We start from the raw sequence: 104,277 nt of genomic DNA on the forward strand, positions 1-104,277 counted from the left end.
CTCCCTTCCATTCTATCTGAAAAATCAATGGGAAACTATCCTCAGGTGAGGATTAGCAAAACGAAAAATAGGAAAAATAGACAAGGATGAAAGGACATTCGAGGCAGCAACACATATATATGAATGGAGTGGTGAGTAGCATAAAATTTCCTGATACCTACAAGGAGTTCAGCATGGGCTGTACAGAGCACACATACAGAAGACATGGGAGATGAGGTAGTAAAGGGCCTGACTATAAAGGATCTTTGGGCCACACTTATCCTGTAGGCAACCAGAGTGTGCTATTAGAAGGTATTAAATTGAAGAGTAAGATTGACAGATTTAGCTTTGAAAGATCTGACTCACAGTGGGAATGGAGGATAGATTAAACAAGGGGGTGATAAAGGCAGAGATCAGTTAAGAGAACCAGCAGTTTGGGGAGCATTTGAGATCTTGTTCCTGGCAAATGCCGTCAATTTTGCTCAAATAAACTTTTATAAAATTTTTTTAAAAAGAGAGAGACCTCCCCTGGCCAGTTTGGCTCAGCGGTTGAGAGTCGGCCTGCGGACCAGAGAGTCCCGGGTTCAGTTCCTGCTAGGGGCACGTACCACAAAATAAATAAATAAACAAACAAATAAATAAATAGAGAGACCTTTGCTGGACCGGTGTGGCTCAGTGGTTGGGCATTGACCCATGCACCAAGACGCTGCCAGTTTGATTCCGGGTCAGGGCACAGGCCCAGGTTGTGGGCCTGATCCCTAGTGGAAGGCATTCAGGAGTCAGCCAATCGATGTTCTCTCTCATCGATGTATCTATCTCTCTCTCCCTCTCCCTTCCTCTCTTCTAAAAATCAATAAAGAAAAAAAATTTTTTTAAAGAGACCCCACATTTTGCATGAGAAAGTGTAGTCAAAACAATTTGTAAATAACACTCATCTGGCCCTAGCCAGTTTGACTCAGCGGTTAGAGGGGTCAGCCTGCGGTCCAGAGAGACCTGGGTTCGTTTCCCGCTAAGGGCACATACCTTGGTTACGGTTTGTCCCCAGCCTTGGTTGGGTCGTGTGGGTGGCAACCACTCGATGTGTCCCTTTTGCATCAATGTTTCTCTCTCTCTCTCTCTCCCCATCCCACTCTATCTGAACAAAAAAATGGAAAAATGTCCTCAGGTGAGGAAAAAATAAAAATAATACTTATCTGTTAAGACTCCACTTAATTATCATTTTCATTCAACAAACATCAATTTATCTCTTATGAGTCAGACATATGTTAGGTATTGACACACAACAGTGAACAAAACAAGATTCCATTATTCATTGAATTCACAATCTAAGTGTGAAGAAAGACAAGAGAACAATGTATATAACATAAGTAAGAGAGGATGTGTTGGAGTACTAGAAGAGGCTTCTAAGGCAGTCTAGGGAGATATGAGAAGTTTGCTAGAGAAAGTAAAATATAAGTTGAGATCTAAAGGATGATAAAATAATAATAATAGCAGCTAACACTTGCACAGCACTTGCTGTCTAAGCATTTCACACATATTAACGTACTGGATTCTCACAAGAGCCCTGTAAGGCAGGTCCTGTCAATACCCCTGTGTATCAGTTCAGATGCCAAGACCGACTTACACATGCAAAAGACTCACTGGGGAAAACACCTATAGAGAATAAAGGGGAGAGTGCAGGAATTGGTGGTAATGTAGGTGTGACATCTCTGAAAGAAGAGAGAAAGTAGAAGGATTTGAGAAAAAGATCCTTAAACTGCAGTTCAGCCCTGGGAAATTCTCAACCTGGCTGATGTATGGAGTCCTGGAGCAAAGACTGCCCAGTACAGTCCCAATTGGCAGAGCTGGTTGTGACTTTCAGTTCACCCCCAGAACTTTCAGGGAGGGGAGAGGAGTTGGAGGTCGAGTTCAATCGCCAATAATTTAAATCAATCATGCCTATATAATGAAGCCTCAATAAAACCCCAGAAGGTCAGGGTTCAGAGAGTTTCCAAGTTGGAGAACACTTGAAGATTCTGAGAGAGTGGCATGCACCTGAAGAAGGCATGGGAGCTCCATGCCCCTTCTCCATATCTTGCCCTATGCATCTCTTCCTTCTGGCTGTTCCTAAATTATATTATTTTATAATAAACTAGTAATCTAGTAAGTAAAATGTTTCTGTGAGCTCTGTAAGTTGCTCTAACAAATTAATTGAACCCAAGGAGGGAGTGGTTGGCACCTCTGATCTATAGCCAGTCGGTCAGAAGTATAGCTGTCATGTGAAGTGGGGGGAGGGTTGTCTCATAGGAGTGAACGCTTAGCCTGTGGAATTTGTTGCTATCTCCTAGTAGTGTCAGAATTTAGTTGAATTGTAGCACACCCAGCTGGTGTCATGGAGAACTGCTTGTTAGTGGGGAAGAAGTCCACTCCCCCTAATATTGTAATTGGGTCCAGAACCATTGAGAGTGTAAGGGAATAAAATTGGAGGAACCAGTGAAGGGGAAAAACATAATGGATAGAGACATTTATTGCTCCCTCTCTACCCCTCCCTTCTGTCTCTCCTTTTTCCCTCTCCCTACATCTCCCCATTCTCCCCTGTAACCACAGCCCTCTCTGAAGCATTCTGCCTCTGTCCAATCTGAGGGCACTGAGTTCTTTGCTCTATCCAAAAGGCAATATCTGGTGCACTGGAGTGACAGAAATGGCTTCAGCCTGCCTATTTATTAACTAAAAGGGTAATTTCCTGATGCCAGCCAAAGATGCAAATCCATTTCCCCCCCACCCCCTTCACTCAGTCTCCCTGGGAATTACTATTAAACTATTACACCTAGCAGCAAAAAGACTACACTTGCAGAAGAAATATGCCAGGCCAAAGCCCCAAACAGGTCACACCTGAACATGGATTAAATAACTGAAGATGTCTCAACTATTTCAAATATCAAGCCCAAAGTGGCCTGCTTGGTTGTGTGTGTGTGTGTGTGTGTGTGTGTTTAATTCTTTTTTTCTTTATTGATTTTTAGAGAGAAAGGAAGGGAGAGGGAGAGAGATAGAAACATCGATGAAAGAGAACATCGATTGGCCACCTCCTGCATGCTCCCCAACTGGGTATCAGGCCCACAACTTGGGCAAGTGCCCTGACCAGGAATCAAACCAGCAACCTCTTGATGCATGGGTCGAGAGTCAACCATTGAGCAACACTGGCTGGTCGACCTGCTTGTTTTTACAACCTTTCATCTGCAAAAGCTGTACAATCATGTGTGTTTCTTTCTTTGACCCAGGAGATTGATAAACTATTATTTCTTAATTTATCAATCCTAGACATTCTCAATTAACTTTCTGTTTGGGTAAATAAGAAGTTAGCTTTCTTACACTATGTTGTCAATCTCTTCCCTTCTCATCCACATAGTGCTCCCGGTTAAATTATTTTAATCAGTTTTGAAACAACCTAGAAAAAACCTCCATAATCACAATACATAAGTCACAATCTTCTGTTATTTACTTCAGGCCTGACCCCCACTGTGGTCTTCATCATTGCTTGAAGCTGCCCTCCCACAAAGATCTTGAAAACTGAAACTGCCCTCTCTGACCACAGCCTCCTCATATCTTTAGACACCTTTCCCTCCTTTCCACATATCTCCCAGTATACATTTTTTTTTTTAGAGAGAGAGGAAGGGAGAGAGAAACATCGACTGGTTGCCTCCCACATGTGCCCTGACCTGGAGTCGAACCTACCACCTTTTGGTGTTCGGGACTGATTCATGGGACTGATTCATCGTTGTAACTGACACACCCACTCCAGGGTTTTGGCCCAGCATATAATTGGATTAAATAAACGATTGTCGAACTTCCGGTCAAGATGGCGGCATAGGTAAACGAAGTATCGCATCCTCCCACAAGTACATCAAAGTTATAACTAAACTATAGAACAACCATCATTCAAAACCACCAGAAATCAGGCTGAATGGAAGTCCTACAACTACAAATTTAAAGAAGCAGCCACACCACCCTGGCCGGTTTGGCTCAGAGGTTAGAGCATGGCCCGCGCTGTCCAGAGATCAGTTCCCGCTAAATCGGCTGAAGTTTGTCCTCACCCTGGATGGGGTTGTGCAAGAGGTGGCCACTCGATGTGTCCGATATGTCCCTTTCACGTCGATGTTTCTCTCTCTCTCTCTCTCTCTCTCTCTCTCTCTCTCTCTCTCTCCCCCCCCTCCCACTCTATCCAAACAAAAATGGGAAAATGTCCTTGGATGAGGATTAAAAAAAAGCAAAAAAAAAAGCAGCAACACCGAGACTGGTAGGAGGGGCGGAGGCAGATAGGCTGGTCCCACACCCAAGTGTGGCAGATATAAATCAGAAGGACACCATGGCTGGGAAAGTCCTCCCTGGAGACTGAGGGGTCCCCGCTCCACACCAGTCACCACTCTCAGGGATCCAGTGCCAGGAAGAGAAGTCCCCATCACTTCTGGCTGGAAAAACAAGTGGGAACTGAGACTTGGGGAGGCTGAGGGGCTGGAGCCCCAGGCAGCTCCTCTTAAAGGGCCCGCACATGGACTTATCGGATTCACTCTCTCTAAACTTGGAGGGGAGGCAGCTCAAGGGGCGCCAGAGACATACAGGGAAGAACTGAGCTGTTTGGCATTGGAGCCAGGGCTGGAGAGGGGGCTTTCTCTGGGACAAACATGCTGTCAAAGGCCTTTGTTCCTTTGGTGAGCCCTTCCCTGGGGCAGCAGACAGTTGCCATATCTGGGACTCCAGCAACCTGGCTCACGCTGGTAGTCCCGCCCTGGTGATTCCCTGAGGCCCCGCCCCACCCAACTTTCAGGCCCACCCAAGCTGTTGCCAGTTGCTTAACCATAGGATTGTCCTGTCTTGGATCTTGCTTCAGGTTTTCCTAAATTCTTTCAAACAAGCAGCATCTGGTCTCAGCTAGTTCCATACCTCTTGTCAAGTAATACACAGACAAACACAGGGAGGCAGACAAAATGAGGAGACAAAGAAACAGGTCCCAAATGAAAGAACAGAACAAACCCCAAAGAAATGAACTAATCGAAATGGAGATAAGCAACCTAACAGATGCTGAGTTCAAAATACTGCTTATAAGGATGCTCAGTGAACGTAGTGAGGGCCTCAAGAGCATAAAAAAGGACCAGTCAGAAATGATGGATGCACAGTCAGAAATGAAGGAGGCATTAACTGAAATAAAGAATAATTTACACAGATTTAATAGTAGAGTACGTAAATCCAAGAAGCAAACCATTGATTTGGAATATAAGGAAGCAAAAAACGCCCAATCAGAACAGCAAAAAGAAAAAAGAATCCAAAAAATGAAGATAGTGTAAAGAGCCTCTGGGACAACTTCAAGCGTGCCAACATTCGCATCTTGGGGGTGCCAGAAGGAGAAGAGAGAGAACAAGAAATTGAAAACCTGTTTGAAACAATAATGGCAGAAAACTTTCCTAACTTGGTGAAGGAAACAGACATACAAGTCCAGGAAGCACAGAGAGTCCCAAATAAGATGAACCTCAAGAGGCCCACACCAAGACACATCATCATCAAAATGCAAAAGGTTCAAGACAAAGAGAGAATCTTAAAAGCAGCAAGAGAAAAGCAGTTAGTTACCTACAAGGGCGTTCCCATAAGGCTGTCAGCTGATTTCTCAAAAGAAACTTGGCTAGCCAGAAGGGAGTGGCAAGAAATATTCAGAGTGATGAAAAGCAAGAACCTACAACCAAGATTACTCTATCCTGCAAAGCTGTCATTTAGAATCAATGGCCATATAAAGAGTTTCCCAGGCCCTGGCCAGTTTGGCTCAGCGGTGAGAGCATCGGCCTGCAGTCCCGAGAGACCCGGGTTCGGTGCCCACTAGGGGCATGTACCTCGGTTGCAGTTTGTCCCCGGCCCTGGTTGGTCGTGTGGGTGGCAGCCACTCGATATGTCCCTTTCACATTGATGTTTCTCTCTCTCTCTCTCTCTTTCTCTCTCTTCCTCTCTCTCCCTCCCACTCTACCTGAACTAAAAAATGGAAAAAATGTCCTTGGGTAAGGATAAAAACAATTTTTAAAAAGAGTTTTCCAGACAAGAAAAATTTAAAGAAGATCATCACCACCAAATCATTATTATATGAAATGTTGAAGGGTCTTTGTGAAGAAAAAGATAAAATATATGAACAAACAAAATGGCCAATGAATACATATCTATCAACAATTGAATCTACAAACAAAATGAACAGACAGAATAGAAACATTCTCATAGATACAGAGAACATTTTGTTGGTTGCCAGATGAGAGGGGGGTTGAAGGAATAGGTGAAAAATGTGAAGAGATTAAGAAGTACAAATTGGCCCTGGCCGGTTTGGCTCGGCGGTTAGAGCGTCGGCCTGCGGTCCGGAGAGACACGGGTTCGGTTCCCGCTAAGGGCATGTACCTCGGTTGCAGTTTGTCCCCGGCTCTGGTCAGTCATGCGGGTGGCAGCCACTCGATGTGTCCCTTCACGTCGATGTTTCTCTCTCTCTCTGTTCCTCTCTCCCCCTCCTACTCTACCTGAACAAAAAATGGAAAAATGTCCTCGGGTGAGGATAAAAAAAAAAAAGAAGTACAAATTGGATGCTACACTGAAAACTTCAAAGGGAAGGGGGTTGGGGGTGGAAAGAAATAAACCAAAGAGCTTACATGCATAACCAATGGACACAGACAACAGTGTGGGAAAAGGCAGGAGTGGGGCGGGAATGGGGAGGAAGGGGTCAATGGGGGAAAAATGAGGAACATCTGTAATACATTCAACAATAAAGATAAGAATTAAGCCCTGGCCGGTTTGGCTCAGCGGTTAGAGCATCGGCCTGCAGTCCGGAGAGACCCGGGTTCGGTTCCCGCTAAGGGCATGTACCTCGGTTGCAGTTTGTCCCCGGCCCTGGTTGGTTGTGCGGGTGGCGACCACTCGATGTGTCCCTTTCACATCGATGTTTCTCTCTCTCTCTGTTCCTCTCTCTCCCTCCCACTCTATCTGAACAAAGAATGGAAAAATGTCCTCGGGTGAGGATGATAAAAAAAATTAATAAAATAAAAAATAAAAAAATAAAAAAGATAAGAATTAAAAAACACAACAATTACCACTCCTGGAAGAACCTGTTCGTTTTTAACAAATACTCAGCAAATGATGTCACTGCAAAAGAGCAGAGTAAGATCAAGAGTGCTAGAAAGGGAACAGATTGCAGATAGAGTGGTCAGAGTAAGTTTCATTGAGAAAACACTATCCAAGCAAAGATATGAGGGGGTGAAAGAGTTGGTCATGCAGTGTGTATAAGGAGGAAGGGAAGAATTTGAAATATATATATAAGAGGCAGATGTTCTAGAACCTAGTTATTGGATGGGAGTGTCCCAGGATGATGTCCATTTTCAAATCCCTGAGATGCAAGGATGGTTCAACATACACAAATCAGTAAATGTGAAATAAGCACATTAATAGAATGAAAGATAAAAATCATGTCAATAGACGCAGAAAATAAGCATTTGACAAAATTCAACATCTTTTCATGATGAAAACTCTCAAAAATTGTGCATAAATATACTTCAACATATTAAAGGTCATGTGGACAAACCTGCAGCTAACATCATACTCAGTGGTGAAAGACTAAAAACTTTTCCTCTAACATCAAGAACAAGACAAGGGTGTCCACTCTTACCATTCCTATTCTGGAAGTCCTAGCCAAAGCAATCAGGCAAGAAAAAGAAGTAAAAGGCATCCAAACCAGAAGGGTAGAAGTAAAATTGTCTGTTTGCAGATGATATGATCATTTTTATTTTTATTTTTATTTTTATTTTTTTTTCTTTATTGATCTTAGAGAGAGGAAGGGAGAGAGATATAGAAACATCAATGAGAGAGAACATCAATTGGTTGCCTCCTACATGCCCCACCACTGGGGATTGGGTCCACAACCTGGGCATGTGCCCTGACCAGGAATCAAACCGGCGATCCCTTGGTGCATCGGTCAATGCTCAACCAGTGAGCCACACTGGCTGGCCAATGATATGATCTCTTTAAAAAAATATTTTTATTGATTTTTAGAGAGAGGAAAAGAGAGGGAAGAGAGAGTAAGAAACAACGATGTGAGAGTGGAGCACTGATTGTCTGCCTCCTGCACACCCCCTACTAGGGGCCAAACCCACAACCCAGGCATGTGCCCTGACCAAGAATCTAACCAGGAACATTTTGTTGCACGGGACAATGCCCAACCAATTGAACCACATCAGCCAGGACAATGTGATATGATCTCATACATAAAAAACCCTAAAGACTCCATCAAAAATCCATTTAGAAATAATAAATGAATTCAGAAAAGTTGCAGGATACAAAATCAACATACAAAAATCAGTTGCATTTCTATACACTAAAAACAAACTAACCTAAAAAATAAAGAAAGAAAGCAATCTCATTTACAATAGCATTAAAAACAATACAAATGCTTAGGAATAAATTTAACCAAGGAGGTAAAATATCTGTACACTGAAAACTATAAGATTTTGACTAAAGAAATTGTAGAAGACAAATGGTAAGTTATCCCATGTTCACAAATCAGAAGAATTAATATTGTTAAAAAGTCCATACTACCAAAGCTTATCTATCTATCTATCTATCTATCTATCTATCTATCTATCTATCTTCAATAAAATGGCATTTTTCACAGAAATAGGGGGGAAAAAAAACACTAAAGTTCTAAAGGAACCACAAAAGACCCTGAATAGTCAGTGCAATTCTGAGAAAGAAAAGTATGATGCTGGAAGCATCACACTTCCTGATTTGAAACTATATTACAAAGCCATAGTAATCAAAGTGGTATGGTACTGGCATAAAAACACACAGAGACCCTGACCAGATATAAATCCACAAATACATGGTCAATTAATATTTAATAAAGAATACAAGAATACTCAATGGAGAAAGGATAGTCTCTTCAATAAATGGGGTTGAGATATTCACATGCAAAAGAAGAAAATTGAACTCTATTTTCATCACTCACAAAAATGAACTCAAGGGGAAGGAAAAATGGCGGCGGAGTGAAGGGAAGCTACACAGACCGTCTCCCAGAACCAAACTGGAATTACAACTATAACACAGACAAAATGATGAGAAAAGGCAACAGAAAAGCAGCTTGCGAGGACAAATAACGAGGGACACTGACTCCATCCTGGTAGGCTTGCAAAGGCGCGAGATGGGAGCTGGGAGCCCACGGTGGGCAGCTCGGCAGCGGCCTCAGCTGTGAGCGATGCCCTCGGGTTACACTCCCAAGCAGCTCCACAGCGCAGAGCCGGGACAGAGGCTAAAACAGCCACAGCCACTCACCTTGGGCTCCAGCAGAGGGAGGGCAGACTGGACTGGAGCTATGTCGGGACACTTGGGATTTGGAGGGCGCTCAGAGCTTTTGCTGAGTGCAGCCACGCAGGACAGTAGCCATATTGCTCCTTCCCAGGGTTCTAAGGAGAGGCAGCAGCCCCTGCCTCTGAGATCCAACCCCACCCTGTGGGCCATTGAAGTGCTAATTGAACCTCATTAACAACCAGCATCTGCCCCACCCTCATGAAATCCCCTAGTGCTGAGCACCTGAGGGAGTTTTTCAATCAACTGACAACCCAAAACTCATCAAGTAACCTCGACTGCTAGCCTCCAGGCAAAAAGCTAGAGGATAACAGTACCTTTCCTGGGCTGGCAACTTTAACCAGGAAAGTAAGACTTGACAGTGGTGTTTAACGTGGGCCTCCCTCACTCATCTAAACCCAGGAGAGGGAGCCACAAACAGCAGAATACCAACACCCACAGGGAAAACTTGACAGGCTCCAAAGCCTACAGTGATAGCCAAAATGGTGAAACACAGAAACAGAAGCCAAATGAAAGAGCAAGAGACCTCCACTGAAGATGAGATCAATGTGGAGCAATTAGGCATGTTAATAGAGCTAGAATTCAGAGCCATGATCTTGAGGGAAGCTGAACAGCATGAGTAAGGACATAGAGACACTGAAAATAAGCCAACTGGAAATTAAAGACCATCAAGAAGAGATAAAAAATGACATATCAGAAATGAAAAACACATTGGAAGGTTTAAAAAGCAGAGTAGAGGAAGCTGAGGACCGGATCAGTGAATTAGAAGACAGGGTAGAAAAAAATCAACCAATCAGAAAAACAAAAGGAAAAAATCTATTAAAAAACAGGAAGACAGCTTAAGAGAACTGTGGGACAACTGGAAACGTAATAATATTCACATCATAGGAGTCCCCGAAGAAGAAGAAAATGAGCAAGGGATAGAGAATATATTAAAAAAAAATAGTGACAGAAAACTTCCCTAATTTGGTGAAGGAAGAAGGCATTCAAGTTCAAGAAGCACAGAGATTCCCAAGTAAGAAGAACCCAAACAGGCCCACAACAAGACACATAGTAATTAAAATGCCACAAATTAAAGACAAAGAGAGAATCCTAAAAGCAGCAAGAGATAAGCAACAGCTTACCTACAAAGGAAACCCCATAAGGCTCTCAGCTGACTTCTCACAAGAAACACTACAGGCCAGAAGGGAATGCCATGAAGTAATCAAAGTCATGAAAAACGAGAATCTGAATCCAAGACTACTCTATCCAGCAAGGCTATCATTCAAAATAGAAGGTCAAATAAAGAGGTTCCCAGACAAAAAAAAAGGCTAAGGGAATACATTAGCACCAAACCAGCACTGCAAGAAATGTTAAAAGGACTGCTGTAATTAGCAGTAGAAAGGGAAGAAAAATAGAACCACACTACACAAAAATGGCAATAAATAAGTACATATCAATAATCACCTTAAATGTAAATGGATTGAATGCTCCCATAAAAAGACACAGAGTAGCTGATTGGATAAGAAAGCATGACTCATCTATATGTTGTTTACAAGAGACCCACCTCACAACAAAAGACTCACGTAGGTTAAAAGTGAAGGGATGGAAAAAAAATTTCCAAGCAAATGGAAAGCAAAAAAAAGCTGGGGTAGCAATTGTCATATCTGATAAAATAGATTTCAAAATGAAGACCATAACTAGAGACAAAGACGGCCACTACATAATATTGAAAGGATCTATCCAACAGGAAGATATAACCTTGCTAAACATATATGCACCCAATATAGGAGCACCAAAATATATTTAAAATCTTCTGGAGGACTTCCAAGGAGAAATCGACAACAATACAAGCATAGCAGGGGACTTCAACACCCCGTTGACAGCACTGGATAGATCCTCTAGGCAAAAAATTAGCAAGGAAACAGAGACTCTAAATGAAGCACTAGACCAAATGGATTTAACAGAATACACATTCTTCTCAAGTGCACATGGGACATTCTCAAAGATAGACCACATGATAGGACACAAACTAAATCTCTACAAGTTCAAGAAGATTGAAATCATATCAAGCATCTTCCCAGATCACAATGGCATGAAACTAGAAATCAATTGCAACAAGAACATGCAAAGACATTTCAACACATGGAGGCTAAATAGCATGTTATTAAACAATGAATGGGTCACCAAGGAGATCAAGGAAGAAATTAAAAACTTCCTGAAAACCAATGAAAATGAACACACAACAACACAAAATCTATGGGATGCAGCAAAAGCAGTTCTGAGAGGGAAGTTCATAGCACTACAGGCCTACCTCAAAAAAACAAGAAAAATTTCTAATTGACTGTCTAACCTCACAACATAAAGAATTAGAAAGCAAACAAAAGGAAAACCCCAGAGCAAGTAGAAGTAAGGAAATAGTAAAGATCAGAGCAGAAATAAATGACATAGAGACCAAAAAAACAATTCAAAGGACCAATGAAACAAAGAGCTGGTTTTTCGAAAAGATAAACAAGATTGATGGACCCTTAGCTAGACTCACCAAGAAACAAAGAGAGAGAACCCAAATACACAAAATCAGAAATGAAAGAGGAGAAGTAACAACCAACACCACGGAAATACAAAAGATCGTTAACAACTACTATGAACAACTATATGGAAACAAATTCGACAATCTAAGCGAAATGGACAAATTTCTAGAAACACACAGTCTCCCAAAACTGGACCCAGAAGAGATAGAAAACTTGAACAGACCAATAACAACTAAGGAAATTGAAGAGGTAATCAAGACTCTCCCAGCAAACAAAAGCCCAGGCCCAGATGGCTTCATGGGGGAGTTTTACCGAACATTCAAAAAAGAACTAACACGCATTCTCCTCGAACTATTTCAAAAAATTCAAGAAAAAGGAAGACTTCCAAACACGTTCTATGAGGCCAGCATAATTCTAAATCCAAAACCAGAAAAAGACACTATGAAGAAAGAAAACTACAGGCCTATATCCCTGATGAACATAGATGCCAAAATCCTGAACAAAATATTAGCAAATCAGATGCAGAAATACATCAAAAAAATTATTCACCACGACCAAGTGGGATTCATTCCAGGGATGCAAGGCTGGTACAATATTCGCAAATCAATAAATGTGATACACCACATAAACAAAATGAAGAATAAAAACCACATGATCATATCAATAGATGCTGAAAAAGCATTCGACAAAATGCAGCATCCATTTCTGATAAAAACGCTCAGCAATGTGGGAATAGAGGGATCATATCTCGACATAATAAAGGCCATATATGAAAGACCTACAGCCAACATCCTACTCAATGGAAAGAAACTAAAAACATTTCCATTAAGAACAGGAACAAGACAGGGATGCCCACTTTCGCCACTCTTATTTAACATAGTACTGGAAGTCTTAGCCACAGCAATCAGACAGGAAGAAAAAATAAAAGGGATCCAAATTGGAAAGGAGGAAGTGAAACTGTCATTATTTGCAGATGACATGATATTATACATAGAAAACCCTAAAGACTCCATCAAAAATCTACTAGACTTAAATGAATTTGGCAAAGTAGCAGGATACAAAATTAACGTCAAGAAATTGACAGCATTCTTGTACACCAATGATGAACTCACAGAAAGAGAAATTGAAAAAACAATCCCATTTACCGTCACAGCAAAAAAATTAAGATATGTGGGAATAAACTTAACCAAAGAAGTAAAGGACCTATTTGCAGAAAACTACAGGTCATTGAAAAAAGAAATAGAGGAAGATATAAAAAAGTGGAAGCACATACCCTGTTCATGGATTGGAAGAATTAACATCATTAAAATGTCCATACTACCCAAAGCAATCTATAGATTCTATGCAATCCCCATCAAAATACCAACGACATATTTCATAAAACTAGAACAAATACTTCAAAAGTTCATATGGAACCAAAAAAGACCCCGAATAGACACAGCAATCTTGAAAAAGAAGGACAAAGTAGGTGGGATCACAATACCAGATATCAGGTTATACTACAAAGCAACTGTAACCAAAACAGCCTGGTACTGGCACAAGAACGGGCATATAGACCAGTGGAACAGAACTGAAAACCCAGAAATGGACCCAAGGCAATACGCCCAATTAATATTTGACAAAGGTGGCAAGAGCATACAGTGGAGTAAAGACAGCCTCTTTAATAAATGGTGTTGGGAAAATTGGACAGCTACATGCAAAAAAATGAAACTAGACCATCAACTTACACCATACACAAAAATAAACTCAAAATGGATAAAAGACTTAAATGTGACCTGTGAATCCATAAAAATCCTAGAAGAAAATGTACGCAACAAAATTTCAGACATCATACGCAGCAGAATTTTCACTGATACATCACCTAAGGCAACAGAAACAAAGGAGAAAATGAACACATGGGACTACATCAAACTAAAAAGCTTCTGCACAGCAAAAGAAACAATCATCAAAATGGAAAGGCAACCCACTGTATGGGAGAACATCATTGCCAATGATGTATCAGATAAGGGGTTAATTTCCAATATATAGAGAGTGCTCATACAACTTAACAAAAGGAAGACAAAGAACCCAATTAAAAAATGGGCAGAGGAGCCCTGGCCAGTTTGGCTCAGCGGTTAGAGCGTCGGCCTGCGGTCTGGAGAGACCCGGGTTCGGTTCCCGCTAAGGGCACGTACTTCGGTTGCAGTTTGTCCCCAGCCCTGGTTGGTCGTGCGGGTGGCAGCCGCTCGATGTGTCCCTTCACGTCGATGTTTCTCTCTCTCTCTCCTTCCTCTCTCTCCCTCCCACTCTATCTGTACAAAAAATGGAAAAATATCCTCGGGTGAGGATTAAAAAAAAAAAAAAATGGGCAGAGGAGCTAAATAGACACCTCTCCAAACAGGACATACAAATGGCCAAGAGACATATGAAGAAATGCTCAACATCACTAATCATCAGAGAGATGCAAATTAAAACAACAATGAGGTATCATCTCACACCTGTCAGAATGGCCGCCATCAACAAATCATCAAACAACAAGTGTTGGCGAGGGTGTGGAGAAAAGGGGACTCTAATACACTGCTGGTGGGAATGCAGACTGGTGCAGCCGCTGTGGTAAACAATATGGTGTTACCTCAAAAAATTAAAAATTGAACTTCCATTTGACCCAGTGATCCCACTTCTAGGAATATACCCTAAGAAGCCTGAAACACCAATCAGGAAGAATATATGTACCCCCATGTTCATAGCAGCACTATTTACAATAGCTAAGATCTGGAAACAGCCCAAGTGTCCATCAGTAGACGAATGGATAAAAAAGCTGTGGTACATATACACAATGGAGTACTATGCAGCGGTAAGAAAGAAAGATCTCTTATCCTTTGAGACGACATGGAGGGACCTGGAAAGTATTATCCTAAGTGAAATAAGCCAAGCAGAAAAAGACAAATACCACATGATCTCACTTATATACGGAATATAATGAACATAACAGTCTGAGGAATACAGTGGACCCAGAAACATGGAAGTAGGGCACAGACTGACATCCCTCAGAAGAGGGGGTGAGGGGGGTGGGAATAGATAAACCACAGAACTTATATGCATGTATGCATGACCAATGGACATGAACAACTAAGCTGGGGACGGGGCGTGGGTGGGGTGGGGAGGGGGGTGCCAATGGGGTAAAAAAGGTAAAATGTCTGTAACAAAAAAATAAATAAAAAAGTTTTAAAAAATAAAAAAATAAAGGGAGGAAAGAGTTTCACAGGAAAAAAAAAAAAAAAAAGAACTCAAAATAAATTAAAGGTTTAAATGTAAGACTGAAACTAAAACTCCTGGAAGAAAAGATGGAAAAATTCCTTGACATTGGTCTTGGCAACAATGTTTTGGATATAACACCAAAAACACAAGCAATAAAAGCAAACATCAGTGGTACTACATCAAACTAAAAGGCTTCTTCTGCATGGCAAAATGAATAGGCAACCTATAGATTTGATAAGGAGTTAATATCCAAAATACATAAGGAACTCATACAACCCAATTGAAATCATTTGATTAAAAAATAAGCAGAGGACCTGAATAGACATTTTTCCAAAGAAAACATATAAATGGCCAATGGGTATATAAAGAGATGCACAACACTACTAATCATCAGGGAAATGCATATCAAAACCATAATGAAATATCACCTCACACCTGTTAGAATGGCTATTATCAAAAAGATAATAGCCCTGGCTGGTTTGGCTCAGCAGTTGGAGGGTGGGCCTGCAGACCAGAGAGTCCCAGATTCTATTCCCGCTAGGGGCATGTACCAAAAAAAAAAAAAAAGATAATAGTGTTGGCCAGGATGGGGGGCAAGGGACGGAATATGCATCCATATCATCAGTTCCCAGGCAGAACAACTAGAACAATCTGAATGATGTTGTGAGAAGGAAAGGGAAAGCCAGAAGAACCCTCCAGGAAGATGGGCAAAACTAAGGGCTGGTCTCTGCTTAGCAGGTATCTTCACTCAGCCATGTCCTTGCGCTGGAGATGGTCAAGTCCAAACATGACTCTGTAAGTGCTTCCCTTGGGTCCTTTTCTTTACCAACAGTATAGTCATTGGCACATCTGACTTGGAGCCTTGATCCTACGAATATCCACATGAACTATGGATGTCACCTGGCCATCCCTTCTCTCCCCACTTAGTAGAGTGAGCTATTCTCTAAGGGAAGGTTATTTATTTTTGTGAATAGGGAAATGTAAGTATGGGGTGAGGGGAGGGAGGCTAGGGAAAAGGAAACAAAATTATAAAAATAATTCTATTAGCCCTTGTAGACAGCATTTTTTCTTCTCTCTTCTCTTTCATCATTTTAATTTTCTATTTCTTTTTGTACTTCTATCTGCATTTTTTAAAATATGTTTTTATTGATTTTTTTTTTAGAGGAAGAGGAAGGGAGAGAGAGAGAGAAACATCCATCGGCTGCCGATTGAGCCCACAACCTGGGCATGTGCCCTGACCAGGGACCAAACTGGTGACCTCTTGGTAGATGGAACAATAGTCCACTGAGCCACACTCCTGGGATCTATCTGCATTTTAATAACCTTACCATATAGGTGTCTTTTACTTTAAGTTACCTCAAACTCTTTTTGAAGATGCTATATATGTCCAAGAATAAAATTTAACATTATCCAATCTCAGCCTCACTCACTCAATCAATCCCTCTGCCAATTAGCAAATACTCTAGCAACTGATGCCTTGTCCTGGCATTGTTTTTAATATCACACTTCATTTCATATCAGTACATAAGATTCCACAAAGAGAAAGGAAAATTGTTACCCTAGAAATTCTTGTTTTGAAATATATGTCAGATTTCAAACACTTCCTGTTTAACTGCCTTTGGATTTTACTTCCTCTCTGTTCTCTACAGGATTCGAAATGTAACAAGTAGGAAGAAATAAAGGGACTATTAAACCATTGTGTATTAAAAAAAAGAAAAGAAAAAATGTCACCACTCTCATTGCAAAATCCTTATTCACAGTGGGTAATGGGGAGAGGTTGGGGCAGGACCCAAACTAAACTACAGAGCTTCAGCAACACAACTGTCATGACTTAATTAAATAAGGCCACTTTTGCTAACCCAAAGTTTAACACATTTACCCCACAGCTACCAGTGATTCAGGCATTCTGGGGGTCTGGGGACCTGAAGATCCGTGACCCACTGTGAGTTCTTGCCTTCTTGAAGAAAAGAATTCAAAAGCAAGCCAGCATAGAGTTTAAAGTGAAAGAGAGTTTATTAGTGAAGGAATGAGACAGAGAGTGGACTACTCCACAGATGGAGCAGCCCCTCCCTAGGATTTTCTTCTTATTCTTATCCTTCTTTTTCTTTTTTCTTTTTTTTTTTTTTTTTTTGGTTAATCGTCACCCAAGAATATTTTTTTCATTGATTTTTAGACAGAATGGAAGGGAAGGAGGTAGAGAGAGAGAGAAACATGGATGTGAAAGAAACACATCAATTGGTTGCCTCCCACACATGCCCAGACCGGGGCCAGGGATCAAACCTGCAACCCAGGTACATGCCCTTGACCAGGAATCAAACTTCAACCCTTTGGTGCACAGGCTGACACTCTAACCACTGAGGAACACTGGCCTCGGTGGGATTTACTTCTTTTATTGAGGCTCATTTCATCAAGGATAGGGCATTTAATAATGGGGAAGGAATATTTAGGATTTTTTCAGGAATAGAGTGGAGACTTCTCAGAAGAATCCCATCAGCCACTTTGTGTCCTTATACGTGGTTTCCATTTCTGATCTTGATGGCAGGGATACATCATTTAGAATGCTAATATATTAAAATAAGCAATATAATACGGCTAGTGGTCACCATAGGGTGAAATTAGTCCCCTGTGGATTCAGTTGGTTTCTGCCAGTCCTAAGCCATAAATCTGTTGGTCTTACTGTCTCCTTGACAGTCCCTGTAGCCCTTATGGATAACTGCCATTTCACTACATTCCCTGTCTCACCAGCATTAACCAAGAAAACTAATTTTCCCCACTGTCAAGAATCCCAATTTACAAAGCATACCCAGGAGTCCTATTTGTAAGTATAAAATGCTCCCGCCCTGGCCAGTTTTGCTCAGCCGTTAGGGCGTTGGCCTGCAGTTCGGAGAGACCCAGGTTCAGTTTCCGCTAAGGGCGCGTACCTCAGTTGCAGTTTGTCCCCGGCCCTGGCTGGGTTGTACGGGTGGCAGCCACTCGATGAACATTTCACGTCAATGTTTCTCTCTCTCTTTCTCTTCCTCTCTCTCCCTCCCACTCTGTCTGAACAAAAAAAATGGAAAAATGTCCTCAGGTGAGGATTTAAGAAAAAAAAAAAAAAAATCACTCCCAACTTTTAAACAATACTTTCCCAAATTTCAAAGGAATGAATGTCAAAAAAGCAGAGAAAACAATGGTGATGAAATTCCTTTCAGGAATCAAAGTTAAGGGATCTTTTAAGAAAATAAAAAACCATAAATCACAACATCTTTCCAAAAAGACTTTATCTTCTACCTGACCCAACATGCAACACACACACACACACACACACACACCATTTGCTCAGAAAGAATCCAGTCTAGAGACTTAAGAAAACTTCGTTAATCACCCTGGCCGATTTGGCTCATCGGTTAGAGCATCGGTCCGTGGACCAAAGAGTCCCGGGTTCGATTTCAGCCAAGGGCACGTACTTTGGTTGCTGTTCGTCCCTGGCCCCAGTTGGGGTCGTGCGGGTAGCAACCAGTCAATATGTCTCTCTCACATCGATGTTTCTGTTTCTCTCTCTCTCCCCCCACTCTGTCTGAGAATAAATGTAAAAATATCCTCAGGTGAGGATTAAAATAAATAAATAAATGTTTTTTTAAAAAAAGGACTTCATTAATCAATCCCTATTAGTCAGCATCTCTTTTCTTTCCCCATGCTGCCCACCCCCATTCCACCACAACCGCCCCACAGCCCTCCCACTCCACCACCTTCTGCACTGCTTTCAAAACCCCTCCCTCTTTTAGTAACAGTTGGGCTGCTCCCTCTCTTGTGCCAAGCTGGCAGGTCTCACCAGCATCATCCTTGCTCAGCTGGAGAATCAGATATCATAGCCAAAATGAAAAAAGCAGAAATAAAGAAAAGAACTGCTCTAGCCAGCCAGAGTATTCCCTGGGCCCTTCAGCCCCCATCCTCTGATTTAAGTTGCAATACTAGTATACAAAGCCCCTGCTGGCTGGGGAAGGGGGGAAGGGAAGGCAGGCTAATTTTAGCAGAGCCTACTCAAACTGCCAACCTGAGATCAGCTGCTGCAATCTGGGGTTCTCAGCCTTAATGCTGGCACACCTTTCCAAAAGAGCTACAGCTGTTTTGTGCCTTGAATCCTGCAGCCCGGCTCTCAGGCTCACTAACCAGCTTTATTGAGATATAATTTACATGCCATACCATACAATTGTTGACCTTTACAAACAGACAGCCAGGTATTTCTCCAGCAAAATGGGTTTATTCGAGAACAACAAAGAATTGCTATTTGGGACATGCAGGCTAATGGTGAAACACGTGCAAGTCCAGAAAAACAAAGGAAAGGAATGCTCTTTTGTGGGCTTCAGAGGCACTGTTGTAAACAAAGAGTCCATTAGCAGAAACTGAACGTTCAAAATATAGCGACTTTTCATTGACTGAATTATGACAATCTCCCATTGGCAGAGCTTTTACTGGGCAAGGAGCAATCTTCCTTCTGCTGAAGTAGCAATGCAATATAACTTCCTGTGGAACAGGCAAGGTAAGTTTCTTCCTGTTGGGGTCAGTAGTGTGTGTGGGTAACAGGTGTGTAAGAGTTCTCTCTTCTAGCCTCCTAACTCCACTTTATAAAAAAAAAAAAATTTATTTTTTGCTTTTTAGAGAGAGGAAGGGAGAGAGAGAGAAACGGCAATCAGTTGCCTTCTGCACACCTAGATGGGGGACCGAACCTGAAACCTGAGTATGTGCCCTGACCAGGAACTAAACCTGCAACCTTTTGATGTATGGGATGATGCTTCAACCAAATAAGCCACACCGGCCAGGCCTGACTCTATTTTAAATAAAATTTCTGATCATTAATTTTCACACAATTCACCCTTTCAAAGTGTACAATTCAGTGGCTTTTAGTATATTCACAGAGTATTTAGTTTCAGAACACTTTTGATACCATTGTAATTAGCTAGTTATTAATAATAGGAAAGGAGCAAAGGAAAGACCAGACATTATATGCATGTCATTTGGGCAGCTTTACCAGGAAGCTGCGACTCTGCACACTCCAGGGAACCATCAGCCTACTCCCTGCAAAACACTGGGGGAAAGAATCCAACAAAGGAAAGATAGATGCATGCCCAGTAAAGTTGGGATGACACAGGGAAGATATTGGCCTGTCAGTCAAACCTGGGGACAGACAGCATTGGTCAGAATGGGTGGCCAGCGCAAGCACAAGAAAATTTGGAAAAACATAATCTCCTAAACAAAGGAGCAATCTCTCTTGTTGCTCCTGGCATGCTTGGCTCATGACTGTGATTCTTGGCTCTCTTGCATTCACCCCTATGGCTACGGCTATGCATACCCCACACACAATGGACTAATGGACTGCAGCGGAAAAACAAGCTAAGCTAGCCTGACGCTGGACTGGACCTGGCTCCTACCTGGAAAGGAAATTTTAGACATTAGCTCTGATTTCAGCTCTACTAAAGTCCTACCTATATTTCTATTACTGAACTAAGGGAAATTGGAAACCCAGGGGTGTAATTCCACAGAAATAAAGCTTACTACACTATCTCATCCTCCTGTGCGAGTCTCAGAAAATTCTTTTTCTCGGGATATCACAAAAATTCCACCCCCAGCAGCAACTGGGGAAGATGAGGCTTTCTCCTCTCCAATAACACTTTCATCACCCCAAAAAGAAACCCCATATTCCTTTGCAATCACTTACCATTATTCCCTCCCCCCTTGCTTCTGGCAACCAATAATCTATTTTCCATGTCTATGGATTTGCCTATTCTAGACATTTCACATAAATGGAATCACACAATATGTAGCCTTTTGTGACTGGTTTCTTTCATTTAACATAATGTTTTCAAGGTTCATCCACATTGCAGCATATATTAGTATGAAATATTATGATTTATAGGAAATTGCCTAGCTGGTGTGGCTCAGTGGTTGAGCGTTGACCCATGCACCAAGAGGTCGCCAGTTCTATTCCTGGTCAGGACACATGCCCAGGTTGTGGGCTCGATCCCCAGTGGGGGGCATGCCGGTGGTGGCCAATTGATGTTCTCTCTCTTTCTCTCTGTTTCTTTCTCTCCCTCTTCCTTCCTCACTCTGTAAATCCAATAAAGAAAAAATGTTGTTGTTTTTTTTAAAAAAAAAGAAATATATAGTCATTCAGATGACCAACATATATTTTTCATATTTTTTTGGTCTTTGTCCACATTCCTGGCTCATGGCTCCTGAACCTTTGGGATTTCCTGAGGGATAAGAGCAACGGGAGCATCTTTTGTATAATAGTTTTCCTGTTGTCCTCAGTTTCTGAAATCATTTCAGAGCCATAAAGGTGAAATAAGTGTCTGGTTATTGATAACAAGCCCCTTTCACCACAACTGGGTTTATGTTAATAAGGTGACTTTTGGAAAGCACTTAAGGATGAGGGCTGGCTGCCAGAGGAGCCAATCATTAATAGAGGATTCGAATTTTCAGTCCCTCCCCCAGACCTCCACAGAGGAGAGACTGAGTTCAATCACCAATGGTCAATCAAGCATGCATATGTAATGAAGCCTCCATAAAATCCCAAAAGGAGGAAATTCAGAGAGATTCCAGGTCGGTAACACATGGAGATTCAAGAATAATCTGAAGAGGGCATGGAAGCTCCCTTCCTACATACCTTGCCCTGTATATCTTTCATCTGGCTGTTGATTCATATCCTTTAATATCCTTTGTAATAATTGGTAATCTAGTGAGTAAATGGGTTTCCTGAGTTCTGTGAGCTGCTCTAGCAGTGAATTAATCAAACCCAAGGGGTTGAGGAATATTCTTATGGCACTGAACCTTTTTTTTCTTTAATCCTCACCTGAGGATTTTTTTTTTTTTTCCTATTTATCTTTAGACTGAGTAGGAGGGAGGGAGAGAGCAAGAAGGAGAGGGAGAGAGAGAGACATCGACTGGTTGCGTTTCGCATAACCCAGACCAGGGCCAGGGACTAACCGTGACTGAGATATGTGCCCCTGACTGGAATCAAACCCACAACTCTTTGGTCTGTGGGGCCGATGCTCTAACCGCTGAGCCAAACCAGCCAGGGTGGCACTGAACCTTTAACCTGTGGAATCTGATACTATCTGTAAGTAAACAGTGTCAGAATTAAGTTGAATTGTAGGATACCCAGCTGTTATCTAAAGAATTGGTCAGAATGTGTAGGGAAACAACACACACACACACACACACACACACACACACACGTTGGAATTAGTATTAGAATCCTTCAGCACCCATTCACAACTCTCTCCCCTCTTAGCTCCTATGAAATCATTGTCTCCTACCTCTCCCTCTGCTTCTATTCTTATCCATTCTCATTGTCCTTTGCTGCCTTCTGTTCTACCCAATTTTTAAAGTCAATATCTTTAAGAGTTCTAGCCTAGCCCTTCTCTTCTCACTGTACACCCCTCCATATTTGCAACTTCAGTCACCATCAGCTTCAACCCTGATCTTAGTGCTAACGACTTGCAAATCTATGTATGCCTTGGGTCCAGAGCTCTCTTGAATCTAGATCCTCGTATCCAGCTGCCTGCTGCCTATCTTCTACCTGGGTTCATCCATTCATTCCATAAACATAGGGTCAGTCCCTACTGTCAGGGAGAAAGAAATTTTCCTCTACCTTCCTAGGTTCTTCTGGCTGGTCTAATAATTGAATTAACATGTCACAGGTTCAATTGAATTTCATACACATGGGAGTTCCACAAGAATGTGAAGGAGGGGAAAGGAGAAATTGGGCAGTTGAAGCTTACATGCCATCTTGAGCTAAGGAAAAGAAGGTACGTAGTGGTTTGTGACTTCAAAGGGGGAAAAGGCAATTCACATGGAGATGAAAAAGCAAATGTTTGGTAAACAAATGTTTGCAGTGTCCTGCAGAGACAATTAGAGCAGATTCTAATCTCTAGGCCCTTTAGTCTCCTCTATCACACCTAGCCCATAGTCTTTGTAGACATCTCTGGTGGTAGCTCTATTCCAGTAATAGGCCCTTTATCTAAATTCTTTAGGTCGGTTAAGGGGAAGATTTTTTTTAAAAATTACCGAGTCTTCTGTTTCTTAAAAAGAATCAGCCTAGCCCTGGCCGGTTTGGCTCAGCGATTAGAGCATCAGCCTGCAGGCCAGAGAGACCGGGGTTCGGTTCCCACTAAGGATGCGTACCTTGATTGCAGTTTGTCCCCGGCCCTGGCTGGTCGTGCCGGTGGCAGCCACTTGATATGTCCCTTTCATGTTAATGTTTCTCTCTCTCTCTCTGTTCCTCTCTCTCCCTCCCACTCTACCTGAACAAAAAAATAAAAAAATGTCCTCGGGTGAGGATAAAATAATAATCTGCCTAAATTGATCTTCATACCAAATAGACTTATACGGGGTTGCCGATTTTTGCTCCCCTACACTACTATGTGCTAGGTCCTATACTAGTTACTACAGATAATGGAGGTGAGTAAAGTAGACACAATATGTGAAATCTTAGAACTTATAGTCTTAGTAGGGAAAATATACATTAAATACATATGCTCACAAATAAATATGTAATTACACACTGTGATGAGGGCTATGGAAGAAAAGCTAAGGGTAGTTAGGGAGTATTATTGCAGTAACTCAAATTCAGCTCTTCAAAACTGAAATGATGATTCACTGCAATTTGATCATCCTCCTTATTTTCTATCCCTACATGTATTCAATAAATACTCAACAAATTTAATAAGTATTCACCAGGTGCCAGACAAACCATCTTCCATCCAGTTACTCAAGCCTAAAACCTGGGAAATCATCCTAGACCACTTCCTCATTCCCTAACATCCAACTGATATTAATTCTACCTCAAGTCAGTTACATCTACCCAATCTACCCAATCCGCTCCATCTCCACTTTACTGCCTTTAGTTCAGGCCATAAGTATTTGTCACCTAAATTCTAGCAACAATTTTCTGCGATTACTCTACCTCTGATTGCCCTCTCTCCTATTTGCCCTCCACAGGGCTCCAGAGTTTATTTCTAAACATAACTTTAATTATGTTTCTCCCCTGCTTAAAAGCCTTCCAAGTCTCCCCATTGTCTTCAGACAAATCTAAACTCCTGTGGAGGAACAAGGTTTGATGTTCTGTTCTGATATGAATCTGCCATCCTTTTTTTTTAATCCTCACCCGAGGACATTTTTGCATCTATCTTCAGATAGAGTAGAAGGGAGAGAGGGAGGAAGAGAGAGAGAAACATGGACGTGAGAGAGACACACCGGAGTGGCTGCCACCCACGCAACCCCAATGGGGGCCAGGGACAAACCGCAACCAAGGTACATGCCCTTAGCGGGAACTAAACCTGGGACTCTCTGATCTGCGGGCCAGTGCTCTAACTACTGAGCCAAACCGGCCAGGGCTTTTTAAGATTTATCTATCTATCTATCTATCTATCTATCTATTTTATTTTTTTATTTCTCACCCGAGAATACTTTTTCCATTTATTATCAGATAGAGTGGGAGGGAGGAAGAGAGAGAGAAAGACAGAAAGAAACATCAATGTAATAGAGCCACATCAACTGGCTGCCTCCCAAGTGACCCAACCAGGGCTGGGGATGAACTGCAAATGAAGTATGTGCCCTTGAGCAGAATCAAACCTGAGACTAATTGGTCTACAGGCCAACGCCCTAACCACTGAGCAAAACCGGCTAGGGCTCTATTTATTTATTTTAGAGAGAAAAGAAGGGAGAGGCAGAGAGAGAAAGAAACATCAAAGTGAGAGTATGTCTATCAGCTGCCTCCTGAACTCCCCCTACCGAAAATCAAGCCCACAACCCAGGCATGTGCCCTGAACGAGATTCCAAGTGGCAATCTTTCAGTGCATGAGATAACACCTGACGACGGAGCCACACTGGCCAGGGTGAATCTGCCATCTTTTATTTTAAGCAGTCTGCAAGGAGAAAGCTAGATCCAAAGAGTATGTCACTTTATGACTAACAAGTATATTGGCAAGTTACTAAGCAAAAAGCTGGTGGGCTGCCCCGCTGATGTCGCTCAGTGTTTGAGCGTCAGCCCATGCACCAGGAGGTGGTTGGTTCCCAGTCAGGCACATGCCCAGGTTGTGGGCCGAATCCCCAGTGGGGGGCAGGCAGGAGGCAGCCAGTCGATATTCTTTCTCATCAATGTCTCATCTCTCTCCCTCTCCTCTGTCTCTCTCCCTTTCCTCTGTCTCTAAAATCAATAAAGAAAAATTATTTTTTTTAAAATCCAGTGGGAGCCCTGGCCGGTTTGGCTCAGAGGTTAGAGCGTCAGCCTGCGGTCCAGAGAGACCCGGGTTCGGTTCCCGCTAAGGGCATGTACCTTGGTTGCAGTTTGTCCCCGGCCCTGGTCGGTCATGCGGGTGTCAGCCACTCGATATGTTCCTTTCACATCGATGTTTCTCTCTCTTTCTCTGTTCCTCTCTCTCCCTCCCACTCTACCTGAACAAAAAAATGGGAAAATGTCCTCCGGTGAGGATTAAAAAAAAAAAAATCCGGTGGGCCCTGGCTGGTTTGGCTCAGCGGTTAGAGCGTCGGCCTGCGGTCCGGAGAGACCCGGGTTCAGTTCCCGCTAAGGGCACATACTTCGGTTGCAGTTTGTCCCCGGCCCTGGTTGGTCGTGCGGTGGCAGCCACTCGATGTGACCCTTTCACATCGATGTTTCTCTCTCTCTATCTCTTCCTCTCTCTCTCTCCCACTCTATCTGTACAAAAAATGGAAAAATGTCCTCGGGTGAGGATAAAAAAATAAAAAATAAAAATAAAAAATCCGGTGGGCTAATTGATAGGTTAGGTAAAAAAATTTAGTTTCCTATATCAAATTCATTACATAGATAGAAGAACAATTGCTATATACTATAATACATATTTTATTATCTTTGTGATCATTTGCTTTGTAGTTAAAAGAAATATTCCTATGAGATCAAACTAAAACTCTGACATTAAACAAATATGATGGTGCTCTTTATTACTTTTCAGTAGTTTATGATAACAAAAGACAGAACCTAACATAATTAAACATAAATAAGTTATGAGCCCCTCCTGGATAGTCTTCCTGTTTATTATGCCCTTGTGTCAACAGAACTTATTTTCTAATCTTCTCTTATCTTATTGAGGAGGATAATAACTAGCACAGGAGTACTGCAAATTTTCAATTTACTTGTTTCAACAAGATTATTTACTCCTTGCCCTGGCTGGGTTAGCTCAGCAGTTAGAGCATCAGCTTGAAGACTGAAGGGTTCCAGTCAAGGGCAAGTATCAGGGTTGCAGGTTCAATTTCTGGCCCCAGTCGGGGTCGTTTAGGAGGCAACCAGTCGATGTGTCTCTTTCATATCGATGTTTCTGTCTCTCTCCCTCCCATCCTTCCACTCTATCTAAAAAAAAATCAATGGAAAATATCCTTGGGTGAAGATTAACAAAAATAATAATAAAATAAAAGTATTTACTCCCATGATTTCATCAAATATTAATATGACCAATATTTTATTTTAACTTTAACCAAAGCTGAATAAAAATGAAAGATGATTAACTTTTATTATTTTTATTTGTATTTCTTGGAAATAAAATGCTTGACATGAAATGCTCTGGCCATGGCTTGCCTCTTAGCCCCATCTCTCTCACTATGCCTTCCCTCGGAGTCGGAACTCTGTCCATATGAAACTATTGGCAGCCTCCTGAAAGTGCCATGCCATTTACACTTTTGGGACTGTGTTCCCTGTACCAATTTTACCCAAATCTTGAGGAAAATGCCAATGCTGATAGACAGTTGGGTTATAAATGAATCTATCACACTTCATTATACCTTTTTGTGCCTATTGCCCTCACTAGACTATGACTTCCTTGAAAGCAGAAATCATGCCGTTAATTTTTTTCTTCCTAGAGCCTAGCTAAGTGCCTAACACGAATATTTACTAACTGTGGAATAAATGTTTGAGTTAAAGAATGACTGGGCCCTGGCAGTGTAGCTCAGTTGGTTAGAGTGTTGTCCAATACTCCAAGGTTTCAGGTCAGGGCACATACAAGAAGCAACCAATGAATGCATAAGTAAGTGGAATAACAAATCAATATTTCTCTCTTTCTCTCTCTCTCTCCCCCCTCCTCTCTCTCTAAAAAAATCAATAATAAAAATTAAAAATAAAGAATGACTGAATGAACCATATATTTAGAGAAGAAACAATCCTTTTGAATGCTAAAAACAAGAGGAAGTTTAACTGAAAGGGAAATCCATAAGGTGGGTGTCCATGTCTGCAAAGAACTTGGGGAGACAGACCAGGGCTGATAGAGTACCCAGAGAAGATAATAGTAGACATAAGTAGTAAATGTAAAGGGGATGGTAGAAAGTGTAAGTCTTGAAGGACAAAGGGGTTTTGCAACTACATGGAAGAAGCACAAAGGGAAACTAACTGAATGGCAACAGTGCCTCTCAGTGGCACTTGGGATAAAAGCCTCCATACCAGAGCACTTTTACAGAATAGTAGCTTTCTCACATTGCGTGGTTCTGGACTGTGAACTGTGCCAGGCACCTTTATCCCATTTAACCCTCACAACAACACCTTGTACAGGAGACACAGCATGTAGCTTAAGGTTAAACACACAGACTCTGGAGCCAAGCTGTCTGACTCCCACTTACTAGCTGTGTGACCTTGGACAAATTACTTAAGTTCTCTGTATATTTTCCCATCTGTAAAATAGGGATATTTATCCACACCACATAGGGTTCTTATGAGAAATAAATTCTCAAAATGGTACTTGACAGCATAACAAATGCTCTATAAATGATAGCCTCCATTTTTTCTTTTCCTAATGAGAACTAATTTTGAATAAAGCGACCATACAGTAGGAACTCAATAAATATAACTTCCTTTGTTTTCTCCCCTTATATCTTAGCTCCTTAAGGCAGTGGTTCTCAACCTTCCTAATGCTGCAACCCTTTAATACAGTTCCTCATGTTGTATGTGGGCATATCTGCATGTGGGCAGACCCGTCTGGAGATGATAGAGGAGTGGTGTCTCAATTCCTAAGACCATTGGAAATGTGTTTTCGGAAGGTCTTAGGCGACCCCTGTGAAAGGGTTGTTAGACCCCCAAAGGGGTCGTGACCCACAGGTTGAGAACCACTACCTTAAGGTGTTACACTCCTTAGTGTTCCTGATATGTAAATAGGGAACTCCCAAATAGCCCAAAGAAGTCAGTTCCAAAAGGCAGCAATGAGGAAGCTGAAAAACCTCTATTAAAAAGTCCAGGGGAGCCCTGGCCGGTTTGGTTCAGTGGTTAGAGCGTCGGCCTGCGGTCCTGAGAGACCCAGGTTCGGTTCCCACTAAGGGTGTGTACCTCGGTTGCAGTTTGTCCCCGGCCCTGGTCGGTTGTGCGGGTGGCAGCCACTCGATGTGTTCCTTTCACGTCGATGTTTCTCTCTCTCTCTGTTCCTCTCTCTCCCTCCCACTCTACCTGAACAAAAAATAGAAAAATGTCCTCGGGTGAGGGGGAAAAAAAAAGTCCAGGGGAGCCCAGACATTCTGGCTCAGTGGTCGAGCATCGACCCATGCACCAAGAAGTTGCCAGTTCAATTCCTGGTCAGGGCACATGCCCAGGTTGTGGGCCAAATCCCCAGTAGGGGGCATGCAGGAGACAGCCAATCCATATTTTCTCTCATCGATGTTTCTCTCTCTCCTTCCCTCCCTCCCTCCTATCCTCTCTAAAAATGGGTGGAAAAAATATCTTTTTTTTTTAAATCCTTGCCCCAGGATATTTTTCCATTTATTTTCAGACAGAGTAGGAGGGAGAGAGAGAGACAGAGAGAGAGAAACATCAATGTGAGAGAGACACATCGATTGGTTGTCTTCCACATGACCTCGACCAGGGCGGGGGACCGAACTGCAAACAAGGTACATGCCCTTGACCAGAACTGAACCTGCGACTCTGGTCCACGGGCTGATACTAACTGTTAAGCCAAACCCACCAGGTCATGCAAAAAGTATCCTTGAGTCAGGATGAACAACAACAATAAAAAAGATATAAGTAGGAAGGTGGAATACAATCAGATAAGGTTATTAAGAAGGATCTGGGCCCTGGCCGGTTGCTCAGTGGTTAGAGCATCAGCCCATGAACTGAGGGGTCTTGGGTTAGATTTCCAGTAAAGGGCATGTAGCTGGGTTGCAGGTTTGATCCTGGCCCTGGTCAGGGCGCTTTCAGGAAGCAACCAATTGATACTGCAGGAGGCAACCAGTTGATGTATCCCTCTCACATTGATGTTTCTCTCTCTCTCCCTCCCTCCCTCCTACTCTGTCTAGAAAATTGATGGAAAAATAGCCTTAGGGGTGCCTGGCCAATATGGCTCAGTGATTGAGCGTTGATCCATGCATCAAGAGGTCACCCTGGCCGGGTTGGCTCAGCAGTTAGAACATCAGCCTGCGGTCCAGAGAGACCCGGGTTCAGTTCCCGCTAAGGGCACATACCTTGGTTGCAGTTTGTCCCCGGCCCTGGTTGGGTCACGCGGGACACAGTCCCTTTCACGTTGATGTTTCTCTTTCTCTCTCTTCCTCTCTTTCCCTCCTACTCTGTCTGAACAAAAAATGGAAAAATGTCCTCGGGTGAGGATTTAAAAAAAATAATAAAATCAATAAAGAAGAAAAAAAAAAGTCCAGGGGAACATAGTTCTGGAAAAGAAGACTCTACAGGGAGAGCACGCTTGTTACTTTTATGATAGTGAAAACCTTCCCAGCAATGAAATTCACCCTACCCAAAAGAGAATGCATAGGGATTGTGAAAATCAACTAAGATTTGTGCAGGAAGCCAGATTTCTAGGAATATTAAAATAAGTGTATCTTCCCCAAACCCATTTTTTACCATACTGCCCACAGAGCTGAGTGACTATAATCATTTTCAAGATTAGGCTAGCCCTGGTCAGTGTGGCTCAGCGGTTTGAGCATCAGCCCACAGACCAATGAGCTGTGGGTTCAATTCCAGTCAAGGGCACATACCTCGGTTGCAGTTTGTCCCTGACCTTGGTCAGGTCGTGCGGGAGGCAACCAGTTGATGTGGCTCTATCACATCAATGTTTCTCTCTGTCTCTCTCTGTCTCTCTCCCAGTCTCCCTCCCTCCCACTGTATCTAATGATAAATAGAAAAATATTTTTGGGTGAGGAACAAAAAAAAAAAGATTAGGCTAATAATAACTTACTACATACAATTCCCTCCTTGCTCTCCTACTATTATTGTAAATATAAAATTCATGAACATTATGGTTTTAAAGTAATACGATACTAATTACTATCAGACTGCCCATCCACAGTCCACATTTGCAACAAAGTGGATCTACCTGGTAAGACTAACTGACAGATTTGCATATCAATAGTACACAGGATCCTTTCATCTTGTAAAGCTGCCCATGATTCTGCAAGATTCCTCTAATTGAGGTTTTAGTATTGCTGGATGTTCTATCTGAGAGACTGAATATACAAACAAACAATAGCCAGACCATATATAAAATAAGAACTCTGACCCACAACCTGCAGAAGTCTACCCAGGAAACCAACCCCCTTATCTATAATAAATAGCCCAGGAAGCCAGCCTGCTATAAATCTAGTGATAGCATAGGAAGCCAAACAATAACTCCTGTAACAATTGACCCAAATTGGCCAGAAGCAGATTAATAACTTGCAGCTTCTCGAATTTTTGTCCCCACTTCTAATTTAGGACCAACCAGAAAAAGCCAATAGGCATCCCTAACCAAAGCATATAGTATGCCCTACTCCTGGTTAACCGACCTACAGCTTCCCCAAGCAAACGCCCTTGAATAAGGGCACAACTGAAACCTTTTTCCGCCAAAAAGCTCTCCTACTTCTCTGCCTGCCTTTGAGTCTCTGCCAAGATGCAATTAAGGGTGGCTGACTCCCTAGCTATATAGCAAGCTCTGAATAAATAGCCTTTGCTTTTCGCATTTGGTTGAAAAATATTTCCACATATTGGACCTAGAAATTCTAAGAACTAATTTCCAAAACCTCTTAAAAAGATATTGGTTTACATTGTTTAAATGTGTTATGTCCATAATAGAGCTTAGCAAACATCTTTTTTTACTTCCCCATTATAACCTAAGTCAATATGCTCAAGGGCTCACCTTTCCGCAATCTTCCTGGAATGGGCGCGGCCTTCTTCTGCCCACCTGAGTAGAGGACACTTTGTCAAAGCGGTTAGGCGGGGACATCGGGAGCTCCTCCCACGCTCAAGCCAACCCTCCAAGTAGCAACTACAATTCCCAGTGACCCCTGCAGGAAACAGGCCGCGGCCACGTTGCGCCTGCGCATTGGCCGAGGCTCCTGTGCGGTTCCCGCCAATTCTTGCGGTAATCCTGCCGGAGCTGAGTACCGCGCTCCATGGAGGCGTTTGACCCGGCCGAGCTGCCCGAACTGCTTAAGATCTATTACCGGAGGCTCTTTCCCTACTCCCACTACTATCGCTGGCTCAACTATGGCGGAGGTGACGGCGGCGGGGAGCAGGGTGGACATTAAGTCCGGAAGGGAATATGAAGGGGTTCTGGGAGGGTACTTTAGCATGACAACTGGAAGTGCCTTCTGCGCGCCAGCGTTGGCCCAGAGCCTTCTCGCATTGTTTCTAACCGTCCCCATCACCGCCTCTGAAATGTAAGTGGGCCGAGAGAGGATATAGTGACCAGCCTGCGGCCACACAGTGAAAGGCAGAGCCGCTGCTCCTGCCACTACGTGGCCGGACTCACATTCGGTGCCGGGTGTACCGGCCACGGTGCCAGAGCCAAGGGGGTAATTGGGTCCTAGTATGGAGCTGCAGAGGCATGATCTGCCATCAGGGACAGGGGGGCATTCCCGGAAGAGGAGAGGTACTTAACTTGTCACAGCTGAATTTATTAGTGCCCACCGAGGAGATAGAGGTGGCGTTTTATATTTAAAATATTTCTTCATCTTTTTTCTCATTTTTCCTTATCCCTATGAGATGCCCAATGGTAAGCCCCTTCAAATTAAGGACTAGGTCATATATAGATATAGATTTTTTTTTTTACATGTAGCACAGTGTTGGACACAAAGGACTTATTAAAAATTTCTTCCCTGGCTGGTTTGGCTCAGCCATTAGTGCAGTCAGCCTGCAGACCGAAGGGTGATGGGTTCGATTCCCGGAAAGGGCACTACCTGGGTTGCAGGTTCCATCCCCGGCGCTGGTCTCGGGCGCTGGTCGGGTCTTGCGGAAGTCATCCAATTGATGTTTCTCTCTCACATGGATGTGTGTGTGTGTCTCCCTGTCCCCAATTCCCTTTCATGCTATCTAAAAATCAATAGAAAAATATCCACTGGTGAGGATTAACACAAAATATATATCTTCTCATTGGTTAATGTTATAAGGCCCTGAGCTGAAGAAAGTATCAAATTAACTTTAAAATGTACATTTATTTGCAGTGATAAAGAATTACTTTCAACACCGTGAATTTTCATTCACATTGAAAGATGATATTTACATTCGTTACCAGTCCTTCAACAACCAGAGTGATCTGGAAAAGGAGATGCAGAAAATGAATCCATACAAGATTGATATAGGCGCGGTATATTCCCACAGAGTAAGGAATTCATTTTTTTATGTATTTTGCTGGTTGGTTTTTTGCACCAAGAACCCCTAGCATTTTGAGATAATACTTTTAGAGTTTTTCTCTAGTTAAAGAGCCACACTTTATTTAACTGTTTTTGCAAGGTGATTATAATATTCTTTTTGTTCTTTGGTACTCTACATTACTGACTGGAAATCATTTGTGCATAAATTGGTTGTATTCTCACTAGGACAAAAAAATTGAGTACCTTGCTGAAAGACTAAATGAGGAAGTCAGCATGGTTTAAGGAAGGGAATTAAAAGAGAATTATATTCTCTCCCAGCATTGTAGTTTTCTTCATTCCTCCCACACTCCTACATCTGTTCTATTAGGAAATCTCTACCATGATAATATCTGAAATCCAACTAGTGCTACCAGTGTTGCTATCATCATCATCAACTCTTATCTGAATGACTGTTAAAACCATCTAACAATTTGCTCCTGTAGACTCTAGAGTCTAGTCTCAATACAGCAGTCAGAGTGATCCTTTCAAAACAAGTCATGCCCTGGCCGGTTTTGCTCAGCGGTTAGAGCATCGGCCTGCGGTCCAGAGAGACCCAGGTTCGGTTGCTGCTACAGGCACGTACCTTGGTTGCAGTTTGTCCCCGGCCCTGGTTGGGTTATGCAGGTGGCAGCCACTCAATGTGTCCCTTTCACATCAATGTTTCTCTCTCTCTCTTCCTCTCTCTCCCTCCCACTCTATCTGAACAAAAAAATGGAAAAATGTCCTTGAGTGAGGATAAAAATAAATAAAATAAAATAAAACAAGTCAGATCCTTGTGAATCCTCTGCTCAAAACCATTCTCAGTGGCTATTTCACTCAGAGTGAAAGCCCCTCTCCCCTCATCACTCACCCCATACCTGCCACACTGCCCTTACTCAAGTAGTTTCACTGCCTAGAACCCATTTCCCCAGATATCTTGGTTCATTCCCTCACTTCCTTCATGTCCTTACTCAGTAAGGCCTACTGCAACCTGCCATGTCTCTATTCACCTGCCACTTTATATTCTAAGTACCTGATGGAGAGAGTGCACTGTACATATCTGTTCAATGAATGAACATACCAAAATTGCCCTTCTTCCTCTTCTTAAAAATGCACACATGGAGGGAAAAAATACATGGGATAACAGGTTTTGTATGGAGCTTTTTCATAGGCTTTGTAACTTGTTTTTCATATCAATTCTCACTGTTCTTTTTACAAAGGAGGAAACGGGCCTGGAGAACTTAAATCATTTTTCCCTAGGTTACACAACTGCTAAATGATAGAGCTGGGAATCTGAAACCAGATTTTCTGACTCTAAATCCCAGGGGAAGAAAAGAAGTCAGGGGAAGAAAAAGCAGGCAGGCAGGCAGGCCTAGCAGGTGTGGTTCAGTGGCTGAGTTCCAAGAAGTTCTGTTTGATTCCCTGTCAGGGCACATGCTGGGGATGTGGTTTTAATCCCCAGCAGGGGGCCTGCAGGAGGCAGCCAATCAATGTTGATTTCTCCAAAATCAATAAAAAACATGTTTTGAAATGAAAGAAAAGGCTAGCAGGAAAAATGCTTTGGAACAGTTTGCTCCTCTTTAGAGGTGGAGAGAGATTAATGTCTTTTTAGAAGGGCCTGAGTATCACTACTCCTGCCTAACACAGAAGGAGGGAAATACCTCATGTTGTTATTGGGCCAAGAGGGAGTCACCTATATATTTTAACATTTTGTTTGTGGGTTTTGTCAGTTATATATGCACATAGTTTACAAAATCAAGTAAACTATGGGCCTTTTACTTTAAAAAACAATAATAAAAGTTATCTTACTCCTTCGTCTATTTTATGCTTCCCAAATGCAACCACTCTCTTTTAGCTGATTCTTAAGATATTGCCTCCGTGTCTCTAAATAACGTTTATATTTATTTATTTATTTATTTATTTATTTATTTATTTTCATTTTAAGCATTATCTACTGACTTTCCACCCTGGCAGGTGAGGATTTAGCTTTTTTTACTTTACCTGTACCCTCACATATAACCCTCCCATTCCTACATGCTCCTAATATATTTGTTAGATTAAAAATTAGGGTTAGGGTCCTGGCCAGTTCAGCTCAGCAGTTTGAGCATCAGCCCACAGACCAAAGAGTCTCGGGTTTGATTCCTGATCAAGAGCATGTACCTCTGGTGGGTTCCATCCCCAGCCCTGGTCAGGGTCGTATGGGAGGCAACCAATCAATGTGCCTCTCTCACATCAATGTCCCTTTCTCTCTCTCTCTCTCTCTCTGCCCCCCACCCCCACCCCCCGGTCTGAAGATAAATGGAAAAATATCCTCAGGTGAGGATTAAAAAAAAAATTAGAGTTAGGCCCTGGCCAGGTGGCTCGGTTGGTTAGAGCACCGTCCTGTATACCAAAAAGGTTTCAGGTTTGATTCCTGGTGAAGGCACATACCTAGGCTGTGGGTTTGATCCCTGATCAGGGGGTGTACAGCAGACAACCTATTTATGTTTCTCTCTCCCTTCCTCACTCTCTAAAATCAATAAAAACATAATCCTCAGGTGAGGATTAAAAAAGAAATTAGGGTTAGACACACATTCAACCTGAAACTCTTTGCCAGTTGTCTAAATCTCATAATGGATTCAGACCCATCAGGTAGTTTGTCTATCTCAGTTCTGAAGAAATTTCTCCTACAGCCTTCTGACCTCCAAACTGTATTGATTGCCCTCTAAGCCTGATGGATAAATATGATCCTATAATCAGCTTTGTTTCTTTTTTTTTTTTGGTACGTGCCCCTAGCGGGAACTGAACCCAGGACTCTCCAGTTGACAGGCCGATGCTCCAACCACTGAGCCAAACCAGCCAGGGCTCACCTTTGTTTCTTTTCACCTCTCATATGCTGGATCCCCTGTTGCTCAGATCCCGTGATCTCTTTTTTGGTTTATTCTCTTGTTTTGATGGACCACATCTTCTAGGAGCTTCCTGAGAAAAAGCAAATGGAAAACAAAATAACTCATACTTTATCCTCACCCGAGGACATTTTTCCATTTTTTTGTACAGATAGAGTGGGAGGGAGAGAGAGGAAGAGAGAGAGAGGGAAACATCGATGTGGAAGGGACACATCGAGTGGCTGCCACCCGCACGACCAACCAGGGCCGGGGACAAACTGCAACCGAGGTACATGCCCTTAGAGGGAACCGAACCCGGGTCTCTCCGGACCGCAGGCGGATGCTCTAACCGCTGAGCCAAACCGGCCAGGGCCAAAATAACTCATACTTTATATCTGGAAAATGTCTTCATGCTATCTTTATGTTTAATGATTGAGTATCTGAATCATTTTACCTCAGAAATTTGAAGACATTGCTACTTTATCTTCTAATTTCCAGTGTTGTTGAGTTTTGCTCCATTGTGTTAAACCTGGAAGCTCTTAGGATTTTCTATCAATCCCTTCTGCCCCTATTGTTCTAAAATTTCACAATGATGGGCCTTCGTGTGCATCTTTTTTCATCAAGTGTGCTAGATATTTGATGGGCCCTGATGATCATGAACTAATGTCCTTTAGTTCTTAGAAATTGTCCTTGTTTCTATTTGTTTGATTTTTATTTATTGATTTTAGAGAGGGGAAGGGAGAGAAACATTGATTTGTTGTTCCACTTATGCATTCATTGATTGCTTGTATGTGCCCTGACTGGGGATTGAACCCACAATGTTGGCATGTCGGGATGATACTCTAACCAACTGAGCCACCTGGCCAGGGCTGGGTTTTTGTTTTGTTTTTGTTTTGTCTTTTTAAATACAATTTTTCCTACCTATTTTCTATGATCGCTCTAGAAATCCTAAAGTCAGATGTTATGCATCTTGGACTGATCCTCCAATTTTCTTTTTGTTCTCTTATTTTCTATTTCTGTCTGGGGAATTTCTTCAAAGGTTTTCATTTCCACTATTATATAAATATTTTTTCTTTATTGATTTTAGACAGAGGGAGAGAGAGAGAGAAACATCGATGAGAGAGGAACATCAATTGGCTGCCTCCTGCATGTCCCCCACTGGGGATTTGGCCCACAATCTGGGAATCGAACTGGCGACCTCTTGGTGCATGGGTCGATGCTCAACCACTGAGCCATACTGGCCAGGCCCACTATTATATTTTAATTTCTGGGAAATATTTTTATTTTATTTATGCATTTATTTTGTTTTATTTTTTTTGGTACGTGTCCCTAGCGGGAACCGAACCCAGGACTCTCTGGTCTGCAGGCCAACGCTCCAACCACTGAGCCAAACTGGCCAGGGCTCCAGGAAATATTTTTAGAGCATACTGTACTCTTTTCATTTATATGTCTTTTTTGTTGTTGTTCTTTATTGATTTTAGAGAGAGAGGAAGGGAGAGGGAGAAATAGAAACATCAATGAGAAAGAACATCAATTGGCCGCCTCCTGCATGCCCCCCACTAGGGATCCACGTGCCCTGACTGGGAATCAAACTGGCGCCCTCTTGGTGCATGGCTCCATGTTCAACTGCTGAGCCACATCGGCCGGGCTCATTGATATGTCTTATCTCTCGTAAGATATCAATGATACTTTTTAAGTTTTTTTTTGTTGCACAATCTGTTTTCTCTAAGTTGTTTTTTTTTTCATTAGAGGATTTTCTCATAGATCTGTTAATTTCTTGCTTGTTGCTTATATTTAAGACTAGAGCACTAAAAGCTAATTGGAAACTACAAAAGACTGAGTTTTTTTTTTTTCTTTAATTGATTTCAGAGAGAGAGATAGAAACATTGATGAGAAAGGAATGTCAGTTGGCTGCCTCCTGCATACCCCTTACTGGGGATCGAGCCCACACCAGGGCATGTGCCCTGCTGGGAGTTGAACAAGCGACCTCCTGGTGCGTGGGACAATGCTTATCCAAGAGCTTTCTTTACTACAGGGTGATTGAGCTGGGACATTTTATTGGGGGGAAGCTCTGATGTCATTTTCTCTAGATCTTTGCTAGAATAAAAACTATTAGTGCAGAGATCTTTGTTTTGATCACTGATCTATTCCTAGAGTCTGTAACATTTCTTGACACACCTGGTCAGATCCTTCAAAGAGGAATCATCTGGTCTCCTACAAGGGATGGCAGTGAAAGGGTATAGAAGTGAGAGGAGATGACAGAAGGAGACTTCACTTGGGGTGGTGAACACACATATAATATACAGTTGATGTGTTATAGAATTATATACCTGTAACCTATATAATTTTATTAATCAGTGTTACCCCAATAAATTCAATTTAGAAAAGTCTTATGAACCCTGGCCAGTTTGGATCAGCGGTAGAGCGTCGGCCTACGGACCAATAAGTCGCGGGTTCAATTCCAGTCAAGGGCATGTACCTTGGTTGCGGTTCATCCCTGGCCCTAGACAGGGTCATGCGGGAGGCAACCAGTCGATGTGTCTCTCTCCCTCTCTTCCTCCCACTCTATCTGAAGATAAATAGAAAAATATCCTCAGGTGAGGATTAAAAGAAAAAAAAAATCTTATGAAAAGAATTCTTTAACATTTTTTTAGTTTTTTAAAGTTACTAAAGAATATAATAAGTATACATTATATACATGTAGATATATAGGTTTTTGGTACAAATACAAGTCACACTATGCATATAGTTGTAAAAAAAGAAGTGAAAGGAGAGAGCTGGGTCTCCATATTCCACATGTAATTATATAATTAATCCCCTAAATATCAGTACAATACAACCTTCTTCAACTGTTGTCTCTCCCTGCCCCCAGTCCAGAGACCCTCTATTTTATGATCTCCATAATAATTCAGGTATCTTTGCCAGGGAAATGGAAGCATAGCCACTTAACTCTGCAGAAGAAGTATAGGAATCTAGGAAACCAACTGTTTCACAAATAGATTTTTAACCAGTCCTTCTGTTTTTAATCTCCGCTTAGCCAACACACATACACTCACTCACTCCAGGAATACCCTTTGTCACCTATTCCTGAGCCTTTTGGGGATTCAGAAATATAAATTAGATTACTTCTTATCTTTCCTGAAGGCTTAAGATTCAGTTTTTATGGGTCTCCTTATAAAAATCATGGTGGTATTATCTCCTCTCTGCTTTTTTAAAGTCTTATGTCTTTCTTTGGGGGGAAAAAAAAAGAACAGCCTGGCCAGTGTGGCTCAGTGCTTGAGCACTGACCCATGCACCAAGAGGTTGCCGGTTCGATTCTCGGTCAGGGCACATACCCAGATTGTGGGCCTAATCCCCAGTGGGGGGCATGCAGGAGGCAGCCAATCGATGCTCTCTCTCATCAATGTTTCTATCTCTCCCTCTCCCTCTCTTTCTAAAATCAATAAAGAAAAAAAAGTTTTTAAGAAAAAAAACTTTCACTATCACTTTTGTACAGGTTTGGATGGAGCAAAATGAGTATCTATATTGTCAGCCTTCTTTACCTGGTAATCCATAGCCTCAATGGACGCTACTTATAATCTGAACCAAAGAATTAGTTCAAACTAATTGGGGAAATATTTTTGAATTATTGAAAATTTTTAAATGAATTTTTGTTACTTATATGTCCAGCAACAAATTAAGGTCCTTAAGAAAACCTTGTAGCCCTGGCCAGTTTGGCTCAGCAGTAGAGCATTGCCCAAGGACCAATGAGTCCTGGGTTCAATTCTAGCCAAGGGCACGTACATCAGTTGCAGTTTGCCCCCGGCCCTGGTTGGGGTCATGCAGAAGGCAACCAGTTGATGTGTCCCTCTCGCGTTGATGTTTCTCTCTCGCGCCTTTTCTCTCCCTCTCTACCTGAAGATAAATAGAAAAATATCCTTGGGTGAGGATTTAAAAAAAGAACACCTTGTAATAAGACATTAATTGATTATGTGTACTTTTCCTTAGCAGAAACCTCAAAAGGCTTTATTATGATTTCTATTGCTCAATAAATATTTATTATACAATGTTATATATCAATTATATCTCAGTTGTAGAACTAGGAAAAAAATTTTGATAATAATATGTATTAACCAAACCTTGTTTTAAGTAGATGAAAGTTACACTGTCATCAATTCTGGTTGTATAGGATCTAAATTAATGAACTGACATCAACTTGGCATTATATGGTTGCTTTACTTTTCTTTGGCCACTTTTTCTGTGTGGGTAGAAAATAAGTATATTTGGCAGCATGGCAGCTCTTATAGAAACTGATTGATATTTTTTGCTTATAGCCCAATCAACATAATACAGTGAAGCTGGGAGCTTTCCAGGCTCAGGAAAAAGAACTGGTGTTTGACATTGACATGACAGACTATGATGATGTGAGGAGATGTTGTAGGTAAGCACCGCCTGCCTTGTTGGTAGAGTGGGTGATATTATTGACAGTGAGTAATGATGGCTTTACTCCAGTTCTGCAGATATATGTTCTAAGTGCTGGACCCTCATGACGATGGCCATACGCATTATTGATCGAGCATTGAAGGGCAAGTATCAGCAGTGTCTGGGTGGGGTCAAATGCAAGAATCTGTTTTCCCCTTAATATCAGTCTATCTATACCATGTTAGAATCAAATCTCATAAATTTCTGCCCTGGCTGGTTTTGCTCAGCGGTTAGAGCGTTGACCTGAGGTCCAGAGAGACCCAGGTTCAGTTCCGGCTAGGGGCATGTACCTCGGTTGCAGTTTGTCCCCGCCCCTGGTTGGGTCGTGCGGGGGGGTCGGCCACTCAATGTGTCCCTTTCACGTCGATGTTTCTCTCTCTCTCTCTCTCTTCCTCTCTCCCTCCCACTCTTTCTGAACCAAAAATGGAAATTGTCCTCGGGTGAAGATAAAAAAAAAAAATCCGCCCTGGCCAGTTGGCTCAGCGGTTAGAGCGTCGGCCTGTGGTCCTGAGAGACCCGGGTTCGGTTCCCGCTAAGGGCATGTACCTCGGTTGCAGTTTGTCCCCGGCCCTGGTCGGTTGTGCGGGTGGCAGCCACTCGATGTGTCCCTTTCACATCGATGTTTCTCTCTCTCTGTTCCTCTCTCTCCCTCCCACTCTACCTGAACAAAAAATGGAAAAATGTCCTCGGGTGAGGATAAAAAAAAAAAAATCCCATAAATTTCTAATATGTTTTCTTAAAACATATAATAGGAAAATAAAATATAACAATAAAGTTATAGTTGAAACTCTAATAAAGCTGTGATCAAACCAGTGAGTTTTTTCCCAATTCAATCATTTGTTCAGCAACTCTGTGCTAGGTACTGTCCTAGATGAGGGAAATATGAAAGAGAACAATTTTTTTTTTAATCCTCACCCAAGGACATTTTTCGATATTATGTTCATATAGAGTGGCGGGGGGGGGGTGGAACAGCAACATAAAAGGGCCAACCAGGGCCGGGGACAAACTGCAACTGAGGTGCTTGCCTTTAGCGGGAACCGAACCCAGGTCTCTCCAGACTGCAGGCCGACGCTCTAACCGCTGAGCCAAACCGGCCAGGGCGAAAGAGAACAATTCTTGCCTCAGTCTAAGAAGGAGACAAATAAGAAAATTGAGGATTGTACTTATGTTAAGTAACGTGCACAGGGTGCTGTGGGAACAGCAGGAGTGCATGCAGGAATGGGAAGAGATTGGATCAAAAAAGGCTTCCCAGAAGAGGTAATGATAAGAATGATAATAAAATAGTTGATCTTATATAGGGCTTATTGTGTGCTAGGTACTGTTCTAAGCACTTTAAATTTATTCACTTCTTTAATATACCTAGACTGGGTCTTTAAGGATAAATGGCAGTTAGTCAAGGAAAGAAATGGAAGTGCTGGGGCAAGAGGAAATTCTTGGCAGAGAGATCAGATAAAGTCGAAGACAAAAGCATGTTGGGAGTGGGAGACAGGAAACTACAAATAATTTAATATAGTTAAAGTGAGTACATGTGGATAAGAGGTAAAAAAATGAAGCTAAGAAAGTAAGCAAAAACCGGGAGTTTATAGATTTGTTTTAAAAACTATTATGGCCCTGGCCAGTTTGGCTTAGCGGTTAGAGCACTGGCCCTCGAACCAAAGAGTCGCGGGTTCGATTCCGGTCAGGGGCACGTACCTTGGTTGCGATTCGTCCCCAGCCCTGGACAGGGTGGTGCGGGAGGCAACCAGTCGGTGTGTTTCTCTTACATCGATGTTTCTCTCTCTCCTTCCTTCCCTCTCACTCTATCCTGATGATAAATGTAAAAATATCCTCTGATGAGGATTTAAAAAAAAATAAAACCTATTATATCTCCCTTCCTTAGAGGACTTTGGATTTAAGCATCGCCTCTGGGTATATTCTGGAAGAAGAGGTGTTCATTGTTGGGTCTGTGATGAATCAGTTAGAAAATTGTCCTCTGCAGTACGGTCTGGAATAGTTGAGTATTTGAGTCTTGTAAAGGTAAGATCTTCTTAATGATAATTTACATTTCTTTTTTTTTGCTGGATGTTACCAAGCCTGGTATGTTTAGTAACAAAATTAAACTATCTTTTATAGCATCTACTTTCTAGAGTAGGTCATCTTACCAGTAGATTGATTAAAACCATAGTAGCTATATTTTTTTGAGATGTTTCATATTTTGTTGTAAGTATCCTACTTTGTGGCAGACGGAAGATTAATAGTTTACTTTTCTGGTTCAATTAAGTCAAGTAAAGTTAACCCAGAAAGTTACAGGTAGGTATTGAGACTATCTAAAATAGCATATAAGCTTCTCTACTTTGACAGAATTTAATCAATATATTTAGAACACATTATAGAAATAGTTTAATTATTTCATTTATGTTATATAATATGCCCAAAGATTTTTTTTTTATGGTTTATTTTTCAGGGTGGTCAAGACATTAAAAAGAAAGTTCACCTAAGTGAAAAAATTCACCCTTTTGTCAGGTCTGTTGGAAAAGACTCCATGCAGCTTAAGTTGTGTCTGCTTTACCTGCACATGCTTGTAGAATTACATTGTATCATGAACAAGGGAGTGTCACACACGTTTGTCTTCCCACAATGCCAGGTTTATTGGGGGAGTCCAATAAGCCAAGAGTCCATGCAGGTACACATAGAGAAGGGGAGTTACCTGACAGAAGCAAGCAGAGGGAGCATTGGGCAGAGAAGTCCCTCCCAGTCACTGACAGCATCGGCTGATGGAGATACTGGTGTCAGTCTCAAGCCAGGCAACTACGATGGCAGCATGCATCTGTAGTGGAAATCTGGCAGGGCTCTGAGCATGACCCGTGGTACAGCCCTGCTTTCAGTGGTTGGAGCTCTGAGTTCTTATAGCTGCCAGCTATGGATGTCCCATTAAGATTGGTATCCATATGGAGTCCTTATCCAAGTGTCCAGAATGGTGGTTTTGGGCATTCTAGGCCCCTCATAAGGGCTTTCCCATTACACCCCCTTACCTTAGTCTTGACATAACACTTAACATAACTGTCATAAGCCCTGGCCGGTTTGGCTCAGCGGTTAGAGTGTTGGCCTATGGTCCAGAGAGACCCGGATTCGGTGCCTGCTAAGGGCGCGTACCTTGGTTGCAGTTTGTCCCTGGCCCTGATTGGTCATGCGGCTGGCAGCCACTTGATGTGTCCCTTTCATGTCGATGTTTCTCTCTGTCTCTCTTCCTCTCTCTCCCTCCCACTCTTTCTGAACAAAAATTGGAAAAATGTCCTCGGGTGAAGATAAAAAAAAAAAAAACATAACTGTCATGGCTGACAGTGACTCCATATTGGATTGTCAAAGGTATCCAAAAAGTCAGCTCTGCTCTTGCTCTATATATCTTGTTATCAATTTTCTCTGCTGAGGTAGCATTTTATAATAATAATAGCTAGAATTAATTCAGTGTCTCTTGTATGCTACAGTATTCATGATAGGTAGGTGCTTTACAAATGTTGTCACTGGTTTTCCCAACAACCCCATGAAAGATATGATGGTACTACACTTACAGATGAACAACGTGAGAATTGGAGGGATTGTATAATTTGCTTGGCATCACACATAAGTAATTTTTTTTTCTTTATTGATTTTAGAGAGAGAGGAAGGGAGAGAGAGACAGAAACATCAATGAGAGAGAACATCAATTAGCTGCTTCCTGTATGCCCCTCACTGGGGATTTGGCCCACAACCTGGGCATGTGCCCTGACCAGGAATCGAACTGGCGACCTCTTGGTGCATGGGTCGATGCTCAACCACTGAGCCACACCAACTGGGCACACATAAGTAATTATTAAATTCAGGATTCATGTCCTAGTCTGCCTGATACCAAACCCCATACTTTTTTCATTGAATTCATTACTTCTCTAGGATAGTGGAAAGAGCATTGCATTAGGAGTAAGGTCTGTATTCTGCCACTTACTATGACCTTGATAAAATATTAGAGTCTCCATTTCCTTATCTGTGTAATGGGAAGAACAATATCTACTTCATCTGTCTCTGAGTTGTGGCAAAGATTAATGAAACAGTATTTGTGAAGTCTATTTGCAAATTGCTAAGCACTATGTGATTGTTGAGATGTTAAAGCAAGCAATTCAGAGTAGAAACTGTAGATTGTATCCCATATTCTACTACCGATGTTGTCCTGAATTGGTTGCTTTCTACCCTTATTATATACAGAGGTGGGCAAAAATAGGTTTATAGTTGTTCGTATGGAAAAATATATAATATAAGAATAAACTCTTACTCGGCCCTGTGGCTCAGTGGTTGAGCGTCAACCCATGCACCAGGAGGTTGCCGGTTCAATTTTCAGTCAGGGCACATGCCCAGGTTGTGGGCCCGATCCCCAGTGGGGGGCATGCAGGAGGTAGCCAGTCGATGTTCTCTCTCATCGATGTTTCTATCTCTCTCTCCCTCTCCCTTCCTCTCTCTCTAAACATCAATAAAGAAAAATAAATTTAAAAAAAATAGAATAAACTCTTTCTTTTACTTGTAACTATAAACCTACGTTTGCCCACCCCATACTTATGATGTTATTAACTTTCTCAGTTGTGGAGTTTCAGAAGTAAACATTTTTTTAATATTTTTTTCTTGATATTAGAGAGGGGAATGAAGAAGGAGAGAGAGAGAAAGAAACATCAGTCAGCTGCCTCCTGCACACCCCCTACTGAGAATTGAGCCCATAACCCAGGCATGTGCCCTGACCGGTAATCGAACTGGCAACCTTTTGGTACATGGGATGAAGCTCAACCTACTGAGACACACTGGACAGAGCAGAAGTAAAGCTTTCTGGACAGAGTGTTCTAAGCCAGGCTAGGTTCTTTCCCCTTAGACTTAACTCTCATAACTCTGAGAAGGGATATTATTCCCATTTACCTAGTTAAGTTCTAGAAATTCAGTGAAAATAGCAATAGCCTCCTAAATGGCAACAAAAGCTGTATGGGGTATGTGTTGCTAATAGTATTGGGACTTTGATATTGTTATTCCTACAGAAAATCTATAAACATAATAAATAAATACTTTGAAGAATATGCCTTGGTTGATCAAGATATCCTTGGAAATAAAGAAAGCTGTGATAAGATTTTAGCTCTTGTTCCTGAAAATATCCTTTCCTAAGACCATTTATAAGTGAACTACTTATATTGATATTATGTGTTCTGCCTGCATATTCTCATATACTTATTCTCTTTTTTTAATCATATTTCCCATTTTTTTCTCATATACTTGTTAAGTTTAATCTTTTTATAAAAAACATCTATATTTCTACATTTTTGTATCCTAGTCTGGAATACAATAAGACACGAGGCCATTTTATAAACAAATTTCCTCTTATGGAAGTTGATTGTCCTAGAATTAATGGCTATTTAAAGAATGCTGAATCATTTAGTCAAAATATGTACAGACCAGGGAAAGAATTTATATTAAACTGTATAGTTATTTGGCATTCTTTCTGTCATATCACCACTATATTTTTACAGGGTTATTTTTCAGTGTTTAATTTAATATTTGCATTTTAGAAAACAGTAATTACTTTCTATATAAAGTAGATATTCTTGTGATAATACATACATAAAATAAGTTATTTGTTGATGTGCCCTAAATGAATATGTTCCTTAATGACTCGTCACCAATTCGTGATGACCTTCAACAAAGCTTCCAAAAGCATCACAGTTCACTTCAGCGTTGGGAGCATTTGAAGAAAATAGCCAAATATTTGGTATATTCCATGGAAATCTGTATTACAAATAAAATAATATAATTCTTTTTTTTTTTATCCTCACCCGAGGACATTTTTCCATATTTTGTTCAGACAGAGTGGGAGGGAGAGAGAGAGAGAAACATCGACGCGAAAGGGACACATTGAGTGGCTGCCACCCGCACTACCCAACCAGGGCCAGGGACAAATTGCAAACGAGGCATGCGCCCCTAGCGGGAACCGAACCCAGGTTTCTCTGGTCCGCAGGCCAATGCTCTAACCGCTGAGCAAAACCGGCCAGGGCTATATAATTCTTTTTTAAAAAATAGGTTTTCATTGATTTTTTTTAGAGAGAGAGGAAGGGAGAGAGAGAAACATCCATCAACTGCCTCTTGCACGCCCCCTACTGGGGGTTCAAGCCCACAACCCTGGCATGTGCCCTGACCAGGGATTGAACTGGTACCTCTCAGTCCACTGAACCACACTGGCTGGGCTATAATTCCTTTTTTTTTTTTTTTTAATTATTTTTCTTTATTGATTTTAGAGAGAGAGAAATATCAATGAGAGAACATCAAATGGCCGCCTCCTGCATGACCCTCACTGGGGATTTGGCCCACAACCAGAACATGTGCCCTGACTGGGAATCAGACTGGCAACCTCTTGGTGCATGGGTCGATGCTCAACCACTGAGCCACACCAGCGGGGCTGGGCTATAACTCTTAGTTAAATTCTGATTGTTTTGCCATTTAAGTTAAAGATGACTGAAGATCACTTTTTAACCACTTTGAAAGAAATCCGCAAAAGTTCCTACTGATCCTCATGCTGGACTTGCATCTGCTTTTAGAATGACAGCAAAAATGACAAATGTGGATCCCGTCTTGAGTGGGAGATCATGCTCCAGTACTGTTTTCCACGGCTGGATATTAATGTTAGCAAAGGAATCAATCATTTGCTGAAGAGCCCTTTTAGTGTTCATCCTAAAACAGGTACTATAAAATAAAATAAGGAGAACTAAAAGAAAAATGAATGTTACTTTTTGTTTTAGCAAACACGCCACTAGGTGTGAATACATATGATACCTGACAAATTAAAGGTTGGAGGCTTGTTCTGTCAGCTAATACCTAAATTAACTTATTTTTTAATTGTTGATTAGTAGCTCCTGGATGAGTTTAACTATATAAATCATTTTCAGTTGGGTTTCTGAGGTTCAATGTTAGAATTCGAGTTGGGGAGGAACTTAGAAATTACAGGACAATGGCTCTCATTGTACAGATGAAGAAACAGTGGCCCAAGAAGTTAAAGTGACTGTAAACCTTAGGTTAAAGTTAGAGTCTTTTTTTCTTTATCCTCACCTTAGGACATTTTTCTGCATTTATCTTCAGATAGAGCAGGAAGGAGAGAGGAAGGGAGAGAAACATCGGTGTGAAAGAGACACACTGAGTGGTTGCCACCCACACGACCCCAACTGGGGCCAGGGACAAACTGCAACTGAGGTACGTGCCCTTAGTGGGAACCAAACCTGGGACTCTCTGGTCCGCGGGCTGACTCTAACCGCTGAGCCACACCGGCCAGGGCAAGTTAATGAGTCTTAAAACATATTTTGTCAGAGCTAGGAACAGAATTCAGTTCTGAAAACTGTGCTTTTTTTCACTATGCTGCCTCCCTCAGTACTTTTTCAATATTTTTAGCTTTCCTCTTTCACATTTCTCTTAGATAAGATTTGATGAACTGAAACTGACTTTAAAGTAGAAAGTGGCTATATTGGCATAAACTTTACTCCATCCAACCAGTGGACTTATAGAAAAGTATATAGTTGTCCTTCTTGGTGTCAACAATCCAACTCTGCCACTGAGTAGGGATGTTAGGGAAATCACTCTGTGTGCCTTGATTTTCTCATCTGTGAAATGGAGATAATAATAGTACCTATCTTAGGGGGTTATTGTGACCATCTAAAATGTAAAGTGCTTAGAAAATTGTCACACATTCAATTCTCCCAAATTGTCTATGTTTTTAGCTTCTTTTGGTAATAACGTTAATATTTTAATCCTAATTCTAAAACTTCAGTGGATATCCCTTATTCTAATATTCAAGGTTTGGGTAAATAATTGTGTTTATTCGTAAGTGTTTACATTTTGATTATCTTCTTTTCCCATTAATTAGCTGCACTCATTTTACTGCCTTTTTTTTTATCCTCACCTGAGGATATTTTTTTCATTGATTTTTAGAGAGAAAGAGAAAAACCTCAATGTGAGAGAGACACATCAATTGGTTGCCTTCTGAACTCAACCCTACCGCACCAGGAATCAAACCTGCAACCCTTTGGTGTGTTGTACCAACGCTCTAATCCAGTGGTTCTCAACCTTCCTAATGCCGCAACCTTTAATGCAGTTCCTTATGTTGTGGTGACCCCCAACCATAACATTATTTTTGTTGCTACTTCATAACTATAATTTTGCCACTGTTATGAATCGCCATCGGAAATACGTGTTTTCCGATGGTCTTAGGCGACCCCTGTGAAAGGGTCGTTTGACCCCCAAAGGGGTCATGACCCACAGGTTGAGAACTGCTGCAAGTCTAATCAATGAGCCACACTGGCCAGGGCTTTACTCTGTCTTTAACATCAACTCCCACTTCCCTTAATTATTTTACTTGTTATTCACCTGGCATTCTTTAGATGTATTATCACTTTTGCTGTTATTAATCCTCACCCGAGGATATTTTTCCATTGACTTCTCAGAGAGTGGAAGGGAGAGAGGGAGGAAGGGAGAGAGAGAGAGAAACATTGATGTGAGAGAGACACATTGATCGGTTGCCTCCTGCACAACCCCAACCAAGGCTGGGGATCAAACCTGCAACCCAGGTACATGCCCTTGACCAGGAATCAAACCCCAGACCCTTCGGTCCAAGGGCTGAGGCTCCAACCACTGAGCCAAACTGACCAGGGTTATCTTATTTTTGGGATGTGAAGTTTATGTAGTGTCCCAGGTGTGGATAGTATAAAAGGGTAGTATAATGTTGGTTTTATTTCCAAAATGCTTTCTCATGATGCCCAACATATAGATGTCTGTTTTATTCTCAGCAGATAAACCAAGGTAATGAAATGAACTGATTCCATCTATTTTGTTCAATTTTCAAGACTCACTCAATTTGAAATCATTCTGTACTTAAATATAGGAGGATATTGGGAAGACAGAGATATAAACAAAAGTAGAGTTAAGAGCAACTAGGTAATAGCTTAACAGTCTTTCACACCTATGTTTTGGTGGTTTTTTAAGAAATATAGAAGATACAGCTAGTATGAAAGTACTTTCAATTTATATTTCTGTTCTTAACAAATAAGTCTAACCCTTTTTCTAAACCTTAGATTAAAACTTTAGCCAACAATAACTTATAGGAGACAGCCTATAATGATTTGTATTCCACAATCATCCATTTATAACTTGGTTCTTACAGGTCGAATTTCAGTGCCTATTGATTTACAGAAAGTGGATCAGTTTGATCCATTTACTGTTCCAACCATAAGGTATGTTCCATATCATTGATCACTTTTCTGTTTGTGATTGTTCTGAATTTGAAGTAGATTGGACTAGATCCCTTCCAGAGAGGCAGCCTCTCTGAAGCTATATGATGATGCCCTAGTAGAGCAACGTTTCCTAGTGAGTTCCACAGAGCACAAGTTTTTCAGCTGCTATTAGGCAAGAAAAAGATTTTTAAATTCAGGTGCGCTCTCACTTTCCCTCTTGGGAGCCCACTGGTGCCTTTCTTCCCTCTGGTTCATTACCTTTGCCTTCTCTCTGCTAAGCTCCAGGGGTCCTTCTGCCTCTGTCTCTTGTTTCCTAAGCCTATGCAGCTCAGCTGGCTCATTTTTACTACCTCTGTAACTTTCCAAATAAACTTTCTCTTACAATTTGAAAAAAAGGAAAGAGATTTTTCAGTTCAAATAAGTCTGAGAAATGCTGACTTAAACAGGTTGAAAGTTCTTTACTGCAAGATTTCCCAGTCTTTGATATGCTAATATGCATGGAAAACTCCAAGAACAGATTATGGTTTTTAGAATATCCCAAATTAATTGGCCACATAATTTTTTCACAAAAAATCCTGAGGGATTCATGTGATATACACAGGGTAATGTTGACTAAGAACCAACTTTGAAATTCTCTTATTCTATTATTTGTAGCTCCATCTGCCATGAATTAGATGCCATTTCCACTAATGAAGAGGAAAAAGAGGAGAACAAAGCTGAATCCGACATCAAGCATAGAACCAGAGGTAGGTTTATATGTTAAAGTTTTATTTTTTTTTAAACTTATCTTTGTTGATATATTACAGATGTTCCTCCTTTTTTCACTATTGACCTCCTCCTACCCAATCCCACCCCTCTCTTGCCTTTCCCCATACTGTTGTCTGTGTCCATTGGTTATGCATATATGCATATAAGGTCTTTGGTTTATTTCTTTCCATACCCTACCCTCTTCCCCTTGAGGTTTGTCAGTCTAACAACCAATTTGTACTTCTTAATTCCTTCACCTTTTTCACTCATTCCCCCAAACCCCCTGCCATTTGGCAACCAACAAGATGTTCTCTATATCTATGAGAATGTTTCTGTTCTGCTTGCTCATTTTATTTGTAGATTAAATTGTCAATAGATATGTTTTTATTGCCATTTTGTTTGTTCATATTTTTATCTTCTTTTTCTTCAAGAAGACCCTTCAACATTTCATATACTGGTTTGGTGGTGATGAACTCCCTTAGCTTTTTCTTGTCTGGGAAACTCTTTATATGTCCACTGATTCTAAATGATAGTTTTGCCAAATAGAGTAATCTTGGGTGTAGGTTCTTGCTCTTCACAACTCTGAATATTTTTTGCCACATCCTTCGGGCCTGCAAAGTTTCTTTTGAGAAATCCACTGACAGTCTTATGGGAGCTCCCTTGTAGGTAACTAACTGCTTTTCTCTTGCTGCTTTTAAGATTCTTTGTCTTGAACTTTTTGCATTTTGATGATGATATGTCTTGGTGTGGGCCCGTTGGGGTTTATCTTGTTTGGGATTCTCTGTGCTTCTTGGACTTTTATGTCTGTTTTCTTCATCAAGTTAGAGAAGTTTTCTGTCATTGTTTCAAACAGACTTTCAATTTCTTATTCACTCTCTTCTCCTTCTGGTACCCCAATGATGTGAATGTTGTTATACTTGAAGTTGTCCCATAGGCTCCTTATACTATCCTCATTTTTTTTTGGATTCTTTTTTCTTTTTGCTGTTTGTTTGTTTTTTTTTAAATCCTCACTCAAGGACATTTTTTCATTTTTTGTTCAGATAGAGTGAGAGGGAGAGAGAGGAAGGGAGAGAGAGAAACATCAACGTGAAAGGGGCACACACATCAAGTGGTTGCTACCTGCACAATCCAACCAGGGCCGGGTCTTTTTTCTGTTTTGATTGGGTGTTTTTTACTTCCTTATATTCCAAATTGATGGTTTGCTTCTTGGCTTTACCTACTCTACTATTGAATCTCTGTAAATTATTCTTTATTTCAGTTAGTGCCTCCATCATTTCTCACTGTCCTTTTTTATGCTCTTGAGGCCAGCACTAAGTTCACTGAAGTCCTCACTAAGTTCATTGAGCATCCTTATAAGCAGTGTCTTGAACTCTGCATCTGTTAGATTGCTTATCTCCGTTTCATTTAGTTCTTTTCCTGGAGTTTTGTTCTGTTCTTTCATTTGGGACATGTTTGTCTCCTCATTTTGGCTGCTTCCCTGTGTTGGTTTCTATGTATTAGAAGCAGTGTCTCCTAAGCTTCGTAGTAGGTGTCCTGTATGGTCCACTGGCACAACCTTTTTGATCACCCCAGCTGGGCCCTCGAAGTGCACCGCTAGTGTGGACTGTACACCCTTCTGTTTTAATTGAGTCTTGATTGCTGTTGGCACATCAGTGGGAGGGATTTACTCAGGCTGATCAGCTTCAAAGACTGGCTGTGCCCACTGACCACTGATCTTTGACTACCTTGAAGGACCAGCTGTGCAAGGGCCCACCACACAAGAGCAAGATTTACTTCAGCAGGGCTCTGGTACCCACTGATTCCACTCCTTGAGTGTGTTGCTTGTGGAGGTGGTTGGGTGGTGGTGCTTTGACATGGTCTGAAGCTGTCCACTGGGTGTGCTGGCACTCGGGCAAGGTCAACCACTGCCTTGTTCTACCCGGGGCCACCAGGCGTAAGTTACAAAGTGATTTCCACATGGCTGTTTCTTGTGCTGGGCTTGGAGGTGCCTAGGCAAAGCCAAGTTGTGAACCAAGACTGGTTGCTCCTAGTGCTGGGCCTGGGGCCACTTAGTAAGAGGTATGGGTCTCGCTGACACCAGTTGCTGCTTTTTTGAGTGTATTTAGGAAACTCTGAAACAGGAGCCAAGACAAGCCAATCCTATGGTAACGCCACTGGGAACAAGTTGGGTGGGGCAGGGCCTCAGGGAATCACCAGGGTGGGACAAACAGTGTGAGCCAGGTTGCTGGAGTCCCAGATATGGCAGCCTGCCCTGTACGGGAAGGGCTCACCAAAGGAACAACTGCCTCCACCAGCACGTCTGTCCAAGAGAAAGCTCCCTCTCCAGCCCTTGCCCCAATGCCAAACAACTCAGTTCATCCCTGTATGTCTCTGGTGCCTTTCAAGCTCCTCCAAGTACGTCTGTGTGCGAGCCCTTTAAGAGGAGCTGCCTGGTTGTCCAGCAGCCTCAGCCTCCCTCAGCCTCAGTTCCCACTGGTTTTACAACCAGAAGTGATGGGGACTTCTCTTCCTGGCACTGGAATCCTGAGCTGGCAGCCTGGTGTGGGACGAGGACCCCTCACTCTTCAAGGAGGACCTTCACAGCCAAGGTATCCTCCTGATTTTTATCCACCACACATAGATGTCGATGCCTCCACCCCTCCTACCAGTCTCGATGCAGCTTCTTTAATTTTGTAGTTGTAAGACTTCCATTCAGCTTGATTTCAGGTGGTTTTGAATGATGGTTGTTCTGTAGTTTAGTTGTAATTTCGATGTGGGACAGGGCGATACCACATTTACTTATGCTGCCATCTTGACCGGAAGTTAAAGTCTTATTTTTTTTTAATCCTCACCCGAGGACATTTTTCCATTTTTTGTTCAGATAGAGCGGGAGGGAGAGAGAGGAAGAGAGAGAGAGAGAAACATCGATGTGAAAGGGACACATCGAGTGGCTGCCACCCGCACGACCAACCAGGGCCGGGGACAAACTGCAACCGAGGTACGTGCCCTTAGCGGGAACCGAACCCGGATCTCTCTGTACCGCAGGCCGACGCTCCAACCGCTGAGCCAAACCGGCCAGGGCTTAAAGTCTTATTTTAACATAAGCTTTTTATATAGACATCCTTCTGTCACTCCAGTAATAAATTCTCTTTGGATTCAGCCCAGAATGGATCAATGTTTATCCTGAAACCAACTCAGTAGTAAATTATGTTATAGTAGTGTTTCTCTCCTTCAGCAATTGCCTGCCCTGATGGTGCTATTAAATCCAGTCTGAATCATCAAGCATTTACTAAGCAATATCTAAATGTCAGGATCTATATTGTATGATTAATCTGTCAACTGGTATTGCTAATTGTTTGAATCTCAGTCTTAGATTCAACAGCTATTTATTAAACAACTACTTTAGTGTTTTGGTTCTTTGTTTTTGATGTATCCAGATGAGTGTTGTGATAAATATATGTTTAAACTGTGATTGAATTGTATATTCAAGAATTTGAAGGGCCTGGGGAATTTATAGATCTTCCGGATAACGGAATCAAATCTTATACCAATACCCAGGAGACACTCTGTAGTAACAGAGTCCAATAGCACTTTCTATGATGATAGAAATATGCACTGCCCAGTATGGTGGTCACTAGCCACATGTGGCTTTTGAGCACTTGAAATGTAATAAACTGGATTATTAATTTCATTTAATTTTAAGTTAAATAGCCTCATGTGACTAGTTACTACTATAATGGACAGTGCAGATCTGTGATCTCTTTGACCATTTTTAGTAAATGTTGCTACCCTTCTTTCAAAACCCAAACTCAAATATCACTTTATCTGTTCCAGCTCTAACATAATACCTAAATAGTACATTTCACTAGTAATGTTTATAGAGTAACTACAAGTATTCTGTTCAAATATTTGAAAAATCAGAACAAATTGGAAAAGAATTCAGAGAAAACCGACAACAAAAGAAACAAAGGAAACCTTTTTTATTTATTTTTATTTTTAAAAATTTTTTTTTAATTTATTTTCACTCGAGGACATTCCTCCATCTTTGTTCAGATAGAGTGGGAGGGAGAGAGAGAAACATCGATGGGAAAGGGACACATTGAATGGCCACCTCCCGCACGACCCCAACCAGGGCCTGGGATGAATCACAACTGAGGTAAGTGCCCTGGGCCGGAATTGAACCTGCAATTCATTAGTCCACGGGCCAACACTCTAACTGCTGAGCAAAACCAGCCAGGGCTTAATATGTTTTTGTTTTGTTTTGTTTTGTTTTCCATTTTTTGTACAGATAGAGTGGGAGGGAGAGAGAGAGAGAGAGAGAAACATCGATGTGAAGGGACACATTGAGTGGCTGCCACCCACACGACCAACCAGGGCCGGGGACAAACTGCAACCGAAGTACGCGCCCTTAGCGGGAACCGAACCCGGGTCTCTCCGGACCGCAGGCCGACGCTCTAACCGCTGAGCCAAACCGGCCAGGGCTTAATGTTTTTTATTGACTTTTTTAGGAGAGAGAGAGAGAGAGAGAGAGAAACATTCATCAGTGTTGCCTGGCTGGTGTGGCTCAGTGGTTGAGTGTCGACCCATGCACCAAGAGGTCGCTGGTTTGATTCCCAGTCAGGGCACATGCCCAGGTTGTGGGCCAAATCCCCAGTGTGGAGCATGCAGGATGTGGCCAATCGATGTTCTCTTTCATTGACGTTTCTATCTCTCTCCCCTTCTCCCTTTCTCTCTCTCTACAATCAATAAAGAAAAAAAATGTTTTTTAAAAGAAAAGAAACACTATCAATGTGAGAGAAAAATATCAATCAGCTGCTTCCTGCACACCCTCTACTGGGGATCAAGCTCTCAACACTGGCATGTGCCCTGACGAGGAATCAAACTAGAACCTCTTAGTCCATGAGACAATACTCAATCCACTGACTCACACCAGCCAGGCAAAACCATTTTTTATGAAACTAATATCCTCAGAGAATAAGAAGATAGTGTATCCATGAAGTAAGATCAGAATAGTACGAAAAAGAAACATTCATAAAACAAGAAAGAGCCCTGGCTGGGTAGCTCAGTTGGTTAGAGCATTGTCCCTATGCCAAGGTTGTGGGTTCAATCCCTGGTCAGGGCACATACCAGAATCAAGCAATGAATGAATAAGTGGAACAACAAATTGATGTTTCTTTCTCTCTCTCCATCCCTCTCAAAAATCAATAAAATAAAATAATTTAAAAATAAAACAAGAAAGAAGTCTTAGAAATAAAAAGTCATTAGAATAAAAAGTTCAGTAGAAGGATTGGAAAAGAAGAGTTGAACCCAGCCAGTGTGGCTCAGTGGTTAAGTGTTGGCCCATGCACCAAGAAGTCACCGGTTTGATTCCCAGTCAGGGCACATGCCCAGGTTGTGGGCCCAATCCCCAGTGTGGGGGCAGTCAATCAATGTTCTCTCTCATCAATGTTTCTGTCTCTCCCTCTCCCTTCCTCTCTTTCAAAATCAATAAAGAAAAAAAAAAAAATTAGCCCTGGCCATTTTGGCACATCAGTTAGAGTGTCAGCCCAGGGACTAAGTAGTCGCTGGTTGGATTCCGGTCAAGGGCATGTAGTATCTCAATTGATTTGATTATGGGAAAACTTTTAAGTGTGTTTGGAAATTCTGGATATATTAGCTTACTTTTTTTTTTTTAACTTATCTTTATTATTGAATGTATTACAAATGTCCCCCCATTATCCCCCATTCACCCCCTCCTCCCGAATCCCGCCCTGCTCCTGCCTTCCCCACACTATTGTTTGTGTCCATTGGTTATGCATATTTGCATAGAAGTTCTTCACTTTATCTCTTTCCCCCTTTCCCTTTGAGGTTCATCAGTCTAACAACCAATTTGTACTTCTTAATTCTTTCGTCTTTTTCACCCATCCCTCCAGCCCCTTCCCATTTGGCAAGCAACAAAAAGTTTTCTGTATCTATGAGTCTGTTTCTGTTCTGCTTGCTCATTTTGTTTGTAGATTCAATTGTAGATAGATATGTACTTATTGCCATTTTATTGTTCATATTTTTGTTCTCCTCCTCCAAAAAGGCCCTTCAACATTTCATATAATACTGGTTTGGTGGTGATGAACTCCCTTAGCTTTTTCTTGTCTGGGAAACTCTTTATATGTCTATCAATTCTAAATGATATCTTTGCAGGATAGAGTAATCTTGGTTGTAGGTCATTGCTTTTCATCACTTTGAATATCTCTTGCCACTTCTTTCTGACTTGCAAAGTTTCTTTTGAGAAATCGACTGACAGTCTTATGGGAGCTCCTTTGTAGGTAACTAACTGCTTTTCTCTTGCTGCTTTTAAGATTCTCTCTCTGTCTTTAATCTTTGGCATTTTGATGATGTGTCTTGGTGTGGACCTCTCAGGTTCATCTTGTTTGGGACTCTCTGTGCTTCCTGGACTTGTATGTCTGTTTCCTTCACCAAGTTAGGGAAGTTTTCTGTCATTATTTTTTTAATTCTTTCTTTCTCTCTTCTCCTTCCAGCACTCCATGATGCGAATGTTGGTACGCTTGAAGTTGTCTCAGAGGCTCCTTACACTGTTGTCATTTTTTTTTTTTTTGGATTCTTTTTTTCTTTCTGCTGTTCTCACTGGGTGTTTTTTGCTTTTTTTATATTCCAAATTGATGGTTTGGTTCTTGGCTTCACCTACTCTACTATTGATTCTCTGTAAATTATTCTTTATTTCAGTTACTGCATCCTTCATTTCTGTCTGGTTCTTTTTTATGGTGTTGATGTTCTCACTACGTTCCTTGAAGGTCTCACTAAGTTCCTTGAGCATTCTTATAACCAGTGTTTTGAACTCTGCATCTGATTAATTGCTTATCTCCATTTTGTTTAGTTCTTTTCCTGGAATTCTGTTCTGTTGCTTCATGTTTCTTTGTCTCCTCATTTTAGCTGCTTTCCTGTAATTGTTTCTTGGTATTAGGTAGAGTTGCCATGTCTCTCCTATGCTTCGTAGGGTGCCCTATTGTAGTAGGTATCCTGTAGGGTCCACTGGCACAGCCTCCCTGACTACCCCAGCTGGGCCCTCGAGGTGCACCCCTTGTGTACTGTACACCCTTCTGTTGCAATTGAGTCTTGATTGTTGTTGGCATGTCAATGGAGGCTTTTACTCAGGTTGATCAGCTGCAAGGACTGGCTGTGCCCAATGACCACTGGGCTGTAACTCCCTTGGAGGATCAGTGGTGTAGGGGCCCAGTACACAGAGCAACACTTACTTCAGCAGGGCTCTGGTACCCACTGAGTCCACTCATTGAGTGTGTCACTTGTGGTGGTTGGGTGGTGGTGCTTTGATGTGGTCTGAAGCTGTCCACTGGGTGTGCTGGTTCTGGGGCAAGGTCAGCCTCTGCCTGTGTTCTACCTGGAGCCACCCTGCATAAGCTACAGAGTGATCTGCAGACAGTTGCTGCTTGTGCTGGGCATGGATATGCCCAGGAAAAGCCAAGTTGTGAACCAAGGCTGGCTGTTTCTAGTGCCAAGCTTGGGGCCACTTAATGAGAGGTATGGGACTTGCTGAGACCAGATGCTGCTTGTTTGAGAGAATTTAGGAAAATCTGAAGCAGGATCCAAGACAGGCCAATCCTATGGTAAAGCCATTGGAAACAGCTTGGTTGGGCCTGAAGGTTGGGTGGGGCAGGGTCTCAGGGAATCACCAGGGTGGGGCCAACAGTGTGAGCCATGTTGCTGGAGTCCTAGATAGGCGGCTCTCTGCTGCTCCAGGGAAGGGCTCACCAAAGGAACAAGGGCCTCCCACAGCAAGTCTGTTCAGGAGAATGCTGCCCCTCCAGCTCTCACCCCAATGCCAAACAACTCAGTTCTTCCCCATATGTCTCTGGTGCCTTTCAAGCTGCCTCCCCAATGCTGGAGCCCAGAAGGAGTAAGTCCAAATAAGTCCGTGCGTAGGCCCTTTAAGAGGAGCTGCCTAGGACTCCAGCAGCCTCAGCCTTTCTCAGCCTCAGTTCCCACTGGTTTTACAGTCAGAAGTGATGGGGACTTCTCTTCCTGGCACTGGAACCCTGAGCTGGGAGCTTGGTATGGGACAGGGATCCCTTGCTCCTCAGGGAGGAGTTTCACACCCAAGGTATTCTCCTGATTTTTATCCGCCACACGTGGGTGTGGGACCAGCCGGCTGCGTCTCCGCCCCTCCGCCCCTCCGCCCCTCCGCCCCTCCGCCCCTCCGCCCCTCCGCCCCTCCGCCCCTCCGCCCCTCCGCCCCTCCGCCCCTCCGCCCCTCCGCCCCTCCGCCCCTCCGCCCCTCCGCCCCTCCGCCCCTCCTACCAGTCTCAATGTGGCTTCTTCTTTAATTTCATAGCTGTAGGGCTTCCATTCAGCTCGATGTCAGGCGGTTCTGAATGATGGCTGTTCTGAAGTTGAGTTGTCATTTTGATGTGGTTTTAGGAGGTGGCGAGTGCCGTGTTTACCTATGCCACCATCTTGACCGGAACTAGCCTACTTTTTTAACTGTATGTTTTATAATTTAAATCTAAATATAGATTAAGTATTTCTGATAATAGTATAGCATCTAAATTGAGATGTAAAAGTACAGAATACTAGATTTCAAATACAGTATGGAAAAGAATATAAAATATTTCAACTTTTATTATACTTTGAAATAATATTTTAGATACTTAATATTGAGATGAGGTAAATAAAATATATTATTAAAGTTCATTTCACCATTTTAATGTGGCTATTAAAATTACATGTTTCTCATATTTCTATTTGACACCATTGTTCTAGAATTCTTAAAAGAAACTTAAAGTTATACTTTCATGTTATTCCTGCTGCCATAATGTTAATTATAATGCATGGTCTTTATAATTTAGATTATAAGAAGACCAGTCTAGGTCCTTATGTAAAAGTTTTTGAACAGTTTCTTGAAAACCTGGATAAATCCCGAAAAGGAGAACTTCTCAAGAAGAGTGGTAAGACTCTATCCCTTTCCCTTTTAGCTATTTAGATCTTAGTATGGTAGTTTTAAGCATCCAGCAAGTGAGCAGTTTTAGAGCTCTAGTTTTTGCCCTCCCAAAAGTTTTATTGATTTATCTTACTATCCTTAGTGTTTCTGAAAATTTAGGTCCCATAATTCAGTTCAACACATATTTATTAAACACCTTCCAAGTGTCAGGTACTATGAGCAAAACCAAGATAAATTACACAAATATGAATTCACTATGTCTCCCAGCCCCAAGGAAGAACTAACTGGTACAAAACAAAGAAGTACAAAATGCTAAGAAAGAGATCTCATCTGATTGGGATAACCTGAGAAGATTTCATATAAAAAATGGTGGTATTGAAACTCTTTTCAGTAAGCTGCTATATGAAATCTAATCCCCCAGTGCCAATATACCATGCCTTGAAGTATGAGTAGTATTTCCATAAGGAGAGATGTGATGAGATTGGAGTACAGGAGTGGAAAAGGAGACAGGTTGTTTCTTTTTTTTTTTTTTTTTTTTTTTTCTCATTATCTTCAGATAGAGAGGGAGGGAGGGGGAGAGAGACAGACATCAATGTGAGAGAGACACATTGACTGAATGCCTCCCGCATGACCCTGACCAGGACCAGGGACCAAACTGCAACCAAGATACATTCCCTTGACCGGAATCGAACCCATGACTCTTTGGTCCGTGGGTCAACGCTCCAACCACGGAGCCAAACCAGCCAGGGCAAAGTTGTTTATTCTTTTTTTTTTTTTTCTTTTTGATTTTTTAAAATTAATTTATTTTTATTTTAAAATCCTCACCCAAGGACATTTTTCCATTTATCTTCAGATAGAGCAGGGGGGGTGGGGTAAGAGAGAGAAACATTGATGTGATAGAGACATATCGACTGGTTGCCTCCCGCACAACTCCAACCAGGGCTGGGGACAAACCACAACCGAAGTATGTGCCCTTGGCCAGAATCGAACCTGGGTTTCATTGGTCTGCGGGCCAACACTCTAACCGCTGAGCCAAACCGGCCAGAGGTAGGTTGTTTATTCTTTTATTTTTTATCCTCACCCAAGGATATTTTTCCATTTTTTTGTTCAGACAAAGTGGGAGGGAGAGAGAAGGAGAGAGAGGAAGAGAGAAACATCGATGTGAAAGGGACACATCGAGTGGCTGCCTCCCATATGACCCAACCAGGGCCAGGGACAAACTGCAACCAAGGTATGTGCCCTTAGCGGGAACCGAACCTGGGCCTCTCTGGACCGCAGGCTGACGCTCTAACTGCTGAGCCAAACCGGCCAGGGCTAAGTTGTTTATTCTTGAAGGAATAGCAGGAACAAAGGCATAGAGGCAGAAAAGCATTGAGTCACTCTAGGGGCCATCAAGTAGTACAGCTAATCTGGAAAAAGATGTGTCAGGAAGTGATGAGATAAAAATTTAAAGAAGCAGACCAAGGACCTGGCCGGTTTGGCTCAGCGGTTAGAGCGTCAACCTGCGGTCTGGAGAACCCGGGATCAGTTCCCGCTAAGGGCACATACCTCAGTTGCAGTTTTTCCCTGGCCCCCGTTGGGTCGTGTGGGTGGCGACCACTCAATGTGTCCCTTTCACATCGATGTTTCTCTCTCTCTCTCTCTCCCTCCCTCCCTCCCTCCCACTCCATCTGAACAAAATATCAAAAAAATGTCCTCGGGTGAGGATAAAAAAAAAAAAGAAGCAGCAGACTAAGGAAGAGAATGCCATGATTTGTAGTTTTCTCTACAAAGATAAATCTAACAACAGTATATCTGGAGAGAGGTAGAGGATACAGAGAAACCCAAGAGGCCAGTTGGACTATTATCATTAGGATAGTAGCACTGGAGATCTCCAAAAGCGTTCCTTGAGACTCAGTAATGATTTGGAAGTGGAGAGATGAAAGATTGAGGCAAAAGTGTCACAGAAGCCAGGGAAAAGGAAAGTCTTAAAGAGATTATCAGTGTCAAATGCAGTAGGTAACTGATGAAATCCTGTTGCATATAGGAACTAGACAGTGGTGCTAAGAATATGGTAGTGTCAAAGGAAACTTTCTTTGGATAGAAGAGACCTGAGCATATGTGTGAGCTAAAAGGAAAAAAATCAGCAGTGAATATTATTTAAGCGATTGAAGAATATCATAGAAAACTGTGACATTATAGAAATACAAATTCCCTTTCCACTTTATTTTTTAATAAAATGTATAATGGCTAAAGAGTAGTGCCTAAGATAATGCTCTACTCATAGTAGACACTCAAATATGTGCCTGTTGAATGAACAATGACAACCCTGAACTGGGAAAGCTTTGTTGAAGTTGCCATTCCAACTGGCCATATTAAGTCCTTTGTATTCTTGTTCTGTACTAGCCCAGCCTATAATGTGGGCTTCAGTAAATGTGAAAGCAAATCTTTATGCATGATGTGAATTTAATGGAAACATTAAGTAAATCAGGATGTGAAAATAAATGGGCTTTGTTTTGTTTTCCCTTACTATACTTTGATAAAAATTTATTCTATTTTAGATTTACAAAAAGACTTCTGAAGATAACAACTCTCATCCAACCAATGTGGATAACTTCTACCTTCAACCAAGAATCAAATACTTCAAGAGCCGTTTAATAAATATGGCAGAACCATGTATGCATTTAATGCTTAAAGCAAAATTTCCTTCTCTTGAGAAATAATTATGTTGAAAAGATTCCTAAGACCACTAAAGGAGGGTGTCCAGGTTGCTGGAAGGAACAATAATGGGAGGAATAAAAATTTAATATTACACAAAGATAATTCTAAAATTTGTTACAAATTCTCACTTCTACCAGTTGTCATATATAGAGAGAGATAACTGAGCAGTAATATGCCCAAGCTTTAATCTCAGCTTGCTGAATATAGCGTCCATATTTCTGGAGTGGATATTCTAAGTGAATGAGGCCTTTGTCCTTAAGTCTTATACACTTAATTATACCTGCGATGTGTATTCAGTCACTTTGCTTACTGAATTTTTGTAGGTCAGGCCACACCCCACTGCCCATCCTTTAAAAATTGCTTTACACTGAACATCTACACCTACCAAAACTTTAATTCAAAAGATGTGAGTTACTAGATTATAATATTATGGCCTAGTAGAGTATTGTTTACAACTCTTGCAATTGTAGCTCCTTCTTAGGTTAGAGAACAATTGAAATGATTATATCAATCTACATCGTAAAACAGCTTAGAAAAAATAACCAACTTCACCAACATAAAACCTATTATACTTGTCAAAACACTTGGACTTTCTATATAGCCAAATAATAATTTAATTTTAAAGTTTTCATTTCTTCCATATTTGATTTTGTGTGATAGATTCTAAAGTTTCAGATTTCTTTTGTCTGGTTTTACAACTAGTCTAAACAAAACAGCCATTCTGGTTTGCATTCTGTCTTCTGAGAAACACTGGGAAGCAAGCTATCAGGCTGGTACTTTCCGTAATTTATGAAAATATTCCTTCCTTGCCCTGGCCAGTTTGGCTCAGCAGTTAGAGCGTCGACCTGCGGTCTGGAGAGACCCGAGTTCAGTTCCCACTAAGGGCACATACCTCGGTTGCAGTGTGTCCCCGGCCCTGGTTGGGTCGTGTGGGTGATGATCACTCGATGTGTCCCTTTCACGTCAATGTTTTTCTCCGTCCCACTCTAACTGAACAAAATATCAAAAAATGTCCTCCGGTGAGGATTAAAAAAAATAAATTAGAAAAAGAAAATATTCCTTCCTTTGCATTTCCTTTAATATTGTTTTCTCTATAGCCACACAGGCTTTTGTTTTTAATCCTTTGGTTTATATAAAACACTATAATGTAGTTAACCTACTGAAATGCTTTGTATTTCTTTCTCTTCTAATTTTTTTAAACCATTTTTTAAATTTATTTTAGAGATAGGAAGGGAGAAGGGAAGAGAGAGAGAGAGAAATATCAATGAGAGAGAACATCGACTGACAGCCTCCTGTATGCCCCCTCACTGGAGATTGGGCCCAGAACCTGGGCATATGCCCTGACCAGAAATCAAACCGGCAACCTCTTGGTGCATGGGTCGATGCTCACTGAGCCACACTAGCCAGGCTCTCTTCTCATTTTTTTAAGGAAAATATTAAAGATTATTGTGCAAAATTCCATCCTTTAAAAATTGCTTTACACTGAGTACCTAAACCTACCAAAACTTTAATTCAAAAGATGTGTTACACCCTGGCTGGTTTGGCTCAGCAGTTAGAGCGTCGGCCTGCGGTCTGGAGAGACCCAGGTTCGGTTCCCACTAAGGGCACGTACCTTGGTTGTAGTTTGTCCCCCGCCCTGGTTGGGTCGTGTGGGTGGCAACCACTCGATGTGTTCCTTTCAAGTCGATGGTTCTCTCCCTCCCATTCTATCTGAATAAAATATGGAAAAATGTCCTCGGGTGAGGATAAAAAAAAAAGAAGAAGATGTGAGTTACTAGATTATAATATTATGGCCTTTAATATTATTTGAGCTTCTGTGTACTACATATTGTTCAGTCTTTGGGTTTGGGAAACAGTGAGTTAATTGAAATTCATGAATAAAAAAATTACTAATGACTCATTAGTCTACCTTAAGAACACAGAACGAGTGTAGAAGGACTGGTGTTATGCTTTCAGTGAGCTCTTTTAAGCTTCCAATATGTCTAGCATTGAAGTATTTCAGTGTTTTAATATTAAAGCCCTTGGATAAAAGCTGGTATACTAGCCATAAAAATAATTATAGAACATGTTGTACACGTGTAAAAGAGTAAATGTTTGATTCCTGAAGATAGAAAAATGCTCAGACTATTGACTTCCCTATTTAATTTGCCAACTCCTCAATATATATAAGAATTGTAGAAACAAAAGGCACAGAACTGGTTTCCATTTCCAAACTTGCCCAATTTATAAAGAAACCCAAAGAAAGAATATACATCCTTCCTAGCGAGTCATTAACTTCAGAGTTAGAAAAGTCAGTGGGCTGCTGGGAAGAAAGGGGAATGATCAAAATGTAGATAGTTTGCCCTGGCCAATTTGGCTTAGCAGTTAGTGCACCAGCCGAAGGACCAAGGGGTCTCTGTTTTGATTCCCGGTCAAGGGCATGTACCTGAGGTTTCAGGTTCAATCTCTGTTAGAGGTCATGCGGGAGGCAACCTGTCGATGTTTTTCCCTCCCTCCTTACCTTCCACTTTATCTAAAAATATGGAGAAATATCCTTGGGTGAGGATTAACAAAAGAAATGTAGGTAGTATCATTTGTCTAAGGAGATGATTGGCAATTGCTGGCCTTTTCTTCTGAAGATAAGGGAACTGCATTGGCAAATCTTCCAGATCACTCATTTACTCAAATAGGTAGAAATTCTATCTATAATTTTAATAGTAACAATAAACACTTAAAAAAATTTTTTTTTTCTTTATTGATTTTAGAGAGAGAGGAAGGGAAAAGGAGAGAGAGATAAGAACATCAATGAGAGAAAACACCGATTGGCTACCTCCTGCATACCCTCCATTGGGGTTTGGGCCCACAACCTGGGCATGTGCCCTGACCAGGAATTGAACCGGTGACCTCTTGGTGCATGGGTTGGTGCTCCACCACTGAGCCACACCGGCTGGGACAATAAATACTTTTTAAGTAATATATATATTTTACCTAATTTAATCTTCTTAATAATCCTACTAAGTACCTACCATTATTGCCATTTTTTGTTTTGTTTTGTTTTTATCCTCACCCAAGGACATTTTCTCATTTTTTTGTTCAGGTAGAATGGGAGGGAGAAAGGAACAGAGAGAAACATCGATGTGAAAGGAACACATCGAGTGGCTGCCACCGCACGACCAACTAGGGCCGGGGACAAACTGCAACCGAGGTACGCGCCCTTAGTGGGAACCGAACCCGGGTCTCTCAGGACTGCAGGTCGACGCTCTAACCGCTGAGCCAAACCAGCCAGGGCACCATTTTTTTATTTAACCCTCACCCGAGGATATTTTTCCATTGATTTTCAGATAGAGTTGTAGGAAGGGGGAGAGAGAGAAACATCCATGTGAAAGAGACACATCTAGGCTGCCTCCCACATGACCCCAGCTGGGGCTGAGGAACAAACCTGCAACCCAGGTACATGCCCTTGACTAGGAATCAAACCCACAACCCTTCCATCTGAGGGCCGATGCTCTAACCACTGAGAAAACCAGCCAGGGCACCATTATGGCTATTTTATAGGTGAGGAAACTGAGGCACAAATTGGTTAACTGCCTAAGGTCACTATTAGGTAAACAAGCTGAGATTCAAAGTAGTCTGGCTTTAGAGTCCATGTTTGTTTGTTTTTTAGAGAGAGAGAGAGAAAGAAACATCCATTTGTTCCACTTATGCATTCATTGGTTGCCTTTTTTTTTTTTTTTTTTTGATAAAAGTTTTTTCCTTTATTGATTTTCGAGAGAGAGAAACATCGATGAGATCCCATCCGGTGTGGCGCAGTGGTTGAGCATTGACCCATGCACCAAGAGGTCACTGGTTTGATTCCTGGTCAGGGCACATGTCCTGATTGTTGGCCAAATCTCCAGTGGGGGGCGTGCAGGAGGCGGTCAATCTATGTTCTTTCATTGATGTTTCTATTTCTCTCTCTCCCTTCCTCTCTTAATAAAGAAAAAAAAGTTTTTGAAAGAAACATCGATGAGAGAGATCAATTGGCTGCCTCCTGCATGTCCCCCACTGGGGACTGAGCCCACAACCTGGGCTTGTGTCTTGACCAGGAATCGAACCAGCAACCTCTTGGTGCATGGGTCAATGATCAACTACTGAGCCAGTTGCTTTTTGTATGTGCCCTGACCTGGGTTCAAATCTGAAACCTTGGTTTATCGGGTCCACACTCTAACCAACTGAGTTACCCAGCCAGGGCCCAGAGCCCTGTTCTTGATCACTCCATAATATTGCCTTTCCTATCTGAAGAGAATTTTAGAATTTCTCATTCGTGGTAAACTCCACTATCTTGTTTAATCCGAATTCACTAATCTTAATCCTCACTTCATTATGGTAAAGATCCTGGAAATTTTAAAGTAGCTTTCAGAGCATTTTAAATGTTCACTGCTTTCCTTAAAAGGTAGCCAAAATTGTCTTAAAGCCACAGTTCCAGTAGTGTTAGCTGGTTCACATATATGTGTTGTGTCCTTTTGTAGGGCTGACAGGGCCTTTTCATTAACAAAACACTGATTTTACATTCTACTTTTCAAGAATACCAGATAGCTCAGTTAGGTGAAGCATCATCCTGATAGGCCAAGGTTGTCGATTCCATCTCTGGTCAGGACACATACAAGAATCAAACAGTAAATGCATAAGTAAGTGGAACAAAAATCAATGTTTCTCAATTATATTCTAATAACTATGTATGGTGTCAGATGAGTGTGAGATTTATTTGGGATGATCACTTAGTAAGTTATGTAATGTTTAACCACAGGGATGAACACCTGAAACATATAATGTATGTCAACTGTAACTGAAAATAAATTATTTTTATTTTATTTTTTAATATGTTTTTATTGATTTTTTTAGAGAGAGGAAGGGAAAGAGATAGAGCATCCATATGTGAGACAAACATCCATCATCTGCCTCCTGCATGCCCCCTAGCCCCCTATTGGGGATTGAGCCTGAAACCCCAGGTTGTGCCCTGACGGAATCAAACCGGGACCTCTCAGTCCATTGGACGAGGCTCAATCCATTGAGCCACACCAGCTGGGCGAAAATAAGTTATTTTTAAAGATCGATGTTTTTCTCTCCCTCTCTAAAATAAAATAAAAAGAATGCTACTGTATGAGTAATGTGGGGTGCTGGACCAGAATGGATAAGTTTCAGGATATCTAATATGTGCCCAAAACATCAGACAAAAACAATTGTATGTGATTTCAAAATCGGTCTAAATTGTGTATTCCAAATATAAAGTAATTGAGGGTTAACCTGTAGGTCACTGCTACTTTACAATGGTGTGAATACAATCTCTGTGGTGTTCCACATTATTTAAAACCTCATACTTCCTGCTTTATTTGAGAAAGAACCAAAAGTAGAAATAATCACGCTGTGACTGTTTTGCTGACCAGAGGACAGAGGTTGGTTGCATTTACCCTTCAAGTGTCAAAATGCTTCCACCTGGGGGACGGAACGGGGTCGGCTATCTAGGGACCGCGTTGCTCAGGAGCAGAGAGTTCCTGGCAGGCCAGCGCATCCAGTTCTGAATTCTTACCCTTATTTAGACTTCATCACCAACCCTATCTGGATATAGCCGGACAGACGCGGACAGGTCACCAGTTAAAGGAAGTGACTGCCTGCAGTTCCTGACCCGGAAGCGAATTCTAGTCCCTCCCCCTCCGCCAGACTTCCTTCTGCTACAGGCGTGGGTCACGCTGTCGCTCGCTCTCTTTCTGCCGCCATCTTGGTTCCGCGTTCACTGCACAGTAAGTTGTGTCTTCGCTGCTACTCTCTATCCGCAACCATCCGCCTTTCTTGCGACCTAAGCCACCCGGGAGACTGAGAACTAAGGAGAGTTGGAGGCTTTATGTGGCCTCCCGGTTCCTACTTGACCCTGGGAATTGTGTCTTTGGTGCCTCCTGACAAAATGGGGTCTACAATTGGTGTCCTGGCAAAGGCAGGGTAAAAGGACCCGTGCCGGGCCTGTAGTCCAAGGCTGGCGTGGTGGGAGCCGTCGCGGTGTTGGGGGCGGAAGCGGCCTGCGTCTGCAGTTCGGGACGGTTTCACGAGAACCCGTAGGAGGTTAAGGGGTCACGGCCTTGGGAGCCGCCCCCCCCCACACACATCTTTCTTACTGTGACAAACGAGTGTTTGGGACCTGAGGCATCCTCGTTTCCTGAAAGTAGGCCAACGGCAGTCCTGGAGGTACCGTCCCAGGCAGCGTAAACATAGGAGGGGAGGAGGTTCAAGGTAACGTCTGAAGTCTCCCATGGTCGGGAGCCAGACCGGGATCCTCGCTCTCGGGTTGAGAACGCAGCGCCGATTGCTGCCCTTGTGGGATTTTAAGTGTAGAATAAAACGAACCAAACTGTAAATTCCGCTCCCTGCGGAGTGAAGAGGGGCCGGGAAAAGTGATTCGCTTGATTGTAGATGTGAGGGTCACGTGACGTGTCTCACCTCTTCCAGCTGCTTTGGGGAGGACTGTCTCCAAACTCCATGAGCCCCCCCCTCCCCCCGTTTTCCGCAGACTTTTTAAGAATATGTGACTTGGGTTGGGTAGCAGAGCGGATCCCAGTCAATTCAGGCCTCCTTTCTGTTCCCTTCAGAAATGCCCGGTGAAGCCACAGAAACCGTCCCTGCTACAGAGCAGGAGTTGCCACAGCCCCAGGCTGAGACAGGTAGGTTCCCCTATGCCCCGTGCCGTTAAGATTGTGAGATTGACCCTAAGACCATTTGGTGGGTAAAGAAACGAAGGGAATACACTTCGGCCTTTCAGAGTTATCTTTTATTAAAGAAGATGGGGTTGTAGCTCTATCAGGGAAAGTCTATAATATTCATTGCTGTCCTGGAGGGACTTGAGTGGGATAAAAACAGTATATTTAAGATTCAGGAACATTAAAAGCGCCCTGTAGTTATGGCAACTGCCTCAAGGGGAGCACAGTTGTGGAACCCACCTCACAAAGGAAAACAGCAGGGCAGGGGCTCGGTGATTCTTACCTATTAGAACTGGATGGCACACTGGCAGGCCAGGGAGATTTGAGCTTTTGTGAAGTTTCAGCCAGCAAGTTGCATCAAGGTTTTAGATGGCAGAGCTTGGCATTGTGCCGTCATCACATGTCTGAATGAGATGTGTGCTGTGGTAAATGTGCTTTACTAGGACCGAGGGCCTTCCTAGGTCTTTTGACTTGTTTTATGGATTGGTGATGAGATTGTTTGTAGTGTGCTGGAATAGTGCCTGCATCAGCAGCTTGTCAGGAACCCAGGATTGAAATAAAGCTTTCCTTTGACTGCTATTTGTCTTTGAAATTGATGGTTGTAGAACGTAGTTAAAGGCAAATTTTGAATTCTGATCAAATTGCATCTCTATAAAACTTGAAAGGGGGTAGTGGGAAAATTTTTTTTAATGATGATCTTTCTGAATTGTGCAGGAGTAAATGAAGGGAATCTTCAGGCTCTAATCTCTCATTCTCCCCCCCCCCCCCCATTTCTTCTAGAAAAATTTTTTTAACTGCACCTCTCATTTAAGGATAATTTCTGTCTCCTGGAGTTAAAATAGAATTGGTCATAGTTGAAAGCATGAAGGTTCTCTCTCTCCACCTGTCTAATTTCAGCAGCTGAAGGGATTACTACAGCTGCTAGCAAAGGGAGAGGGTCCCTGAACTCAGGAAGGGGCTATGTGAAATCTTTGAACTACAAGGGACTTAAGAGAAAAAGTAAAGGACTGCTCTCTAAAAATCCCTTAATTCAGTGTTAAATAAAACCGTAGTCTTGTTGAACAACTTTACAAATGTGGAGACTGAAAAATTCAGATGGATTTAGAATAATCTGGTTTCAAGCTTCAAAAGTAATGCCATTTGTTTCTGGAGCAATTCTTCAAAAAGGCTATTAAATTCATACCTGACTAGTTCGAGCTTGCACAGTGGGTTTAATAATATTACGGGAGTACTAGTGATAAATAAACACTAAGAATTTTTTGTATAAATAAATTATTAGGGTGTATGAGAAAGCTACCTCAGGGAATTGATTGTGGTGTCTAAACTAAGTTATTTGGTCCTTATCCCACCCATCTTGAGGTTCAGTCGAATGAAAATATAAGTTTTAGGTTCTGATTATGTTTGAAAGCATTTGCACTTTAATCATAAAATTTGACCTGCCAACTCTCCAGGAAAAACTGGTTGAGCTGCCTGTCTTTTCTGTGACTTTGAATGCTACGGGCTTTTTTGTTTTGTTTTAAATACTCCCTTCAAGGTGTTGAGCATTTGATACTCTACTCCTGTGTTATCTCCTGAATAGTAAATGTGGATTTTTCTGTCATTCAGAAAATCATGCCTAGCTTTACCTTAGTGCCAGATACTGGTCTTTTTTGACAGTGACATTCTTATCTAGATTAAGGGGTGGGGATCCAATATATTTTCTCCACTGTAATTCCCTACTTCCAAAATAGAACCACAGTCTGGTTTAACAAGTTGGGTTACAGTTTCATAATACAGTCCCTACCCTTGTGACCAAGGTCTCCCTGGCAGTCCAATTCATCTTAGATTAATGTTGGAGATAACATTACCTGGGAAGGTCTGTAGAGACTATGGAGTACAACTCATTTGTGATTGGGTTTTTGTTTGTTTGTTTTATGTAAGTAAACTAAGGCACAGGGAAGTCAAGTGGCCTGATTTCATAGTATTTAGTATTAAATTCTAAAGCATTTCAACTTTATGAATAACACCCCCTTCCTAAAACTTTATTCTGAGAGTCGGGTTTTTCCTGACCTAGTGGAAACCTGAACGTATAAAAGGCCTGTTTTCTCATTTAGCTCTGATTCCTTATCATCATCACCACTCACTGCCTTCCTTGTTCCAGTGTGTTTTAGTTAGTTCATGGTCCTTGGCTGGACAGAGTGGAACAGCTGTTCTGGTGGTGATTCTGTGAGAAAGACTTAGGGTTTATTTGAGGAAGGAAGGGAGGAGTGTATTCTTACTTGACTACTGAAGTATGTTTTGGAAGGCTTGCTATAGCCTGTCACCTTTGTCTAATCCTGTGTGGTGACTTTCCTTCCCCATATTAAAAATTCCAGTGTTTCTTATGAAACATGTTGAACCAAGTTGGGCTACATAACTCACCTTTATTTTTTTTCCTTCCCTTTCCTTCTTTATTCCCTTTTTTGCTTTTCTCCTCCAGCTGTGCTTCCTGTGTCTTCAGCCTTGAGCGTCACTGCTGCCTTAGGGCAGCCTGAACCAACCCTTCCCCCTTCTTGCTCTCTGCCCCTACAACAGTGCCCTCCGGCAACCCCTAACCAGCCTGCCCCTTTCCTTTCCCCCTCTACTACTGCCTCAACCCCTTTTGAAGCTCCTTTTCCCCAGTCATCCTCTGGGGCAGCCCTGCCTTTGGGGGCTGCCCCTCCCCTCCCTGACACCCCAGCATTCCTACCAAACCTTATAGGGCCTCCCATCTCCCCAGCAGCCTTAGCTCTGGCCTCTCCCATGATAACTCCAACTCTGAAAGGTGCCCATCCCTCTTCATCTCCCTTAACTCTAGTGGCCTTAGCTCCCCACTCGGTTCAGAAGACCTGTGCTAATCCACCTAACCCTCTTAGTTCACCTTCAGTTGCTGTGGCTGAGTCAGGGTCAGTGACACCTCTGTCCGCTCCCGTTACTTCCTCAGAACCAAAGACATCTCCTGTTCAAGCTCCCTCTCAAGTAATCCCTAATCCAAAAGTTATCCCCATCCCTCCATATACAGCCAGTGCTGTTCCTTCCCATGTTGTAACTCCCTTGTCCTCTGTTCAGTCTGGAGTAGCCTCATGTGCTCAGTCACCACCCACCAGTCCTCTAGCCATCACTTCCTCTCAGATCAAAGGTATCCCTATTTCCTCAGCTCTGACTTCTCCACAAAACTCTGTAAGCCTCAACCTAAAGGGATCCCTTAGTCCACCTCCTGCCTTACCTCTTTCAACCCAGTCTGTTCCTATGGCTCCCAATGTCCCCCCAGTTTTCCTCACTTCTCTGGGCTCTCATCTTAAACCTTTACATCAGAGTTGTCTTGGTTCTCCTGTCCAACCTGTAGGTCAAACAGGCCCTAATGTCCTGTCAGATTCTATAGTGGGTACTATTTCTGTAGATCATTCTTCCATTGGGGCCTCTTACCCTTCTCAGCAATCTGTAATTCCTCCCCTTCCTTCCAAAAATGAGGTGGTTCCTGCTGCTGTGACTGCTTTTCCAGTGGGGGCTCCATCTTCCTCTCTGGCTCTATCTGTTGACAAGGGGCTTTCTCCCAGCACTAGCGTATCCTCCTACAACCCTTCTGGTTCCTCAAATGCAGCTGTCTCTTCTCCCTTATCTCCTACAGCCTCTCTCATTCTCAAAGGCTCTCATAATGCCACTTATCAGCAGCCTTTGGTGGCCCAGATTCCTCCTGCTGCTGCTCTAGGAAATCTAGACTTGAAAGAAACTCCTGTTTGTTCTGTTGGAACCACCTCACTTGTGATGACTAACCCCTCTACAATTTCTGCAGCACCTACCACCTTTGAGACAGTAGGTGCTGCTTGCATCTCTCCTCCAATTTCATCAGGTCCCATGAGTAGTAAGAACTCAGCTTCCCATACTTCCTTGGCTATCGCACCTGTGGCTCCCAAAGAGCTTCTTACTCCTCAAGTAACCACCACTCTGGGGATACCAGACTCTCCTCCGCTGCCAGCCCCTGAGGACTCCAAAAGTCTCCCTGCTTCAGTATTGGTGAAGTTTCCAACACAGAAAGATCTCCAAACTGTACCTGTCTGTACTGTAGGAGCCCCTATTGTACCAGCCCAAGCAGAGCTCCCTACCAAGAAAGACCCTGTTCTATTACCATTGACCCTGGCAGCTCCTCAAAATCCATCCTGTCCCCAGAGTACATCATCTTCTCTAGAGGTATCTCTTTGTCCTGAAGCCACCTTAGCAAACAAAAGCCAAGTAGAACCTCTGCCTGTAGTTAAGCCCGCTGTTACTACTGCCTCTCCTCTAGGTGTTATTTCCCCAGCCTCTATAATCAAGACAGATCCTTATGCAAGCCCAGACCCCTCTAGTCTACTTCTCAAAAGTTCTCTTACTACCCCAACTGTAGATACATTTCCATTGGAAAGTGCTGCCACTTCTGGAGTGGCTCCAACTGCCAAAGGAACTTCCACTCCTATAACTACAGCCAGCCCTTTTCTAGAAGGAACTGTCTCTTTAACTCCTAAAAGCCACCCAGCCAAGAAGGGTACTTCCACTCTTACTGCTTTACCTTTGGTTCTTCCCATCTCGGAATGTTCCCCTGTGACTCTAGCTATGACTTTATCCACACAGAATGTTTCTGCTTCTCCAGCTACTGTGGCAATGGCTTCTGAAATTTCCAAATCAGAATCCTTTCCCTCTCTTCCCCTAGCTGGTACTTCTCATACTTCCGCATTGGCACCTGTGGCTTCCTCTCCTGAAGGATACTCAACTGAGGACTCTGGTGCTTCTGTTACTGCATCTTCCAAAGGAACTTACCTAGCTCACTCCTCATCTTTAGGATCTCCCCAGACTGGAAGACATCCAACCAAAAAGGGTTTAGCAACTTCTACAGCATTAACTCTTGCTCCTTCTGTTTCTAAAAACATACCGGCTATCTCTGATACTCCTGCTGGAAATCTCTCATCTCCTGTTTCTCTAATTGAAGCTTCCTTTCTTCCAGAGGCCAATTTTTCTTTTCAAGTCCCTAAAGGATCACTAGCCAAGAAGCATTCCCCCACTCCTCCATTCTCCAAAGGGGCCCCAACTTCCCCAGCTGCTGCCCCTCCCTCCCCCAAAGAGGGGCCAGCAATTCCATCCCCTAAAGAAACTCTTACTTCTCCAACTATGACTCCTTCCTCCCCCAAAGGAGTCCCAGCTACCCCATCTCCCAAAGGGGCCTCCATTCCCTCAGCTATGGCTCCTCCCTCCCCAAAAAGGGGCCCAGCAACCTCATCCCCTAAAGAAATCCCCAAACCCCTGACTGTGGTTTCCTCCTCACCCAAAGGGGCCCCCACCCCCCCAGCTATGGACCTTCCTTCCCCCAGAGGAACCTCAGCAACATCCCCCAAAGAGTCTCGAACAACCCCATCCTCCAAAGGGACCCCTACCCCCTCAGCTGTGGTTTCTCCTTCCCTCAAAGAGCTTTCAGCCCCCATAGGAGCTCCTGCTCCTTCAGCTATGACTCCCCCCTCCCCAAAAGGATCTCCAACAACTTCATCCCCCAAAATGCCCTCAGCTGCCCCAGCCCCCAAAGGGACCCCAGCAGCTTCATCTCCCAAAGAGCCCTCAGCTACTCCAGCCCCCAAAAAAACCTCAACTGTCCCAGCCCCCAAAGGGAAAGGGACCCCAGAAACTTCATCCCCCAAAGAGCCCTCAGCCACCCCAGCTCCTAAAGGGAAAGGGATTCCAGCCCCCAAAGAACCCTCAACTATCCCAGCCCCCAAAGGGAAAGGGGCCCCAGAAACTCTATCCCCCAAAGAGCCCTCAGCTGCCCAGGCTCCTAAAGGGAAAGGGACCCCAGAAACTCCATCCCCCAAAGAGCCCTCAACCACCCCAGCCCCTAAAGGGGCCCCAGAAACTCCATCCCCTAAAGAGCCCTCAGCCACCTTAGCCCCTAAAGGAAAAGGAGCCCCAGCAACTCCATCCCCCAAAGAGCCCTCAGCCACCCCTGCCCCTAAAGGGAAAGCGGCCCCAGAAACTCCATCCCCCAAAGAGCCCTTAACCGCCCCAGCCCCCAAGGAGAAAGGGGCCCCAGCAACTCCATCCCCCAAGGAGCCCTCGGCTGCCCCATCCCCTAAAGGGAAAGTGGCCCCAGAAACTCCATCCCCCAAGGTGCCCTCAGCCACCCCAGCTCCTAAAGAGAAAGGGGCCCCAGCAACTCCATCCTCCAAGGAGCCCTCAACCACCCCAGCCCCCAAAGAGAAAGGGGCCCCAGCAACTCCATCCCCCAAGGAGTCCTCAGCCACCCCAGCTCCCAAAGGGAAAGGGGCCCCAGCAACTCCAGCCCCCAAAGACCCCTCAGCCACCCCAGCTCCTAAAGAGAAAGGGGCCCCAGCAACTCCATCCTCCAAGGAGCCCTCAACCACCCCAGCCCCCAAAGAGAAAGGGGCCCCAGCAACTCCATCCCCCAAGGAGTCCTCAGCCACCCCAGCTCCCAAAGGGAAAGGGGCCCCAGCAACTCCAGCCCCCAAAGACCCCTCAGCCACCCCAGCTCCTAAAGAGAAAGGGGCCCCAGCAACTCCATCCTCCAAGGAGCCCTCAACCACCCCAGCCCCCAAAGAGAAAGGGGCCCCAGCAACTCCATCCCCCAAGGAGTCCTCAGCCACCCCAGCTCCCAAAGGGAAAGGGGCCCCAGCAACTCCATCCCCCAAGGACCCCTCAGCCACCCCAGCCCCTAAAGGGAAAGCGGCCCCAGAAACTCCAGCCCCCAAAGAGAAAGGGGCGCCAGCAACTCCATCCCCCAAGGAGCCTTCAGCCGCCCCAGCTCCTAAAGGGAAAGGGGCCCCAGCAACTCCAGCCCCCAAAGACCCCTCAGCCGCCCCAGCCCCTAAAGGGAAAGCAGCCCCAGCAACTCCATCCACCAAAGAGCCCTCAGCTGCCCCAGCCCCCAAAGAGAAAGGGGCTCCAGCAACTCCATCCCCCAAGGAGCCCTCAGCCGCCTCAGCTCCTAAAGGGAAAGGAGCCCCAGAAACTCCATCCCCCAAGGAGCCCTCAGCCACCCCAGCTCCTAAAGGGAAAGGAGCCCCAGAAACTCCATCCACCAAAGAGCCTTCAGCCGCCCCAGCCCCTAAAGGGAAAGGAGCCCCAGAAACTCCATCCCCCAAGGAGCCCTCAGCCACCCCAGCCCCTAAAGGGAAAGGAGCCCCAGAAACTCCATCCCCCAAGGAGCCCTCAGCCACCCCAGCCCCTAAAGGGAAAGCGGCCCCAGAAACTCCAGCCCCCAAAGAGCCTTCAGCTGCCCCAGCCCCCAAAGAGAAAGGGGCTCCAGCAACTCCATCCCCCAAGGAGCCTTCAGCCGCCCCAGCTCCTAAAGGGAAAGGAGCCCCAGAAACTCCATCCCCCAAGGAGCCTTCAGCCGCCCCAGCTCCTAAAGGGAAAGGGGCCCCAGTAACTCCATCCCCCAAGGAGCCCTCAGCCACCCCAGCCCCTAAAGGGAAAGGGGCCCCAGAAACTCTAGCCCCTAAAGGGAAAGTGGCTCCAGCAATTCCATCCCCCAAAGAGCCCTCAGCCACCCCAGCCCCTAAAGGGAAAGGAGCCCCAGAAACTCCATCCCCCAAAGAGCTCTCAGCCACCCCAGCCCCTAAAGGGAAAGGGGCCCCAGAAACTCCATCCCCCAAAGAGCCCTCAGCCACCCCAGCCCCTAAAAGGAAAGGGGCCCCAGAAACTCCATCCCCCAAAGAGCCCTCAGCCACCCCAGCCCCTAAAAGGAAAGGGGCCCCAGAAACTCCATCCCCCAAAGAGCCCTCAGCCTCCCCAGCCCCCAAGGGGAAAGGGGCCCCAGAAACTCTATTTCTCAAAGAGCCTTCAGCCACCCCAGCAACTCCAGCCCTCAAAGAGCCCTCAGCTGCCCCAGCCCCCAAAGGGAAAGGGGCCCCGGCAACTCCAGCCCCCAAAGAGACCTCAGCCGTCCAGTCCCCCAAAGGGAAAGGGTCCCCAGCAGCTCCATCCTCCAAAGAGACCTCAGCCGCCCAGGCCTCCAAAGGGGCCCTAGCAACTCCATCTCCCCAAAAAGTCCCAGGAACCCCATCCTCCAAAGGGGCCCCTACTCCCTCAGCTGTGGTTTCTTCCTCCCCCACAGGGGTCCCAACAGTTCCATCCCCCAAAGACTCCCCTGCTTCCCCAGTTCTGATCACATGTCCCTTGGGATCCATTGCCCCTCAGGCATCTAAAGGGCCCCCAATAAAGGAAGGCTCCACTCTCGAAGCAGTACTTGTTGCCCCAGCTTCAGAAAAAGCACCAATCATCACAGCTCCCACTCAAAAAGGTCCACCAGCCAAGAAGAGTTCATCTCCTGTGTGCCCAGATGTCTCAGCTAAGAATGGTACTAAAGGACCCCTTTCTACAGTGGTTTCTCCATCCCCTCTACTGCCAGTCTCCACTCAGAAAGGCACTTCTCCAAAGACTCCAAAAGTCCTCCCTATTTCTCCCTTAAAGGGCAAAGAAACTTACTCTCCAAAGGGTCCCTTGGCTCCTCATCCAAACTCTGAGACATCTACACCTCTAGCAGCAGCTGCCTCTGGGAAGGTCCTTCCTAAAACTGGATCAGCATCTGTCTCTCCAGCACCCACCCCATCAGTCTCTCTGCCTCTTGCTCCCTCCCCAGTTCCCCCTCTGCTTCCTAAACAGCAACCTCTGCCGTCCTCACCTGGGCTGGTGCTGGAATCATCCTGTAAGCCCTCAGCCCCTGCTGATGAGGATGAGCTGCCGCCTCTGATTCCCCCGGAACCAATCTCGGGGGGAGTGCCTTTCCAGTCGGTCCTCGTCAACATGCCCACCCCCAAATCTGCTGGGATCCCTGCCCCAACCCCCTCTGCCAAGCAGCCTGTTCTGAAGAACAACAAGGGTATATGCCTTGGTTTGCCGTGTGCATGGTGTGTCGCCCACACTCCTTCTGGGGGCTACCCACCAATACTAACCCTAGGATGCGCCACTTTCTCCAGAATATCTGCTTGTGTTTGGACATAGAACATAGAATGATCATATTTAAATGCAAAAGCCCTAGGAATGTGAAATGGAATCTTGGTTTTCATCACTTCAGATAATCTATTGTGTATCATCTTGTGTAATGGGGTCCAGACTAACTGAGTTTGCCATCATTTTATCTAACTGATGTGACTTTGAAAACCAAGACCTACTAGACCTTAATTTGCTCTAATTTCTACCACATCACTAACATTGTCCCTGAGCCTGGGATTTGCTAAAATATTGAGAAACTATTGAATATTGGAACTATTTGAATTTCTGTTTACTTCTTGGAATTAGTAATGAACGGTGCCCAGGGACTTCCTTTTTTTAAAAGACCTATTTTTCCTAGCCTGAGAATGGTGCAGAATGCTTTTTTCCCTCCGTAGTCTATTGATGCTTGGCCTTTCGATTGAAGAAAGCTTAAAATATGTGAATTATGTTTGAAGGAAATGAGAGAGGTCACAGGACAATGAGTAGTAAAGGTGACTATTGGAGCTGTAGGTTGGCATCATTGAGAATCTTTAAGTGGTATTGATTAGATCAAATTGCTAGGATGAGTGGTTTGAAAATAAAGCTAAATGTGTGTACATAACTGCTTCTGACCTCCCCCAACCTAGTTTAAACGATGAGGGGAAACTGCCCTCCCTGGTCTGCTGCCACAACATGATCTTGTTTCTTCACTTCAGTGTATCGCAGACACCTTGTCTGCCAGAACCTTTCTGGGGTAGTTGGGCTTATTGGGTAGTATTTGTAGTTACATATGTCATTGGTGTTTGCCTATGCTAAGAAGTGAAGACCTTGAGGGAAAGGAAGCAGTTATAGTATATGAACTAAATTGTTCATCAGTGTCTAGTAAATTACCTCTCGTTTCTGGCGCTGGGTCTTTAATGGATGTATACACACTAATTTGTGACTAAGTTAGGGGGTTCAAGTTGACTTTATATACGTCATTTGATTTACATTTACCTTTGCAACGTTTAGCGTAAGTCAGTGACCACTAGTCCAGGCAAGCCATCATGACATGCCTCCTTTTAATAATCTCCACTATAAAATAGTAAAAATTATTTTTTCTCCTAGGATCTGGAACAGAGTCTGACAGTGATGAATCAGTACCAGAGCTCGAGGAACAAGATTCCACACAGGCAACCACACAACAAGCCCAGGTGGGTGTTGTCTTGTTCATTAGTACAAGTACTTGGATCAAGGAAGCATCGCAGAACCAGGGTTGACCAGAGAAGGTGACTTACATATTTAGAGTAAACTTTCATAAACAAAACCAGAGGGGGATTGTGGAATCCAAGTCTTACATTTTAGCTTACTATTTTATTTTAGCTAGCGGCGGCAGCTGAAATCGATGAAGAACCAGTCAGTAAAGCAAAACAGAGCCGGAGTGAAAAGAAGGCACGGAAGGTAATATTTTAAATTATAAACAAGAATAAAGTTTCTGCCCTGGCCAGTTTGGCTCAGCGGTTCGAGCGTCGGCCTGCGGACCAGAGAGTCCCGGGTTCAATTCCTGCTAGGGGCAATTACCAAAAAAAAAAAGTTTCTGATTAAGCAACTTTAGAGGGGAGAAACTCTCCCCTCTAAACTTTTGTAGAGGGGAACTCTTGTTGGTGATAGAATCATGTTTAGTTAAAATGACAAAAATAGCGTCGACCCATGCACTAAAAGATCGCTGGTTTGATTCCTGGTCAGGGCACATGTCCAGGTTGTGGGCCGGATCCCTAGTGGAAGGCATGCAGGAGGTGGCCAGTTAATGTTCTCTCTCATCAGTGTTTCTCTCTCCCCCTGCCTCTCTTCCTCTCTCTAAAATCAATAAAGAAAAAAAAACGACAGAAGTTACTATGGCAAAAAAAAAAAACAGAAGTCCTGGAAACCAGTTCTGTATTCTTTTTGTTACAAATGTTTCTCCTTTTCCCCCCTGTTTTTATGATTCTGGGTCTATTTTATACAGCTTGTTTTGTTTGTTATATTCCACAAATAAGTGAGATCATGTGATACTTGTCTTTCTCTGATTGGATTGTTTTGCTCATGCTAATACTCTCCAGGTCCCTCCATGTCATCTCAAAGGATAAGAGATTTTTCTTAGACCTCCATAGAATTCCATTGTGTATATGTACCATAGCTTTTTTATCCACTCATCTATTGATGGACTCTTGAGCTGTTTCCAGATCTTAGCGTTGTAAATAGTGCTGCTGTGAACATAGGGGTACATATATTCTGATTGTTGTTTCAGGCTTCTTAGGGTATATTCCTAGAAGTAGGATCACTTGGTCAAATGGCAGTTCAATTTGAGATAACACCATATTGTTTTCCATAGTGGCTGCATCAGTCTGCATTCCCACCAACAGTGTACTAGAGTCCCCTTTTCTCCACACCCTTGCCAGCACTTGTTTGATGATTTGTTGATGGCAGCCATTCTGACAGGTGTGAGGTGATACCTCACAGTTGTTTTAATTTGCATCTCTCTGATGATTGGTAAAGTTGAGTGTTTTTTCACATGTCTCTTGGCCATTTGTATGTCCTATTTTGAGGGGTGTCTGTTTATTTGTTTATTTATTTTTTATCCTTGCCTGAGAACACTTCTTTATTTTTTGTTCAGAAGGAGTGGGAGGGAGGGAGGGAGGGAGAAACAGAGACGGAGACATGAAAGGGACACATCGAGTAGCCGCCTCCCACACAACCCTAACCAGGGCTGGGGACAAATTGCAACCAAAGTATGTGCCCTTGACCAAAATTGAACCCACGACTCATTGGTCCGTGGGCCAACATTCTAACCGCTGTGCAAAACCGGCCAGAGCAAGAGAGGTATCTATTTAGATCCTCTGCCAATTCTGTATTTTTCTATAAACTTCTCTTATCCCCCAAAAATTATTCATTTTGGATATGGTATCATTGTGGTCCTTACTTCCTGGAGCTGCTTCTTAAAAGTTGAAGACCTGGTGTTCTTTTTTTATTCCTTAGGCTATGTCCAAACTGGGTCTTCGACAGGTTACAGGGGTTACTAGGGTCACTATCCGGAAATCGAAGAACATCCTCTTTGTCATCACAAAACCAGATGTCTACAAGAGCCCAGCTTCAGATACCTACATAGTTTTTGGGGAAGCCAAGGTAAGGAAAGTTTTCACAGGAGTTGCTCTAGACCAGGGTTTCTCAAGTTCAGCACCATTGGTATTTTGGGTCAGTATTCTTTGTTGTGGAAGGGCTGCCCTGTGCATTATAGATATTTAGCAATATCACATCCAGTTGTGATAACAAAAAAAAACTCCAGATATTTGACAGGTGTCCCCTGGGAGGCAAAGTCACCCCCAATTGAACATCACTGCTTTAAACCTAAGCTGCTTCTGCAGTGATATATAATCTGAGCAAGGGCAAACAATTTAAAGCTGTATAGTAAATTAACCTGAAGTGAGTTTAGAGTGCAAGTTTGGCAAAGATGTAACTTAATTTATTTAATTTACTACAGACAGATAATATTCACATGAATCTCTTTTCTGCTCTACAGATTGAGGATTTATCTCAGCAAGCACAGCTAGCAGCTGCTGAGAAATTCAAAGTTCAAGGTGAAGCTGTCTCAAACATTCAAGAAAATACACAGACTCCAACTGTACAAGAGGAGAGTGAAGAGGAGGAGGTATATGAGGAAATCTTTTTATACTTTTAATCCTCTCCAGATAGTATTGTGTTTGTATTGATGGGTGAATTTTCTATTGTTTTAGTCTCTTGAATCCCATTGAGTGAAATAGTGTTTGAGTTAGATTAAGAACGAGGTTCAAGAGACTTCTGGCTCCAACAAATTACCTGAAGTTGTTCTTGCCTTTAATTTATCACATGTATTTTTCCCTCTCTCTTAGGTTGATGAAACCGGTGTGGAAGTTAAGGACATAGAATTGGTCATGTCACAAGCAAATGTGTCGAGAGCAAAGGCAGTCCGAGCCCTGAAGAACAATAGTAATGATATTGTAAATGCTATTATGGTAAGTGTCCAAGCCTTTGTTCCTGACTGCTTGTGACCTAATTATGGGTGGCTTTATTTTCTATGTTTATTATCGGCCCATTAGGGAAACCACATTCCAAAGCTTATCTTGAGTTACCTTAAGTTTTAGTGACCTGAATTCTTTCAGTTTGTCTGTACCTCTGATGATCTCTTTTGTCTTACAGGAATTAACGATGTAACCATCTAAAAAGGACAACCTCTTTTTTTTTTCTTTTTTTTTTTTGGTGTTTCTGGAGAGTTACTGCAGCTTGGTTTGAAATTTGTACTGTTTCTATCATTAATAAAGTTATGACTTCTTGTGGGATGAACTCAATGGGTGCTTGATCTCTTCCCCCTAAAAAGCATGAAGAGCACATTTATTTCTTAAGACCTCAGCTTCAGTTGAAAAGATTTAGTGCCACAGATTTCCCCTTAAAATCTCAGCTTTTTCTCTTGTAAGAAGGAAAGTATTGTACTTAGCTATCTGTTAGGTGTTTCTTGTTTCCATTTTCTTTCCCAGATATTAACCGTTAGCAAATGCTGATTCTTCTGTACTTAATAATCAGACCCTTCTCTGACCTACAGTCTTCCTGAACACATTGGACCTCATCTTTCCTTTGTGAGATGCAGTTCATATTTGTTACATTTGACATGTAAGAGCTTGGCAGAGGATTGGAGAGGGTGTATAATAGATGTAGATGAAAAAACAGCATTTCATATAACATCAGAAGGTACCTGGTGGGGGGGAGATTTTGGCGATTATATACAGCGCAAGTGCTCTGCTCTCAGACATTTTAATCTACAATGTAAATTATGATTAAGGTAGTCATAATTGTGCTAAGGACAATGAGTGAAAACCAGAACTCTACCAGGCAAACTGGTATGGGTGATGAGTCAGTTTATGATAAATATAGATCATGCTATAGAAGTCCTAAGAAGAGTGAAGTTTCTGAGTTTAGGTTGTTAAAAATAATGGTCTGAAGGAAAGCAGGGGGCTAAAATTTGGAAATAGGAGGGCTACAAATAACTTAGAAGCAAGAAACCTAAAATGAGTGAGTGATATTACACCTAGAAGGAATATTAGAAAGGAAATAAGTTAGGTTAACATCATGGAAGACTTTTGGAAGTAGAGTTGATAATCATTTTATTTACTGAATCCAGTCTTGATTCCTATGAGAGAGTAGGTATTAGTTTAGCAACGTAAGTGAAAGCTGAGGACCAGAGAGGTTAAATGGCTTACCTAAAGTCAGTCACTAAAGACCAGAGCCTTTTCTTGGTGGTAGGCCATCCTGGAGCAACACAAATTGACTTCTGACTGAGAATGATGTCCTGCATCCATTTCACTGGTGTAGAACATAACTAGTCTTGTAAGGCTAACAATAGGCCCCTTGGTTGCCAAATCTGAGACAGCCAGTAATTCTTAATTCAGAAGGAAATGTAAGGATATTAACTCGTAATTTCCCCACCTTTCTTTCTGTACAGTTAACAAACTGCCCATTCTTGGTTATTTTTGTAGAGAATTATATTGTTCAAGGCTCTTACAGACACCAGTGCTGTAGTTCTACTTATCCCACCTCAAGGACCTCGTTGTTGCTACCCCTTCCTTTCTACCATTAATTACTTTACCTCAGCCATTTTTTCCACCATTCTTAAAATGTACAACTAACTTCCTCTGTCACAGAATGATCAGGGAGTGTCTAGTTTAAACAAATCTTTTGGAAAGGAGTTACTCCTTCCTGTTTCTCAAACTGATTAAATGCCTGTACTCAAATATTCAGTAGATCACTCAACATTGATATTTTAACCTCTGGCTTCGTCTGTAAAAACAGACCTACTACAAAACTAATAGGATTGTTAAAAGTATTTACTAAGTATTTGAAACTGTCACAGGTTGTTTACTAAATGATCCTTATTTCTAAAGGGAAAAAATCTAGTGGACAAGTCTACTTAGTTAGCTATAGTCTCTCACCATGCTTCTATTCATTTAAAAATGCATTTTTTAAATTGTGAAATATTAAATCATGTAGATAAAAGGCTATGTGTACACCTAATTTTTAAGAAAATAAATATTACAGATACAGTTGGGGACCCCTGTATACCCTTTCTCAGTCCTATTTCCCTCCCTCAAAGATAACCACTATCATAAATTGGTTGTTTTATAATTTCTGTACATGAGTTGATGCTCTTAATACCTATTTATGTACCCAAAAATAAGTTAGCATTCTGCAAGTTTGAAAACTTTAAATAAAATTGTATATTGTACATTATATATCTTCCTGCAAATTCCTTTTAACTTCAACTTTATTTCTAAGATTTATCAATGGTGATAGATGTAGTTCTTTTCATTACCCATCCAGTCCACTGTAGTCTGGCTTTTTTACATCTACCTCTCCACCAAATAGTTCTCATCAAAGTCACCTAGTTGCTAATTCCAGGGGCCACTCTTCATATATAGCTACTACATTTGTCCTTTCTTTCTAAACTTAGTTTCCTTAACATCTTCGTTTTTCTCAAATCTGATCATCTTCAGTTTTGAGATCCCCAAAATTAGTTCCATTATCTACCCTGACAAAATTTTCCCATACATATTTCCTACTAACATAACTAATGAAAACACAGCTATCCATTTGGTCGGACAAAAAGGAAACCTGGTCTTTGCAACTATTGTTGGGAAAACAATATCCACATGTAAAAGAATGAGGTTTGGGCCCTTATACCATATAAAAAAAATAACTACAAGTGTATCAAAGATCTAACTGTAAGACCTTGAACCATAAACTGTAAGAAAACCAGAAAAGTTTCATGTTATTTGATTTAGCAATGATTTTGTTTCTGTGACACCTAAAACACAGGCAACAACAAAAAAGGTAAATTGGATTTCACCAAAATTTCTCAGTGTCAAAGGACACAAGTCAGCAGTAAAAAGCAACCCACAGATTGGGAGAAAATATTTGCAAATGACATCTGATAAGGGATTTAATATCCAGAATATATAAAGAACAGCTCAACAAATTTAAAAATGGACAAAGGACTTAAGTAGATATTCTTCCAAAGAAGTTTTACAAATAGTCAATAAGCACATGAAAGGATGTTCAACATCACTAGTCAGGAAAATGAAAATTCAAATTACAATGAAATACCACTCACATGCATTAGAATTACTACTATCAAAAAATGAGTATTGTCTGGCTGTATGGTTGGGCATTGTCCCATGCACCAGGAGGTCACTGGTTCCATTCCCAGTCAGGGCATTTGCCTGGGTTGCTGGCTTGAGCCGGGGGAGCATGCGAAGGCAGCCTGTGGATATTTCTCATCAATGTTTGCTCCTAAAATCAATAAAACACATTCTAAAAAAATTACATCGTGTTCTAGCAATTCCACTTCTGGGTATTTAATTGAAAGCCTCAGAGACATCTGTACACCCAATGAGCATTTTTCACAAGAGCCAAAAGGTAGAAGCAACCTGACCAGGAATCCAACCAGCAACCTTTCAGTGTACAGGACCACACCCAAGCAACTGAGTCATACCAGCCAGGAAGATAAATAATTTTTTAAATAAATAATTGGGGGCATGGGGGCAGGTATGATCCTGCAGCTGCTTCCTTGCCACCAACATCTTATAAAAGGGGCCCCATGCTCATAGCTGCCTGGAGGGACTTAATTTGCTCATCTTTCTGTGTGGGGGCAGATAGCCAGCACACCATGTCATTCTCCTCAACCACCTGGCCATCTGCTTCTGGTTTTGCAGGCTTTTATGGCTGCCCCCTGATTACTAGGATGTAATGTTCAAAGCAGTTCAGTGTCCAGCATGCTCAGATTGCTCAGATTCTTCAGGGACATAATTCCAGGCTACTTGTCTATCATGTACCATCTTGGGTATGCTCTGAAGAAGTTCATTCTCCACAAAGAACTATGGCTGATCTGGGTCAGTGGATTGAGCATCAGTCCCATGGACTGAGAGGTCCTGGTTCAATTTTCGGTTAGGACACATGCCCGGGTTGTGGGCCCTATCCTCTGTAGGGGGCCTGCAGGAGGCAGCTGATCTGTGTATTTCTCTCCTTGATGTTCTATCTAGTCCTTCCTCTCTCTAAAAAATCAATAAAAACATATTTGAAAAAATAAAGAACTAGCCCAGCCGGTGTGGCTCAGTGGTTGAGCATCGACCCATGCACCAAGAGGTCACCGGTTCGATTCCTGGTCAGGGCCTGATCCCCAGTGGGGGGCACGCAGGAGGCAGCCAGTTGATGTTCTCTCATTGATGTTTCTATATCTCTCTCTCCCCCTTCCTCTCTCTAATCAATAAAGGGGGGGAAAAATTTTAAGAAAAGACAACTAGATCTCTTTCTTGAGGTCCATGTTGAAGTTCTTAACCCCCACATTGCCATTTTTTGGTTTCATTAGATGGTCTCGCTGTCCTCAATGGCCTCCAGACCCTTCTCACTCACAGCTTGGCTGAGTCCCTGCCGCAGGCATTGGATGTCCACCAGCAGCCTGCGCGGCAGGAAATTCTCCAGCTCTGTCTACTCCCTCCAGAGACAGGTCTGGGGACTCATAGAAACCGTCCTCTGTGGCTGACTGGAAAGTTACGGGAAGTTCTAGGCGATCCTATGGGTGTTGCCTTGATTGGATGAGCCTGTTCCCAAAGTCGGGAACCACTGGTGCCTCCTCTGCTTCAGTACTCAGTGCAGAAAAGACCCCTTCACCTCCCAACTGCCCTATAGACAGTTTTTTTGTCTACAGTTGGCCCACATTTATCATGGTTAATCAGTTCCAGACTCTACAACGACAAATGAATTTCTCTGAAGTAGGGTTATTTACTTATATACAGTTGTCCCTCACCACTTTGCGCTTCGACTTTCCCAGCTTCACTCTATCACGGTTTTTTCCCAAATATTACAGTCATCCCTTGAAAAACCTGCGATAAAGTGAAGCCAGGAAAGTCAAAGCGTGAAGTGGCGAGGGACGACTGTATATAAATAGTGAGATTGCTTAATAGTTTTCTCTTTTTTTTTTTTTTCTTTCTTTCTTTCCTGCCCTGGCCGGTTTGGCTCAGCAGTTAGAGCATCGGCCTGTGGTCCAGAGAGACCCGGGTTCAGTTCCCACTAAGGGCATGTACCTCGGTTGCAGTTTGTCCCCGGCCCTGGTTGGGTTGTGTGGGTGGCAGCCACTCGATGTGTCCCTTTCGCGTCGATGTTTCTCTCTCTTTCTTTCTTTCCCTCCCACTCTATCTGAACAAAAAATGGAAAAATGTTCTGGGTGAGGATTTAAAAAAATAAATAAATTTTTTTTTCTTTATTGATATTAGGGGAAAAGAGAGGGAGAGCTAGAAGTATCTATGAGAGAGATCATTGATTGGCTGCCTCCTGCACGCCCCCCACTGGGGATTTGGCCCACAACCTGGGCATGTGCCCTGACCGGGAATCGAACCAGCAACCTCTTGGTGCATGGGTAGACGCTCAACCACTGAGCCACTCCGGCCGGGTCATAGTTTTCTTTTACAAGGAAAAAGAAAACTATAGTAAGCTATAATGGAGAGGCCGGAATAGCTAGTGATGTTAATAAGTCAGATAACATTTAGTGTGAAATATTTACTAGCAAGCAAAATAAAGTTTTAAAAATCTAAGCACTATGTTCTATGATTCCACCACATTTGGCATGAAGTTTCGATCAAGATAGATGCAATAGCCCTGGCTGGTGTGGCTCAGCAGTTAGAGGATGGGCCTGCAGACCAAAGGGTTGTGGGTTCGATTCCCAGTCAAGAGCACATACCTGGGCTGCAGTTTCAATTCCTGGCCCTGGTTGGGGTCATGCAGGAGGTAACCAATCGATGTCTCTCTCTTACATCAATGTTTCTCTCCTTCCCTCTCTCCCACTCTATTTGAGAATCAATGGAAAATATCCTCAGGTGAGGATTAACAAAAAAGAAAAAGAAAATTGGCAGAGGACCTGAATAGACAACTTCTGCAAAGAGGACATATAAATGGCCAAGAGACATGAAAAAGTGCTCAACATCACTAATCATCAGAGAGATGCAAATTCAAACGATCTCACACCTGCCAGAATGGCTACCATCAACATATCATCAAGTGCTGGGTGGGAATGCAGACTCATGCGGCCACTATGGAAAACAGTACTGTATAAGGTACTGTGATGAAGAAAGTATGGCAACTACCAGTAATGGAGAAAAGAGCTCCAAGAATAACACTTATGAGCTCACCTATATTTAGAAGACAGCAGTCAGTGAAGGGTAGAGAAAGGCCAGTTCAGTCATAGAGATTGATATGAACTAGAAGAGAGCCATTTCAAGAAAAATGGTTTGTCAACTGTGTCAAATGCTTCAAAGAAGTCAGAAATGGGAACATAAAAATTTTAAGGCCTGCCTTGGCCCGCATGGCTCAGTGGTTGGAGTATTAGCCCAAATACCATAGGGTCGAGGGTTTAATTCCCAGTCAAGGGCACATACCTGGGTTGCAGTTTTGATCCCCAGCCTAGGTTGAGGCACATTCAGAAGGTAACCGATCAGTGTGTCTTTCTCACATTGATATTTCTCTCTCCTCTCTCTCCACATTCCTCCCTCCCACTCTCTCTAAAAGTCAATGGAAAAAATATTCTCAGGTGAGGGTTAACAAAAAAAAAAAAAAAAAAAATTTTAAGGCCTTTCCATGTGCCAATTGAGTGACTTTAAGTATATTTTTATAGCTTGGGGAGAATGGAAACCAGTGAATTGGCGGTGGAAAAAGTGTCTTTAGTAGGGACTGTTCCCAGAAAAGTTTAGCAGACCACAGCATGAAAAGGAGACCTGAGGGAAGATTTGTTGTGGTTTGTCTTGCTTGTTAAAATAGAGGACCTAAGCATACTTATAGGCAGAATGGAAAAGATTAAAGGAACAAGCTGAACATGCATAGTCCTGAAAAATGGAATGGAAACCAGTGAAAAAGGCAAAAGACAATGAGGTCAAGAACATAGGCAGCATCACTAATCATCAGAGAAATGCAAATTAAAACTATAATGAGATGTCACCTCGCACCTGTCAGAATGGCTATCATCAACAAATCAACAACTGTTGGAGAATATGTAGAGAAAAGAGAACCCTTGTGCACTGTTGGTGAGATGCAGATTGGTGCAACCACTATAGAAAACAGAATGGAGTTGCCTCAAAAAATTAAAAATGGAACTGCCTTAAGACCCAGAGATTCCACTTCTGGGAATATAATTTGAAGAAACCTGAAAAATTAATTTGAAAGAATATATGCAGCCCTGTGTTCATTGCAGCATTATTTACAATAGCCAAGATTTAAAGCAGCCCAAGTGCCCATCAGTAGATGAGTGGATGAAAAAGCTGTGGTACGGTTTACACAATGGAATACTACTACTTGACTGTAAAAAAGAGGGAAATCTTACTTTTTGCAACAGCATGGATGGACCTGTAGAGTATTATGCTAAGTGAAATAAGCCAGAGAAAGACAAGTACCACATTATTTCACTTATACATGCAATCTAATGAACAAAATGAACTAACAAAAGAGAAACAGACATATAGAATATAGAACAGGCTGACAGCTGTCAGAGTGGTTGGGAGACTGGGTGAAAAAGGTGAAGGGACACCCTGGCTGGTTTGGCTCAGCAGTTAAGAGCATCAGCCTGCAGTCCCCGGAGACCTGGGTTCAGTTCCCGCTAAGGGCACGTACCTCCGTTGCAGTTTGTCCCCGGGCCCTGGTTGGGTCATGTGGGTGGCAATCACTCAGTGTGTCCCTTTCATGTCGATGTTTCTCTCTCTCCCCCTCCGACTCTATCTGAACAAAATATTGAAAAGTGTCCTTGGGTGAGGATAAAAAAAAAGGTGAAGGAACTAAGTGAAAAAAAGAAAACAGACAACAGTATGATGACTGACAGAAGGAAAGGGGGTTGGGGGAGGTGAAAGAGGGCAAAGGAGGGGAGATAAGGGGATAAATAGTGGTAGAGAGACTTAGGGTGGTGAGCAAACAATGAAGTATGCAAATAATGTGTTACAGAGTATTTTTTTGTTTGTTTTTATTTAGAGGGAACCTGTATTTTTTTGTTTGTTTTTATTTAGAGGGAACAGAAAGGAGAGAGAGACAGAGAGAGGGAGAAACAGCGATATGAGAGAGACATTGATTGGTTGCCTCCTGACACACCCTGACCAGGGCAGGGGATCCAACCTGCAACCCAGGTACATGCCCTTGACCAGGAATTGAACCTGAGACCTTTCCTTCTGAGGGCTGACACTCCTACCACTGATCCACACTGGCCAGGGCCTGTATGGTTTTGTTTTTTTTTTTATCCTCACCCGAGGACATTTTTCCATTTTTTGTTCAGATAGAGTGGGAAGGAGAGAGAGAGAGAAACATCGATGTAAAAGAGACACATCGAGTGGTTGCCACCCACATGACCCAATCAAGGCCAGGGACAAACCACAACCGAGGTATGTGACCTTAGCAGGAACCAAACCTGGGTCTCTCTGGACCGCAGGCCAACTCTCTAACCACTGAGCCAAACCAGCCAGGGCAGTTTTTTTTTAATTATTTATTTACTGATTGATTTTAGAGAGAGAGATAGGAAAGGAGATAGAGAAACATCAATTTGTTGTTCCAGTTATTTATGCATTCATTCATTGGATGCTTCTTGTATGTGTCCAGACTGGGAATCAAACCAGCAACCTTGGCATATTGGGACAGTGCTCTAACCAATAGAGCCACCCAGCCAGGGCTGAACCTATATGATTTTATTAACCAATGTCACCTCAATAAATTCTATTAAAAATGTAAAAAGAGGTTCTTCCTCCTGAGCAATACCTGCAGTTGAGGATTCCTTCCCAGGAGGCAGCAGCTGTCAGCAAAGCTCAGGAGTTTGTGACCAGCAACATCCAGCCAGGGAAGGTCGTGGTGTCCATCAAACCCACCTGACCCTACTGCAGGCAGACCCAAGAGCTCTTCAGCCATTTCTTCAAACCAGGGGTTTTGAAATGTGTTGATATCACAGCCACCGGTGACACAGAAGATTCAAGATTATTTGCAGCAGCTCACAGGAGCCAGAACCGAATCTCGAGTTGAGTGTTTATTAGTAAAGAGTATATAGGTGGATGCACTGACCTAATAAATATGCATTAACATGGGGAATTGTTAATGCGGCCAAGGCAAATTGCAGCTCTACTATAATTACAGAGAAGACCCCAAGCTAATATCTCCCTTGAGAGCTAGATGGCATTTCCAACGATGCAGCACTTCCTGGTGGATGGCTCTGGGGCCACCTTTACCCAGCTACAGCAACTGTCTACTTAATATTCTGAAATATCTAAACCAAAAAATGGAGGGGGTGACGTTTCTCGGCAAAAACAGGCTTTCTTCTTTTGACTCTTTTTTTTAATCCTCACCCGAGGATATTTTTACACATCTTCAGACAGTAGGAGGGGGAGAGAGAAACATCAATGTGAGAGGGACATATGGATTGATTGCTACCTGCACGACTCCAACCAGGGCCAGGGATGAACCGCAACCCAGGTACGTGCCCTTAGTGGGAATCAAAGCCGGGACTCCCTGGTCCACAGGCCAACATTCTAACCACTGAGCCAAACCAGCCGGGGCTTCTTTTGACTCTATTAAAAGTGGACCCATTTGCCACAAACCACAGGTTTGCGAAGGTTGATGGACATCTTGGATTTCTTCCAGATTGGCCCTTCCTTGGCTTCCAAAATATCATGACAAGTTACAGTTCAGATTCCTTCTCTGACCCAAGAAAGTTCCTTCTCTTTTGCCCACGGTTCTCACCATTCTTCGTGTGCCAGGACTCCTCTACCTCTAAGCCAGTGTTTCCCAACCAGGGTCATCGCAGGGCCCTAGGATGAATCTATAGTTAATTTTATGCTACTGCCCAAAAATGCTGTTGAGTTTGAATTTATAGAGTTTGTATTATGAAATCAATAGGTATTTTAAATGTGCTTTTTCAAACTACGTGTCTCCCTCATCATGTCTTAAGAATCACTACTGAGTCAGTGTCCTTAACTTTGACAACACACAGAGCTCATAGGAAATGCTCAATAATTCTGTGAAGGGTCTGAGGACCTAATCTGAGAAACACCACATGAAAAGTTAAGCCTGGGGTCTTCGCTTGGTGCTATGAAGCTCAGAGGTGCACGTGCAGATGCTGTGATCCTGGGCAGCACTGTTATGTGAGATGATCATCCAGGTACTCCTGAACAATGTGTATTAAGGTGTTTAGATTAAGAACAAAAGTTAAACAAATTCAAAACATTATCCTAAAAACTTGCAACCCTTCCCCCAAGAACATGTATGTGAAAATAGTCAAATTTGAGAAACACTGTCTTAAATTATTTTCTCTCCTTTTATTCCCCTCTGAAAACTTAAGAATCACTCATTGTGAAGTTTGTTCTAGAATCGCAAAATTAAGTTTTTTTGTAGTCTCTAGTGTGAAAGATTAATTTCTTTCGTAATAAAGAAGCAGTTATAGCTCGGCCGGTGTGATTCAGTGGTTGAGCACCGACCCATGCACCAAGAGGTTGCTGGTTCAATTCCCAGTTAAGGCACATGCCAAGGTTGTGGGCCCACTCCCCAGTGGGGGGCATGCAGGAGGTGGCCAATCGATGCGCTCTCTCATAGATGTTTCTTTCTATCTCTTTCTCCCTCTTCCTTTCTCTCTCTCTAAAAATCAATAAAGGAAAAAAAAATTTTTTTAAAAAGAAGCAGTCATAGATGACAATGATTTTTGTCCAATTCTTTTCTGTTCCCAAGTTCTTAAGGAATGATATTCATGTGAATATATCAGTATGAAGCTTTATTCATGTTTTCCCCCACCATTATAAATAAAGGCACATTATTGTCCTTCAAAATAAAATAAAAAGAAATTTATTAATTTATTTTTTTAAATAAATGTTACTTCTTTTATTTTTATATTTTTGTTAATCCTCACCTGAGGATATTTTTCCATTGATTTTTTTTTTAAGATTTTTAAAATACTTTTATTGTTTATTGATTTTTAGAGAGAGAGAGGAAGGGAGAGGGAGAGAGATAGAAACATCAATGAGAGAGAACATTGACTGGCCGCCTCCTGCATGCCCCCCAATGGGGATTGGGCCACGACCTGGGTATGTGTCCTGACCAGGAATCGAACTGGCAACCTCTTGGTGCACCGGTTGATGCTCAACCACTGAGCCATACTGGCCGGACTGAGTGTGATCTTTTAAAATCAGTTTTTTATTTTTCAATTACAGTTGACATATATTATTAGTTTCAGGTGTACACCCTAGTGATTAGACATTACATAACTTACTAAATGATCATCCCAATAAATCTCTCATCCATTTCACACCATATATAGTTACTAGAATATTATTGACTATATTCCCAATGCTGTACTTTACATCCCCATAACTATTCTGTAACAACCAATTTGTATTTCTTTTTCTTTTTATTTTTTTAAACATGTTTTATTGATTTTTTAGAGAGAGAGAGGAAGGGAGAGAGAGATAGAAACATCAATGTGAGAGAAAAACATCCATTGGCTGCCTCCTGAACGCCCCCTACTGGGGATAGAGCCTGCAACCTGGGTATGTGCCCTGACTGGGAATCGAACTGGGATGACACTCAATCCACTGAGCCTGGGCTACTTTGATTTTTAGATTCAATTGTTGACATATGTATTTATTGCCATTTTATTGTTCATATATTTTTTATCTTTTTTTCCTTCTTCTTAAAGAAGACCATTTTAACATTTCATATAATACTGATTTGGTGGTGATTAACTCTTTTAGCTTTTTCTTGTCTAGGAAGTTCTTTGTCCTTTGCTTCTAAGCGATCGCTTTGCTGGGTAAAGTAATATTGGTTGTAGGTCCTTGCTTTTCATCACTTTGAATATTTCTTGTCACTCCCTCTGGCCTGCAAAGTTTCTGTTGAGAAATCAGCTGACAGTCTTATGGCAACTCCCTTGTAGGTGTGTAACTGCTTTTCTCTTGCTGTTTTTAAGATTCTCTTAGTCTTTAATCTTTTGCATTTGAATTATGATGTATCTTGGTGTGGACCTCTTTGAGTTCATCTTGTTTGGGATTCTCTGCACTTCCTGAAATTGTATGTCTTTTTCCTTCACCAAGTTAGGAAAATTTTCTGTCATTATTATTTTTGCAATTTATTTTAATTTTATTACCATTTTTTAAATCTTCACCCAAGAATATTTTTCCATTGATTTTTTTTTTTTTTTTTATCCTCACCCGAGGACATTTTTCCATTTTTTGTTCATGTAGAGTGGGAGGGAGAGAGAGAGAGAGAAACATCGATGTGAAAGGAACACATCGAGTGGCTGCCACCCACACAACCGACCAGGGCCGGGGACAAACTGCAACCGAGGTACGCGCCCCTAGCGGGAACCGAACCCGGGTCTCTCAGGACCGCAGGCCAACGCTCTAACCGATGAGCCAAACCGGCCAGGCTCCATTGATTTTTTGTTGTTGTTGTTGTTAGATAGAATGGGAGAGGAGGAAGGTGGGGGAGAGAGAGAGAGAAACATCAATGTGAGAGAGACATATCAATTGGTTGCCTTCCATGTGATCCCGAGCAGGGCCGGGGATCAAACTCTCAATTGAGTACTTGCCCTTGACCGGGAATCAAACCCTTGACTCTTTGGTCCAAAGGTTGATGCTCTAACGGCTAAGCCAAACCTGCCAGGACTCTGTCATTATTTTTTCAAATAGGTTTTCAATTTCTTTTTTTTTTTTAATACGAGGAAGTTAGTAAGTTACAGAGGCAGTAAAAGTAGGCCGGCTGTGCTGCGTAAACTCAGAAAAAAATTACAGAAGCAAAGGAAGGGCCCTTGGAGTTTAGGAGAAAGAAAGGCAAAGGTAACATGCCTGGGGGAAAGTGGAGGGGGAAGGGAAAGCAAAGCACACTGGTTTTCAATTTCTTGCTCTCTGGCTTTTGGCACCTTCATGCTGCAAATGCTGGTAAGTTTGAAGTTGCCCAGAGGCTCCTTACATTATCCTCATTTTTTGGATTTTTTTTTTCTGTTCTGATTGGGTGTTTTCTGCTTCCTTATATTCCAGACCGCTAATATGATTCTCATCTCAGCTTAACCTACTCTATTGTTGATTCTTTATAAATTATTCATTTCAGTTAGTGTATCCTTCATTTCTAACTGGTCCTTTTTATGCTGTTGAAGTTCTCGCTAAGTTCACTGAGAATCCTTATAACCAGTGGTTTTTTTTGGTGTGTGTGTGTAATTTAACTTAATTTTTCCATCACCATTTATCCCTATAAGCAGTGTTTTGAACTCTGAATCTAGTAGATTGCTTATCTCCATTTTGTTTAGTTATTTTACTGGAGTTTTGTTCTGTTCTTTCATTTGGGATGTTTCTTTATTTCCTCATTTTCGGCAGCCTCCGTGTGTTTGTTTCTATAAATTAGGTAGAGCTGCTATGTCTCCTAGGCTTGGTGGAGAGGCCTTATATAGTAGATGTTCTGTAGGGTCCAGTGGTACAGACTCTCCAGTCACCCAAGCTGGCACTGGAGGTGCACACCCCATGTGAGCTGTGTACACCCTCCTCTTATAGTTGGGCCTTGATTGCTGTTGGCATTATCAATGGAAGGGATTTACCCTCAGGTCAATCAGCTGCAAGTACTGGCTTTGAATACTGACCACTGACCTCTGACTTCTGACCATCATGGAGGATCAGCTGTGCAGGGCCCACCGCACACAGCAGGACTTACTTCAGCAGGGCTCTGCTGTCCACTGAGTCCCCATGTTGAGTGTGTCGTTTGTGAAGGTGGTTGGTGATAGTGCTTCAATATGGTCTGAAGCTATCCACTGGGTGCCCAGGCTCTAAGGCCTCTCAGGAGGTGCAGGCCAAAGTCAGCCGCCACTTGTGTGCTGCCTACAGCCACTCAGCATGAGCTACAAAGCAACCTGTAGATGGCTGCTACTTGTGCTGGGCTTGGAGATGCCCAGGTGAGGCCAAGCTGTGAACTAAGACCAGCTGCTGCTAGTGCTGGGCCTGGGGCCACTTAGGAAAAGGTACAGGGTACTCTGAGGCCAGATGCTGCTTGAGAGCTTTTAGGAAAATCTGAAGCATGAACCAAGACAGTCCATTAATATGGAAAAGCTTGGGTGGTCCCAAAAGTTAGGAGGGGCAGGGCATCACCAGGGCAGGGCAAACAGTGTGAGCCTAATGGAGTCTCAAATATGGCACCAACCTGCCAGCTCTGTCATGGGGAGGCTCGTCAAAGAAACAGTTACCCCTGTCAGCACTTCTGTCAGGGAGAAAGCTGCCCTATCAGCTCTTGCCCTGACGCTGGACAATTCAGATTCTCTCCATATGTCTCTGGTACCTTTCAAGCTACTGCTCCAGCTCTGGAGCTCAGAGGGGGTGAATCCAAGTAAGTCCATGCCCTGGCCCTTTAAGAGAAACTCCCTTGCCCTCAGCCGCAACCCCTGCTGGTTTTTAGAGCCAGGAGTTATAGGGACTTCTCTTCCTGGCACTGGAACTCTGGGCTGGGGGCCTGGTGTAGGGCTGGGACCCCTCATTCCTCAGGGGGTACTACTGCAGCTGAGATGTCCCTCCCAATTTTTATCTGTCACACATAGGTGTGGGACCAGCCTGTTCCAGTCTCCGTCCCTCCTACCAGTCTCTATGTGCCGCTGCTGCTTTCCCTAGTTGTAGGACTTGCATTTAGCCACATTTCAGACAGTTCTAAATGATAGTTGTTCTGTAATTTAGTTATAATTTTGGTGTGGTTGTGGGAGGAGGTTGATTTCTACGTTTACCTATGCTGCCATCTTGACCAGAAATCGTGTGATTGTTTTTTATAATATAATTTGGTTCGTGGGTTACTATTTGTTCTCTCCACATTCTCACTGTTTTGAATTATTTTTTGGGAATGTGAAGGACATGTGAAGCATTACTAAATTTCTATACTGAAAGGTATTCTCAAAGAAGTGTTAACCCTATCCTCCTCCATACTACCCATTCCCATTCTCCTCCTTTTACCCCTTTACCAACTACCTCTTATAATTTCTTAAGTTTCTGAGATCTGCATTTCCCCCCACAATTTAAAAAATAGTATTCTAGTCCAGCCGGTGTGGCTCAGTGGTTGAGCATCGACCCATGCACCAAGAGGTTGCCAGTTCGATTCCTGGTCAGGGCACGTGCCCAGGTGCAGGCTTGATCCCCAGTGGGGGGCATGCAGGAGGCAGCCAATCAGTGTGTCTTTCTTATTCCTCTCTCTCTCTCTCTCTCTCTCTCTCTCTCTCTCTCTCTCTCCTGTCTTTCTAAAAATCAATAAAAACATTTTTTTTTCTTAATCCTCATCCGAGGATATTTCTCCATTTATCTTCAGATGGAGCAGAAGGGAGGGAGAGGGAGAGAAAGAGAGAGAGAAACATCGACGCGAGAGAGACACACATCGACCAGTTGCCTCCCATATGACCCTAACTGACCAGGGCCAGGGATGAACTGCAACAAAGGTACATGCCTTTGACCAAATCAAACCCATGACTCATTGGTCCATGGGCTGACACTCTAACTGCTGAGCAAAACCGGCCAGGACTAAAAACATATTTTTTCAAAAATAATATAATACATGCTCTGGCCAGTGTGGCTCAGTTGGTTGAGCATCGTCCCATGAACCGAGAGGTCACTGGTTTGATTCTCGGTCAGAGCACATGCCAGGGTCGTGGGCTCAATCCCCAGTAGGGGGCATGCAAGAAGCATCCCATCGATGTTTCTCTCTCATCCATGTTTCTCTCCCTCTCTCCCTCTCCCTTCATCTCTCTAAAATCAATAAAAATATATTTTTAAAAATAATAAAAAAATAAAAACATTTTAAAAATAAAAATAGCCCTGGCCAGTTTGACTCAGTAGTTGGAGCATCAGCCCATGGACCAAAGAGTCGCGGGTTTGATTCAGTCAAGGGCGCATACCTGGCTCTGGTTGAAGTCGTGCAGGAGGCAACCAGTCGATGTGTCTCTCTCACAAAGATGTTTCTCTTTCTATACCTTTCTCTTTTCTTCCCTCCCTCTCTCCCATTCTATCTGAAGATAAATGGAAAAATATCCTCAGGTGAGAATTTAATAAAATTTTTTAAAAATAGTATATGTGAATATGTCTGAAGTGGAGATTGTTAGCCACCTATCTCAACATCTCCCCATCTTCCTAAATCATACAATCTTTATTTTAGCTTGGCACATAATCACCTGAATTTAATACTCCCATTTTCCCAGTCTCCCTTGCAGCAGGATGCTGCCACATAAATTCTTGCCAATAAAATGCAAGTAGAAAGGCTGTATCGTAGTTTTTGGCAGACTGATTTACAAGATTGCTTGTGTGGCCGTGGCCGATTTTTCTCAGTGGTTAGAGTGTCAGCCTGTGGACCAAGGAGTCGTGGGTTCGATTCCAGTCAAGGGCACCTCAGTTGTAGTTCGTCCCTGGCCCTGGTCAGATCGTGCGGGAGGCAACCAATCGATGTGGCTCTATTACATCAATGTTTCTCTCTGTCTCTCTCTCTCCCTCCCTCCCACTCTATCTGATAAGTAGAAAAATATCTTCGGGTGAGGAATAAACAATAAAGAAATAAATGAATGAAAGATTTGCTGGCATGGTCTGGCTGGTGTGGCTCAGTCCATGCACCAAGAGGTCACTGATTCTATTCCTGGTCAGGGCACATGCCCAGGTTGTGGGCCAAATCCCTAGTGGGGGGCATGCAGGAGGTGGCCAGTTGATGTTCTCTCTCATCAATGCTTCTATCTCTCTCTCCCTCACCATTCCCCTCTCTCTAAAATCAATAAAGAAAAAAGTTTTTTAAAAAAGTCTTGATTCTTGATATCTTAGACTCTCCATACCTTTTACAGACTGCATATATGTATGTACTTCACAATTTTCTTTTTTTATTAATGCTCACCTGAGGATATTTTTATTGATTTATTATTATTATTTTTTAATCCTCACCCAAGGATATTTTTCCATTTATTTTCAGACAGAGTGGGAGGGAAAGAAAAGGAGAGAAAGAGAAACATGGATGTGAGAGAGACATATCAACTGGTTGCCTCCTGCACGACCTTACCAGGGCCAGGGATGAACTGCAATCCAGGTATGTGCCCTTGACCAAAATCGAACCCACAACTCTTTGGTCTGCAGGCCAACACTCTAACTGCTGAGCCAAACCAACCATGGCTTCCCACTGATTTTTAGATAGAGTGAAAGGGATGGAGAGAAAGAAACATCAATGTGAGAGACACACATCAACTGGTTGCCTCCCACATGACCCCAACTGGAGCTGGGGATCGAATCGGCAACCCAGGTGCATGCCCTTGACCGGGAATCAAACCCAAGACCTTTTGGTCCCTGAGCTGATGCTCTAATCGCTGAGCCAAACTGGCCAGGGCTACTTCACAATTTTAAAATGGCACTTAGGGATATCATCCTGAATTTCAGCAAGGATGAGGCTAGCTCTGTACTACTCTTGCATTTAAATATTTCTTTCTGCAGCCTCTCATTTTGTAAACTTTGGGTTGCCCTAGAAAATGAAAGCTCAGAGAAACAAAAACAAATTAATAGATAAAAAATTTAAAAAAAAGAAAAAACGAAAATAAAAGCTCAGTGCAATATTAATATACTCATTTTAAGATATGGTGTTTAAAAAACTGAAAAGGAGCCTGGCCGGTGTGGCTCAGTGATTGAGAGCATCGACCCATGCACCAAGAGGTCACTGGCTCGATTCCCGGTCAGGGCACATGCCAAGGTTGTGGGCCCAATTCCCAGTGGAGGGCATGCAGGAGGCAGCCAATCGATGTTCTCTCTCATCGATGTTTCTATCTCTCTCTCCTTCTCCCTTCCTTTCTCTCTAAAATCAATAAAGGAAAAAAAAAGTTTTTTAGATTAAAAAAAACTGAAATGGAGTTAAATATTACTTCAGGACCATTTTCCTAATGTGAGGAATTAAACATGAAGCTTGGATGGGAATATAGCTGGTATGAAATTTGATAGAAAATAAATCTAGATATAAATACTTTGTCAGTTATCATATTTATCCTTGCTCTTTCATCATATTGATGAAAGCTTTAAATATATTAGTACGTAATCAGTTTTCTAGTCATGAGCATCAGGCTGTAAGCCATATATGTGGAACAGAAAACCTAAAAACATAAGGGCTGCTTTGGCATTTACCTGATGATTTCAAATCCCTTAAAATTACTTATGTAGAAAAATATATGTTAGCTATTATGAGGGAAATAGAATTTTTATTGATTATAGAGATAGAAGGTGAGGGGGGCAGAGAGAGAGAGAGAAACATTGATCGGCTGCCTCCTGCACAACCCCAGCTAGGGGGGGGGAGTCTGTAACCCAGGCATGTGCCCAGCTCAGTGCATGGATGACACTCGGCCAACTGAGGCACACCGGCCAGGGCAAGGGAGACAATTAGTTTTATTTCATTTCCATGTTGCTATACCTAACAAACCTGGAAACACAAACTTCAAGTGATATGAGGTGCTCTGAGATAAAAAATTATTTCCTTCATGGATTTGACACCTGATGCATTCACTCAACAAATTACTGAGCAAGATCAAATAAAGCTACTTAGAAATAAAACCACTTCTTTGAAGACCACTGTTGGCATCTGTAGGGGTCAAGAGAGTTGCCCATGAGCTAGGAATTAAGAATGGCCCTTTTGCCCTAGCCAGTGTGCCTCAGCAGTTGGAGTGCCAGCCCACGGACCAACGAGACACGGGTTCAGTTCTGGTCAAGGGCACGTACCTCGGTTGTGATTTGTCCCCGGCCCTGATTGGGGTCGTGCGGGAGGCAGCCACTGGATGTGTCCCTTTCACGTCAATGTTTCTCTTTCTCTCTCTCCCCCTCCCACTCTGTCTGAACAAAAATGGATAAATGTCCTCGGGTGAGGATTAAAAAAAAATAATAATGGCGCTTTTATACATTTGGAAGTTCCTAGGAAGTCAAGAGGGACTAAAATTTATATACTTTAATACAAATCATCCATGTTCATGTCAGTTATCACTGGAATCCAGGATTCTCTGGCCATGTCTTATATCCTGGACTCTAATATTCCTACAATTTGTACATCAATGCTTTTAATTCCATTTATACCCCTTCCAATCTCTTAAAATCCTTTCACAATCGAAATCAAGATCAGCTATCTGCAAAATTCCTTATAACTTTTCTCTGAACATTCCTGTTGCCTTCTTGCTCTAACTGTAACCTGGCTCTCCTCAGAAGGCAAGGTTTCTCCTGCAGCCCTCTTGAATGTAGTTATCTCTCCAATACCCTTTAGTACCATTGGGCCTAGAGGCAGAGTGTCCTTTTTAAAGTATATGTTTCCAGCCCTGGCCGGTTTGGCTCAGCGGTTAGAGCATTGGCCTGAGGTCCAGAGAGACCCGGGTTCGGTTCCCGCTAAGGGCATGTACCTTGGTTGCAGTTTGTCCCCGACCCTGGCTGAGTTGTGCGGGTGGCAACCACTCGATGTGTCCCTTTCACTTCGATGTTTCTCTCTCCTTTCCTTTCTCTCCCTCCCACTCTAAGCAAAAATGGAAAATGTCCTCGGTGAGGATAAAAAAGTAATAATAAAGTATGTTTCCAGATTATACCACACAGTAGCCCTTCTTGTAATTTATTGCCTCTTCCTCTGAGTTACTTCTATTAATTCCTTTAAATTTTAGGTCCTGGCTATCATTCTCTCCAGGGACAACTACCAGAATTCTTGGTGATTTTAAGATTCTTCAATACCTTGACATTTTAACTGATTTCGGGTATCAGCATGGTTGGGTTCTGCTGAAAGCTTTTATCCAGGTTGCAAACTGACTTTTCACTGTGTCCTCACATGGTAGAAAGAGAGAGACAGCTCTCTGGAGTCCTTTCTGTAAAGGCACTAATCCCATTTCTGAAGGTTCCACCCTCATGACCTAATTACTTCCCAAAGGCTCCACCTATTAATACCATCACATTGGGTAGGATTTCAACATATGAATAATTTGGGGGGAACATATTCAGTCCACTGCACAAATCCAAAACTAACATTCCAGGATTAGAAATCCAAAATAGTTTTAGCTATATACACTACACAAGAGATCCTCCTTAAAGCCCAGCCTTGAGTTTTTGAGTACGTGAAGGAGTTTAGAATTTATATACTAGTTTAAAAGCTCTTAGAATTATTTTCATCTCCTTCCCTCTTCCTAAACCTTTCTTTCTTCTGGCTTTTTTTTTTTTTTTTTAATTTTTTTCTTTATTGATTTTAGAGAGAGAGAAAGGGAGGAGATAGAAACATCGATGAGAGAACATCGGTTGGCCACCTCCCGCATGTCCCCCACTAGGGATCGGGCCCACAACCTGGGCGTGTGTCCTGAATGGGAATCGAACCAGCAACCTCTTGATGCATGGGTCAATGCTCAACCACTGAGCCACACCGGCCAGATTCTATTTGCTTCTTTACTTTTTTTTTTAATACTTTTTCTCTTTATTTTCTTTTTCTTTATTGATTTTAGAGAGAGTAAGGGAGAGGGAAAAAGAGAGAAACATCGATGAGAGAGAACATCCATTGGCCGCCTCCTGCATGCCCCCCACTGGGGATTGGGCCCACAACATGGACATGTGCCCTGACTAGAATCGAACCAGTGACCTCTTGGTGCATGGGTCAGTGCTCAACCACTGAGCCACACCAGCTGGGTGCTTCTTTGCTTTTTCTATTTAATACAATTCATGGAGATCAGGAACAATGTTGTTTTGCAGTATTAGGTACAAGGTAGGCTCTAAATCCCAAATATATTTATTATTTTTTTAATCCTCACCCAAGGTTTTTTTTTCCATTTATCTTCAGATAGAGTGGGAAGGGGGGAGGGGAGAAACATCAACATGAAAGAGACACATCAACTGGTTGCCTCCCATAGGACCCCGACTAGGGCCGAGGACTGAACCACCACCAAGGTATGTGCCCTTGGTCGGAATTGAACCTGCGACTCCTTGGTCTGCGGGCCAACACTTTAACCACTGAGCCAAACTGGCCAGGGCTGTATTTTAATTAATTTCTTAGGACTTAGTCTTCCCTTATTTCTCCCTAATGGTATTATATAGCCCTCATTTCTTAGAAATGGAGCATTAAACATTTTAGTAAACATTGCCCAGCTGGTGTGGCCCAGTGGTTGAGCATCGACCCATACACCAAAAGGTCACTGGCTTGATTCCCGGTCAGGGCACATGCCCAGGTTGTGGGCCAAATCCCCAGTGGGGGGCATGCTGGAAGTGGCCAATCAATGTTCTCTCTCATTGATGTTTCTATCTCTCTCTCCCTCTCCCTTCCTCTCTCTCTCTAAAAAAAAAAATCTAATAAAGAAAAAATTTTAAAATAAAATAAAAAGTGCATAAGAGCCCTGGCCGGTTTGGCTCAGCGTTCGGAGCATCGGCCTGTGGACCAGAGAGTCCTGGGTTCGGTTCCCACTGGGGGCATGTATCAAAAAAAAAAAAAAAAGTGCATAAAAGCCCAGCCAGTGTGGCTCAGTGGCGAAACATCGACCCATGCACCAAGAGAATGCCGGTTCGATTCCCAGTCAGGACACATGCCCAGGTTGTGGGCCCAATCCCTAGTGGAGGACATGCAGGAGGTGGCCAATGGATATTTTCTCTCATTGACGTTTCTATCTCTTTCTCCCTCTCCCTTCCTCTCTTTCTAAAATCAATAAAGAAAAAAAAAATTTTTAATAATTTTCTCTATTTTTATTTTTTAAAGAAGGCTTTAAAAAAATGTTTTTGAGCCCTGGCCGGTTTGGCTCAGCGGTTAGAGCGTCGGCCTGCGGTCCTGAGAGACCCGGGTTCGGTTCCCGCTAAGGGCACGTACCTCGGTTGCAGTTTGTCCCCGGCCCTGGTCGGTTGTGTGGGTGGCAGCTACTCGATGTGTTCCTTTCACGTCGATGTTTCTCTCTCTCTCTGTTCCTCTCTCTCCCTCCCACTCTACCTGAACAAAAAATGGAAAAATGTCCTCGGGTGAGGATAAAAAAAAAAAATGTTTTTGATTTTTTGAGAGAGAGGGAGAGAGAAACATCAATGTGAGAGAGAAGAATCAGCTGCCTCCTGCACACCCCCTACCGGGATTGAGCCCACAACCCAGGCAAGTGTCCTAACCAGGAATCGAACCAGTACCTCTCAGTCCATGGGATGACACTCAATCCACTGAGCCACGCCCAGCTGGGCATTTCTTGATTGATTTGAGAGAGGAGGAAGGAGAGTTAGAAACATCAATCAGCTGCCTCCTGCATACCCCCTAACTGGGGATCAGCCCGCAACCTGGGCATGTGCCCTGACTAAATGGCATATGAATCTAAACAGCAACCTCTTGGTGAATGGGTCAAAGATCAACCACTGGGCCACACCAGCCAGGCCAATTCTATTTCTCTATTATTCCATTCTATACTCAGTTATCTTGCAAGGTGCTGAATAAAATGGCGTTAGCCCTGGCCAGTTTGGCTCAGCGGTCGGAGCATCAGCCTGCGGACCAGAGAGTTCTAGGTTCAGTTCCTGCTAGGGGCACATAACAACAACAAAAAATGGCGTTAATATTCCTCCAACATCTAATATCTGAATGTGTATGTAACCTTTTTCTGGTCAATTCCTACAATAAACAATGGAAAAAGCACAGCCATGAATGGATTGCTCAATTGGTTACAGTGTCATCCCAATACTCTAAGGTGGGGGGTTAGATCCCTGGTCAGGGCACATACGAAACTACATACGAGACTCAGCCAATGAATGCAGAAGTAAGTGGAACAACAAATTGGCGTTTCTGTCTCTCCCTTCCTGTCTCTCTCCAAAATCAAACAATAAATAAAAAATAAAATAGCCCTGGCCGGTCTGGCTCAGCAGTTAGAGCATCGGCCCACAGACCAGAGTCCCGGGTTCAGTTCCCACTAAGGGCATGTACCTCGGTTGCAAATTTGTCCCCGGCCCTGGTTGGGGTTGTGTGGGTGGCAGCCAGTCGATGTGTCTCTCTCACGTCGATGTT

The 104,277-nt window shown here is 42.8% G+C and overlaps 2 protein-coding genes and 1 pseudogene across 3 annotated transcripts; all 3 read left to right on the forward strand.

Annotated features, from left to right (window-relative positions):
• The first annotated feature begins 31,406 nt into the window (after nucleotides 1-31,406).
• PRIM1 (DNA primase subunit 1) lies at nucleotides 31,407-61,562 on the forward strand. Its single transcript, XM_036251476.1, has 13 exons — nucleotides 31,407-31,539; nucleotides 32,487-32,644; nucleotides 39,832-39,938; nucleotides 40,010-40,083; nucleotides 41,859-41,995; nucleotides 42,423-42,481; nucleotides 45,007-45,116; nucleotides 45,643-45,731; nucleotides 46,555-46,696; nucleotides 49,164-49,233; nucleotides 49,888-49,979; nucleotides 58,815-58,913; nucleotides 61,447-61,562. Exons 1-13 carry the CDS (start codon nucleotides 31,437-31,439, stop codon nucleotides 61,464-61,466), a joined length of 1,260 nt encoding a protein of 419 aa, XP_036107369.1. The 5' UTR covers nucleotides 31,407-31,436; the 3' UTR covers nucleotides 61,467-61,562.
• Nucleotides 61,563-67,237: 5,675 nt separating this feature from the next.
• Nucleotides 67,238-81,596, forward strand: NACA (nascent polypeptide associated complex subunit alpha). Of its 2 annotated transcripts, none has more exons than XM_036251486.1 (8): nucleotides 67,238-67,362; nucleotides 68,203-68,274; nucleotides 78,364-78,449; nucleotides 78,619-78,696; nucleotides 80,251-80,397; nucleotides 80,792-80,920; nucleotides 81,141-81,263; nucleotides 81,448-81,596. In XM_036251486.1, exons 2-8 carry the CDS (start codon nucleotides 68,205-68,207, stop codon nucleotides 81,460-81,462), a joined length of 648 nt encoding a protein of 215 aa, XP_036107379.1. In that variant the 5' UTR covers nucleotides 67,238-67,362; nucleotides 68,203-68,204; the 3' UTR covers nucleotides 81,463-81,596. The 2 variants fall into 2 exon arrangements, with proteins under 2 accessions (XP_036107379.1, XP_036107380.1); XM_036251487.1 differs by having other exon boundaries at nucleotides 67,331-67,362; nucleotides 68,181-68,274.
• A 3,237-nt stretch (nucleotides 81,597-84,833) lies between these two features.
• LOC118623753 lies at nucleotides 84,834-90,438 on the forward strand (annotated as a pseudogene).
• Nucleotides 90,439-104,277: the final 13,839 nt, after the last annotated feature.

This window comes from Molossus molossus, unplaced genomic scaffold (assembly GCF_014108415.1).
Source record: "Molossus molossus isolate mMolMol1 unplaced genomic scaffold, mMolMol1.p scaffold_m16_p_10, whole genome shotgun sequence".
In the NCBI taxonomy this organism is placed as follows: domain Eukaryota; kingdom Metazoa; phylum Chordata; class Mammalia; order Chiroptera; family Molossidae; genus Molossus; species Molossus molossus.

Coding starts and splice junctions, on each gene's coding strand:
- PRIM1 (XM_036251476.1), top strand. CDS start 31,437: ATGGAGGCGTTTGACCCGGCCGAGCTGCCCGAACTGCTTAAGATCTAT. Junction 32,645..39,831: donor GCGCGGTATATTCCCACAGA/GTAAGGAATTCA, acceptor TTTTGCTTATAG/CCCAATCAACATAATACAGT. Junction 45,117..45,642: donor TTTAGCTCTTGTTCCTGAAA/ATATCCTTTCCT, acceptor ATGACTCGTCAC/CAATTCGTGATGACCTTCAA.
- NACA (XM_036251486.1), top strand. CDS start 68,205: ATGCCCGGTGAAGCCACAGAAACCGTCCCTGCTACAGAGCAGGAGTTG. Junction 68,275..78,363: donor ACAGCCCCAGGCTGAGACAG/GTAGGTTCCCCT, acceptor TTTTTCTCCTAG/GATCTGGAACAGAGTCTGAC. Junction 80,398..80,791: donor TAGTTTTTGGGGAAGCCAAG/GTAAGGAAAGTT, acceptor TCTGCTCTACAG/ATTGAGGATTTATCTCAGCA.